Raw genomic sequence first — 144,179 nt, 5'->3', positions numbered from 1 at the left:
TAGAATCTTCTGTAAGCCATTTTGGCAAGTATTTAAGGAAGTATAGGATTGAGTTTTAAGAAGATGGATAGAACTTGGAGGATTGGAGAGGATATGAGTTTGGAAGTGCAAACTTGGAGGTGGTTCATAAATTTGTAAGTTGTATATTGTAATTGGTCATAATTGAGAAGGCTTTACAATTGGGAATATATGTTTACTATCTAATAAATATATAAACATCTTTTTCTCTCTCTTGGGTGTTGTTCTTGTGTTGTGTTTTTTCGCTATGTTAACTCTAGCAGGGTGGTTAGGATAGCTAGATGTGCCTTTGGCCCTAGTTATTTCTTCCTTCCCTACATTAGCCAATGATCTTGAAAGCAACGTAATGACTCTAGAGGAGGCCAAGGATCTTGTACAAAGGAGTGGTATACTATTAGTACCTAGATGGGATTTGGAACAAGCATTTATGCTTGATTAGATAAGGAGGTGAGAAAATGCTATTTCATATGAGCCATTTGGTGCAGATGCATTGCAGAGAGGAACCGATTTCAACATTGACACAAAATCTCTGGCAATTTGGAGTATGGATCCTTCCTCTAATAAGCCAAAATTAATGGATGTACAAAGTACTGAACAAGGTAACATGATTGTATGGACCCTACAAGGCACCCCTGGCATAGAGATTTCTAAGACATTGAAACACTTTTTTATTTATGAATGAAGCCAAGCTAGAGGAAATAGAAACTAGACTTTCTAAATCCATACATGATTACATAGATGTGAGGAAGCTTTATGAGGATGAGATAAGAGAATTGTAGAACTTGAGGCCAAGGTCCAAGAACTTGAAAATGAGGTTGCATCTCTTAGAGAAAAACTTACATTTGCAGAGTAGGTAATTGATGTAGAACAGAGGGAAGAGTATGAAGATTAACAACATCTAGCTAGGGATACAGCTAAGGCCCTTACACAAATAGAGGATTTGGGAGAAGAGGAAGCATCAAAACCTAAGAGGATGAGCATCAATGCTCAATCTACTCAGTAGGGGGGTAATCTAAGGACATTTGTCCTTAGGAATATGATGAGCCAGAATTGAAGTTTTGAAAAACATGTCACAGCAGGCTCACAATTTTTATGTAGCTCTACAAAGTATTGAGCAATTTTGCAATGAGGCACTTTCATGGCTATCACCCACATTTAATCTTTGGGAGCCATATACTCAATTTTTGGAGAGACTAATTGTACTAATGGCTAAAAATCTAGATTTTCCTGATAAAATAATCATAGTGAAGGAAGGCCTAGAGATAATAAAATAATTAATTGGTTTCTTCATTGCAAATTTACAAACTATACAAGGGAAGTTAGAAGTTTTATCTCAAGGAATACAGCCCTGCATACCATCAATTTTGGATGCTTCAAGCATAGTGATAGACTGGTAAGAGTGGTCTAATTCTTTTGATAACATTTTAACTCAGGAAGCTACAGTATCAATTTTTGAAGACACTTTTGATATTTCATATAATAAATTAATTGATTCCCAGTTTAAGGTAGAAATAAAATTGAATAAATTTATTATTGAATCAAAAGCAATCATGGATGCCAGGTGGACCAAAGCAACTCAAGATTTACAAGAGGTAAAAAATATAGAATGGCCCACAAAAAGGGAAATTTATGTCTGGGAAATGGTAGGAGAGATCAAAGATTTTTTGATAGGAGGTAGTTGATATATTTTGCATACAGGTTAGTGGAGGACAAAGAGGAGAAAAATCAGAGGCCCGATATAAATGTTATTTTACTATCTCAACTACTTTTCTTTTGCTGATCAATTTTTTGGAAGAATGTTTTACATACCTTTTTGTTCCCATCTTCCAAAGTTTTTGGATCCATTCTTATTTTGACATGTGTCCTCCTCTCATCTATAGCTTGTTGCAATCCTATCTATGGATTTCCAAGATAAAGAGTAGAAGTTAGTTGCTTGTAGAATTTTCTTATTGTCATGTATTATTTTGCAATCCTTCCAAGTGTTCTATAGTTATATGAATGAGTTCAGTTATTGCATACTTGAATACAAAAAAGGTGAACATTTGGTACCTATGATTTGTCTATGAGTTATATCATGAGTTTCTATTAGCAATATAAAGATTTGAATAAGAAGGATTTTCCCTTAATTATCATTATCTTTGAGTTTTCTTTCTTTTCTCATATATCCATAATCTTGGGACTAAATGAACAAGTTTCATTCAATGCAATTTACACAGTTGTATATCTATTATTGATTGCTGCTAATTTAAAGAATTGGGTAATTGCTTTCTATAATGGATAAGGTTTAAGGTTTGTGAAAAGGATGAGAATCAGAATAAAACATAGAGTTGATGTTGAAAATTTTAATCACAAGTTGATTAAAAAGGTCCAAACCTGCTAATCTTTGACTCTATATATCCAATTGGATAAGACTTTATTTTGATAACCTTCCAAAACTTGTGATAGAAGAATCCCTATAAATCATCAGGACCTAGTGATTTATCCCCTAATAATCCAAAAATAGCACCTTTCAACTCTTTAAGGCTAACAAGAGCCAAGAGTCACCTATTATCATATTTTGTTAAGGATGGTTGGATTACATCAAAAGTTGATTCATATTCGACCTCCTCCCATTATACCCTTCTGTCCACAATTGAGAAAAGAAATCTACAACTTGACTCTGAATCTCTTCATCCTCTATTATTTCTTCCCCACGCAATAATAGAATCTTAAATATCATGCTAATGGATTGTCAATTTTTTATTAAACAGTGAAAAAATTTAGTATTCTTTTCTCCTACTCACAATCACAACTCCCATGATTTCTATTTTCAAAATATTTCCTCTTTTTATAGTATTTTGTCATACTTAAACTTAATATCATTCTTTGTTTCAAAATATATCTCAACCATACCTTCCCCAATTGCCTTGTTGTTCAAGGTAGCCACTTGCCCCTCTAAACTCTCATTTTCATTAAAAATGTTTTAAAACTTGTCTCTTTTCCAAATGTTGAGAAGTTTCTTGATATGTTGCAATTTCTTAGAGAATCTAAAACTTTTGTTGGGCATGAATTCATCGATCTCTGACTAGTACAAAAAATCCTTCCTCTCTCATCCACATTTATTTGAACTTAAACAAATATCTTGGTGGAGTAATGTCTTTGATAAAACTATCTAATACATGGAAATGATCTAAAGAAGATAAAGGGAGAATTTACAATTCAAATAAAACCTAAAGCTATTGCCAATCACCTCCTGTGAAAAATGATCCAGTATTTTGACTATATATAAGAAACCTAATATGTGATTCATCCATTTATAATTACATCTCTTTGGTTTTATCTCCCAAAGACCATTATCCAAGACAAAGTCCTAACAGTCTCTTTGCACCCTTTCAACTCTTCCAACACCACTCCTCTTGTCTTCTGCTTTGAGAGTGGCTTTGAAATATCTAGTAAAGATCACACTTTCTTGTCAAATATTTCCTATGGTTTTAGTAAGCTTGTTCAATATTGCCTTATTTTCCTCTAATTGAAGCAAGTCATAGACATTAATAAACAAAATACTTGCATCTTGAACCAAAATTTGAGCCTTTATCATAATGTAGTTCATTCCTTATAAAATATTCCTTCACAAACTTAGGATTCCACAAACAACCCAACCCCCCTAAAGCCACATCTAAGTCTACAAAATAACCTAACCATCTAATCCTTACTCCTAAATTTTTTTCTACCATCTCCTTATTCACTTTTATCTCTTGTAAAAAAAGAATTTTTAGCTTTATTTAATCAAAATAATGCTTGATCAATCATCTCTTGTCAATGGCATTGTAGCCCCTCACATTCCATGTAAGGAGCCTCATTTCTCCCCAAGGGGGAAAATGTCCCTCCTAGATCTTAATTTACCCTACCCTGACATGTTGTCCACTTTTTCTAGTAGTTTTTAAATATATTTACACCCTCTCTTCTGCTTTATCCCAATACAACTTTTCATTTCACTCATGTACTCTTTTTTTAAGTGTTCTAAGAGAAATAACAACTTCTTCATTTGATGAATCCTCTTTTGACATGTCAACCCATTCATGAATTGATGATTTCCCAATGTCCTTTGTAATGATTTCTTGCAAAATCTCTACCCTAAGTAATGACATTTGAATATCTTGGAATACCACTTCTCTAATCTTGTTATCCTCTTGACTTGAACCCAAAATTGCTTTTAGGTTACTAGCTATTAGCTACCATTCTAAATGCACTAATTTAACTAATGGGCTCCCAACCAAAGATCTAATAGTGGCTAGATTAGGATTCCCCTAACAAACCTATAACTCACCTTTTGGCGAGACATGTTTTGGAATTTTCAAACTTGGACCCCTGAGGGGAGAAGCCTCTACATACTCTTTCATGGTTGTTAATGTTTGTACATATATACCTGAACCTATAGTACTCTCTTCATCTATGTTTCCTCTTACAAATTATTTGGGATGACTTGAGATAATCATCTCTACTTCTACAGTGTGTGATGAGGACTCTTTCTTCTATCACTATTAAACACTATCTAGATAGATCTATTTTCTCCTCCAAAGTCTATCCTTCGAGACCCACTCCTGCTCCTGATTATACCTAGACTTCATTTGTCATTCTTAGGTGACCATCCTTTTGGTGCTTGTCTCTAGTCACTCTAGTTAGGATAGTTACTCTTAAGCTCACCCCTTTCTCTTTTCCTTTGTTCTTTAAGGTGCATGCTTCCTTTACATGTCCCCATTTTTTGCACTTCTCATTTTTTTCTAATATCTCTCCCATCTCTATCTAGTAACCTTTTATATTTTTGATTTCAATAGAATAAGGAAGAGGAGGGTGGGGTTCCACTCAATATAAATATGTGTATATAGACTAAAATCCTTTTGATCAATCACTTCATCTTTATAAATAAGCTTTCCTAGATTGTTACATATCTATTTGAGAATCTCCTCATGGCAATATTCATGAGAAAGATTATACAACCTAACCCAAATTAGAACTTCTTCTATTGTGGCTTGCATAGGGTTAAAGGTAGGTACCTAGTATATAATGCAAAACCCAATAACCCCAATCATAAAAGGAGCATTAAATATAGTCCATTCCTTCTCTTGTTTCTTTGTAGCTTTCACTAGAAAAAACTCATTCATCAGAGATTTAAAAATAAAATTCTCACCCGAATTATCATTAATCTAGTTGCAAATTTGCAGATGTGTTGGTTATCCACAACCCCATTTCAAAAAGAAAGTTGTTTCTCTCAAATCTCTAATATTTTCTTTCTAAGTGTTTGATCCTATATGAATTTCTATACCCCTTTTTTTGTATTCTTTGGTTTAGAGTCTATCATATCATTTGTTGTCTCCTATCATTTAGGGATCCAAGTTTGATTGTTGCCACATTTCACTGCTTGTCTGCTACCACTGAAATCATAGATTTTCCTCCATTTTGAGCCTTTTTCCTTGCCAATTCTCTAGAAAAATGATTACCTCCTCTACACCCCAAATCCTTTTTATAGGTTCTAAATCCCACTGAGGAGGAGACCTAGGGAGAGCACCTCCTCTCCTATTGTTCCCTCAACTTCCATAGTTTTGCCTTCCTCCACAAAAATCCTCCCTCCAATCCCTTGTTGTCACTCTATACTATCTCAAGAAATTTTCTTATTATCTAATTACCAATTATTTATCTTCAAGGATGTTCTCTTCAATTATGAAGTGAAACCTTAGGAAGAGTTATGTTATTGCTAGATGTTGTTGATGTTGAATCTTTAATAAGACTATAAGAAATATCCATAAATACAATAGATATAATAGAAAATCATGGAGTCATGGATGTAAATGTATACAAATGAAGAAGAAGATGAATTTCAGAATGAAGATCTCCTACCTTGATGGCTAACAAAATCCTAGATCTTAAAGAGGAAACACTCACAAAGAATCCTTGAATCTTGAGAACACCTTGAAGGCTTTAGTGCCTTATGAATTTTAGTAACTTGAGTGTCCTTAAATGTTCTTGTGGTTTCTTATTTATTTCTAGTTGATGTCCTTAGATGTGAAAATGAGGTACCCAAGCTTCCTTTTATAATATATTTTGGGCTTGAAAACAAAGCAAGCTGATGGGGTAACTTGATTCTCAAAATTATATCATCAAGAAAAAAATAGCCTTGAGACCAAAAAATCCTAAGGTACAAGTTTTCATGCTCTACCTTGACTAGTATAGGCCAACCTAGGTGACCTCTACTAATATAGGTTAACTGGGTCGACCTATGTCACAGTTATCTCAAGGAGGGGTAACCCCAAGGTCTTGAAAATTGCATAGATATAATTGAAAAAGAGGAAGAAGGGTGGAAAAAAGAGTCACTAAGAACAAATACATCCATGGTCAATACAATTACTAAAGGGAAGTAGAGAAAAGGTCTTAAATGATGGGTGCTTCCATTTTAAGATAATACACATTGGTATTAGAGCCTAGTACCCTAGAAGAAGACTTATAATTTGAGGATGATCTTGATGGATGCAAGTAGATTAAAAATTAATTTTCAACCAACACTTAAAGAATTAGATAAATAAAATATAGGTAAAGACAAACTGAGAAGCAAGCTAAAGGATGTAAAATTTTCCATCAGAAGACTCAAAGAGCACATTGATATTTTAAGAATCAAAAGAAAGGAACTATTTGAGGAGATAAAATATGAGCCTAAGGTAGTTGAGATTGAGTCATCCTTAGATCTGGTTGAGAAATTTTAGAAGGAGAATTAATCTCTTCGACATGAATATGAGATCACCACTCTTCAAATGGCCAAAGAGATTGAGAAAGGGAAAGAAGATAAAGAGAAACTTAAAGCAACCTTGAAGATCAAATATAAATAATGTCATGATGTGAATACTCAACCTAGATACATAAAGTTAGAAATTGAATATTCAAGAGCTAATTGTTATGAACTTGAGAGATACACAAAATTTTGATAGGGTGAGATTGTTGAGTAAAAGAAGGATATTGAAAAACTCTATTCAAGTAGCAATAAAATTTATGAGTAGTTGCAGCAAAAAAAACATGATGGTGATATGACTGGTCTTGATTACAATAGTACTAAAAGTTCAAAGGCAATAGAGGAAAGATAAATGCAAGATAGTATTAAAATACTTAATTATAATTAGGCACTTAAAGAGGAGATCAATAAGATTAAAGGACGTTGTTTTTCATGTAACAAATAAGTTCATATGGATAAGGATTGCAAAGGTAAAATCAATCCTAAGTCATTTATTGAATATTGTTTCAGTTGTTTATTAAATGGGAAAAATTTGCATGAATGCATATCTAAATCAATTTCGAGGATAAATGAGAGGTATAATATTATATTTAATTCTAAAAGGCTTGTTCAAGATAATAATGTTATTTCATTAGGAGTTACGTGTATAAGTGCAGTTATTTTGGACATACTATAGGGAATTGCAGATTGAAAGTAAATCCATGTTTACATAGGCCCAACATATCTTAAGGGGAAAAAAACCCAAGCTACCATTGCTTTAGAGTTACACATGGAAGCCTATTCCAACAATTAACAAGGAACAAGAGGCTATATGCAATAACTCAATAGGTTTAACTATTTAACTTCACATATAAAGACATAATCATGTCCAACTCTGAGGCCTTTTGGGTTATGTCCTTATACAAAGAAATATTATGAGATTACAATAAAATATGTATTTCTATCTTCTTCTCTCTAATATGGTTACTTTCCTACATCTAATCAAGCTTCTTATATATCCAACTAAGCCACAAGTTGGCTAGTCAAGCATTTAATTATACTATAGGTCCAGCCTTCAAAGAGTAAACTAAAGCCCAAGCATAGAACAATATAAGATCACACATACTTAAAGATAGGTCTACATGAGAGTTAAGAGTTGGCTCCTAACAACACAAGACATCACTTCATTACAAGAAATGGTGGTAATAGAAATAGCATGCCTTACTAGATGAAAGTTGTAGGAAATAGAGACCACAAAGCAAGACACAGAACTTGAAGAATATGAAGCATCAGGTGATGCACACTTAGGAAAAGGATCTAGGATAGGTCCTTGACATGGTATCAATTTCACACAACCTAAGACCAAAAAGAGAAATGACTACTTTGTGAATAACAGACTAGTACAGAAAAGTAGAAACTTTTTTGATTGATGCAATACTACTCATTAACCCAAGATTCTCCTACATTAGATCCATTTCAACCTGTGATATCCATGAACTATCTTCAATTGGTTCTCCTTTCCACTAAACAAGGTATTCCATGTAATCCTTTCCTCGAGTACTTCCACTTATTCTAGTATTCAATATTTGTTCAATGCCCTCCTCTTTCTTCCTTGGATAATCTAGATTATTAGTCAACTCACTTGTTTATAGTACTCAAAGATATCAAAAATATTGAATATGGGTGAAATAACCATATCTTCTAGCAACTCAATTTCAAAAGCATTTCTACTATCAAACTTTCTTAGCATTTTACAAGGCCCAAACTTCTTCATCTTCAATTTGTTGTATATTCCAACTAGAAATATATTTTTATTCAAATGAGTGATTACTTGATCACCTTCATTGAAATATTTATGTATTTTCCACTTATCAGCTCATTTTTTATATTCTTAATTGCTATTCTACAAAGTATCTCTTGCATTATCATGAAAATGCTTTGTAAAACTCACAAAATTTTCAGCATTAGCACTACTCTTTTCTTCCTTACTTAAGTCTCTTAGTTTTGTAGTTCATCTAGGGTGCAATCCATTTATGACCTCAAAAGGTGTCTTCTTAGTACTTATGTTCATATAGTTGTATGCAAATTCAGCTTGTGTTAAGGCCAAGTCCCAATTTGTAGGCTTACTTTCAACCAAGCATCTCAAACAATCACCCAAGATTTTATTCACAACTTTTGCTTGTCCATTAATTTGAGGGTGAAATGTAGAACTAAACTTAACCTTAGTATTCTATTATAATGTGGAGCCTAATCAGACCTAGAGGTTAATTTTTTCTCACTTTATTTGGAAAAGTTTCCCTCCCCCCCCCCCCCCAAAAAAAAAAATTATTACTACAAGGGTTTGGGTAAAATTTCCTCAAGATAGGGTCAAATGTTATAGGTGTCAACTACTATTTTTCTATTGGATAACTTATTCTAGCCCTAATTCTATAAGCAAAAAAAATCTCGTATAAAATGGCTAAGGGTTAGGGATTTCATAATGTATGATGAGATTGTAGCTTCTTCTGGCGATATTCAGTTATAAGATATTTTGGATTGTAATCGGGTTGTAATCACTAGATCACAAGAATATTAGACTTGTTATTTGTTGGACATAGCCCAGGGATTGGGTGAACCATGTTAAATCAGTGTGTCTTGTGTTCTCTTCTATGTGATTTATTATTAATATTTATGTCTTGTTAATCCTAACATGGTATCAAAGTGAGGTTATTTTTTCTATTTATCCTCAGTAGGAAGGTCTCAGGGTTGAGTGGGAGAAATGAAAAATGCGAATAAGTTGAAGGTTGAGAAGTTTAATGAGTAGAACTTCCAATTATGGAAAAATATAAATAGAGGACCATATTTATCAAAAGGATTTATGATGGTCATTGGAAGGAAAATCCAAGAAATTGACAACTATGATAGATGAGGACTGAGATATTTTGGACAGAAAAGCACTTGGAAGTATTCATTTATGCTGGTGCAATCAGTGACATTTAATATTACAAAAGTGAAGATGATAGAAGAGTTTATGCAAGCTCTAGCAAGGTTGTATGAAAGTCCCTCCACTTCAAACAAGGTATTTTTTATGAAGCATTTATTTAATATGAAAATGGCAGAAGATGGATCTTGTGCAAATAATTTAAATGAATTAATATGGTTACCAATCAATTATCTTCTATAAATGTTAATTTTGATGAAGAAATTAGGGATCTCTTGATTTTGTGTTCTTTGCTTAAAAGTTGGAATGGCTCAATAATGGATGTGAGTAATTATGTTTCTATATCTAATACCCTCAAATTTGATGATGTGATTGGTGTTATTCTAAGTGAGGAAAATTGTAGGAAAACCTCAGGTGGATCTACATCAGGAAGTTCTTTGAATGCACAAAGTAGAGGAAGAACAAATGAGAGGAAACAATTCTGGAAATCATGGGAAATCAAGAGGAAAATCAAAGGGAAAGAGATCTCAATCTAGAGGACCAAGAGATTTTTGGTACTATGGGAAACTAGGGCACAAGAAGAAAGATTGCTAGACTCAAAAAAACAATGAAGGAGACAAAGAAGAAGGAAACAAGGAGGAAAATGTGGTAAGTAAAAAATCTAAAAATAATGTTTTCTCCCTTTCCTTAGAAAATGTTGATGATTCATGGGTTTTAGATTCAAGGACTTTATTTCATGCTACATCCCATAGAGGTTATTAATTATGTCCAAGGGGATTTTGGGCTTGTTCATTTGGGTGATAGTGAGCCTTGTTAGATTTTTAGAAATGGGATAATTAAGATAAAGTTATAGAATGGGAATCATTGGCTACTACAAAAGGTAAGACATGTTCATAGACTGAGTAGGAATTTAATTTCAGTAGGTCAACTAGGTGGTGAGGGTTGCACAATTACTTTTAATAAAAATAATTGGAAGGTTTCAAAAGGGTCCCTTGTAGTATAAAAACATGTGAAAGTAGGCACTTTGTATCTTTGTATAGGTCATACTATTCCTTCTACTTTAATTATTTCTAAGAAAAATATATGTTCAAAAATAATTGTTGCAGTTGAGCAAGTAGAATAAATAGATGTTGTAGATTCTAATGCAAAAATATGGCACAAAAGAATTGGGCACATGAGTTATAAAGGTATGAAATTACTTAATTCAAAGAAAGTTTTACCAGTCTAAAATGTGTCAATATGGATTTCTATGAAATTTGTGTGTATGGAAAACAAAAGAGAGATAGTTTTATGAAGAGTGGCAAGGAAAAGGAAGATGAGAAATTAGAGCTTGTGCATATAGATGTATCGGGACCATCTCATGTATTTTCCCTTGGTGGCTCTCATTATTATGTTACATTCATTGATGATGCAACTAGGAAAGTATGGGTTTATTTTCTTAGACAAAAATATGATGTATTTCAAACTTTTAAGAACTGGAAATGCTTGGTTCAAAATGAGACTGGTAAAAAGCTAAAATGTGTTAGATATGATAATGGTGGTGAGTATTTCAGCAAATAATTTAAAGAGTATTGTTCCACTAATGGTATTCATAGAAAAATGGGGTGGCAAAATGCATGAACATGATAGTAATGGAGTGTGCAAGGAGCATGAGGTTGTATGATGGATTGTCCTTAAACATATGGGAAAATATTGTGAATACTACTATATATTTTATCAATAGAGGTTCCTCTACTCCTTTACATTGTGGTATTCCAAAGGAAGCATGGACTGGTAAGAAGGTGAGTTAATTTTTTTTTTGGAACCTTTTTTCATGAAGCATTTTCACATATATATTCTAGAAATAGAACCAAGCTAGAATCTAAGTCAAAGAAATGTATATTTGTTGGATATGACATTGATAAATTTGGTTAATATGCTTTGGGATTTTGAAAATGATAAAATTGTATGAAGCATGGATATTATATTCAATGAGAAAGTGTTGTACAAAGATATGATGTAGTGACATGAGAAGAAATAAAATGATTATGTAGTGCTAGATGATACTCCAAAAGATGATGGTACAATAGTCACTCGTGCTCTACAACAATAGCAACAATAAATACTACACATTCTAGTGAATGTTAGATGGTTAACAAGACTAAGTAGACCTCTAAAGTGATTTTCTCCCTCTTTATATTCTATTTTATTAATAGATACTGCTAAACTTGAATGTTATGATGAAGTTATGTAGATGAATACAAAGCTTTAGTGAGAGTTTTCAATGATAGGAGAAGTGTACTCTTCATTGAAAAAATCAAACTTAGGATTTATGTAAGTTACCTACAAGTAAAAGAGCTTTATAGAATAAATGGGTTTACAAGCTAAAAGAAAAAGATGAAGGCAAAAAAATATTTAAAGCTAGGTTAGTTGTAAAAGGATCTACGCAAAAAAATAGGGCATTAATTTTGATGAGATATTTTCTCTTGCTTTTAAAATGACTTCTATTTGCACTATTTTAAGTATTGTAGCTTTTGAAGATTTACATTTGGATACAACTGATGTTAAAACAACTTTTTTTCATGGTGATTTGGATGAAAAAATATATATGGCACAACTGCAGGGATTTGAGGTCAAAGCTAAGGAGCATTTAGTGTGCAAATTGAAGAAAAGCTTATATCACTTGAAGCAAGCACCTTGCCAATGGTATCTTAAATTTCACAGTTTTATGCATGAGCATAAATCTCATTTAGATCATTGTGTTTATTTTAAGAGGTTGGTTGATGAAAACTACATGATTATATGTTTATATGTTGATTATATGCTTGTAGTTGGGTCTAACATGGATCACATGAAGGGGTTAAAAGAATAGTTAGCACATTCATTTTCGATGAAGGATTTTGGGGTAGGAAAACAAATTCTTAGTATGAAAATTTGTAGAGATAGGAAGCACAAAAAATTGACATTATCTTAGGTTGATTATATTGAGAAGGCATTGCAACGTTTCTTTATGGAGGATGCCAAAGCTATTAGCACACATTTACCTAGTCATTTGAAATTAACTAAGGAGATGTGTCCAAAGATATAACAAGAGGAGGATAAGATGTCCAAATTACCTTATGCTTCAACTATAGGGAGCTTGATGTATGCCATGGTATGTACTAGGCTAGATATTGCATATGCAATGGGAATTGTTAGCAAGTATATGAGTCATCATGGGATTGAGCATTAGAATGTAGTCAAATGGATTCTCAGATATTTCTGAGGAACATCCACTAAGTGTTTATATTTTGGGGGCTTTACTACTATTTTACAAGGCTATGTTGACTCATATTTTGCAGGGGATCTTGATACCAAGTGGAGTACTACAAGATATGTATTTATAGTTGGTAGGTCAATAGTGAGTTGTATTTCTTAGTTGTAGAAGGTGAATGCTTTATCCACTATAGATGCAAAGTATGTTGTTGCTATAGAGGTAGCCAAGGAGATGATATAGTTTCAATTCTTCATGGAAGAATTGGGAGACCCAGAGAGGGATAATTATTTGTTTACAGATAGCCAAAGTGTCATTCATCTTATGAAGAATTCTTCTCTACACTCAAAGACAAAACACATATAGTTGCAGTACCATTTCATTTGATCATTTTTAGATGATAGACAATTAAACTTGGAAAAGATACATACAACCTATAATCCAACAAATATGTTTACAAAGGTAGTGACAAGGGAGAAGTTTAACTCCTCTTCAACTTTGGTTTGTCTTCTAGACTAAACAGATTAAAATAACAATGAAGTTTGGGGTGGTTTTACATTCCAGTGGGAGTCACAAGTTTAGTAGTGCTATGATTAGTCTCCAAGTGGGAGGTTATAGTTGTGGACTCTAATTAGTCTCCAAGTGGGAGATTATTGTAATGTGGAGCCTAATCAAACTCAGAGATCAAGTTTTTCTCACTTTATTTGACACAATTACACCTAAAATTATTACTACGAGGAATTTGGGGCAGTGCCCCTTGTAGGGTCCTGGGGTAGAGCTCAAAGTGCACTGCCTATCACAATAGAAGGTGGGGTTGAGAGGCAACACCCCCAAAAGCTCAACCAACTTTATTATTATAAAATGTGTTAGCTTTTTTTTAATTGGATGACTTATTGTAGCCCTAATTTTGTAAGCGGCAAAAATCTTGTATAAAATGGCTTAGGGTTAGGGATTTCATAATGTGTCATGAGATTGTAGCTTCTAGTAGTGGTATTGAGTTGTAAGGGATTATGAATTGTAATCAGGTTGTAATTATTGAATAATAAGAATATTGGACTTGTTGTTTGGTGGATGCAGCTGAGGGATTGTGTGAACCACATTAAATCTTTGTGTCTTGTTTTCTCTTCTATGAGATTTATTATTTTTAGATATTGGTTGTATTTGCATATAATTGTTATGTCTATCTCATTAATCCTAAGATATTCAACTTCTTCCAAAGTGTCTTCAAAAAATATATAGTGAACTTAGTGTCTCTGTCTAAAATAATTGTCTTCAGTAATCCATGCAACCTCACTATCCCTTTGAAAACTAGTTCTTCTATATGTACTACATCATATGTTTTCTTGCAAGATATGAAATGTGTCATTTTAGAAAATTTGTCCATTGCCACAAAGATAGAATCAAAACCTCTCTAAGATCTCGACAATCCAAGTACAAAACCCATGCTTATATCTTCCCAAGGTCTCCTAGGAATAGGAAAAGATGAATACAATCCAAAATTTTGACTACTTCCTTTAGTTAATTGACAAACTCTACAACTTCTCACAAATTTCTAAACATCCTTATACATTTGAGGCCAATAGTATATTTCAGCAATCAACTTCAATGTCTTATTAGATCCAAAGTGTCTGGCAAGTTAACCACTATGCTACTCTATCATGATGTTACTCCTCACATATCCTCTAAGTATGCAAAGTTAAATTCCCTTGAACAACATGTCATCCTGAATGAAGGAGTCAATCCACTTGTCCTATTCAACTTTCAATTGATGCTTTCAACCTTTCCAAGGTTCCATAAAATCACGCTCAGTTTCATAAAAAGTCTTCAAATCATTAAAACCAACAACTTCAACCTTCATTTTTGTTAGCAAACTCCTTCTTCTACTCAAAGCATCAACAAATCTATTTTATTGTCAACTTCTATGTTTCAGGACAAAGGTGAAATTATAAAAATATTCTACCCACTTAATACGTCTCTTTCATTTTGTTCAAACTTCTAATGTGTTGTAAGGCTTTTTGACCTATATACAAGAAATATTCCTTAGGCATCAAATAATGTCTCCACTTCTTCAAAGCTTGAACAATAACATAGATATTGTGTTCATAAAATGAGTATTTCCTTCTAGCACCATCTAATTTCTCACTAAAGAAAGCTACAGGTCTTCCTTCTTGACTCAAAACAACTTTAATTGCATTCCCACTAGCATCATAATCTATTTGAAAAACCTTAGTGAAATCAGGCAAAACAAGTTAGGTAATTCTACAACCTTTTGTTTTAATATTTCAAAACTCTTATTCACTCCTTGTGTCCACTTGAAATCCTTTATATCTCCTCTCATAGTCTCTATCATAGAATTACATACTAAACTGAAATTTTTGATAAACTTTCTATAAAAACTTGCCAACCCATGAAATGATCTAACTTCTCCAATAGTCACATGTGTAGGCCTTCCCAATATAGATTTTACCTTCTTAGGATCCATTTTCAAACCTTTAGCTGAAATCAAGAAATCAAGATATACTAGTTCATCCTTCATAAAAGAACATTTCTTCCAATTCATCAATAAATTTTTTGCTTTTAACCTCTGTAGTACTTGTATGATATGCTCAAGATGTTCTTCTTTAGTCTTACCAGAAAAAACAATATGTCATCAATGTATACAATCACAAATTTGCCCAATAATTTCTTCAAAACTTCATTCATCAATCTCATGTAAGTGCTAGGTGTATTAGTAAAACAAAAAGGTATAACCAAACATTCATACAAGCCTTCATTAGTCTTAAAATTAGTTTTCCATTCATATCCTTCTTTGATTATGAACTAATGATATCCAATTTTCAAATCAATTTTGGTAAAGTATCTAGCTTCACTCAAACAATCCATGTTGTCATCAATCCTAGGGAAAGAAAACCAATACTTTATTGTGATTTTGTTTATAGCTCTATAATTAGTGCACATTCTCCATTATCCATTCTTCTTATGTGCCAATATAGCAAGTACCACACAAGGACTCAAACTTTCTCTGATCAAACTTCTCTCAAGCAATTATTGCATTTGTTTATTCAATTCAACATTCTTTGTAAGGATTAGTCTATGTGGTGCTTTATTTGGTAAGCTATCTCCATGTATCAAATCCATAAAATGACTAATACTTCTCACAAGAGGTAAACCATCAAGAAAATTATCAAAAATGGTGTTTAAAAAATTCACCAACATAGATTCAATCTCACATGCATATTTTAGTTCATCTTGACTTTAAAATCTTCCTAGGAATCAAGGCAAGACATGTGTTATTTTCCTTCATAAACAAATTAATTTCCATCCATCAACAAAACTCTTATTGTAATACAATGGTTCTCATTAAGTTTCTCAATCAAAGGTAACAAAACTTGTTTCTTTCCATTTGCCCAAATAGTATACTGATTCAATCTACCATCATGCAATGCTTGTCTATCATACTATCAAGGTCTATCCAACAAAATGTGACAAAAATCCATAGGCATAATATCACAAAAGACTTCATCATAGTAATTCCCAATTTTAAATTTTACAAGGCATTGTTCACTTAACAACAATTTATGCTCATCTTGAATCCAACCGCCATGATAAGCATTTAGATGTCTCAACCTCTGCAACTTCAACTTGTTTACTAGATCCTCAAAATCTAGATTGTGTAAACTACCATAGTCAATGATCACCTTCTAACATTTTCTATAAATTTTATATTTGGTTTTGAACAGATTTCTCAAAACAAATCCATCTGATTTCTCATTCCACAAGACCCTTATTATCATTAGATTCTCACCATTCTCGAGTTCATTAGGTGTTTCAACAACTTCTTCACAAGATAAAATATTTATGCCAATTCCTCCAATATTTTTACCATAATTAGTACATTTAAAAGCTTTATGTCCTTCTTTACCATATTTTTAACAAGTACCTTTAAACCAAGATCTTTCATCCCTCTTACCATTATTACTTATCCTAAATTAGCTAGTATAGATATCTCTAGTGTAATTACCTCTTTTACCAGTATTGTCATCTTTCCAATTAGATTTTATTTTCTCTTGCACTTCAGATTTGCTACTCTATCCATAGGTCCTATCTCTATTTCTTCAAAATATGTCACCTCTTCCTCTCTATCTTTGTTCATGTTTCTTCACCAATATTTCTTTAATCTTCAGAGCATATTGATATACGTGTTCCACATTGTCCATCTTAACATACCCGATCTCATCCTGAATTGATGTTTGCAAACCATTCAAGTATATAGCCACTTGCTCAACTTGATCATCCATGTGTCCATATCTAATATCCAACTTGTAGAATTCATTAGTATATTCTTTTACACTCATGTCTTTTTGTCTCAAATTTTGCATTTTCCTCAATAACTTGACTTGATAATCCACAAGGAGAAACTTCTTCTTCATGCTTCCAATCATTTTCACCCATGTCTTAATCTTTTCTTTTCCCCTCTTCTATCTTTTAGTTTGCAAATGATCCCACCAAAGTGAAGCATGACCCTTCAACTTTGTGAGTATTATCTTCACCCTTTTACTATCAAGAGTACCTTCATACTCAAAGTATTTATCCATTTTAGAGATCCAACCCAAAAAACATTAGTCTCTAGTCTTCCATCATAGCAAGCAACTTCAACAACAGGTCTAACTTTCACCCTAGACAAAACTCTCAAAAGCCTTTCTCCATTTTGTTCAACTTTAGGTTCAAGATTAGGATTTATTGTTGCTTCTTCATCATCACTAACATCTTCAAGAAGTATGTCCTTCTTTGCATTATCTCAACAACTTCAAGTCTCATTACAATCTACCTCAACATTTTCATAATAGCATTATCTGCATTTCTTGTGCTGTGAAACATTTTGACAATAGTTCATGTAAGATCATGACCTTTTGCAAGTTATAGGTCAAATTTTGGATCTACCACCCTACAACTTCTTTAGTGGTAAAATGGAATCACTTTAATAAGATGTAAGCCTCCACTTTATGGGTCAATAAGAAATTTAAATTTGCATGTGACGGAAAGAGGGGAATTTCCAAATATGATTCTACTTATGATGCAAATTATATTAGCAAGGACCCAAAGGAAGAAGGGTGCTAATACTAAATTCATATTATAAAGTGGAATACAATACAAGGGAATGTACTCTCTTTGGCCCTTAATAGGATAATGTGAATGTGGAATTAAACTAATTGCTTTAGTAATATAAATCTAGATGTTATATAAACATAATTAGCCCAATTACTATGAAAATCTAGGTTAAATATATGAAAGGAAATGAAATATAAAAGAATCACATTGAAATGCATAGAGGAATATGTATTTTTTCTCCAAAAATCATAGATTTGAATTGTATCTAAATACTTATTTTTGGGTCTTGGATTGAAATGATGGAAGGAACAAAACCCAAAAATCTTAGACTATGGACTAGGTCGACTTAGGAAGACATCTTACAACTAGGTTGACATAGTTTGGCAATATGCAACTAACGACTCCAGCAATCAACACATAAAAGAAAGGTTTAGGGTTGGGGTTTGATGAGGGCTTTCCTTAATCAAGCCCTAGGTTAAGGAATTAACCATAAATGAAATATAATTAATAAGAGAAATGCTTGCATGTAGTAGATCCGAATAGTATCAACTGAAAGATACAATTACCTTCGAAGATGTAATTGTCTTTGATATATGATCAAGTATGTGAGTGTAATAACCTTGACACAAAGAAAACATAAGGAAACCAAAGAAGAAAAAATCTCATGTATGGAAATATATGTGACACTCCATGGATGAATAATGAAAGAACTTGAATGAATTGGAATGATGGATCTTTTTCTCAGAGCCAAACTCCATTGCCACCTTGAAGGAAGAAGCTTGATACAAGAAGGAGATGTGCGGACTTGAATGCTTGAAAATGCTTGCTTGAAGAAGAATGCCTTGAATACTTTATTTCTTATGGATATCGTGAGAATTCATGATGAGATATGAAAATGAAGGCCCCAAGCCTCTTTCTATACTAGTTTTCAGATGGGAAAACAACTTAGGCTGACTGGGGAGGTAATTAAATTAGATGGAAAACTTTGGAAATTTTAGGCCCCAAATGCTACAATCATTGGGGAATAGGTTAAATTAGTTTTACCTAGTCCATACCATGTTAACCTGAGTCAACCTAGTCCCAAAGTAATGGATAGGTAGGAAAAGTGTTAGGAGGCGACATAGATGAAACTAGAAGATAGTGAATAGAACAAGAGATATGGTCAAAAGGGTATCAAGACAACACCTAGAAGACCATGTTGCAAGGTGAGAAATGAAAAAGAAGCATGAAATGGAATAGGAGAGGAGAAATAGATACCAAAACCATACTAAGGAGGGCTAAAAAGTCTCAAAATTAAGTTTGTCTATTTTAAGATGGTACACAACTAATCCAATAAGGTTCTTCATGATCCAAGCCACAAGAAAGAACTCTACTTTGATACCACCAACAAAAAGGTCAAGCTATCTCAAGGGAAAACTCCAAACTACCCTTTCTTAAGAGCTACACATGAAATATTATTCCAACAATTAATAAAGAATGATAAGCTATATGTAGCAATTCAATAGGTGTAATTTTTTAACTCCACATATAAAGACAATAACATGCTCAAATGTGAGGCCCTCCAGGTTACAACCTTATACAAAAAATAATTATGAAACTAGAATCCAAATTTGCATCTCTATCTCCTTCTCTCTAAGATGATTTCTTTCCTACATTTATCCAAGCTTCTTATGTGACCGGCTAAGCTACAAGTCAGCTAGTCAAGCATTTAATTACATTATAGGCCTAGTCTGAAATGTTCCTTTACTCATTTTATATGATATTTCAAGCCTCTAATAAGATCTTTATGATCAAACAACCAATCTTTCAAAGATCCACCAATTTCTCAATAAACCCCAAATCGGGTATGTCGGAAATAGTGCCAAAAACTTCACAGCTTCACATATTATTAGTAAATCTGAAAGTGGACATTTTTATAGAAATTTCAGCAGAATAAAAGCCTACAAAATGACATTTTCAGATCTGTATAACATTTACACAACAGCTCCCAAATGAAGGATAAAAACAATGCTCATCGAGCTCCCGAAAACAACATAGAATAGCCCGAAAACACCACAAAAACACTAATAATCTATCATATAAGTATAATCACAACCAAATACATATATTCAAATCTATTTTAACATCCAAAATTCTGAAATATATCAGCAACCCAAACTGATATGAAATACTCAACTGGAAACACCAAACTCTTACAAAAAACACACCCGAAAAACCACAAATCTGCACTGTTCAGCACAAAGGCAAACTTTGCATGAGCATGCACATGGAATGGCTTCAAACTCCCATCCTTATCCTTCCTAGAAACCTGCAAACTCCCATTCTTGGGTCTCCTTCTGCACAGTTTTTGCAGCCTCTGAAGAATAACAAAGAAATGAGCAAAAATCAAGTTCTAGAATGAGCCCAAAATGCCTCCAAACTCCTTAAAAGAGGGCATAACCCTAACTCACGTCCAAGAGGGGTTAATAAAACATATTTTAATAATAATTTTCATTTATTAGTCCATTAGCTTCCAAAGATTATCCCCTTTTTTCGAAACTTCACCTTTTTGGGCCTGCCTGCCTTAGAAAAGATTATTATTTTTAATTATTTGAAAAGGGGACATGACATAGTCTTGGAAAAGTAAACTAGAACCCACAAAAATAACACGATAAGATCATGTGCACTTAAAGAAAGGTCCACAAGGGAGTTGGGAGTTAGCTCCCAATTATGAAAGGCACCACATCATCATAGGAAACAATTCTAGTAGAAATAACATGCCTTGCTGGATGAAAGTTGTAGAAAATAAAGATTGCAAAGCATGACACAGAACTCAAAGAATATGAAACATTAGATGATGCACACTTAGGAAAAGTATCTAGGATAGGTCCTTGATATGCTATCAACTACGCACAACCTAAAACCAAAAGCAACAACAACTACTTCATGAACAACATACTAGTACATAAAATAAGACATATTTTTTGTTGATGCGAGATTGCTCATTAACTCAAGATGCTCTTGCATTATATGTAGTCTAAGATATGGATATACAATTGTTACTGATTTCAAATGCAATAACCTATGGAATACAATTAGATATTGTATATTCAATAATTTTTTAACAATAGGAGAACACCAAATAGTGGAAGGAATAATTATAATGGAAGAAGGAGAAATAGATTTGATATATCAATAACAATATATCAAAAATCTCAATGACACATTTGTAAACTTAGAAGGAAAGAGTGATATTAAAAAAGTATGGAAAAGAAGAATCAAAGTGATTTCATAGGAAAATAACCATTCAATTTCATTCTGCTAGTGCCTAGCATTAAACCATCAACATCAACTTGATTGGAACGAGCATGGTCTTAAGGGGAGCATTTGAACAATAAGACATATTGCCTCTGAATTGCATTAGAGCCTATAACAAAAATTTATTATTAATCATGGTTGGGATATTTGATATCACTAATTCCAAACCTTAATATGCAATTAAGTATCATCATCATTGATTGCATGGTTATTGGTCTTATAACACCTTTTTAGGAATGTGACCTAATGCATATATTGTACTAATAGTGTGGATTATTGAAGGATAAAATGGATTAACTATACTTAAACTTCACCATTTGGGAATATATTTTGAGTAGATTGAGCAAAAAAAGACTTCAATGAGTTTGAGCAAAGATTTTGAGTTTAAGAGCACTAAACCCCAGTGACGGTGGAAGGTATTTAGTTTCACCTTGTGAGCTCTATTTATGTTCATTTTTAATTAACTAGATATGGGTACACCTCAAATGTATGATATTAAGGAAATGGATCATTACAATTTTAACAAGCACCTATTTAAGTCCATGGAAGATGACCTAGAGGGTGCATTTTCACAAACCCCTAATGGATTTCTTTGTGTGGAAGATACTAGGGCCTATATACATTTCAAATATGAGTGCATAAGTAAATTATATATTTAAAGTGATTTGAAGGATGTCTTGTTTGATAATCGATGATTCAAGCTTAAATTTAAGCATTGGAAAACTTTAAACCTTTTGCATGTCGTGAAACTATTTGAATTCAATGAGATTGGGTGCATTAAGATTGTTCTAAGGAGAATTCATGACCAATTATTTTGGTTGGGTGATCAACCTAATAAGATTTCAAAGGAATTGATACATTTAGTAATTTCCTTGGACAATGTAGGCATTACACCCTTCATGATGAAGATTGTGAGGAAAAAAGTTGAAAAGAGTACAAGATCTAAATAGGATAAGAGACCTATGATCATTACAAACATTAGACAACAAGATGTGAGACTAATTTCCAAGATTTTGGGATATAAGATGCATTGCAGTAGCAAATTTATCTCTATTTCAACAAGGCTAATACATGCAAGTTACAAAATGGTAAAAGAGCATGAGCACTATGATGTTTTTTCAGTTACAAGACTTCAACTTTTGGATAGCCTTAAGAGAATCAAGTGTGATAAGTCATAGGCATTCAAATTTGGATCTCTTATTTTGCATATTATTCATAGATTTCCTAACATGCATCTCAAGGTATGGAAGGATAATGTCCCCACATCAATGTAAATCACTAAGAATTACAAGATGTAAGACAAAAATCAAATAGATAGTGATTTTTTTTGGATTATTTAAAGGATTTTATAGGGAAATGAAGTAAAGAGGGAAGATAACTAAAGAAATTATGGATAAGTATGCAAACACTATGTGTTTTATGGTTGAAATCAATTGTACATGCATGGAGGTAATAAAGCCTAGGGTAAAATGGAATACCTCGATTGGATATGAAGTGGATCCTTATGTTGTTGCTCAACATGTGGAAGCTATTGGCTTATAAGAAGGATCCTAATGCAAAAAGGTGGAGACCCTTCAAAGATAAATCTCAAAAGGTATGGGAAGAACTCACTAGGAGTTCAAGAAAAGGAAAAGCACAAAACATTAATGATAGATTTCTAAAAAGGAAGGAATATCAAAAGATCATAATTAGGAAAGAGGGTGGGGTAATTATGCAAGTCAAAACTAAGACATTTACTATAGCAATGACTATAAAGGAAGGTCAAACTATTCCTAAGCCTTTGGAGATATTTTAATCTCCCTTAGTAGTGTTCATAGCAAAAAACATCACCCCTACACCTTCAAGAGTCACAAGAAGATTCTCCAAAAGAACAATACTAGTAAACATGGAAGAGAAGAATGATGAGGTAACCCTAATTGTTGAACCTACAATGACACCTTCTAGGACTCCTAGACCCAAATGTATAGGTAAGGGACTATGACCTAATAAGAGTAAGATGGTTGAATCACCACTTGAAGAACCAACTAAGAAAAAATAAGGACAAAAGAGAAGTCTAAATTAACATCTAACATGAAGAAAATAGTTGACAAGATTGAGAATTGAGGTTTGATTAACCAAAATAATAAGTATTATGATAGATATAGTTGTGATGAATAAAAGATGTTAGAATATTCTATCATAAACTATCTCATGAATTTTAAGAAGAATATTATGGAAATAAAGGGTATCATACAAAATTATTTGTTTGAGAAATTGGATGTGTGAAGATGAAGGGCATTAGAAGAATATCATATAATACGATAAGAGATGTTGCATGTTATATGTATAGTAATAATGTATGAAGTAATGCATAAAATCCTTAAAAGAGAAAATTATAAGATGACATCTAAAATGAGGATCATCAATATTATGGTAGGAAAATATGAGGAAACTGAGAGAACTATTTCTCAAATACTAATGGATATTGAATGCAATGGTACACTAGTACCACAACCTAAAGGTATAACTATAAAAGATAAAACAAAGAAACCAAGAAAGTAGAGTAAGGATGAAAATTATGGCATAAATCAATTCTTTAGTATTACACAACAAGCTAACTTCTTTGTGTCAAGGATACATATCACATTGGATGCATTGAAGGAAGAACAAGAAAATGACTCACTCATGAGACAATTAATCTCTAATGATGAGATAATTGAAATCATTTTAGAATTAGATAAGATGGTTGAAGGAGAAGAAGAAACAAATAAGGAAAAGAAGAAGGAAAAAGTAGATGAGATCATGACTAAGACAAAAATTAGACAAGTCATTAATGAAGGTAAACCTTTAGTTGTCACTCTTGATGATATGATTCATGATGTGATGGAAGACACTAGTAAACTAGATATTAAACCTTTCGAGGTTGATGCACCTAGCATTTAAACAATAGAGAGTGGAAAAGAGAAAGTGATAGAGAAAATGAAAAGTTTCACAAAGACTCCTAGTTCTTCTATTGAAAAGACATGTCAAGATGTATTGTTGGAAAGTGGCCTAGGTAAGCACTAGCTTGAGTAGAGAAGAAAGAATATCTATAAACTTATGATGAAAATTGACTAGTGAATCTACCATTAATGGCCTTTGTGAAGGGTAAGGAGAGATCTAAGAAGAATACATAGAAGAAAGATAAAGTCCTAAGTAGAACCCTAGATACAATGAACAATATTTTGCCCATTCCTTATGTATTTCAAGGAAGTGATGCTATAGAGAACATGGATAAAGTTCTTGATGAGTTTGATACTCATTTTAGCTTAGTTGAGTATCCAATAGAGGAGAAATATAGCATAGTACAAAGCTAAGATATTCTCAAAGGCATGCAAATCCATAGCCAGTGATACCAAATTGATTTGTGAGCATATTAAAGATATCAATAATTGTATCTTTGAAGGGAAGAAAGTATAATTCAATGTAAAAGATCAGATAACTATGTAGGAAACTTGTAAAAACTCATCAAAGAGGATGAGAAAAGCTTGGAGAAGCTTACAAAGATTTATGCATCATCAAACCAATTTATATTAGATTTTGATAAAGAAGTGTCCATGTTAATGGATAAGATCAACACACTTCATATTGAAAAAGGTAGAATACTAAGGAGATTTGCATAGTTAAGAAGTCTTATTGCTCCTAAAATTGAGGTAATATAGAAGGATCTTGAGTTGTTGGAGACAACACAACAATCTTATGGTGTATTCAGTTCTACAGACCTTGAGGTAGCAAAGATAGTTGCATATGCTTCGTGTGGTCTTTGAAGAAGACTTGGTCCATGCATATTTCTAAGCATTAAAGGTAAATTTTGTAGGTATTCTTCAGATACTTTGGCTAGTATGAATAAGTTTATCTTGGTGCAAATATATATATATAGACAGGCTTAGAAGTTTTTGGCATATTGCCTTTGTCATTGATGTCAAAGGAGGATATATATAGTGAAATATGAGGAGATATAATATAAATATGATGCATATAGTAAGGGGGGTATTTTAAGATCAAGTACTCAGAGGTTTTTGTTTTTCACATTGGACATAGTCATTTTTCACTAAATTTTTCCATCAATGCCAAAGGGGCAAATTGTTGGTAAGCACATGCCAAGTAAGCATATAGGTATTTTTATTGATGATAATATCTCTTTGGCATGGTATGACAAGTTTTGATTGGGAAGTTAAGTGAAAAATGCCTAAGTCTAGGAAGGGTACACAAAGTACAATTGGAAAGTTTTTATTAGTGATGACAATTACTAGATGGGTCTATAACTTCCAGTATATGTTATATATGTTGAGATAATGGTTGTTGCAAACATTGCATAGTATTGTTATATTGTATTATTTTATTTTATTATGTAATGTTGCACCTAGAGGGGCGTGCAACATGCCAAGATTCCCGTGGGATATACTTGATGAGTTGTAGTGTAAAATTATGATAAGATTTGATGTAATTATTTTATATTAGGAAAAAATAATTAAATGTCCAATATTAAACATGGATTACTAGGTTAGGTAGCACATAGTTTATGTAATACACTTGGTGGTTTTGTGGAACTTGTTACTATATAAGAAACCACAAGGGTAGTTGTAGAGACAAGACAAAAATGAAAAATGCAAAAAGGAAAGTTGAGCAAGAGACGACTTGATAAGTTAGCCAAGGGAGCATTTGTGAAGGTTGGAAGCATGACATGAGATGTGTGGATTCATGCTTTTTCACATGGATTTTTTGGTTATGTATATGGATTTGAAGGATTCTATGGTTCTATTGCAATGGTATTTTTGCTCAATAATACATAGTCATAGATGCTTTTGGAAGCTGGGCTTTTCCCTTAATGAGGGTTTCCCATGGTATATCATGTGTCACATTCTTGTAGGTATGTAATATATTCTCTTGCGTGTGGATTCTAATTGTATATTTATTTCAAATCTATTATGGGTTATGTGTAAACAGTTATATTTTTGTTGCACGTTTCCTTACAAGTGGTATCGGAGCTATGATTTTCTTGTTGTAACCCTAGATTGAATCCATGGGAATGCATGAAAGAATAAATGAGAGAGAAAGATATATGGGGTTCATAGGTTGTTTATTGCAAATCTAGGGATTTTTGGTTTTCTATTATGATGGGATGTTGGAAAATTTTGGGCATGTGAAATTGTTGGTCAAATGGTTTTTTTTTATGTTTCATTTAAATGAGGGTTTTTTTTCTTTTCTTTTTTTGTGGGGCATGAGCTTGTATAAATGACCTCCTAGGTCAAAATAGACCTCACCATTAGATCCGAGTTGGTTTTCCCATAAATTTTGATACATAATATGCCTTAGTTTGGCAAAGGTTTTTAATTTCATCTTGTGACGATCATCAAATTTAATCATGTCATAATTTGTTATCACCAAAAAAAAAACATTCGTAGTAAAAATGGTAAAAAAGACTCTCATGGTAAAATGAGCATAAATTTCTCTCAGGATATTAGATTTTGGACTTCTTATAGTCGTTGGAAAGATAATTCAAAGCACTACAAATTGATGAAAATTTGTATCTATGATTGTGACATTTTGTAAGGTTTTAAGAGCCTGAAAGTTAGATGTTGTGTATTTTGAGCATAGATTAGGGCATGACATGTATTAACTATGGTAACATTGTAAGTTTATGATAGTGTACATTTTGGAGATTTGATATTTGATGTCATTGTATGCTTAGCTTATATTTCATATTGGTCTCATGATGATATGGTTATCAGTGTTTGGTTTGGATATGTATGATGACTTGATGGATCTATAAGTTTTGCAATGTTGTAAGTAGCCTTACTTACAAGTTGCATTTAATGCTTGGATATCATTTGTCTTTGCCCATTGATCTTTTATTATTGATGTATGTTCAGATTTGTGACTTAGATTTGGGTTGTCTGTGTCTCTAGTCACATGATTTGCTATTTTTTCTTTATGTAGAAGGGATGAGATGTTGTTACTAGGTACAGTCATGGTGGAGAATTTTGATTGACTATTTTATGCTAACAAGTTGGATACTTTGAGACTTAGATGCTCAGTTCATAGATGTGATCATGGTTCCATGGATTTTGGCATAACATGATTAGATATACAAGTACATCCTTGATACTTATGTTGAATACAATTGATTAATTGTGTATTATCTTTGATGTTACACAAAATGTCACATCATTATCAATCAGTGTATGCCAAGCTCACTCGGGCAATGAAGATAGTTTTCTATGTCTATTGAGCATTCCAGAGTTTGTCTAGTTCAAAAGGCAGTGTCTACTGAGTTCACTCAGGTGTCTAAAGAAATTTTGTGGACGATGAGTGTTAACCAAGCTCACTCAGTTAATGAAGAAAATGTTGGATGGAACCAGTGCTAATTGAGCTCACTTAGTTACCAAAGGATCTATGCAAATATGTAGTGCTAACCAAGTTCATTTGGTTAAAATAGAAAAATTATTTATGAGTTAGTGTCCACTAAGCAAGGTTAGCTAACGAAGAATTTTCTTGTTTTGGCATATTGAGTTCAATTGATTTGATTGATGGTTCTAGCTGACTAAAAAGATGAATTTTAGTTATTACAAGTTGTATTTGAGCTGACTTTACAATATGAAAGATATAAATAAAAGGTCAAGTTGAGGATTAGAAGTAAGAAGATGGATATGCAAATGTATTGAAGGTTTGATGATGAAAAGAGGAAGTGAATCAAAAGGATAAGAAGAATATCCTTGTGGAGCTGAAAAGACATATTTGATTAGGAAGGATCAAGTATACAAGCTAGAATTGAGATTTGTAATCAGCAATTCAATTGCATCCAAATCAATTCATGTCATTGTTACTCTCTAACCATTGTAGCAGTGATCTAAATCTCTTAATATATTTGGCTTAATATTATTTGTAAATTCTCTAACAAGGTGGCAATTCTATTGAATTGTCTAAAGACTTCTAACAAGGCCACTCCTAATAGGGTGATTAGATCCTCTAACAGGGTGACACCTAATAGTGTGTTTTGTAACCTTTAATGGGGTTGGCTTCTAACAAGGCTCACTTCATAACAGTGAAAATAGTAACTAGTTGCAATTGATGGTTTTTCCCAAATTGGGTTTTCACGTTAAATCTTGATGTTTAATGTGTTCATGCTATTTTTTTTCTATGTTTGCAACTAAGTTAAAGTAATGGTAATCACATATTACATCTTAAGATTTGCATGTTAAGTAATTACCAAGCAATTATAGTGTTTATTGAGTTACGACATTTCTTTTTTTGTTGAGCATCAACAAAATCAAGTTTTGATAGAATTCTTTTGTACTAACATCTAAGGGATTAGAGATTTATTTTGCAGTAATTGATTCACCCCTACTTTCTTAGTTACTCCTCTTATATTTCCAACAATTAGTATTAGAGCTTTTGGTTCTTATAGGGAAGGTTTCAAGGACCTAAGCTAAATATCAGTATATCTTACAAAAGAGAGATTCTCAAGTTGAATAGAGACAATTTTGCAGCATGGCAAGGACTTATGTGGTTACTTTTGACTACTATCAGTGATTCAAGTTGTAAATATCTTGATGTTGAATACAAAACTCCCACAGGAACATTATCAGTAGAAGATATTGTTGAAAAGAAGAATCATTACATCATGATTATTGATATTGCATCTACTCTCAGTTATGCTAAAATTGATGAAGTAAAAGATTGCAAAATATTGCAAGCAATGTGGACCAAACTAAAAGACATCTATGGAGGAGATGATAATGTAAGAAGAGCTAAATTAGAAATTCTCAAAGTTCATTTTGATTAGATGAAAATGAGAGAAGATGAAATATTGCAAAATATGTGGAAAGAATTAAAGCTAGTGTGAGTGCAATCAAAGCATCTAGAGGAGACATTGATGGAAAAATAGTTATGAGCAAGGTACTTAGAACTCTTCTTCCTATTTATGCAATTAAAGTATTAGCTATTCAAGAGATGAGATGTGATCCAAATAACAAAATATCTTTCAATGCTTTAGTTAGAAAATTGATAGCTTTTGAGTTAGATAACTATGATAACTATGTTCCTAGTTCCAAAGATATTGAATCGGCATTTGAAGCTAAACCCTCACTTAAGAAAAGAAGTAAGAAATCAAAGGCTAGTCAATCAAGAAGTGAAGAAAAAGAAACTGTAAAAAATTTCCTTAGGGAAAAATTTACCCATGATCAAGGAACTCAAACACAAGCACCCTAGAATGCATAAGAATCAGGAAAATGATAAGAGGAAAATGATAAGTCATACAACCAGGCACATGTCCACTAGATATGATTTATCTTCCATTAAGCATAGAAGTAAGTGCAATGATGAGAGGATAAGCCTACAAAAGTGTAGCATGCAAAATAATGTTGTAGACACCATATGTTAAATTAGGAGTGTGAATAATTGTGTTGTCTACATGACAACTCATAAAAGTATACAAACTCCTAAGTGTCTCACCAAATAAATAATAAAATAATACAATATAATAAAATAATGCATTAACATAAGTAAACTTAAGTAAAGTGTAAATAGTAAATACGTATTTACACCAACAGAAACAAAAGAAAGTTCAGACAATGATCTTGGAGTTGTTGAAGCCCTACTTGCAAGAAAGTATTCCAAAGGTAGAGGAAAGTAAAAAGGTAAGGTTTCTCTGATCTATTTTTCTTGTGAAAAAATTGGTCACATTGCTACAAGGTGTCCAAACAAAGATAACAAGGATGAAAAGAAAAGCAAGAAGCACAAAGGCAAGAAGGATTTCAAGAACTACAAGAACTACAAGGACAAAGGTAATAAATATTGTTTTATGGCTAAAGATTCTAATAACAGTGAAGATGAAATGGTATATATTGTTGTAAAAGATGAGTTTGATGATGAAGGAGATAAAATGACACTTATCTCTCATGTTGGCAAAAATGATACATGGATTATTGATAGTGGTTATTCACATCATATGACTGGAGATAAAACAAAATTTGAGCACATGGAATATTATGATAGTGGTAGTGTGAGATTCAAAAACAATGAACCTTGTAACATAAAAGGAAAAGGATATATTTCTTTGACTAAATAACATGTATGTGATAATGTTTATTGGATTGAAGGTTTTAATCATAATCTATTGAGTGTGACATAGTTGAATAACATTGGATTTAAGGTAGAATTCATGAATGGAAAGGCCAAACTACTGGATGGAAAAGGAAATCTGGTTGGATCTGGCAAGCAAACAAAAGGTAATCATTTTTATCTTGATCTCAATGAAAGTTCATGTTTTATTGCTCAAATAGAAGAAAGTTGGTTATGGCACAAAAGATTATGTCATGTAAACTTTGATAATTTGATTAAGATAAGCAAACATTAAAGAGTAAGAGGTATTCCTAGTTTGAAGAAACCTAATATGGGTCTATGCAAAAATTTCCAAATTGGTAAGATGGAAAATATTAGTTTCAAAAGCAAGAACTATAATTTAGACAAAGTCTTAGAGCTTGTGCACACAGACTTATGTGGACCTATTGGAATAGAGAGTTATAATGGAGAAAAAAAAATTATTCTTTTTGTTGATGATTATTCTAGAATGATGACTATAATATATTTAAAAGAAAAATCTGAAGCTTTTAAAAAATTCAAGTGGTACTTGGCAAGAGTAGAGAAAGAAATTGGAAAGAAATTAAAATGTTTGAGGTCAAACAGAGGTGGTAAATTCATCTTCAATGAATTCAATGAATTTTGTATTGAAAAATGAATTAAATGACAAGTATCAACTCCTAGTATACCTCAGCAGAATGGCATAGCTGAAAGAAGAAATGGATCCATCATAGATTGTGCAAGAAGATGATAGAAAAGAATGTTGTAATAAAATACTGGAAGGAAGCTACCAGCACTACAGTTCATACCTTAAATAGAGTACAACTAAAGAAAGACTAAAATAAAACTCCTTATGAACTATGGTATGGCTACAAACCCATTGTAAGTTACTTGAAAGTATTTGGTAGCAAATGTTATAGCTTGAAAGAATTTAGAAACGGAAAATTTGATGTAAAAAGTGATGAAGGCATATTTCTAGGATACTACTGGATAAGTAAAGCATACAAATATTTAAATTTGTCTACTCATAAAATCATAGAAAGTGCACACGTGAGAATTGATGAGTTTGCAGAAAAGAGTGAAGAAGAAAGTAAGAAAGAGCTAAAAGATTACAACAAATTTGTTTACTATGAACCTGATACCCTACCAAATCTATTTGAAAGAAAGAAAGCTTCACCTCCCAAGTCTCCCAAATGTCCAACAGTTACCAGATTACAGGCAGTGCAACTCGAGTCACAGACTAAAGGACCCAATCAAAAGGTATCGAGCTAGAGTAAACCGAGTCTAAAGGACCTGAGTCATAGATAGTGGGACCCGAGCTTGATACTGAAGTTCATGATGAAATTAGCGAAACTCATTCCAAATCTAAAGAACCTATGTTAGAAAGATACGTCAAAAGGCACCATGTATCTAATCAAATTCATTGGAGACAAATTTGATGGAACAATGACAAGAAGCAAATTAAAAGGTACATGTTTACTTGCTGAATTTGAACCTAGAAGTGTTAAAAATGTTTTGGAAAATGAAAGTTGGATTGAAGTAATGAATAAAGAAATAGAACAAATAGAGAAGAACAAAACCTAGACTCTTGTTTTCAGACCCAAGGATAAAAATGTAACTGGCACAAAATGGGTGTTCAAAAACAAGCTGAATGAAGATGGAAAAGTATTTAGAAACAAAGCAAGGTTGGTGTGTAAAGGCTACTCTCAAGAAGAAGGTATTGATTATGGTGAAAATTTTGCTCCTGTTGCAAGATTAGAAAGTGTTAGAACTCTACTAGCATATGCAGCTCATAGAGGATTTAAAGTATATCAAATGGATGTAAAATCTATATTCTTAAATGGAATTCTTGATGAGGAAGTCTAAATTGAACAACCAGAAGGTTTTGTAGATCCTAGTAAAAGGGACATGGTCTGCAAATTACACAAGGCATTATATGGACTCAAGCAAGCTCCTAGAGCTTGGTATGAAAGACTTCATAATTACTTGATAGAGATTGGCTTTCAAAGAATAAATGATAATAGTAGTCTATATGAAAGAAAGACTAGATAAAAGGATTATATTGGCAGAAATATTTGTTGATGATACCTTATTCATAGGAAATGATGACTTGTGCAAAGCATTTTTAGAAGAAATGAGTAAAGAATTTGAGATGCCTATGTTCGGAGAAATAAAAAAATTTATTGGATTACAAATTTAGTAGAAGAAAGGTGATATCTACATTACTCAATCTAAATATATCAAAGAAATACTAAAGAAATTTGGAATGGAAGGTTCAAGACCAGTTGGAACCCCTATGTCTACTAGACATAAGCTTTCTAAAAATGATGATTCCAAAGAAGTAGATCAAGCCACATAAAGATTAATGATTGGAAAATTGTAGTATGTAGTGACTAGAAGGCTTGATATTACATTAGCATTTAGTATGGTGGAAAGATTTTCAACAAATCACAAAAAAAAATCATTCAATGGTAGCAAATGAAACATGAGATATCTGAAAGGTACTAAAGACTATGGCTTATGGTACAAAATAGTTGGCAATTTGGACTTAACGGTATTCACTGGTGTTGATTGGGTAGGAAGTATTGATGATAGAAAAAGCACTAGTGGAGGAACATTCTTTCTTGGTAAAATACTAGTGTCTTGGACAAGTAAGAAACAAAATTATATCTCTCAGTCTACAGTAGAGGTAGAATATGTGGCAGTAGTAGTTAATTGTTCTAACATTGTTTAGTTCAAACAATTGATGACAGGTATAAAGGTATAGATCAAGGATCCAATAGTGATATACTATGATAACATCAGTGCAATCAATATATCAAAGAATCCAGTTACAAGTACCAAAATAAAGCACATTGTTATAAAATATCACTTCTTAAGAGAATCGGTGCAAGATAAAGAAGTCAGATTGGAATATGTGAACACAAAAAAATAAATTGTAGACATATTCACCAAGTCATTACCTAAGGATGCATTTTTGTATCTAAGAGGTAAGCTAGGGGTCATTCCCCTATCAGAAGCTCACTAAATAAAGTTTAGTGATGCATCAAGTAGAGCATGTTGAAGATTAATCAGTTGGTGCAGTACTGACAAGGGCATATTGCAAATGAATCAATACTTAAAGTACATTGATTTTCATTGAGTATTGTCTTTGGCGTGTGTTGTCAAAGAGGGATAAGTATAATGTCATATCTCATAGAAATTTTGTTGAAAAGATGGAGAAGTGTGTTATCATAGTAAAGAGATGTCATAGAGGGAGATTGGAAGAGAAGAATTATCAAAAAGGGAGAATGAACTTGGCATATGTTCTATGCAGACAAAAGTTTTCTAAAAGAGGGAGAAACTAAAGGAAAAAAGAGTTCACACTGATAGAGGGAGTTCTCATGGATGAGAATTGAAATGAAACTAAGGATATAATCCTTACTTTATTCTTGCTCCAAAAATTTCATTGTAATATGACATGTTGTGTTGCTATCAATTCCAAAGAGGAAGATTGTTGAAAATAATTGATTAATTGTGTATTATCGTTGATGTTACACAAAATGTCATATCATTATTAGTCAATGTATGTCAAGCTCACTCGGGTAGTGAAGATATTTTTTTATGTCTACTGAGCATTCTAGAGTTTCTTTAGTTCAAAAGGCAGTGTCTACCAAGTTTAGTTGGGTATCTAAGGAAAGTTTGTGAAAGATGAGTGTTAACCAAGCTCACTCGGTTAATGAAGAAAATGTTGGATGGAACCAGTGCTAACTGAGCTCACTCAGTTACCAAAGGATTTGTGCAAATATGCAGTGGTAAATGAGTTCATTCAGTTAACATAGGAAAATCATTTCTGAGTTAGTGTCTACCGAGCAGGGTCAGCTAACAAAGAATTTTCTTATTTTGGCATATTGAGTTAAATTGATTTGATTGATGGTTCTAGCTGACTAAGAAGATGAATATTAGTTATTGCAAGTTGTATTTGATCCAACATGACAATATGAAAGATATAAATAAAAGGTCAAGTTGAGGATTAGAAGTAAGAAGATGGATATGTGAATGTATTGAAAATTTGATGATGAAAAGAGGAAGTAAATAAGAAGGATAAGCTAAATATCCTTGTGGAGCTGAATAGATATATTCGATCAAGAAGGATCAAGTATACAAGCTAGAATTGAGATCTATAATTAGCAATTTAGTTGCATCCAAATTAATTCATGTCATTGTTACTCTCTAACCATTGTAGTAGTGATCTAAATCTCTTAACAAAGTTGGTTTAACAACTATTTGTAAATCCTCTAACAAGGTGGCAATTCTATTGAATTGTCTAAAGGCCTCTAACAAGGTCACACCTAACAATGTATTTTGTAACCTTTAACAGGCTTGGCTCCTAATAGGGCTAACTTCAAAAGAGTGAAACCAATAACTAGTTACAATTGGTGGTTTTTCCCAAATTGGATTTCTACATTAAATCTCGATGTCTAATGTGTTCTGCTATTTCTTTTCTATGCTTGCAACTAAGTTAAAGTAATAATAATCATAGATAACATCTTAAGATTTACATGTTAAGTAATTACTAAGCAATTATAGTGTTTACCGAGTTACAACATTTCTTTGTTTGTCAAGCATTAACAGAACCATGTTTTGACATAATTATTTTGTACTAACATCTAAGGGATCTGGGATTTATTTTTTAGTAACTGATTCACCCCTCGCTCTTAGTTATTTCTCTTATATTTTGACGTAGGCAAAGGATGAATAACTAGGGCCAAAGGCTCACCCAGCTATCCAAACCACCCTGCAAGAGTTAACAGAACAGAAGCAAACACAAAGAATAGCAACCAAAGGAGGAAAAAGAGAGAAATACTTTTATTGATTCATCAAAATATCTTCATACATGCCTAGCTGTAAGGCCTTCTTGGTTACGACCAAATACAAATACATTCACATTCGAAGATCCAACTGCAAATTTGCACTTTTAGTTTTTCTCTCTAATCCTCTTCCAAAAACTTGCCTGACTCTAATCCTAAACACTCTATATACACTTGCCAAAATAGCTTACAGATTATTCTAGAATATTACATTAGAGGAGGGCCAACCAAACAATGATTTGGACACATCCCAAGAAAAGATCTTAACATAAATGTCACAATCAAAAATAAATCCCGCAAGTCATCTGGCAGAAATCATGTCCAAATCCTGACACGCGGCATACATTGGGTAACTCGAGACATGAAGAAACACTCAACATACACTAGGTAACTCAACACATGAATGACTGCTAGGCACGTGAAGGATTGCTAGGCACATGAAGGAACTGTTAGGGACCAACTTGCAGAATGAAAAAAAAAAAATGAGCAGGATAACAAGGCAACCTAGGATGCTCCTGCATCAAACAACTGGGATTAAAAGAAATGATTCTCCTAAACAATTGAGATGTCACAACCTAAGTTAAATCCAACTCAAATTAAGAAATCCATGAAGCATCTTTAATAGGTATGTTCTTCCACTTCACTAAATATTCATAGTAATCTTTTTCTCTTGTGCTCTTGCCAAATCTCTGATCCAATATCTATTCAACTTCTTCAATCTGCTTCTTAGGATAATCATCTAATACAACAACTTCATCCTCTGACTCATGATATTCATACAAATTAGCAACATTGAATATAGGAAATATATCCATGTCATCAGGTAACTCAACTTCATAAGCATTACCACTTTCAAACTTCTTCAAGATCCTACAAGGTCCAAATTTCTTCATCTTTAGTTTGCTGTATGTTCCAACTAGGAATCTTCCTTTCTTCAGATGAACCATCACCAACTTGAAAATCATGGTGTCTTCTAGACTAATCAACATTCTCCTTATACTTCTGATTACTTTGTTCCAACCTCAACTTCACTTCCTTATGCAAAGACTCCATAAAATCAACAAATTCTTCCCCTGCAACACTTTTATTTTCTTTACTAGCAACATCTCTCAAATTTGATATACCTCTAGGATGCATTCTAGTAACAATCTCAAAAGGTGTCTTCCCTGTACTCCTATTCATAGAATTTTTATATGCACATTCAACTTGTGCCAATACCATCTCCCAATTACTTGGCTTATTCTCAACTAAACATCTTAGCAAATTACCCAACCTTCTATTCACAACCTTAGTCTAGCCATCTGTTTGTGAATGGAAGGTAGAACTAAACTTCAATTCAGTACCTATCTTCTTCCACAAAGTCTTCCAAAAGTAACCAACAAACTTATTGTCTCTGTTAGAAATAATACTTCTTGGTAATTCATGCAATCACACAATCTCTTTAAAAAAAAGTTTAGGAACATGCTCAGCATCTAATGTCTTCTTACATGGTATAAAATGAGCCATCTTAGAAAATCTATCCACTACAACAAATATGGAATCATACCCTTTCACTGTCTTAGGTAATCCAAGAACAAAATCCATACTAATGTCGGTCCAAGGTTTCTCAGGAATAGAAATAGGTGTATATAAACTAGTATTTTGACTCACTCCTTTTGCAACTTGACAAACTCCACAACTCTTTACAAATTTCTAAACATCTTTATACATTTTTAGCCAATAATACTTCTCTTTCGGCAAACTCAATGTCTTATCAATTCCAAAATGTCCAACCAATCCAACACTATGTTTTTCCTTAATCAAATTCAACCTCATAGAACTTCTAAGAATACACAATTGAATACCTTTGAACAACATACCTTCTTGAATGAAATACTCATCATACTTACTTATGTGATCTATCAAATTTGGTGCTCTACACGCTCTGACACCAATTGACATAGGCAAAGGATAAACAACTAGGGCCAAAGGCTCACCCAGCTATCCAAACCACCCTACAAGATTTAACACAATGGAAGTAAACACAAAGAACATCAACCAAAGGAGGAAAAAGAGTGAAATGCTTTTATTGATTCATCAAAATATCTTCATGCATGCCCAGCTGTAAGGCCTTTTGGGTTATGGCCAAATACAAATACATTCACATTTGAAGATCCAATTGCAAATTTGCACTTTTAGTTCTGCTTTCTAATCCTCTTCCAAAAACTTGCCTAACTCTAAGCTTAAACACTCTATATATACTTGCCAAAATAGCTTACAAATTATTCTAGAACATTACATAAGAGGAGGGCTGACCCAACAATAGTCTGGACACATCCCAAGAAAAGATCTTAACATAAATGTTACGATCGAAAATAAATCCTACAAGTCAGCTTGCAGAAATCACGTCCAAATGCTAATGCTCAACATACATTGGGTAACTCAACACATGAAGAAACACTCAGCATACACTAGGTAACTCAGCAAATGAAGAGTCATTCAACATACACTAGGTAACTTGGCACATGAAGGAATTGCTACAGTAACTCGGCACATGAAGGACTATTAGGCACATGAAGGAACTACTAGGCACATGAAGGACTGCTAGACACCAACTTGCAGAATGAACAAAAAATGAGCAGGATAACAAGGCAACCCAGGATGCTCCTGCATCATATTTCTAATAGCTCATTGGTTTAGATTCCTGATTTGGTAATGGTGGTATATCTTCTTGGTCGAGGAATATGGTTATTTGGTTTCTTTTGAGGAGCTCATGATGTGCACTTTGAGTTCTTTGATGGTTTGATGCCTTGGTAGATTCTCATGGTTAGAGTATGATTTTTCATCATGATGTCATTGATATCTTGGATACATGGTTTAGTGGAAGCTTGTGATAGTGATGAGGTGGCACACAATTAATTCCTTCTCTAGTTTGTATTCTCTTGGTTTGGAGCGGTTAGTTTCACTTGGTACTAACACTTTGGTTGTGGGAGTGTAGACCTAGAGGATCTTCATGTAGGAGATGGATTTTGTGCTGTAGAAGCATCTTGGGTTGCCTTGTAAATCCATCTCATCTGTTTATTCTACCAGTTAATGTTGAGTTCTAGTGGTTTCTGAGTTGTAGTCATTGTTGAGTTTATGTATGTGTTAAGTTATCCAATGTTTGACAAGTATTTTTGTATGTGTCGAGGTGTTCGCTATTAGCTGAGTGTTCCTTCATGTGTTGATTGAACTTGATGTTTTCTGATGCTCGGTTCCTTCTTTAAACGAGTTTGTCTATGATTGGTTCTAATGTGAGATGACTTATGTATTTAATTTGGATCATGAATTTAATGCTAGGATCTTGTCTTGGGATTTGTGTAGACCATTTTAAGGTCAACCTTCTATTATGTAATGATCCAGAATCTTCTATAAGCCATTTTGGCAAGCATAAATAGGGATGTTTAGGTTTAGGTTAGGTGTCACTTAGAGATGCTTAGAGGGGAGTGCAAAGTAGAAGAGGTCTGAATTAAGGATATGTGAGGAGTCTATGTCTGAAATTTTGTAAATCTTGTTGGTTGAAACCCAGAAGGCCTCATAGCTAGGCATGCGTGTTGTTAATTTGATGAATCAATAGAGTATTGTATGTTTTCTCCCTTTTTTTTGTTATTTTATGTGTTATTTTCTTGCATTGTGTTTACTCAAAAAGTGATTGGATAGTCAGGTGTGCCCTTGGCCCTGGCTACTCTTCCATCCTTATGTTAGGTGGTATCAGAGCTTGAGGTTCATTCTTGAGGATATTGGATCATGTAGAACCCTAAGTTGATTTGGTGTAGGGTGGTAGATCTACGGATATGACCTATAACTTACAGAGGGTTATGATCTTGCAAGAACCTATTTGTCAAGATGGTTTGAGGTACAGAAAATGTTGATGTTGTTGTTATAGACATGTTGAGATAGATTGTAGCTAGATTAGATGTTGTGGAGACAACCCAAAGAAGAGGAGTGCATCTTGATGATGAAGTAATGAAACCAAACCCTAATTCAGAACCTAAAGAAGATAAAGATAAGGAAATATTATTGAGAGTATTGTCCAAGGCACATTCAAAGCCTATTGTAGAATTTGTTTCTTATGATGGAAAATTAGACACCAATGTTATGTTGGGTTGGATCTTTGATATGGAAAAGTTCTTTGAGTTTGAAGGCACTCGTGATAATAGGAAGGTGAAAATTGTAGTCACTAGGTTAAAATGTCATGCCTTACTATGGTGGGGGCATTTGCAAACTAATAGACATAGAAGAGGAAAATAGAAGATCATAACCTAGATGAAAATGGTGAACAAGATGAAGAAGAATTTCCTCTCTGCTGATTACCAAGTTATCTTACTGAGAAAAATGAAAATTTTGAGGCAAAAAGACATGACTTTTGAAGGAGTATACTGAGGAATTCTATAGATTGGACATTAGATTTAGACATGTGGATGATGAGGTTGAGAAAGTTGTGAGGTATCTAAATGGATTGAGATCTATAATTCAAGATTAGATAAGTTTTGTGAAATTGGAAAGTGTGGCAAAAGCCTATCAATATGCCTTGGAAGCTAAGGAGATCTTGAAAAAGAAGCATGAACAAAGATAGAGAGGTAGAGGTGGTAGATTCCAAAGAGGTAGAAGTAGATCTTATGGAGAAAGTGGCAGATTTGATGATTCTGTGCAAGATAAGGGTAAATCTAAGTGGAAAAGTGATGATAAAGGCAAGACCAAATGGAAAGGTGGTAATTCTTACCAATGAAGAGGCAATTCTTATTCTAGAGGTAGTTTTCATCATAATTATTTCAAACTTGGCAAAGAAGGGCATAGATCCCTTGAGTGTAGATACTTTGGTGATAATGAAAGTGGTAGCAAAAATGTTATGATATAAGGTGAATCTGTGCAACCTCAAAGTGATCTTGAGGATGGAAAAACTTGATGGTAAGGAGAACTTTGTGTAATAAGACAGTTGATGAGGAACCTCTCCTGAGGAAAAAAAATTTCCAAGAAAATATGCAAGATGGTAGGAAAATGTTGCAAAGTGATCATTGATAGTGGAAGTTCAATAAATTTGGTATCAGAGGAGTTGTTTACAAAGTTGCAGTTGCAAAGGGTGAAGCACCCTAAATGTTATCATCTTTCATGGATAAGGGATGAGCATAAGATATTGGTAAGTGAACAATGTGTTATGAAATTAAAGATTGGATATTAGTTTGATGATGTTCTCTATGATATTATGCCTATGGATTGTTGTTACATTTTTTTGGGTAGACCTTCACAATATGATAAATGTGTTGTGTATGATGGAAGAATGAATAAATATACCATTTGGACTAATGGAGTTATGGACACATTGATGCCTTTGATTGAGTCTCCTAATGAGATGATTGTGCTACTATTATAATCTACATGGTTAGTAGAAAGCAATTGGAAAAGGAAATGAAAAAGAACCAAGTCTATTTTGTTATAATCCCTAGAGGGCTGAGTTATGGTAGCAATGGTCGAGCGATAGAATAATAATGATCGAGTAACAAAAGATAGTAGAGGCTGAGTGACAACAAAAAAAGACAAAGTAAGTTGAGTGTGAACATAAATTGAAAGCTTGTTGAATGAGTATAAGGAAATTTTTGCTAAGGATATACTTGGTGGTTTATCGCTAGTAAAGAGCATACGTCATTGTATGGATCTTATTCTTGGAGCTAGTTTGCCTAATAAACCATATAGATTGGCACCTATTGAGAATGAGGAACTTAATAGAAAAGTGCAAGAATTTTTACAAAAAATTTTGATTAGAGAAAGCTTGAGTCCATGTGTTGTACCTATTGTATTGGCACCTAAGAAGAATAGAGAATAGAGAATGTGTATTGATTCCAACGCCATCAACAAGATAATAATGAAGTATAGGTTTCCTATGCTGATGATGGATGACATAATGGATTGTTTGAGTGAACCAAAGTATTTTACCTAGATCAATTTGAAGAGTGGTTATCATCATATCCAAATCAAAGAGGGTGATGAGTGGAAGACTTCTTTCAAAATAAAAGATGGTTTGTATGAATGGTTGGTTATGCCTTTTGGTTTGACTAATGTACCTTGTACATTTATGAGGTTGATGAATGAAGTTCTGGAAAGATTCTTGGATAAGTTTGTGATTGTTTATTTGGATTATATTGTAATATTTGGTAAGACTAAGGAAGAGCATCTTGAGGAGATTAGACAAGTATTGCAGAGATTGAAAGAGGAAAAGTTGTTGATTAATTTAAAGAAGTGTTCCTTTATGCAAAAGTAGATTGTGTATTTGGGATTCCATTTCGGCCGATGGTTTGAGAATGGATCTTGAGAAGGTTAAAATAATTTTGGAATGGCCTACACCTGAGAATGTGGGAAAGGTAAGACCATTTCATGGTTTGGCTAGTTTCTACAGAAAGTTTATAAAGAATTTTAGTTATATTTGTAATGCTATGGCTAAGACTGTGAGAGGAGCTAAAAAAGGATTTCAAGTGGACATATGGAGTTGATAAGGTTTTGAGATTTTGAAACATAAGGTTGTTGAGTTACATATATTATCTTTGCCTGATTTCAATAAGGTATTTCAAGTTGAGTGTGATGCAAGTGGCAGTGCTATGGGAGTTGTGTTGAGTCAAGAAGGTAAACTTGTTGGTTTCTTTATTGAGAAGTTGAATGATGCTAAAAGGAAATACTTTGTGTATGATCAAGAATTTTATGCTATTGTTTAAGACTTGAACAAGTGGAGACATTATTTGATTCCTAAGGAGTTTGTTTTGTATACTAATCACAAAGCTTTACAGTATTTGGGAAGTTAATGTAGGTTGAATCAGAGACATATGAAGTAGGTTGAATATTTGCAGAGTTTCACATTTGTGATAAGCATAAAAGTGGAGTTACTAACTGAGTTGCTGATGCATACAGTAGAAGACATTCTTTGTTGACCAAGATGAAGGTTGAAGTTCTTGGTTTTGATGAGATGAAGTTGTATGATATTGACCCTAATTTTTCGAAGGCGCAGAGAGAGTGCAGGGCATCAAATTTATCAGATCAACTAAGTATGATGATTATTTCATTCAACACAGTATGTTGTTCAGATGAATTCAATTGTGTATACCAAGAAGTTCTACGAGAGTTAATTTGATTAAGAAAAAATATTGTGGTGGTTTGGTTGGACATTTTAGAATTGATAAGACATTGAGTTTTCTTAAGGAAAAGTATTATTGGCCATAGATGTATAAGGATGTTCATAAGTTTGTTAGGAGTTGTAGAATTTTTCAAATTGCAAAAGAAGTAAGTTAGAATACTAGATTGTATACACTTATTTTTGTTCCTAAGAAACCTTGGAGTGACATCAGTATGGATTTTGTTCTTGGATTACCTAAAACAACAAGAGAGTATGATTCCATATTTGTTGTTATGGAAAGATTTTCTAAAATGGGACATTTCATACCATGTAAAAAGACATTAGATGTTGTGTGTGTTGCTGATATTTTCTTCAAAGAGATTGTTAGATCGCACGGATTACCAAGAAGTATTATTTCTAACAAAGATAGCAAGTTTGTTGGTTATTTATAGAGAACATTGTGGAAGAAGATGGATACTGAGTTGAAGCTTAGTTCTACATTCCATCCATGGATAGATGGATAGACAGGGGTTGTGAATAGAATATTGGGTAATTTATTGAGATATTTAGTCAAAAATAGGATGAGTAATTGGGATATGGTATTGGAACAAGTTGAATTTGCATATAATAATTCTATGAATAAAAGTATAGGGAAAACACCTTTTGAGATTGTTACTGGAATGCAACCTAGAGGAGTATTAGATTTGAGGGATGTTGTTGGTGAAGAGAAGAGAAGTGATAAAGGGAAAGAATTTGTTGATTTTATGAAGTGTTTATATGAGGAAGTGAAGTTGAGATTGGAACAAAGTAATTAGAAGTATAAGAAGAATGTTGCTAAGTCTAGGAGACATCATGTTTTTGAAGTTGGTGATGAGGTGATTGTTCATTTGAAGAAAGACATATTTCCTGTTGGAACATATAGTAAGTTGGAAATGAAGAAGTTTGGACCTTGTAAGATCTCGAGGAAGTTTGACAGTGGCAATGCTTATGAAGTTGAGTTTCCTGATGACATGGATATATATCCTATATTCAATATTGTTGATTTGCATAAGTATCATGAGTCAAATGATGAAGTTGTTGTACCAGATGATTATCCTAAGAATCAGATTGAAGAGGTCGAATAGATAGTGGATCTGAGAATTGGTAAAAGCACAAAAGGAAAAGGTTACTATGAATATTTTGTGACGTGGAAGACCAAACTAATTGAAGATGCTACATGGATTTCTCAATCTGAGTTGGATTTAGCTTAGGTTGTGATGCTTGCATGATTGAGAAGAATCATTTCTTCAACCCTAGTTGTCTAATGTAGGAGCATCCTGGGTTGCCTTGTAAATCTTACTCATTTGTCTATTATGCTAGTTAATGTCAATTTCCAATGGTTGTTGATTTGTAGTAATTGCCAAGTTCTTGTATGTGATGAGCTATCCAATATTGGTTGAGTATTTTTGTATGTACCGAGCTATCTAGTGTTGGCTGAGCATTCCTTCATGTGCTAAGTGAACCTTATGTTTGATGATGTTCAATTCCTTATTGAACGAGTTTGTCTATGATTGGTTCCTAGTGTGAGTCAACTTATGTATTTAATTTGGATCATGAATTTGATGTTAGGATCTTGTCTTGGGATGTGTACAAACCATTTTAAGGTCAACCTTCTATTATGTAATTGTTAGTAAATAGTTTTCCTCATAAATGTTCATGTGTAAGAATAGAGAAAAAGAATGTAAAATAACAAATGAATTCCTATAGAAGAGACTTAGGAATTCTCTGCTTAAAGTTTCTTCAATGAAAACAAGTGCAGCTACCTTTATTACAATGAGAGTTTTTGATCTAATAAACTCAATAGAATGACCTTTCCAGGAAAACAATCTGCTGAAAGTGTTGAATCAACTTATTCTATCTCATCAATACAAAACAAACTTTAATGCAAAAGAACCACTCGATTTTAATTATCAAGATGATCCACATAGTTGAAAATTAAACCATCGAGCAAGCAAATTCGATAAAACTAACTTCTCACAGCATCCCCAAGTTCTGAATTGACAATTTCAAAACCAATCACAGACACAGCCAAAAACTTAAATAGTATCTTCAGAAATACTAATTTAAATAGGCAAATAACAGTATCTACATACAAAGCCTTTAACCAAAAATCAAACTATAGAGTTTCATGTACCTACAAAATTCTGAAATGCTACTTCTAAACTGGGAATAAAACCATAAACAAAAATAGTTTTGTTTATCGATCTGCTAGAGAATTCTAACCCCTATACCATACTAATTATTACATATATATAGGCATGGGGTTGGACTACTGCCAAAATTACCCCGCCAGGAGTTAATTGTCTTTGGGTAAAGTAACTGTGAACCGAAATGCAAGAAAACAAATGGCAAAATAAAATGTAACTAAGCGATTAAGTGTAACTACTTGTCTTGATCAGGTAGCGTTGTCTCCACTAGCCACGTCTTTCATCGTCTTCCACTTTTCATAGGCAGTCAAAAAGGTTGAGATAATAGATTGATGTGGCAAACCAATATAGGCGAACCTTTGCTTCTAGATTTCTTTCATCTTCTTCAGTTCGGCAATCTTTTCTTCATGCATTTCTAAATGCTTTAGGTTGATGATTAACATGGCCTTAATATGCGCCACATTAGAAAAGTCTTGCTTAGCTGGTGCCTTCTTGTCTTGCCATTCCTGAAATTTCTTTTGAACTTCTTTGATTATCTCATCTGATTGGGAAACGAAGTCATCTTCTTTTCTCATGAACTGTTTGACAAACCATTTAAGGTCATTTTGAATAATCTGTTGTATAACCTTAAGCTCTTGCAACACTTCTTTAATTTTAGTTACTCCTTGTGTCAGTGCTTCATTCCTCCATTCGATGCAATCTTTGATGACATACATAGTCTTTTCGTCTAGACCAGCTATGGGACATTCATTCTAAAATTTTTGTAGGCCAAGTTCTTGTACATCTTCCAACCACATCACCACCTTTGCCCAATTATTCTTCTCTTTTTCATATCCTTCATTGCTTGACTCCACCTTTTTAGCAATGTTCGATATTTCCTTTGAGGCATGATCTAAGTGACCTATGTGTTCTATTGTGTCATGTAGAACATCCTGAACCCATTCACCAGCTACTTTGTAAGGAAACTCAGGTGCGGAAACAACTTCCTACACTAATCTCATAAGGAAAGTATGATGCAAATCCTATTAAAATCTTCTACACTTACAGATTCAATATCATGTAAACAACAATATTGCAGCCAACCATGCATACATAAAATAGACAGAGAAAGGAACACATAACACAAGGATTTGACAGTGGGGAAAAACCTTTTGGTAAAACAACCCCACCCCTTCAGAACCTACACAATGTATTATCTTCAACACGAGGTTACAATAGACTTGCAATGCAAGTTCAACATCAACAATTGAAGACTCTAGTAGCTACTCGCAGTACCAACAATACACCCTTTTCGCATCGCATCTCTTCACAACCCTAAAAATGATTATAACATGCGCTTCACTTTAGGGCTACTCCCAAAGGTAAACCGTATTAAGGTTTTACCATTCTCCGAGAAAATAGGAACCCCAAAAAAATTTTCAGGGTGATGCCCTAAACCCCACTATTGGGGTAGAGTGTACAGTACTCAAATATCTTAGTTGCCACATGTCTTCACCTGTCATTGAATCTTCCTAACATAGCTCTTACGTGTCAAAGGAATCCATCATAACCATTTTAGTCATGATCTCCTTACACACAATTCAAGATGTCGACACATGAACATTATTTGCAAGAAATACATTTTACAAAACAAATAATAAGAATAGGAATTATACAAGGTTGAGCCACCTTATTCCTAACATACTTTCACTACCACTTTGCACTTATGTAGATTCTCTAATGATTACTGATTGGTCACAGAGGACACATCAATGATGGCTGACATCTCACGGATTGGCTTTGCTTCAGGGTGAAGGATAGCATTGATATATTGCGCCATGTTTTTTATTGTTTTCTTCATTTCCTGCTTATCCTGTCCATCTTTCCATACTCTGTGCACTATCTTTTTATTAGATACTTCAAAGAATTCCATGTCTACTTTGTGATTCCCTTTTCTTAGGTCAACCTTTGTTATCTGGTAGTCTTGAGGAACCACGGAATCACGTGAGCTTCCATCTAGTAGTGTAGCTATCTCTGTTGCCCATCATCCTAAATTCTTATCAAAATTAATCCTTGTCTTGATTCTTGCTTTTTTTACTTTAGGTATCTTACCAAGACACTAATTAACCAAATCATCAATTGGCATCAATATTGGGACTATGCTCCTTTTCCTCTCCATTGATGTACTAGCCATTTAGGCATAGCCTGATCTTTTTCTGTAGCAGGGGAGCATTTGACCAAGGTGAGGTTACTCTCCTAGCCTTCGGTAGTCACTAACAAGTTCTGGGATTCAGGTACATTATCCGCCATAGGTGGGTCTTCTGCTACCTCCAAGTCAATGGTTATGGTGTTCTTACTTCTGACAATTGATGTCTTCTTTGTGCTTGAACAGGTTATCCTCCTGCTCTTTGGAGTTGCCTCTTGAACTTGAAGTTGAAGTGTTTCAAGAATTGCTTCAACTTCAACTTCAACTGGACCTACAATAGAATCAGGAACACCTTGATTAGTTTGCTTTTGCATAGTCTTTTTATCTTTTCTTTTTGAAAACTTCCCAGAAAGGTCTGGAGTAGCCACTGCCTTTAATTTTATCCACTTGGCGGTTCTAGCTATTACATCTTGGGTACGGGCATAGATATCATTTTCTTCCCTCTTCTCCTAGTCAATTTTGGGAATGGGCATGCATTCAATCTGGTCCATATAAAATTGATCAAGCACTTCTTCAGAATCATCATCTTTTAACCCATAAGTATCCAACTCCACACTAAACATAGTGATCTGTTTAATGGTTAAGTGTGACCACAATCTTTTCCTTACTTCGAATTCATTAAGGCAGTTTGCCCAAAAATCTTCTAATTGTGGGGAATGGACCAGGGATACTGCACTCTTAACATTGTTTCTGACAAAGCCAGCATAGTCAAAATCTAACCGAGAAATGAAAGTCTTAAAGCATAAGCGGGTTAATGATTTTGTTGACATTATGGCTTCTTTTAGACAGGGGCATCTATAGTGTCTAATCTCAATTGGGAAAAATACTAAAGAAGATCTCTTTGACATCTGAAAAGACTCAACCATAGAAACAAATTACCTACACATCTCAGATAACACTATAGAGTCTGAACAATAGCATGGTAGCTTTAAAGGTTCCTCAGAAAAACCACCCACTCTGATATATGTAAATTTGGGGAACTGAATGTAATAGCAACCATAGATTTGCACAACTTGCATAGATTCTTCTGACATCCTCTCATTCTCTCGACCTTGGAGTTCAAATACCAATTTCCCTAGAAAGACATCATTTACCTGTTTAAACTCTTTGCATAATATATTTTCTTGAAGATCACCGTAATATTGGTAGATGGGCATGTCATTAACCCAAGGTACATGTGGAAGATAGTCCCATTCTTTAGATGCTGCTAGGATGTAAATTAGATAAGAAGATAGGAAAAATGGACCACAATTGTTAACAACTATTAAACCCCTATGCAGATTTTCTGCTATCAGGTCAAACCAATCAATGAATTTAACTCCTTCAACAATCTTCTATATGAAAAAGTACATCCATGACTCCCAGTGGAATGCATGCTCATTTCCCTTAACCCTATTCAACAAAAGAACAATGTTTGCAATTTCTTTTATAAAATGCTCAATAGTTAATGGCCTAGGCAGTCTAGAACCTCCCTCTGCTGGTTTCAAAAGCCAGGATTGAGCTATCTTGTTATCATAGTTGCTTTTGATTTTGGTGTACAAGTGCTCAGCTTCTTCGAACGTCCATGGCTCGTAGGGTTCCTTGTGAGGAATCCTAAAGGCCGAATGGACACTGGTTCTATTGATTTTAACAATCACTTCCCCTGAGGCTTTCTTAATACACCCAAAAATAGGGTCATAATGGCTTGCAAATTCAAGGACGAGCTCTAGGTATGTGATAGTAGCGGGAAAAGCGATGGCTTCTAATAATCCACTATCAACTAGCCTTTGGTAAATAGGGCTTGACTGGGTATTCTTGGCTCGTTCAATTATCTCAGATAAATTTTTATTTACCAAAAACGTGTCATGAATTTCAGGCAGTGAATTGAGCAAAGAAGGCTTCACTAGCTTGGGCAATTTTGGGCAGAAAAGTGTCATGATTGCTAATAAAGACAGGTTCACAAGATACAACTTGAAATATCTCAAAATAAAGCAAACACAATTTGAAATGCAAAGGGTTATGGAAATGCACTTACAGGTTGACAGAGACAAAGCCTGCAACTCGCCCTTCTTACTCGATAATGTTGGAATTTCTTTGGAGAAAGTGGAATGAGTGGGAAAGGGTTAAAATGAATGCATTTAAGGAATGATTTGCGCAGAAGATCGTAAGATAGATTCGGCAAGTAAGTGCAATAATTACTCATTCATGTGGCATGTATTAGAAAAGATGCCACGTGTACTTTGTTTTAAATACTCCATCAAATCCGCACGTATGCTGTTATGCTAAGTGATCATGACATGACAACTTTAAACCTTAATCAAATCTTGTCGTAGCCAAACACGTACTACCTTAAACCCTTACATTCATAACTTCACATGTCTTGGGAAATGTTGTACTGGGACCCACCTTGATTTGGTTCGAAGATTTGAAACCTGCATACAACTTTCGTTAGTGTGTGAAATCAACATGAAGCTGAAGTTGAAGTTTTGAGTGATCGGGTTTCAACTTCAACCTCAACTTTACTAAGACCAATCCGAGAGAAGAAGCTAGACTTGACACATGAAGACTGACGCAAACTTGAACTTGAAGTTGAAGTAAACTAAAACTTCAAGTTCAACTTCAGGAAAAGAAAACTTGGGATCGAAACATACTAGAGTACGAGAAAAATATAAGTGCTAATGGTAATGATCTATAATCTTTTGTAAGTTTTTTTGGCAAGCATAAATAGGGGTGTTTAGATTTAAGTTAGGCATCACTTAGAGATGCTTAGAGGGGAGTGCGAAGTAGAAGAGGATTGAATTAAGGATTTGTGAGGAGTTTAAGTCCAAAATTTTGTAAATCTCATTGGCCGAAACCTCGAAGGCCTCACAGTGAGGCATTTATGTTATTAATTTAATGAATCAATAGATTATTTACTATTCTCTCCCTCCTTTGTGTTATGTTTTGCATTGTTTACTTCTGTTGTGTTTATTCAACATGGTGATTGGATAGTCCGGTGTGCCTATGGCCTTGGTCATTCTTCCCTCCTTGTGTCATTATGATGCCATGGGTGGCTTAGTATCATGGTCAAGTGGGAGTTGTTAGTATTGATATATTTATTGAGTGTTTGCAGATGTTGAAGGATGACTCATATCCTATTGCTACATAAGAATCTTCAACATTTGCATGGTGCACTTTTTATCTTCACGGTGTGTGGAGATGGTTCTTCATGGTGTGTAGAGATGGTTGCATCTTGAGGACTCATAGGATTCTTGGTAAAGTTGTGGTTTATGCTTTCATTTGACATGTTATCCTTGGTGTTAGGATGGTTTCATTATTATGTCATGGTATACTCTTGATACATGTTTAGAGTTTTGACATGTTATGTTTTGTTTATATGGAGCATGTTATCTCTTTGATTGAGATGGTTTAGATCATGATGTCATGTTTATGCTCCTGAGCCCATGGTTGGAACTTTAACATTGATCTTGGTTTAGTTTCTTGGTATTGCGTACATTGATTAATAGTTGGATACTTCATGATATTGCTATGTTGCATTTGGAGTTGGCATGGTTGATTGGTTACATGTGCTCATGGATACATAGAGATGGTGGTGATGTTGATTTCTCTTATGAGTAGAGATGTGTTTGTTAGGAAAGTTGATGATTTTAGTAGGAAGTTTGAGGGGTATTTACCTGATATGAATTGAGAGGAGATTGTTCTTAGATTAGTCTTGGTTGGAGACTTGGATATCTTGATGACCATTCTCATTCCTCACTCTTGGTCTACTCAACATTTTACTACTTGAGAGGTATAGCCCATTGTTTATCTCAGGTGCATTATGTTTATGCTCGTCTTTCATTAATATGAATCTTGAGCTATGGTACGTGAGTTAGTTTTGGAGGATTCATTTGAGAGATAGTTTAACATTGGTTATCTCCTTGTGCATGTGTTGTTATGTTGGTTGAGCTTGGGAGATGATTTATATTGGACATATTAACTGGTTTAGGAATGGTTTATGAGTTTGATTTTCTTGTGAGAGGATTGCATCCATTATTAGTTATATGATATGGGTAGGGTGTTTTTGTGGCTTCTTGCTTGGGGTTTAATAGAGGAGATCTTACTTGGCACAATTTACATCTAGATGTTTGTGTAGAAGGAAATAATATAGGTTATCATTTGCATGGTTTCTCTTTGGTCTTAGTTATCTTCCTAGATCTCTGGTTCCACTTACATTGGATTTGTGATTGGTTGGAACTTGTGATCATTGGTTTGTATACATGTATGTCATGTGAGAGATGAAATGGTTCTTCCTTTATCTCTTTCTTTTGTTGGTTGTGGAGAATTTGCGAGAGTTTTTGAGACTTGTTATGAGAGTTGTTCTTGTAAGTTATTGGTATATGTTGTGGATGTCCTTGATACTACATGGATTCACTTCTATGAGATGCTACAAATGGATTGGTTATAAATTTGATATTATCTTTTGTAGTGGGAGCTTCTTGGTATATATGTGGTAGGTATTGCTTACGAGGCTTGTGATTGTAGGTTATAGATAAGATATGTTGATGATATGAGATTCACTTGGTATACCTTTGGAGGTATAGATAGTTGGATGGGTTTGACTTTTACTATGGATGTTATTTTAGCTATGGATTTTGACAACTACGAATACATGTGATTACCTTTGGATCAGGTTTTTGTGCTTGACATTTCAGTTGGTACAAGATTTATGATTCTTAAGTGACATGTTGGGTGGCATTCTCTTTGGATGACCTCTATGTATGTTTGGTGGCAATGCCATAATAGGAGGTGGCTTCATTCATGTTCAAGATGCTGGATACTTTGATTTTGTTGCAGGTATCAGAATGGAGCACTTGGTGTACTTTGATCCATAATGGTGGATGTGCTAGAAGGGATTGTTCCCTTGTTCATTATATGGCTATAGATTGATGGGCTACACACTATATACAACAAGTGAGAGATTTTTGAGATAATGGATGTTGCACACATTACATAATATTGTTATATTATATTATATTATTTTATTATGTAATGTTGCACCTAGATGGACATGCAACATGTAAAGATTCCCATGAGATATACTTAATGAGTTGTATTGCAACATTATTCAATAAGATTTAATGTAATTATTTAATATTGGAGAAAAATAATTAAATATTCACTATTAAATGTGGGTCAATGGGTTAGGTAGCACATGGTTTATTAAATGCCACTTGGTGGTTTTGTGGGACTTGCTACTATATAAGCAACCACAAGGGTAGTTGTAGAGACAAGACAAAAAGGAAAGTTAAGAAAGACAAGGCTTGACAGGTTAGCCAAGGGACCATTTGTGAAGGTTGGAAGCATGACATGTGATGTGTGGATTCATTCTTGTTCACATGGATTGCTCAGTTGTGTCTATGGCTTTGAAGGATTCCATGGTTGTATTGCAATGGTATTTTTGGTGAATAATACATGGTGATGGATGCTCTTGGAGGTTGGGTTTTTTATTGCAATGAGGATTTCCTAGGATATATTTTTTGTCACATTTTTGTGGGTATGTAGTTTGTTCTCTTGCATGTAGATTCTAATTGTATATTTATTTCAAATCTATTATGGTTTATGTGGAAATGGTTATATTTTTGCAAGTTTTCTCACAATATGTGATGTATATGGTCTACTACTGTGATCGCCAGTGTATGTAATGCAAAGTAAGATATAATAGTGTGAGGTGGCACAGGCTTAAGAAGGCAATGTTACATGCCAATTTTTGTAATTGTCTTAGCAATTAAATTGGTTTATCAATTCAATTACTTAGCATTGATGAGATGACATCTTTGATGACATAATCTAATTTTGTGTTTTGGTATGGGTATGAATGCACTTGGTAAAACATTTATGAAACAAAATGGAATAATGAATTAAAGTGGTATAAATGAAAGTATTTAGGTATGTCAGGATATGGATGATTATGATATGTTGTTATGGATGTGCGAGCCTTGATGCTAGATGTCAGAACATAGTAGATGTGAGCTCTATTGAAACTAATCATGCATTATGATGCTATGTATGACTCATTGTATATGATTTAAGTTCTATGTAACATTTCATGTAGTGGACAACGAGTCCTTGAAGGTGGCTTTGATCTTCATCTTTGAATAATGAGATCCCTTTTTGTTCTCACAACTCCTAACAAGATTAAGGACCTTTAACAGGGAGCAGTCTCTTAACAATGACTTTTCCTTTAACAAGGATTTTATTAGGATCTAGTCTCCTAATAAGGACACATATTTATTATTGCATGATCTTGTGGGTTCAATCCTCGACACGGTTTTCCCTTTGCTAGGGTTTGTGGTAAAAAGAATAGTTTGTTCAGCTATACTGGTTCACTCCTCCTCTTAGTGTTGCTTGATCTTAACAGGTATATGGTAAAAACATATTGAGATCTACACATTTAAAAGGTGCAAACTGAAGGGACATTATAATGTTACATAATAAAAATATTATTTGTTACACTGTAGGTTTAGAATAATGACAATACTAATATTATAATGACTCTAACAACTAAAGAAACGTAGACAAAATGCTTCGACATTAAATACAAAAAACATTTCAATTTGTGATTCAAATGTGCAACAAGTTATTCTTAACGATTATGAGAAATTCGCAAGTGTTGAGGATTTGAATCATTTATTCTTATTTGAATTAGATTCACATTATGTTGGATTGCTTATTGAACGTTGCCAGTCTAACTTAACAAAAAAAAATGTTATATATATATATATATTGCAATTATTTCATCATTTCCCTCATATCATTCAAATCAACAACTCCTATCACAACTATTAGATCATTTCTCTCATATCATTTAATTTTAAATTTAATATAATTAACAACCTATATTTAATATTTAATATCTTTAACAACCTATAATATTAAATATTAAATATAGGTTGTTAATTATATTAAATTTAAAATTAAATGATATGAGAGAAATGATCTAATAGTTGTGATAGGAGATGTTGATTTGAATGATATGAGGGAAATGATGAACTAATTGCGATAGAAGTTGTTGATTTGAATAGTTGTTAGTTTAAAGTTGTTGACCAATAAGTCACTTGAAAAAAAAACAAAAAGAGTTGTGGGTTCTCTCCCCTATATTTATATCTTGCCTACTTGAAATCGTGAGTTTGCATTCTCCATTCCCTGAAAAAGTCCACACCGACGCTCATCAAATTTTCAAATCTTCAAAATAAAAAGATTTTAACTCGTCTCCCTTTAAAAAATTAGAAGGGGGACGAAGGTCAAACGGTAGAAGTTGTAGCAGAGGAGATCCATTTCTCTCAGAAACCCTCAAAGTTACAAAGATACAGAGAAAACATGGGTTATAGAAACAACTATGGTGCAATCATTGTGGCTGCGTTACTTGCTCTTTGTTGGAAGTGCAGTGGGTTATCATTAACCGTCTTTGAGGAGGAGTGCGTCTATGAAAAGGCTGAGTATGAAGGAGACACTATATCCGGCAATTTTGTAGTGGTTGATCACGACGCCTTCTGGAGATCTGAGAGCCCGGGCGTAGACTTCAAGGTCGCTCTTCTCTTTCTTTTAATCCATTTTAAAATTTAATCACAATGTCATGAGCTCGAATCCTATACCTCATGGCCTCATGAAGAAGAGTCACTGTTTCCATTATGGGTACATGTGGGGTAAATTTCTTTCCTTCGGTTACAATTTAGAAGCGGTAGTCAGCTTTATTACAGATGGGCCTTTTCTGTGTAATTGAGTCCAACTTTGCATGACTTTAATTTTTTTGCTTTCTGTGATATTTGTATCGTAGCTCTCCCTGCAGCCTGAACTTGGCCACCTAGCGTGGTAGATTTTTTTATCCGAACTAGATCAAAGACTAGGTTTTTTCTAATGAAGTTGATATACCCAAAGGCCAATAAATTTCTTAAACTGACTCAGGGAGTTATGAATGGTAGCTATACCACTGCTTTGGTGATTCAACTCGAGCACATCTCAAAACTAGAATTAGCTTGTATTATTACTTGTGAAACTTGTTGATGCGAGTTTTGTGTCACTACATAACATATTAGTAATTGGATGCTTGATACAGAATATCAAATACACAATTCCTCTCTTGAAAAGTTATCTCTAATGGGACATGAGTATAACTCCAATGTTCCTTACACCGTTGGATACTCGCTCAGTTTTATCAATGTGATTTGCTGGTAATCACGTAGGCGGCCTTACGTTTTTTTGTTTGAGAAAAATTTGGATCTTGGTGAGAAAATGGAGATGGTGGTTCGGTGTGAATGCTAGATGATGTTGATGGCGCGATGATGGCAATGTAGGGTGAATGGCGATGGAAGGTGAGAATGCCGATGTTTTGGTTTACTTCTCTAACTAACCTCTTCTAAGCATGAAATTTGGCTACTCAACTACTCCTACTCCTAAGAATGGAAGGTTAGCAGATGGACGGGGATCGAATCTAATGAAGGCTAACCAGCGGCCCTACCTCCATAGATGCAACGCTTCAAAGGAAAGTAAACTAGATCACCACACAAAGCCTCCCAACCAGCCGCTAGGATGCTAGTGGCCTAGTGTTGACCCCTTATCAAACATCTACCAAAGCTACCATGCAACTATCCATTTTATTTTACTCTTACTCTAACAACTTGAAATGAAATTGCTTCAACTTGAAAAGAAAATTTAACTATGTGGAAGTAGAAAACATGCAATAACACCCAATGTTCTTAGTCAACATGCAATGAAAAAGAGAGCACTTTGGTATTATTTTCGCAACAATTTCTCCAACCCCTCTTTTACAAATGAGAGCCAATGGCCTTATATAGAGGTCCAAAATACAATGGACGGTAGAGATCAAAACATGATTGACGATCCAGATTGGATCCAAAACCCTAATTAGGGTTGCCACCCCATCGGCCAATGAGAAGATGCCACCTCATCAATGGACCAATGAAAATAGTGCAAAAGTGGCAACCAATGAGAAGGCACCAAAATGGTGGCCAATCAGAAACAAACACTTGTCCTATTCTAGAAGAAAGAGAAAGTTGCCACTTGGGCTTACATAAGATGATCTTCTAATATAATTCTTCCTTTTTCTTTTGTTCTTTTAGCTAAGGCAATGAACTTAGCTAGCCTTTCGTTTGCCTTCCTCAATCTTTCTCTGATTGATGCTATGCCTTCCTGAACCTCCTCACATTCCATATCATCTGTATTTCTTCCCAAATTATGTTCTACTATTTCGTACTCCCGGGCTGCAATCTCATCCGCTGCCTTATTGACTGTTGGTATAGCAATCTGAACCCTTCGGTGACCATCACTGTCGCTTCTGATTACCCTTGCCACCGTATTTGCCATCTGTTTTTGGTTCTCGCTATCATCCTTTTCTATTAGTCCTTGGATATCATCAACTGCGGCATAAGCATTTGCCTTAACCATAGTGGTGCAGTGCATCTCCCCAAATCCGGATTCGGTTCGACCAACAAAGCATCACCAACGGCCTTAGACGCCTGACTTATCTCTTCAATATCAATCGGCCCATCTTCTTCTCTACTAGTTTCTGCCATATTTCCTTGCTGGTTCTCCGAGAGAGGGGAGTACTCCGTACTTTCACTGTAGCCACTTGATTCCGAATCAGAGCTCACCTCCACTGCGGCCCCTTTATCACTCGAATTGACCTCTTGGCTTCTAGCCTTAGTTATACTCTCCCTTGACGGCGCTGCCCGCTGTCTCTTGGCTGGAGGTTCCGAACGTTCTTGGCTTTTCTCTACCTCCAAAGCCCTCTTCTTGCTATTTCTAACTGTCTACGATTGCCGGCCACTTCCTTCACCCTTCTGTCCGATTGATTCTACTAGACCTTCCTTCGGTTTCATCATCTCATAAGTAAGGAGAACCTTTTGTCTTTGTAGCTTTCTCATCTTGGCATTATACCACGACTCGGTATGCAAATCTACTGTCCTTGTGACTGCCTCCAAGGAAGGATCCTGATGATCGTCCCAATCCACTGGATTCAACTCTGTTCCAACTACTGTCTCATAGTCTTCTCTCAACACACTACGATCATCCTCCAATTGATCGGGAATATCAAGGCCTCTCCATCTGATATCTCTCATCATGTTCACCGACAATCTTGAGAAAGCTAGCTTTCTCACGTGAAAATCATCCTTTGCATTGGCCCAAAAGTCCTCTATAGTGGGAACATGCTTAAATTCGCTTCCATGAGATGCCTTGATAAGACCAACAGGGTCGAATCCTTGCCTTGCTCTGTACCATCCTAGATGATACCACTCCAATTCCTTTTCCGCAGCCTCAAAGGTGGCCCGATTTGGGCAACTATCATTGCCAATTATAATTGAGAAGGAAACGCCTGTTTTCCCCTCATTCCTCATTACTCTATCATAGTGCTCAAGCTGCCTAGCCAATTCCATCAAAACTACCTTGTCGGGCGGGTATCTTGGAAGCCTCTTGGGACAAACTGTACTTCCTGCCACTCTAATGTATGTGAATTGCGGGAATTGGATGAACCAACTCCCAAACTTCTTAATCCTTGCTTCTGCTTCTGATGAAAGTCTCTTAGCAGGCGCCCCTTGTAATACCCTTACTGTCTTCATGGCGAATGCATCGCAAAACATCTTGTAATCCTTGTTATTGTGCAAATGAAGCTGCGGATAGCATTCATGCACCAAATATTGCCCCGGCCCATTACCAATCTCTCCTAAGGCCCTAAGTCCCGGACTCTCATACAATCTAGCAATTAAGTAAAACAGATAGGATCCCATGTAGAATTGCCTTTGGTTTTGAACTGTTCTAAGTTGCAACTCTAAATTTTCACTTATGATCCTAGCCCAATCAAATTTTCCTTTTCCCTTTTCAATTTCATCAATGAAGAAGTACATCCAGTTTTCGAATTGCATAGCTTGAGCTAGGCCCATGATCCGGCTGAGAAGAACAATGAGATCGCCATATTCCGGCTTGAAATCTGCCACTGTAAGCCTTGTTGATTTGTTAACTCCTTTCCTTCCTTCGTGTATCCAATTCCGCTTTAGATGTGAGAAGTAGGCCTCTTGGTTACCTTGAAATGATTTGGCCGCCTGATCCACCATTACAACTGTCATGCCCTTGCTCTGGGGAATATTAAATGTCTCTTCAATTGCTTGTTCGCCAATGTTGGCCAACACTCTCTTCCCTTCGCCAAAAATGATGGATTTACTGTCTAGATCAAATCTGGATGCACACTCCATAATCAATTCCGGACAAGGCAAAGTAGGAGGAAAAGCTGCTGCATGTACAATTCCGCTCTTGTATATCCTCTTTGCCAAGGGGGATTGTCCTTCCTTTAGTCTGTCCCTCATCCGTATCATGTCCACTGTAGCGATATTAGTATCGGTTATTTTCTTCATTTTCGAGAAGAAGGAAGTTTTGGGCGTCATATCCTCTTTGTCTTTCTTAGCGTTTGCCCGCTTGGGATTCTTACTTGCACTATCATCCTCCATGCTCGTCGCCCTATTACGGGATGGTAGAGTGGTGGACCAAAAGGCAAGAAGAACCAAGTAGTGCAATTCTTAGAAAAGAGCGAAAGAATGGATGTCAGCTTAAGCACTCCTTGCAACTCTAGATGATGACTTTCACCTTAACTAATAATCTTACAGCAACTTTTCGGAACCTGGGATATGACATCAAAGAATTACAAATCCCTTTGCAAATTAGAAAACAAAGCCTCTAAGCTTATCCAACACTTGCCTTCTATGCAAAAATCAAACTTTCATATGTATCTCTTCTCCCAACAAAATTGCCCAAATCTGATATAAAAATTGCAGCCCCTCTAGAAAATCAGAATTTTGTCTTCCCCAAATTTCGGTCCTCACAAAATTCGGCCCCCACAAAATTCGGCTAAGCATGAAAAAAAAATCTGCCCTTCCACAAAATTCGCCCAAGCAAAGAAGGAGCAAAATCTGTAAAATCTGCCACCTAGGGCACAAATCGCAGCCCACAAAGTGGAGCAAAAATCTCCAAAAACACAAAAAATCTGGCCCTTAGACAAATCGCCCAACAATGGCAATGGAGAAATTGCCCAAAAATCGCCAAAAAACTGCCTTCCACCAATTTCGCCCAAGTCTGGAAATCTGCCCTTGCTTCAAATTCGCCCAAGCATGAGGAGCAAATGAATTGATGAAAATGAAATGGGAGGGGACTCTCTTTATAGCAGCTTTCACCTTCCTCCCAGGCTGGCCGACTTGGTCCTATAGAGAAAAAAAAAAACCAAAATTAAAGCTAAGTTAGTGGCCCATTTTAAATACTTTGCCAAAATTTTAATTTTCTAAAATGAAAACTGCACTTTTAATTTACTAATTAACCACAAATTGCAAAACGAAATTGAATGGTGCCTTGGGGATGCTAAAAATTTCTATTTAATGAGGGTTTGCTAATTAATACATCCTTGAAGTTGAATTTTGGCTAACCAGAAGCCATTTCTTAATATTAATTTACCAATTTCATTAAATACCAAAAGCTTTCAAGGCAAATTTAATCTATTAAAGCCAATTTTTGCAATTTTCCTCTAAATCGATTTTGCTAAATAATTAAAATTTTATGACAAAAAATAAAATTGCCTCTAGAGTAAAAATCGATTTTGCAATTTAACTTCATCTTACAAAATTAAATTCTATTTCACCAAAAAAAAAAAGATTTTCCAAGAACCTAAGTCTAACGAAAAATTTCCTTATTTGAAAATCATTCAAATTTACAATTAAATCCAAATTTTCAAAAGAAATCGTCTAAGTACAAAATTCACAATCTTATCTTGCCAAGTCGAAATCAATTTTGAACTTATTCGGCCTAAGGATAGAACTGATAGCTCTGGAAAATCAAGTTGAAACCGGGTGAAAAATACATCTAACCTTCTCCACTGGCCCTAAAGGCGATTAAAAAGGGGGTCCCCAAGATTTTGGGGCGATGTGTGAAAACCTCACAACAAAACTATTGCTTCTCACATTTTGAATCGTCTTCCAGCATATTTTAAGTTTTCATCCAATTTGGTAGGGGGACACTTAATTTAGACTCTTTAGTCGTTTACTCTTGGCAAGGATGTTTTCTCCTGCAATTGGGTGCGATGCTTAGATCACCTACCTCTCGCAACTCTCGTGCATTTACTGTTGTATAATTTGTTTACAGTTGTCCCAGCAACTTCAATGAGTTATAGAGATAAGTGGCCATAAATTCAGATCAGTGGATTTATCAGTTTCTGGTAAAGAGATGGCAATGTTCTCTACCCCACTTCTTGCGGGTTGATTGGGAAACTCATTTCAATTTTATTAATTTTGCATTTGAAATAACAAAACCAACACACTTCAAAATTTACAGGCTTCATTAAAATTCATCCCACGTCTCTTCTCAACATTCTCTACCCAATTCTCTGCTTTCTTTTTATGCACTTGACACTAACTTATGCAATTTATGGAAGAAAATTTCTTTGTGCCTTCTATGCTCAGCTTCCTTTATGCTTACTCTGGCCTGTTTCAATTGGTGTGTCCCCTCTCCTCCGTGAAGTGTTCTCCTTTTCCTGTACTGCACCGCCTTATTTATTGTTTCAACTTGGAAGAGACACCCCCATCCTTTTCACATGTGACAGCCTATTTTTAAACTGGTATTTTTTTCCTTATGTACTGCCATTCCCACTCCTATGCGGACCCCTGTTTTTATTCCAGCTGGTTCTTTATTCTCCTCAAACTTGAGGATGGAATTGTGTGTCTTCCTTACCCCATGGCATTTTTTCTCCAACATCCCCTCTGTTCTTTCCACTTGGCTGCTGCCTTAATAAATTCCTTCCGTTTCTTTTTGTTTTTTATTTGGCTGCTGGCAGAGGTTGTGGAATTTGGCATTACACCTGCCATTTGAACTTGAAAGTTTCCAGAACCTTTTTAACAATTTCATTTTGTGCACAATTTGGGGTGGTTGCAATTACATGTAACCAAATTATGAAAAATAATGAATGCCCAAATGATGTTTTTATAGCTTCCATTTACCACCGGCAGGTAGGATGCTACTGCATCAGACACCCATGGGAAAAATTTGTAGACCCTATGACTGTCTTAGATCCATCTCGATTCTCTGTTCTTTGGTATTTTCCTATTCTTCACTTCATGCAACCTTGTGACATTATTTCCTTTCATCCTTATTTCTATCCTATCATTCATAGAATCTAAATTTTCAAATTTGACTTCGGACCAATACACACTATCAAAAGTAGATAGAGCAAGTGAATTTGTCCCTTCTTTTCAACGAAATAATGGTCTCCCATTACCTCTTTTGCTGATTTAATTATTTCCTCTCCTTTCACCTTGTCTAGTTTTCTCCTTCACGAATTTTCATTGTTTCAATGTCTTGTAAAAAACGTACTATTGCTGCATCCTGGTTTCCTTCACTCAAAACAGTGTTAGTACAACATTTAAGAGACTCAATTTCTTCATTTCCCAATAAGGAATTAGGGACTTTCATCTGTACTGTTCTGAAACAAAGATTCATCAGAAAAACCTTCATTTACCTCCACATTATGTTCCTCACAATTAGTTTTATCAAAGTTACCTACTGCTGCATTAGTTTCCTTTATCTCTACACTTTCATTCTCATCAAAGAAACTATTAAAATTTGATTTTACCTTTCCTTCTTCTGCAACCTTTATCCAACCTGAAAGTAACTCTTTCCATTCTCTGTCAACTGCTTCAATATGGATCAGCAAATCATCCTTCTCAACTTCCTCTCGGTTAGTTTTAACAAAACAAATGTTCTCGACTTCCTCTTGGTTAGTTTAGCAAAAACCCATGTCATCTACCAAACAAACCCTTGTGCTGCTGCATACGTTTTCTGGTACTCCTTGCATGGCTTCACCTTATGTTTCACTCCACCCTTCATCAATGAGTATGTATTAGCATACCCATTGTGCACTGCAATCTTGTCAAACTGCCAAGGCCTCCCTTACAAAACATGGCAAACATTCTTGGGCATTATATCACACCTTATTTCATCATAGTACTTTGCAATATAAAACTTTACTCAACTTTGTTCAGTGACTAAAACCTTCTTGTCATCTTGTATCCAAGCTATCCTATATGGATGTGGGTTCTTCCTCCTCTCACTATCTCTTTGGGAACGAGAATGTCTATGCTTCAACAGTCAATAACAACATTACACACTTTGCCTTGACTCTTGCGTCTTGTTCTAAACAGGTTCTTTCTTTGAACTGGTTCATTCAACAAGACTCTCCTAGCAACTAGCACTTATCCATTTTCAGCATCCTTTGATTGTGAAGATTCAATTTCCTCATTGACATTTGCAACTCTTGCTTTGCCTTCATTTCTTCTTATTGTGTTTCCATATTATGGACATTCACATGCTTTGTGCCCTCCTCCACATTTAAAACAAGTTACTTTGTAATTTCCCCTTCCAAATGCTCTACCTGATCTCCCCGTTCCTCTAAATCATGTTCATGGGGGTATGAATATCAGTATTCTTTTCATTTTTATTGCTGTCATTGTCTTCATTTTTTTTGTTTTTTCTGATTTAAATCTTCATCCCAATCTCATAGGATCTTCCTTCTTATTTTCCATCCAAGTCCCTTCCTATTTGCTTGTTCTCAAATTTCTAATTTACTTTTCTTCAATTTTCAGAGAAAAGGAATGCATCTTCCATGCTATCAAATCAAACTCAACTCTTCTCGAATGCTTGGTCTTGGCCATTGATGTAACATGCTATATTCTCCTTGTCTGCTTCAGAACGACCTGTTCTGATTAGGATTTTGTGAAACTCCTCCGCATATTCAATCATTATCCTACTTCCTTGTTTTGGTTCTGCATTTTCCTCAACAAATTTAACTTGTAATTAACAGGAATAAGCTAGCTCTTCATCATCTCTACCATTTTATCTAATTTGCAAATCTTGCTTTTTCCTCTTCTTCCTCTTCCAATTTGTAGCTCCTCCTGTCGGGTTTTGGCATGGCCTTTGAATTTGGATTTAGTGAACCTTACTCTATCTGAATTTTTCTTTTCTTCATATTTGAAGTTTCGTTTGTATCATATATCTGGACTATTAGCTCCTTTGTCCTTGAGTTCTCATTGAAGGTAGGAACTTCAATCTTTGGTCTCTTTCCCATCCTTGTTAATTCTTAAGCAAGAGAATCATTTAAAGCTGTTGTTGCTGCTTCATCTTCAACATTTTGTTCTTCTTCTGAACTTCCTTCATTTTCATGTGCTCCCCTGTGAGCAAACCTCTTCTTATTACTTGTTGTATGTATTCAACCTGCCTACCCAGGGCTGTAAGATCATCAATGGACAACATTTGGAGGTTTACTTCCTCCACTTCCAACTCCACCTCTACCATAGCCACATGGGGCTCCTCTTGCATACATTTTTACTCACACGCACAAGCTCGATCCTGGTGCAAATTGCCTCTCTCTGGCAATTCTGCTTGCACACTATTAATCTTCTAGCTCTGATCCACTGATGCAAAACAAATCGTGACTATGACCAATCACACAACAAACTTGAAAGCACAAACCAATCCATTTCATTCAGAAATCAAACTCATCTCAATTTTATTAATTTCACAATTGAAATAACAAAGTTAAAGCACACTTCAAAATTTATAGATTTCATTAAAATTCATCCTACATCTCTGCTGTACCCTCTCTACCCAATCCTCTGCTTTATTTTATGCAGTAACATCTGCAATTCCTAGAAGAAAATTTCTTTGTGACTTCTGTAGGCAGCTTCCTTCATCTATACTCTGCCTTGTTCCAATTGGTGGACCCCTCTTCTCCATGCAGCAGTCTCCTGTTCATGTATCACGCCACATTAGTTGCTGTTCCAATTTGGAAGACTCCTCCACCCTTCTCGGGGGCGACAGCCTATATTTAAAATGGTTTCTTTTTGTTTTTCGTATGTGCTTCCAACCTCAACTTATACACAGACCCCTGTTTTTTATTACCGCGAGCTCTTTATTCTCTTCAAACTTGAGGATTGAATTGTCTCCTGCTTATTTTGTGGCATTTTTTTCCCTCTAACTTCTGACTCTTTTCATTCCACGTGGCTGCTGCCTCAGTAGATCCCTGCCATTTGTTTTATTTTTTTGGCTGCTGGCAGAGGTGGTTGAATTTGGCGTTACACTTGCCTCTTTGAATTTTCTTGGAAGTTTCCAGAGCCTTTTTGACACCTCCTTTTTGTGCATATTTTGGGCAGTTGCAATTATGTTTGACAAAATTCTGAAAAATGATGAATGTCCAAACTATGTTTTTAAAGCTCCCATTTACCACGAGCATAGGATGCTCATCCATCACTTTTGTGATTCAACTTTAGTGCATTTCAAAACTAAAGTTAGCTAGTATTATTACTTGTGAAATTAGTGCTTCTTACATCTTGAATTGTCTTCCAGCCTATTTTAAGCTTGCATCCAATTGGGTAGGGGGATACTTAGTTGAGACTCTTGGAATTTTACTCTTAGCAGAGAAAGAGTAATTCTCCACCAATTGGGCACGACACCAAGATCACCTGCCTCTTGTAGCTCACATGCATTCGCTGTGATAGCAATGTTCTCTACCTCTATGCTCACAGGCTGCTTGGGTAGGGCCTTTGGGTAATGGAGTGCCCCTCACATTAACAATGTATTGATTGGTATAGGGCATGTATTGATTGGTATATGGCAGGGCCTTTGAGGCAAGTGATAGTGTGTCCTGAATAGAATGAGGCATTTTAGGTACCACCTTATCCAGATCAAAAAACTTGTATCTGAAGTTATATTTTGCAAATAGTCGTACTGAAGATTCTTTATTTTCCCAGTGAGATATCTCAGTGTGGTCTAATGTTTTTCTGTGCATATACCTTGAGATGCAGCTGTCTAGTTTCAAGATGGATGATATCTGATTTCTGTTATTATCAGACAAGCATAATATTGCACTACAGTTTTTATTCATGCATAAGAGTTTTGTTTCTTTTTCCTTTTGGATCGGTAAATGATGGTTCTGTTTGCGCTCTCGTGCGATATCTAGTAATGAATGTAGTCAAAGTAAAAATTAAGTGGTGGAAACTCACACCGCTTAGAATTTCTTTGTACTTGTACCATGGAAGCCTAAAGATGACAATGTTTCATTCAAACTAACCAATTCAATAAAGTTTGGGTCACCTGAAGATGACAATGTTGCTCACAAATTTTGGGTCACCTAAAGATCAGTTGATGAACATAAGGGCTATCCCCTTTTTGTGATCAGAGAACCTGGTGCAATGCCAACTCCTCTTCTACCTTCTGTCCCTCCTGGCACATTCACCGTAAAACTGCCAGATCCAATGCTACAGGCCAGCTGTGTTTTCTCTGAGCAGTCTTCCTCACAGTGGAACTGCACCTATTGGTTGATCCCCAAATCCTTTGCCAGCCTCTGTAGCATGTCATTTGGTAGACATGCCATTGAAAATTGGCTGGAAATCTTAGCTTAGCGTTCTTGTGTTTGACCTGGAGGGTGTTGGCAACAATGGTAGATTGTTGCAGATTGATGACATTTTTTTTTCCTGGAGAAAGACAATTGGATTCCCAAGCTAAATATTAGAATTTTCTACTGCAAACCATGAACTGACTCAGCATGTCAACCTCTGCTGCTCATTGCTCCAGAACCTGGGCAGATGACCTGCCTTTCTGTTATGGCAGAATCATACGGCCAATCTTTTCTTGAATGGCCTTAGCAATTAAATTTCCCAGCTTACTCCTGAAGTTGACCACATTTGATTCCATTAACCTAAAAGTCCTAGTATACAAGAGTCATACGTACCATCTGACCCAAGGATAAAGAGTATCTCAAGATGTGGTCAGGGTAAAACATTGCTTAGGTTCTGACAGTGACTGCATCGCTATAGAAGGGGTCATAAAAATCTCCAGCAGCACTCAGCCATTGCTTAGATTTTAACAATCCCAGAACTGCTGGGGCAGATGCAGAGCTAATCTTCTATTGCCTCCAGCGATCTTCTGGTGCGGCACACAACGGAGGAAAAAGGATGGTTAAAGCCAATCAATCAAGGCATGCCCATTTACACATGTTGTCGAATAACTTACCAATCTGCAGAGCACCAACCTTGAAGAATGAGTAGAAACCTACCACTAGCATTGTTTAAAAAGGAATATTAATCAAACAAGAAAGCTCAAAAGTATCCAACTCTGAGTTTCATTTTTATACAAACCATTAATAACCACCATAGAGCCTCTTCTCACAATCAAATTCTTACTATCAATAGAATGCAGGTTAAACAGGCATCTTCTATTTTGCTATTTAATTATGGATAATAAAATTACTGTATTAATTTAACATCTGAATAGTGGATTACAGGTAACAGCACCTGGAGGGAATCTTGTGTATAATTTGAAAGGGTCAGTTGGAGATAAATTTGAATTCAGGGCTCCAAGAAGTGGATTGTACAAGTTTTGCTTTCACAACAGCTATTCTGTTCCAGAGACAGTTTCCTTTTACATCCATATTGGTCATATTCCTAGTGAACATGATCTTGCTAAGGATGGTATGAAAAATAGTTTTTGGTTAAAACTTAAAACATACGCCCACTTAGATAGTATTTTGAGACCTAACTACTCAATTTGTCATTGATATTATATAGATTGCAATCTCTTAAAACTTGTCTTTAACTTTTGTATTTTTTTTTTCTGTGCAGAGCACCTTGATCCTATTAATGTCAAAATCGCACAGCTGAGAGAGGCTTTAGAATCTGCTTCAGCAGAACAAAAATATCTGAGAGCTCGCGATGCTCGTCACCGCCATAGTGAGTTTGAAGCATCCCGGAGTCCTAGATTTCCTCATTTGCCATTCTGTAATTCTGGTTTTGAATTATAAATTCTTCATATCACTTTATGCATCAAAGATGGTTGCCCTAGCTAAGAACATTTATAAAGATGCTTAGAAACATGGTATGATGCTTGAGAATAATCAATTTTAATACTAGCAACTTCTACTTTGCCTATCCATTAGGAATTCTAGAGGTCGGCTGGGACCAGTTTTACATGTCCATTTATAGTTTTCACTTTCCATGTGTGTGTGTGTTTCCTGGTTTGTGTTCTTCTAAAGAAAATATAATTATCTCACTTGCAAAGGGCAAAACTACTAAAGTTGGAAGCTAGCATTAAATAGGCTCTTAGATGCCGAGTCAAAAGATGTTTTAGGATAAGGTTTGGTGCACAAGTATTATGGAGATCATCTTAAAATATGAGGACAATTGCAAGTAAGAAAATAACACAAAGGAATTAGCTGCAGCTGTACATGATTAACACTTTAGTTTATATGATTTTTAGAGAGTACAATGCTACACATAGAATCCTCTAGGAGAAAAGATATGTGCATAAAGATTCTATAACAAAGAAGATTCTAGTGGAATATAGATATATAGAGATATATGAAATAGTAAGAATATATAATCATAATACAATATGTAACTAAGTCTTATCATTTTCTCTCTGCTCAGAGGGAATTCTTCCCAATCTTTGTCATAGATGTGAAAAGTGCTGCTCAAATGCTGACTGGGATACCCTCTTAGCTTTAGTTGTCATGGGTTTTTTGCACCCGAGTAAGTGGTAGTGGAGTGGTGCTAATTGGTGTGTGTGAAATTATTAAGAGCATCTTCTTCCAGAAGAGGCTGAAAACCTAGAATAATATCCTTAGCATGAGATATCACGACCTCTCCAAATAGTTACCCATAAATGTAGGCTCACATTCACCATATTCAGGATACCCTCTTAGCTTTAGTTTTCATGGGTCATTTGTTCCCGAGTAAGTGGTAGTAGAGCAATGCTTAATGGTGTGTGTGGAATCATTAAGAGCATCTTCATCCAGAGGAGGCTGAAAACCTAGAATAATGTCCTTAGCATGAGATGTCACAACCTCTCCAAATAGTTACCCATAAATGTAGGCTCACATTCACCATATTCATGTATACCAAGTTGAGAGGGAATATTGAATTAAAAGCATTTCCTCCAATTTATTGCAAAATAAAAGTAGGCCCATACTGAATGCGTTTTAATCTTTGTGGTTATAATGCCCCCTAGATCTAAATATTTGCTTGTTAAAATGGAATTAAACTTTGTCATTGACTGAGAAAGCTCTATGATAATCATTTGTCTCTTTGTATTTTGCCTGAGTCTTCAATGAAGTATTAGGAGCTTGCACGTGGGTTTAAAACAAATGCAAATGAAAGAAGATACACTATCTTTTTTCAGTTTGTTGATAAGCTCAAGAGCTTGTTGGAAGAACTTCTAAATTCTTCAAGGAAGCAGTGGCTCGATAACAATAACGGGCTTCAATGTAGAATTGCCTATAGATAGGTGGGTGGCTTTATTGAAACTATGCTGCAGCACATGAAGATGTATCTCATTGTCAGTTATAAGTTATAACCAATTATCCTATAGGCCTTAAAACCATAGTAACATGGGGATGCGTCCCCCCTCTTTTTGCCCCACGTCCTAGAGACTTGGATGCACCAGGGACTTGGGGACTCCGTTACCCCATCCCCAATGTCGCCACCAAATTCTGCCACCTCTGTTGAGGATGCGGGACCTCTTAGGTTGATTGTTTGCTGATTTGACTATTTATGTTCAATGTTCGATGTTCCAATTCAATGCAATGTTCAAGTATTTACTCTTACAGCTTTATATTTTATATTGCAATACATCTTTTCATAACTAGCATTTAAGTACCATATGTATAGTATACACAACCCCCTCCTGGTCCCCCACCACTGTTCCCTCGTCGTCCCCCAACCATCCCCAAATTAAGGCCCCTCTGTCTCCTTGTCCCAGAAACTTCTCCCCCATTCTGTCACTCCCCGTCACTCAAGGCGTTGTAACTATGCTTAAAACACTTTTCACAAACTTGAACTCTTTTATCTTTCAGATTATTAGCTCGGTAACTAGATCTAACATCATAATATAAACCGATATAAACTTTGCATCAAACTGTCAACTTCATATGTCGAGTATTAGAGTAAACTTTCAGCTTATACTAAGTTGCAGCAGTAAACAATAAACATGAAATAAACATGCAACATAATAAGCATCCACATAATTTTGACACAAATATTTAACATGGAAACCCTGTTAAGTAAAGAACCACCTCAGAACTTTCAATCCAAAAATTGCACTCTTTTGAAGTGAGCTCTGTTAGGAGCCAACCTTGTTAAAGGTAAACATACACATTGTTAATGTGATCTTGTTAGAGGATTTTCACCAAAGATCATTTAGACCTTATCACTTTTGAAACCTATAGAGTGCCCTGCTCTAAAGGACTTAAAGTATTCAAAGAATATCACCATACAATGGATTCACAGATAAGACTTGTTAGGTCCACCCGGTTAAGAGAGTTTCTGCTACAATGATTAGAGTACGAGTGAAATGATATGTTAGGTTTTAGGACTACCTTGCTTGTTCAGATTTATGTGTCACTCAATCTCTTTCCTCTATCTTCCTTCTAATCCTTCTGGCTGATCCACTCAACAGCTCATCCACTTATCACTTCTCTTGCTAGATCTGCACAATGCAATTCTTCCCGATTATCCTTTTGGTTATCAATCTCCTTCAACTTGATCAGAGACAATGAACATAGTGTTCATCCCTTAATAGAAAACTTTTGCCGCTCCTGTAGAATCTTCCAGGTTTTGCCACTTGATCACAATCATCGATCTTCATCTACCTCAATTACAAAGAATCTAGACACTTAGGTTACACACTTTCACCTTGAACTTTGTGCTTTAATTCAAATTGTCAAATCTCCATCAATTCTTCTTTAAATTTCTCCAGCTGTTGATCTTATAACTAGCTCCATCCTTATCTTTAAAATTTCTTAAACAATGTTTATTTTCATCAAATGCCGGCCTTAGATTAAATCTTTTGTAAATTGTTCTTCCTTTCTATGCTCGGTTAACATTACAACTTGCTCAGTCATTACTAGGCTCGGTTAAACTATAATGGCTGAGTTAACACTATACATCTTTCACTTCTCTATCATGTGCTCGGTGACAACTGTAGTAGCTCGGTTAATACTAGTTCTTCATTCACCGTCCAAACTGTCTTGCTTATACATGATCTCAATACTTAATCAAATCATATAAAACAAGCAAACCAACATTATACTGTCAGAGTCTTAACTCATTCAAGTGCCCATTGAATACCATACACTTGTCATCACTTACATCATCATTATAGTTTCTTGAAGTCCTCTTCATCAATCAAATGATATGGCACTACTGAATTAGCATAATGTCTAACCAATTAAGGTTTAACATCAATAACAACATAACAACTGAGATGAATCTTTCACATACATTAACTAGATTATCAGTTGGGGCTCACAATTATAATTATAATTTTGATGTCTTAGTGTGTTTCTGTGAGGAAATGTGACTTCGCCAAAAGTGAGTCTTAAGGGTAAAAAGATTAGTTCTCTTATACTGCAAATACTGTACTGAGAATGAATAGAATCTGGTAAGGAGGTTTATTCAACATATAGAACTATACTAGCTATCACCATTTTTAGTTTTTGAATTTAATGGTAAGATGTATTTGTTGAATGTAATAAGCCCATTTGAGATGTCACTGTTTTTGAATCTTGGATTGTGGAATCAAGGACATAGGGGGTTGTTAATTAGTGAGAAGGATTGTTTTCTTTCTAAGATCTTAGTGCTTCCATTGCTCAAGCGCCTGAACCAATCCATTGTTTGACAAGCACAAAACTATATTGGAGGGGGGACAGGGGAATTATATAACCTAAGTTACCCGGTTTGCCTGTTTTAGGGCTGAACCAGGGTTTGTTTCAAACTGATTCTTGGTTCTGGTCTGGTTCACCTGTGGATTTGCCCAGGGTTTGAACCCAAACAGGCTGGCTTGTCCAGGCCGAACCCAGGTCCAATAAGGGTCTAACCAGGGCATACCTAGGGTCTAACCAAGGCAGACACAGGTAGACCTAGTGCGAAGCAAGTACATCTCCATTGAGAAACATTCTATAATTTAGTGTGGAGAACAATTACTACAGAATTTTGAATAAGATCTTTAACATTTCAAAACAAAATTTGCTGAAGTTCAGATGTTTATCACAACAAAATAAAACTAGTGTTCAAGATTTATTCCAGTGAAATTTTTATATCCAATTGCTGATAATGCCCCTTGTTCAATTAATCGGAAGCTCTCTATGGTGATATCATATTTCAAAAATCAAACAATATCTTCAATAGGTGAAGGCAGTTGCAAGCTACTTTTAAAACATCTTTCAAGTAGAATGTTAAGTACAAACAAACAAGCTCTTTGTACAGTGAAAAAGTAATAAGCATTTGAGGACTTGGAAAGCGAGAACATTATTGATGCAATTGATCTTATTGACATTGCCACTGTTTCTGAATTGACTAATATCTTTGATGAAGAAAAAGAAGATTTAGATAATCCATTAGATGATTGAAACTTATTTTAAAGTTCCAATTGTTGAAAGTCAAAACTATGATACTTGAACTCAATATTATCATTGTAAAGATGTTGATATGATGCTACAATTACAAGTTTATAGTTTTTTTATTATTGTTTTTATGATATTATGTGACATTCTAATCTTAATTCATGCTTTTAGGCTGCATATATATATAAATTTTTTACATGTTTTTGTACTAACGAACCTATATCCCATGTCAGAAGTTTTCCATACCGGTGAACCTATTCTTCAAACTTAAAATATAATGATAATCTTTTTACTTTTCACAAAATTAATACCACATTGAAAATGTGGTCAGTAATATTAATAACATCATATACTCATCATAAATAACATTGCACATGAGAAAAACAAAATGGCATGATATTTATATGGAAATCCTTACGGGAGAAAACCATGGAAAATTACTTGCTTAAATACTAATCCCTTACAAATTTCATAAGATTCAACTTACTACAAGCACCAACCCCTTGTTCAATTCATGAGCACCAGCTCACTTGAGGCACCAACCCGTTATTCAATTTGTGAGCACTTGCCGCTAGAGGCACCAACCCCTCATTCAAATCCTCCTCTAAATTCTGCTACAATTTTCTATTTCAATATGCTTTGATGATGATCACTAATCTTCTGCAAAACTGATTACAATCTGCTTACTAAAGTTATTATAAATCTGCTTATAATTACTCTTCATTGCATTACTTACATACATTCTCTTCTTTAATCTGCACTATAGCTGCTCAATCTCTTTCTCTATAACTGGAAGATGACTTTCTTTATTTCATCATCAACACTACATAATCCTTCTCCTATATCTGCATATATTTTCTTCTTTATGTTTCTATGTCTATATGAACTTCTATATTTGTATGAACTTCTTCTCTGTATCATCATTGATCTCTCCTGTATGCCTTCATATGCAGATCTGTGAATGATTGTTTTGTTCTTTTTCTACACCCTTCAAATTTACCTACAAACATTTTAATATACTTTCCCAAGGAGGGGAACTTAAGGAATGGACATACCTATTGTGATGAGGGACAACCTTACACGATGATGTGTCTTTTACCAACACAAAATCCTTCAACCTTGAACAATTACTCTTCTTTCTACTTTGATTTCCTTGTGTAGATGTTCTCTTCAAGTATTGTGTGGATTGCTTCGTTCACCTTGGATTATATTACAAAGATCCCTTGTAGTAAGCATTTATTCTTTGTGTGTTATAATTGTAAACACACCTCAAAAAATGTATCCTTTTTGCCATTGTGGGCTTACTATATGTAATGTTCCCATTCCCTACGACTTCTCTGGAAACGATCTTTCTCGATCAGATACTGAAAATGTCACTTCGGTGGAGCTATTGTGGGGTAGTACAGTATTACTGGAGTAGTAGAACTAGGTGGGGATGTTGTACAGACACCAATTGGGGAGGTACAAACAAGGGAGAGGCCGTACGGTGGGAAGATGAGCAGCAGATGGCCATATGGTATTAGACCATACGGTGGGAGGACGAGCAGCAGATGGCCGTATGGTATTAGATAACACATAGTTGTACAGAAGGGTGCTAAGTAGGCCGTACGATAGGGTGTTCAGCTGGTTGTGGTATAAGGCCGTACAATAGATTCCAAAGGATTGTACAGTTGTGTAGTTGTGGATGAAGTCGTGTGATGGTGGAAGATGAATTTGCTCAATACAACCAAGATAAATCCCGAACAAGAATGAAAATGAACACAAAAACATTCAATTAATATTTGCCAGAAGATGATGCTCCAATTTGCCAGATCCGAGCGAAGTATTACATGCAACAACGAAATAAGTCGAGGGTTGAATCCCACCGAAACTGCACGAGCCAAATAGGGAAGATCTTTCACTTCTGAAATAGTCAACAAATCTAGAACTCTAATTGGAAATTGCAGTAAAAAGAAATAATCCAAAATGTATCCCTAATGACTACTTACATGCTGTGTTTAAATACTAGTTGGGGAAAACTTTTCGAGGGTGTACAAAGATAGCTGACGGTTACACAAAACTACAGAAACAAAACAAAAAAAGATATATTAAATCAATCGGCCCATTAACAATAGTTTGATTAATAATTTATTTTATAATAAGAACATTATTGTCCTCCCGTCCCAAATTTCGCTTGTCCTCAAGCAAATGCAATGCCAAATGTTGTAAAATGTGCTCTCCCTCCCACATCGTGTCATCCAACGGCAAGTGTTTTCAACGTACCAAATATTCCTTCACCATGCGGTTCTACAGAGTCTTCTCCCGTACTTTGATGATCTCGGCCAGTTCCAATATGAGCTTTCCTTCATTGAGCGTTGGAAGGTTTGCAGTTACCGTGACGTTTTGTCCTACAACTTTCTTAAGACAGGAGACATGAAAAACGTTATGAATACGGCTCCCCTCTAGAAGTTCCAGCTCATAGGCAACTTCACCGTTGCGGTGAACTACCCTATAAGGGCCATAAAACATGGCTTAAGTTTTTCTTCCCCCTTTTTCCTTCAGTGAGGATTGCTGGTATGGTTGAAGTTTGAGATAGACCAAGTCTCCCACTTCGAAACTTCTCTCGATTCGATGTTTGTTGGCGTACATCTTTTGTTGATTCTGTGCTCGTTGTAAGTTTTCCTTTAAGCATCTCAGGATGTCTTGTCCCTCTTGAAGCCAGTCCCTCGCCCTTGGTGCATGACTGTCACATAGAACTGTGTCGATGAAGGAAAGGGATTCGTACCCGTATAGTGCTTTGAAAGGTGCCATCTCAATGGACATGTGGTAAGTGGTATTGTAGCAATATTCCCCTAGGTGCATTCGTTTAACCCACACCCATTGTTGTGTTAAAACGTAGTTTTGAAGGTAGCCTTCGAGCCACTTGTTTACGATCTCCGTTTGTCTATCTGTCTGAGGGTGGTAACTAGTATTGGGTGACAATTCCGTTCCTACCAACCGAAACAGTTCTGTCTAGAAGATACTAATAAATCGCCTATCCCAATCACTGACAATGTTTCGGGGTAACCCGTGTAGACGAAAGACTTCTCTAAAAAATAGATTGGCTACCTCTGCGGCCTGAAAATCTGAGGGAATGGAATAAAAACATTCTATTTGTGTAAGCTTCCTGCTCTCATAGGCTATGAGGTGTCTATCTTGCATCAATACCGCACCAATGCCTTCTCCTGATGCGTCACACTCCATAATGAATGGTTGAGTGAAATCAGGTAATGCAAGTACAAGACAAGTGCTCATTGCTTCTTTCAGCTTATCAAAAGTGAGTTGCACCTTTTCTTTCCACTGGAAGGAGCCCTTTCTTGTCAGATTTGTTAATGGGGCGCTGAGCTGAGAGAATCCTTTTACAAACCACTTGGTAGCTTTGTCCAACAACGACTTCCTCGACAAAGGCTTATTATCTTTGTCTCTCGGAAACACCGGCGGTTTGGAATGTGAGTAACTTCGTGAGGATGACGTTGATGATGATGCCATACTTTGTGCCTTCTTAATGGCCTCCAACAGGGTGGCAGGATTGAACCATTTTACCCAACCTTTCAGTGGTTTTGTCAGTCTGTCCATGAAGAGCACTATTAATCTTCTTTCAGAAATGTTTGTGACCAAAACAGAGAGTTTTTGAAATTCTGCAATGTACTGGTCAAGCAGTCCAATTTGCCTTAGCTGAGCCAAATCTTTGAAATTGAGTTATGAATCTTTACCGTCAAAACGATCTATCAATCTCTCAGTGAATTCCGCATAGGTATTTATTTGATCATGCCCTAGTGTGATGGTGCCGTGATGCCACCATTCATGCGCAACTCCCTCAAAGTGTAATATTGCAAATTTAATTGCTTCTTCTTCTGGCATAGGATTAAGCTGGAAGTAAGTATTGGCCTTCTTTACTCATGCTTGCGCAGACATGGATCCGGATCCGTCAAATAGAGACAAATTTACTTTACTCGACTTCCTTTGGAGATTGTTGTTAAATATCTTTGTTTTTTGCCTCCCAAATATCTCATTCTCAAATCTACATAATTTTTGTAGGATATATCTTCCTCCAAATTTGCCTTCTTCTAGTCTTCTCTCAGCTGTTCTTGCATTTCTTCAAAGATTGGCTGCTTCCCTCTGTGTGGTGCCTCTGTTCGTGGGGGAAAAGATGACATGGAAGGTCGAGAGCGTGCTGGATGAGGGTTTGCTTTACTTGACACCGAGTCCGTGCTGTGACCATTTTGTTCACCAAATATTTTATTGTCTGCCAACTTCTTGAGAGTTTCTTCCACGAGATGCTAAGTATCATTGATCTGTGCTTGATTCCTCACAAGTTCTCTCAGTAGTACCACGAGTTCGGCAACTGTGGGTTCCAGTTCTATGGCCATTCTATCAACAGAATGGGTTTTCCTCTTCCAGCTATAAACTCTCATTCACTGTCCACAGGTTGGTAAGATCAAAGCTCTGATACCACTGTAATGTTCCCGTTCCTTACAGCTTCTTCGGAATGATCTTTCTCTGTTAGATACTGAAAATGTCACTCTAGTGGAGCTACTGTGGGGGCAGTATGATATTACTGGAGCAGTATGGCTAGGTGGGGATGTTGTACAAACACCAATTAAGGAGGCACGAACAAGGGGGAGGCCGTACGGTACAAGCCATACAGTGGGAGGATGAGCAGCAAATGGCCATACGGTATTAGGCCGTACGGTGGGAGGACGAGTAGCAGATGGGCGTATGTTATTAGGCTACATGGTGGGAGGACAAGCAGTAGATGGCCATACGGTAGGGTGTTTAGATGGTTGTGAGATAAGGTCGTATGATATGTTTATGAGGCCGTACGGTAGATTCCAAAGAGTCATACGGTTGTGTGGTTGTGGATGAAGGTGTGATGGTGGAAGATGAATTCGCTCAATACAACCAAGATAAAACCCGAACAAGAATGAAAATGAACATAGAAACATTCAATTAATATTTCCCAGAAGATGATGCTCCGATTTGCCAGATCCGAGTGAAGTATTACATGCAATAACAGAATAGGGCGAGGGTTGAATACCACTGCAATTGCATGAGCCAAATAAGGAAGATCTTTCACTTTCGAAATGGCGAACAAATCCAGAACTTCAACTGGAATTCATAGTAAAAATAAATAATCCAAAATGCATCCCTAACCACTACCTACACGCCATGCTTAAATATCGGTTAAGGAAAACTTTCCAAGGGTGTGCAAAGATGGCCAACGACTACACAAAACTACGGAAACAAAAAAAAAGGGTCCGAGATATATTAAATAACAATAGTTTGATTAATAATTTATTTTATAATATGAACATTACACTATATGCACTTGTTAGTAGTTCATAACATCTTATATAGAGCATTTGGTCTCACTTGGAGAGGAGACATGCTGGGCAATCTTGCAGAACAAAACCAAATCTTTAATTTGTAATACACACTTTCGCTAAATTGTTGTTAGGATGTTGTGCAGGCTGTTCCAAGCATGAACATCATTGAAAATTTCAACTCTTAGTCCCGATCAACACCTCGATTGGATACAAAGTTTATTGCTATGTGGCTTCTTGGTAGGCATGCATTGCATGTACAGTTGCCTAAAGTAGAGGTGCATTTGATTGATCCATCTTGAGAGATGATAGAAAAGTTAACTTCTCTTTTGCACACAGTTTGAGGCCTGCGAAAATTTTAGAAAATTTTGTGCCATTTGTTTCGTCAGGCAATATAATTGAACCAGTTAAGCAAAAATCCAATGCTCTGGGTTTTCCCCTTGCAGTCTTGTTGAATTCTAATTTTAATTTCGAGAGAGGGAGGCCCATTTAGCATTGGCTCTGTGGTTTGAGGAGGCAATGTTGATGCAGGGGAGATTTTTTGGGGAGACAATGCTTTGACGATGTTGGATCCCCTGTCTCGATGTCCTTCTCTTCCTCAGGGTGGTGTAACTATGGTTTTAACCTTAATGGTTTGGGCTTATTTGTTAAACTTTCAAGTTTAATCTTGTGGTTTAAGCTTAGACCCTAATAGTTAGATTTTAATATTAATAAGGTTGTTAAGTTTAATATTTTTAGCTTATAAGTTTAAACCTTTAGGCCTAACGCCATGAGACCTCTTAGTGCCTAACACCTAAGAAATTGAGTAGGTTTTAAAAACTTTTGGGTCCTTGCCTCTTTTTTATTGTTTGTTGTTGAAATTGAAAGAATGGGGACTTGTGTACAGTAGAAGGGATGTACAAGTGCCTACGCTGATCGGAATCTTTGATATTGTTTGAAAGTTTCAGTTGCTCATTCTACCTGTGGTAAAAAAAATATTAAATCTGGGATCTGGAGTGTTAAAAAAGGTCAATTTAAAAATAAGAAGAAAGTGTACATCATAGCAGATAAAAGTACCTGGTTATTAAATTGTGATTAAATTTAAGCTTGTGGTTTACTTTAGACCCTAATTGTTAGATTTTAACATTTTTTTTTTGGAAAAAAGAGGGGTAAAAATTTATTCACTCAAAGCAAAGTTACAGGGCAAAGGCCAAAGGCCCAAATAGGCATTACATATTCTTGTCCTCTAGTAACATCTGATCAATGATCTCACAATACTCAAAAGGTAACTCATCCCTACCATTAATAACCCATCTTTCCCCATTCTTTGAAGCTCACTTTGCGAGACAATCCGCCACTTTGTTCCATTCGTGAGGGATATGACGAAAGGAGACCAATTCCAAGGAACTACATATACCAAGAATTTGTCTAGCCAGGGAGGCAAGTTGCCAGCTTACATCTTCCAACCTTTGGTTATTCAACATATCCACAACAATCTGAGAGTCAGACTCACAGATGATCTTCCGCCACCCTAACGAACATCCATGCTCAATAGCAACTTTAATAGCTAGGGCCTCCATCAGATTATTAGAATGTTGACCCTTATAAACAGAGAGGAGAAAAATCGCACCACCATCATTATCCCTACCAATAGCCTCAACACCAGCATGACCCGGGTTCCCACGAGAGGACCCATCTGTATTGATCTTCAAGAAACCAGTTGGGGGAGGAGACCACCTCCCATCTTGATGCACCCGCTGCTTACCATGACTTGGTCTTTTACTAGGAGTACATCCTTGCCAGTTATCACTCAGGTTCAAATTCTTAACAATAACCTGATCCCCAGGATCTATATTAACAGACATATCACACTTTGCATAGATTGTCTTCTGGAGCCTATTAAGAATCAACTTCCACAATTGGGAACTTCCTAATTTGGAATCACAAAAGATTCTGCGATTCCTTTCTAGCCAGAGGTTCCAAAGAATGAAGATCGGACCCACCAACCAGGCAATTTGTAAGAAGGAGGTCTTTGCAGGAGGTCTGCCCAAGCTTTCCCAAAACTCAATAACGGAGGAAGCATGAATACAACCATGACACCAAGCCTCCCACCATCTATGCCATATCTCCCTCGAAAAAGGGCAGAGAAAAAACAAGTGGGAGACACACTCTTCATTGTGCATACACAAAACGCAAACCGAAGGTCCCTGAAAACCTCGTTTGCGAAGATTCTCCCAAGTGAGACATTTCTTCTGAGCCAACAGCCATAAGAAGAAGTTACACTTGGGCTACGAAAAGCTGTTCCAAACCTTCTTCCACCAGTTCACTTCAACCAGACCGTGTAAGTTCCTGTAGAGAATAGCATAGCCTTGAGCCACTGTAAATTTACCTTTTGGACTAGGACTCCATGCCAAGCTGTCCCTCCCATTGAGAGAGCTACACAACCTATCCTCCAAAACTCTAGATAGAAGGGTCCGATCCTCATCAAAGCCACCAATCGGCCACTCTTGAGAATCCTTCCAGCAAGTTATCTCAACCTGCCCCAGGTGCTTAACAGTCTTAAAATGCTCCACTTTAAGCCAACCTGCATCAGTGAAAGTTTGGGAAAGGGGGAGAAGCTGGGGATAGCTAGAGAGAATGGGAGGATGGCCATCCCATGAGTCCTGCCAAAACAAAGTATCCGGAAGAGCCCCTCCTTAACTAGTATAATTTGGCAGCCAAGGCCGTGACAACAAGAGCAGCAGTCTTTTGGACATGTAGATACTCGAAGCACTGTTTATTCCATCTCTTGAGCCTGTATTTCACATGTTGAAGCCTCTTACTAAAAGTATACATGGCTGTACCATGATTTGGCATCCCCTCAACCCACCAATCCACCATAAGTTCAGGTAATGACAAGTCTCTGAGCCACATCAGCTGGAATTTGAAAGAAGGATTCTTGGTGACTCTGTAAGAAGTGATGGAAAGCTTAATGGGCCAATGATTCGATCCCCTCCAGTCAAGAATTTCAGAACTGGTGGTCCACTTGTTGTCCATCCAATAACAGGAAACCAAAAATCCATCAAGCCTTTCCGAGATAGCCTCACCCCCACATCTGCGATTATTCCAAGTAAATACACCATTACCTGGCTTCACATCAATGAGAAGCAATGTGCCAATCATATCTCTGAGCAAATTTGAGGATTGGTCCACCCTGGCTAACCCTCCTCTTTTTTCCTCCAGGCTAATGACTGCATTAAAATCTCCTGCCATGATCCATGGGAGAAAAGGTTCCAGGGATCTGATGAATCTAATATGGGTCCATAACTGGGATTTACGTGGAAAGTCTGTAGTAGCATAAATATTGGAAAAGAAGCATCTTTCTCCATTCTCAAAGCTAGTGGCAACCAAAGAAATGGAAGACTGACTGGAGATCCACCATAATGAGGAGACTTTCCTTGGGTCCCATAAGCACGCCACCCCTCCTGAACTATTCGCGGCACCCACCCCCTGCCAAGAGCCTTGGGGCCAGATAAACGCAGCACAATTAGCCAATCCATCCAGTGAAAGTTTAGTTTCCTAAATGAAGACCATATCAGGAGATTGAGACTCAATTAATTTGCGAACAACCTTTTGTCTAGGGATGCTGTTCAACCCCCTTACATTCCATGATATTACAATCATTTATGGGGTTGAGAAAAATGAGAATCAATGGGTCTCACAAACCCAGACTCAACCAAATTTTCCCCCATTATCTTCACTTTCTCCTGATCAGTCTTCCTACCACTTTTTACTGGTTTGTCTAAAGGCCCCTTCTTGAAGGGTTTTTGCTGAATGCCTAAAATAGTAGGAGCCTTATTATTTTTTCCATAGTCTGATGTCCCCTTAGACCTACGGGAGTCAGTGGCCACCAAAACTGGTCCCAGCAAATCCTGTGAACCACGAAGATCCCCGCTATCTTGAGCAAGAGGGGGCAAGTCAATATCCAACTGCTCAGCTTGTAGGTCCCCTGTAACTAGAATCTGATCCTCTCTCTGCATATCTCCTTCTTGATTCTCATGCTGACCTATGGCCTCAGAAGAGAGCTCAATTGGGATGCCTTCCTCTTGGATCATATCTCCAAGAGCCTCAAACCTGTTAAATGTGCCATCAGTCCGCCTGTCTGTCCAAGTTCTCTTCTTACCTTTTCCCTTATTACGAGATTTAACCTGAGTAAATCCCTCACTGTCAACGGGTCCATTAGATACCTTGGCCTTTCCCTTATCCTCTCTAAGGGGACCAGGAGCATCCAAAGAAGGGTTCTTATACCTGGGGCATTTGCGAAGAAGATGCCCGTATTCATGACAAATTCTGCATCTAAATGGTAGGGTCTCGTAATCCAGCTGTTGAATCCAAGAAACAGACCCCAAACATATCTCCATAGAATCTGGCAATGGATTATTTAAATCAACTTCTACACAAATACGAGCAAAAGAAATTACCTTTCGATCTTGAGTCTGTTTTCCAAAAAGCATAGAGATTGAGTGAAGAATATCTTCCCTCCAAAATTCAAATGGAAGTCTCGGCAAGCGGACCCACACTGGGTCCCGAGAGGGGATTTTCTCGGCAGAGTTTAAGCCCATATGCCAAGGCTTGACGAATAGCTCCACCTGGTTAAAGAAATAAGGGCCACCTTCAAAGGCCTTATTCCTATCCGACATGCATGAGAAGATAACCATAAAGTAATTGTTAGCCGCTAACAGAATCTCCATATCTCCCTCTGGGTTCCACACTCGACGAGCCCAGGAATCCAGCACAGGCAGCGACAGGCGAAGGCCCAAAAATTTGCAAATAAGAGCATGATTGCTCAAGTACTCGACATCCTCTGAAATCTGTTTAGGTTTAATAACCAAGATTGGCCGGACCTCGACTTTCTGCAAGCATCCATTAGTTTTTTGTAATTGGAGCTTCCCATTTGAGGAGGATTCTCCTTCCCCTGATTGGGGCTTACCCTTCTGAGCCATACTACCAGCATGCAACCTTGAAGCTGGCTCACCCATCTTCAACTCTCCACCAGAAGGCAAGGGAGAGGTGGCATTGAAATCCCCCATGCACCCCAAGCCCTGATTTAGCAAAGGAAGAGGGAAAGACGGAGCAAAAGCCCCTCAACCCCTCACCACCACCGACCCTCCCCACAGGCGTGGCAAAAGACAAAACCGCAGCAGGCGCTAACCCACGGCCAAACAAGGGAAGAACACAGTGCAGAAAAGAAAACAAAACACCCAAGCTGCAGCACGCAGCAGCCCCCGCACCAGAGGAACCACGCTTACAGGGGGCAAGGAAGAGTGCAGGACGGGCCTGCGTGCCCTAGCACAGCAGACGTGCGCCAAAAACCTTCATCGCAGACCAGTCCGTCTCATCCTTTTTTCATGTTAGATTTTAACATTAATAAGGGTGTAAAGTTTAATATTTTTAGCTTATAAGTTTAAACCTTTAGGCCTAACACCATGAGACCTCATAGTGCCTAACACCTAAGAAATTGAGTAGATTTGAAAAAACTTCTGGGTTCTTACCTCTTTTTTGTTTTGTTGTTGAAACTGAAAGAATGGGGAGTTGTTTACAGTAGAAGGGATGTACAAGTGTCTACACTGATCTGAATCTTTGATATTTGTTTGAAAGTTTCAGTTGCTCATTCTACCTGTGGTAAAAAAAAAGATTAAATCTGGGATTTGGAGTGTTAAAAAAGGTCAATTAAAAATTAAGAAAGTATACATAATAGCAGATAAAAAGCGCCTGGTTATTAAATCGTGATTAAATTTTTTTGGACTTATTGTGGTTTAATCTTTTTTTCATTCATTCCTTTATTCTGTGATCTGAACACTAATTCGATTTGGATTGGGTCGGCTTGACACCCAGTTGGCAATTATTTGTGATTTATGCTACTATGATATAAGCCTGAGCAAGGTTTCCATGTTTGTTACATAGCTTACATTTCAAGTGGATGCACTAATATTAAATGGGCTGTTCCCTTTTGAGTCCTCTTGTGTATAGAATGTTTTGATTGTGGTAATTTTAAATCATGGATATTCATTCGAAAACCACAGTTTGTTTTGACTTTATCCATGGGAAATTTGTATCTTTGTAGGATGTTCCATTCTCGGCCGGGACCCATTTCAATTTTGAAACCTAATTGTGTATAAAATATAATAGATAATATCTACAGATCCAATTTGGTTGATGAGAAACTGGGTTTTAAAATTTGGACTGTATGGGTAATTGCGGGAGGTAGCCATTACCTCTTCTAAGCAGTATATATTTAGATCCAACTGACCTATAGCTGTTTGAGAAGCAAGCTAGTAGATGGCAAAGGATGTGTGGAACCAATCCAATGGGGGAAGTGTACATGCAAGGCATAGAAGTGCACATTGGATAGCTTAGTAAGTTATATTGCATAGAACAAATTGTAGCATTAGCACATAATATCATCCAAGTGAAGGAACAGTGCCAAAATTATCATGTGGCAAAGATCTAGAGGTTAAAGTAATTCTAACACCTTAGCAAGCTTGTAAAGATTGTAATGCCACAATAAGGTGAATGTTATCATCAAAGATCAGATATAATGCAAATCTCTGATTGTACTAAAGCTGGTGATTGAGGCAAAGAGAAACACTCCTTTCTTGCTTGTCCTTGGAGGCAAACATAATGTTCCCAACTAGGACTTTACTTAATTTACCCTAAGGGCCCGTTTGGTGAGCGGAATAGGAATACGTATTCCAAAAATTTTGAATTCCTTGTTTGGATGCACCAAAACAGGATTGGAATACGAAGTAAAATAGGAATATGTATTCCAATTTTGGCCCAAAAATGGGGTTTTGCAATTCCACCCAAATATGTGTTATTGGAATATGTATTCCTATTCCATTTTTTTAATTTTAGAAAACATAATTTTTCGGGTCAGCGAATTCCCATCAAATATTGGCTGAACCAAATGGAGAACAGGAATACTTTCTATTCCAGAATACGTATTCCTATTCCGCTCACCAAACGGGTCCTAAAATGCCCATCTAGGGTTTTGATTTCACTTTGAAATGGAAAAATCTGTAATATTCTCCATAGTTGGAAAACTCTCACTCGGCAACAACTTGCCAAGCCCCTAAAAGTTTAATCGGGAAAAAATTGGCCAATTTTTACAGTGTTACCTCGACGCGGGGGTGCGGGGGGGACGTCGGGACGAGTTTCGGGTGCAGGAAAAAAATAGCCTCAATTTGGGGACAGCAAGGGGACGGCGGGGGAGCGGAGGGGGGGTTCGGGGGGGGGGGAGGAGAGGGAGTGGGGGGAGGGGGTTGCATAGTGTATATATAATATTATTAATATATATGATTGAAAATGCTAATTATGAAATGATACTTCAATATATTATATAATATATAACAATGTAACATTAACATATCAAATATAGTTGACTACAATGAATAGAGAAAATTAAAATGTGATTCACAAACCATAAGTTCAAACTTGAAACTTGAAATTTCATAACCATTACTATTACTAATGACCATTTGACAAATTAACTTAGTTCAAGATGCAAGATTCAAAATTCATTGTTCAAATATGATTTTATGAATATCATATATCATAAAGATGCTCATGATGACAATGAGCCGAATAGCATGAAACAGTGAAATAATAATAATGTATCATAGCCATATCAAAGTGAGTATAATCAACAAAATGACAAAATGCTAATAATGAGAATGGATGATTCTCAAGTGCTCTCTAATCATCCCCTATGCCGAAGTCCTCATCATTGGAACTACTAGACTCCCCCTGGGTAAGGTCCTGATCCTCTAGAGGAACACCAACTTGCCTTACATTGGCTTCTACATTGGCATCCTCATCAATTTGAGCTGGATCCTCTGGCTCCACATCCCATCGTGCTGCAGGGCTCTCCTTGTACTCGCGTGTCTTGCAATCTTTGAGCCGCAAGTGACCATGTACAACAACCAGCTTCTTCGCTCTCTTAGAGGTAAGTCTGTTCCTCTTAACAGAGTGAATGTAGCTATAGGTGGACCAATTCCTCTCTGCAATTGAGGAGCTAGACACTTGAGATAACAAAGTTGAAAGTTACAATTTACAAGTTACAAACAAATGTTCATACAATTTGTAACAAATGATAAATGGTAAATCGATGATTAATAATTATTGAATCAATGAATCATAAATTAAAATCAGCAAGGTAAAACTCTTCAAGTTAAGATTGTAAAGGGCTGGAATTAGTTATTAGTTGAGGTGATCTTTAACTTTTGTGACCCATGACATTTCCATCACAAAATGAGATTCTTTTGTGCCATGGTTTTGAGATCCACCTTTGCAATATTCGAGTATCCTACAAGTTACAAGTTTTAAAGTTTACAACATAATATTAAAATTATAAATAACTTAAATAAAGTTATAACTTATAAGTAACAATTAATTATTAAATATTAAAAGAACTTATAATTATAAAGAGTTTAGAGCACTGAATCAAGATTTAAGGATTACCTAAAAGACTAGCAAATTCGGACCACTCGGTGAGAATCTCACTAGCAGTCTCAGTATCATACATTTTGGTAATGCATCGAAAGAACCCATTCTTCACCTCATCATCCCGAAGTGGTGTGACTCTACCAGGCTACCACTTCGGGTTCAATGCATAGGCAGCCATGTGCAAAGGAGTGTTCAACTTCTCCCACCTGTGGTGAATGATAGACTCAATGTGTTCCGTATAGAATGCTAGAGTGGAGTCTCTATCACACATAGCAGCCCTCATCTGCCCAAGCATGGAATCAATGCACTCATAAACCTCTCCAAGGCTAGGTGAATCTGCATCTCCATATCTGATCACCTGAAACACTGGAGTAATGATGGAGACTATGTATTTTGCATCACTCCAAAATTGATCACTCTTCACGGTCTCCTTTACCCTCTTCCCCTGCTCTGTTATGGACTCAGGCCATCGATTCCATTCTTGTGTCATAACCATGAGTTGCAATGGCTCTTGCAACTCAATCATTCTCTCCAAGAGAATATAATATGATGCATACCTGGTCTCAACTGGTTTCAGGAATTGCTTCTTTGCGAAGCTCCTGAAAAGTGCATGTGATGTATGGTGATTGTAGATAAACATCTGCACCTCTCTCCCATCATTAACCACATTTCTAATCCACTCTATTTTTACCATGTCTTTGAGTGCATTGTTCATAGCGTGCACACAACATGGAGTCCACCAAATATGCCTATAAGCTGCCTCAACAAGCCTCCTTGCAGCTTTGCACACATGTGCTGCATCTGTCACAACTTGGACCACATTTTGTGGTCCAACCTCCTCAATGGATTCCCTAAGCACATGAAACTGAAAATCAGCATCTTTACGATGCCCTGAACAATCAACTGCCTTCAAAAAATATGGGCCCTCTATGCATGTAACCATAATGTTGATGAGTGGACGATGACTAATGTCCGTCCACCCATCCATGATAATGCTGCAACCTAACTCCATCCAACATGCTTTCATTTGCTCCATCAAGATCCCAACCTTGCCATAGGCTCTATCCAACATTGTAGTCCTCAGCTTGTGGTCACTTGGTGGCACATATGATGGCTCTCCCTCATTCACTGCCATGGTCATCATCCTCACAAAATAGGGAGATCGAGCTACATGTGTAGAGATACCATTGGCAAAGAAGAAATCACCAACAACATCATCTAATCGGTCCCTTGCATGCATGTTAAATAAATGAGCAATGGGGTTACTATCAGTACGACTTGTAGTTGCTTTTCGTTTCCCCCTACTGCTGTCCCTTGCTGAACTATGTGTAGGTGAGGAGAATGATGGTGTAGGTGACACAGTCCCTGCTCTCTGATGCAAGATACGAGTAGATGTATCTCGCTGCCCCTGTAACTGCTGTATATGCTGTACTTGTTGCCTAGCAGACAAAGATCTAGGCACTGGAACAACACTATTATCAGGAATGCTTCATAGTTTATTCACTTCAATTCTGTATCTGACATTCTCAGGATTTGACAAGAACATGCATGGGTTCACACCATAGGCACACCAAAAAAAGTGTGAATTAACTCTTGTAATGCTGCCAAACCATTATGCTCCACATATATTGCACTTCCATTTGCGTGTGCCACCCCCTGAAGGTGTAGGGCATGTAATTTTTGTAGCAAACTGTTTAAGAGGGGACTTTGGGTCATAAGTACCCCTAGCATACTTCCTCAAAATCTTTGAAGGGCAATTAGTAGAAGGCACCCCTGGTGCAACATAAGGAGGCTCTTCCTTAGGCTCAAATTGACCACCTACATCAGCCCCATGATCACTTCCTTCAGGCTCAGGTTCAGGCTCATAATCAGATGCACTTGGCTCATTAATTTCCATGTCTTCTGCACTTTGGCTGGATTTAGAAGCCATTTATAAAACTGCATTTCACAAAATGAAAATAAAATTATGAAAAATGATCATGATACATTTCAGCCCAAGTAAAAATAATTTAAAACTTAAAACTTTACTATTTAATTTTAGCATTTACTATTTAAAAATTTAAAGTATTAAAAAATGTATCTAAATACTAAATAAAAATATGGCAATATGGCATATGCTGAAACGTTTTACTAAGTTACTTTCAAGTTTCAATCTTGAATCTTGTTGATAGTTGAATCTTCTTAGTTTTATGATTTTTTATTTTATTATCTATATTAATTTTTAGTTTAAAATTTTTTTCATTGTTAAAATAAAAATATGGCAATATGGCATATGCTGAAACGTATTTAGTAAAATATGTTTCAGCATATGCCATATTGCCATATTTTTACTTTAAGAACAATGAAAAAAATAAAAAATTAATATAGAGAATTAATTATAAAATAAAAAATCATAGAACTAAGAAGATTCAACTATCAACAAGATTCAAGAATGAAACTTGAAACTTGAAAGTAACTTAGTAAAACTAAATAGTATATACTAAATACTAAATTTAAAAATTATAAATTGATTTTTAAAACCAAAAAAACTAAGTAAAATAAAAAGACCCTACTTTGAAGGCTTGAACTTGAGGAGACACTTGCCAAATCAAACTTTCTTGCTTCTCTTGCTACTCTTGATCTTGCAGTCCCTTGCAAAACCACCCACTAATCTCTCACAAGCTCCTCCAAACACTCTTTCTCACTTAGCTCCTTGCTGCTCCAAAATGGTGAAATGAAATGATGAAATGAAAATGAGATCTATTGGTCTTATTAAATCTTCAAATAGACCACATGGGACCCACACCCAATTAGGGTTAGCATACTTGAAAAAAAAAAACAAAAAAAAAGCAAAAAGTATTGTTTTTAAAAATTTTTTTGGGCCTCTTCTCGATGCACCCCACGAGCACGCAAGGCGCACCTGCGCACCCACGCACCCGGGAAGCACCCGAGCACCATGTCCCACCGGGGTGCTCGACCGGTGCGGTGGGGGTGCAGCGGCAAAAAAGCCGTTGGCGGGGGTGCTTGGGTGCGTGATGCACCCGCACTAGGTGCTTACGCACACCGGGTGCGCCCAAGTTTTGACCCGGGTGCACATTGAATTTTTATAAAAACTCAGTAAAACTCAGGAACCTAAAAAATCGCTAAAATTTAATTAAAAATACATTTTTTATGTTGTTGCAAATTTCAATGAAAGATGCATTTAATGAGTTCATTAAAAAGAAACAAAAGAAACAAGCAGAGTTTAGATATATATAAATGCCTCCCAACGTAGTAAATTAATTGGCAAACAAAATGATATCTTTTTTTCCCTTTACCCTGTTGTCTTCTAACGCAACCGATTCGTTATCAAAAACTCGTTGATTACTCAGCAATTAAACAGTGATTAAATGCAAAAAAAGGGCGAGTTTTTACTCTGCGATTAAATCTGCCAAAAACTCTCCTGAGTTAAAATCTCGGCGATTAGTGGCAAATCACTGATTATTCGGCAATTAGTGGCAAATCGCCTATTATGCCAACTATGATATTCCCTACTAGGAAGCTGCCAAATTCCAGTGATGACATACATCACTATGCGTTTAAATTGAATTGAATTAAGAAACAGTGAATGATTCATAATACATTTGATAGGTAACATACTTGAGCTCCATTTCCTTAATTCTGTCAGAAACATCAACCCTAAGGAGGATGGTGGTTTACTTGTCATTGGAGGCTTGGGCACCAATTTAAAATTAGGTTCCCTCAAGGCGTCAAGACCCAATCCATATCCCATCTTGGGATTCACCTACCTTGTGAGGATTTACTCTGTCTCTTCCTACACAACACTAACCTATCCTTTTAAGGGACTATAGTGAGTGATTAAGGATTATGCTATGAATCTATGAATACCTCCTATGAAATTGACTACATATATAACATCAGCAATGTGTAGTTCTATTTCCTAACAAATGAGAGACCTATCGTAGTCAGCAAGATCATTAGGCATTATATCAATATTTAAGTCTGTTCGCCGTATAGCATTCTGATCTGCTGCTTATATTCAGATATCTATCTCTTATTCTGATTGGTTGACTGTCTTATTGTCACCTATTAAATATTGATCATTATGGATTAAAAGAAGAGAGATGTGTCCAATTCCATTCCATATTGATCCTTATTCTCCCTTTATATCTTTTGTGAGGAAGGGTCACACCTCTTCACCATGTCTGCTCTTTTCAATTGTCACACCCTTTCACAATTACCACACTCCAAAAGGGTCTCAACTCTCCATCCCTTGGAAGGTAATTCCTTCTTATTCCATTTATCCTCCCTCAATTCCTATGCTCCCTTTATGCAGATCAGAACTGTCTTATATCGCAAAACATAACCTTTTATGAATACCTTTGTTACAATTATACTTTCTTCCATGGCTTCAACAAATGAATTTCCTCCTATTTATATTTTCACGATGGGAGAGTCACAACCTTGCATTATTACAACCTTTCAAGAGAGTCACAACCCTTGATACTTTATGCCTTTTGAAAGGGTTGCAACCTTTCTTGACAACCACCTTTTGAAAGAGTCATTATCTTTGCCAATTCTTTCCCATTCCAATCTTCTTTCATTATTCCGTCCTTAGTTCCCATGCTCCTTTCTTTCTTCTTTTCTCCTCCTCCCCTACAAATGAAATTCTCCTCTCCCTTTTATATTTTATGTTTGAGGGAGTCACATCTTTTCATTTCATGTCTTTTGACCATTCATTAAACATAAAATGTTAATTAATTCCTTTATATTCTAAATTATTTTTCTATTTTAATATTAATTTAATTTATTATTAAATCCTATTTCAGAAAGGGGACATCACTGCAAATATGCCTCACCATAATATTTAACCTTGCAAGTTTCAATCTGAACTATCAAATGGTTCCAACAAACACAATTTGATAAGAAACATCACAAGCACATATTTGAACACCTGAAAGAGGCACAGACAGCTTGGAAGACAGAATCTTGAACTTGGAACGTGGATTTACTCTTGATTAAACCTTTAGCAGGTTCTACATAACTTATTTTCTTATTGTTAATTAACAATACCTTCAACTGGATATAAGTATCTTTTGAGCACTCAGTGAATCTGGGAAATAGAAGACATTATATGGCAACCTATTTATTCATTTATGCCAAATTTGGAGAGAAATACTGGCCCTCTGTGAATATCATCTCCTAGCTAAGGTTCCTGAGGACCCAATTGTGAACCCCAGGACCATGATATTGAAACTGCAAAAGGCCTCGAGACAAGGATTTATCCACATAAGTCATTGAGGACTTGCCACTCAGCATGATTTGCGGGACCCAACAAGTCTTGAGGCTGGCCAAGTTGACTCGCCTAGGACTTGAGAGTGGAGTCCCTGCTAGTCCAGTGGAGTCGGGGGCAAAAATTGGTAAGTCTTGAGCTTGGACACAGCCAAGCAGTAAAAGAAGTGGGTTGGGCCAAAAAATGTGGGAAAAACAGAAAAAAGTCATAATTTTGCCCTAGAAATGCATTTTTTTCATTTTTGCATCATCTTTTCAATCATCCAAAAAGACGATGTCCCTCAACCCCCACTTCTGGTCCACAGGGTAACATTATCCTGCACCTCCTCAATTGTTGGCTTTTTCTCACCTCTAGTCCCTTGTGCAGCTTATCATTGCTGCCCCTCAAACCCATCAGTCTCCATTCTCAAACCCCCACTAGGTATTAGAGTTCTGGTCATATAAGAAATTTGGTTAGAACAAGGGGGTCTGGGAGTGGCTACCAGAATCGAGAACTTAGATAATTAATTTTATTACTATCATAATATCATTGATCAACAATGATGTATCATACAATCAATATTGAAGATTCAAATGCAATTATTAGAAGCTTTCCTCAAGTTTTCACCAGACCAAGGAAGAGGAAGATGTAAAATGTTGTAATATGCATTATTTTCTTTCCTTTGTGTAACTCTACCTCTACGGTTTGCTTTTTGTCAAGTCCTTGCCGAGTCTGGAGTCTGAGTCAAAATTTTGGACTGCCAAGTTGAGTTTGTGTTGTCAAACTTTGATATAAGTAGCCTTTGCAAGAAATAATCTTTTTATTTTTTATTTTTCGCAAAATCTAAATAACTCGTTTCAGCCCTCCAGCTCTCAGCAGGAAGCCTGGTACACTCTTCTGGCTTCTTGGAAACCCTTTCCTTAGTTCTTCAAATGTGGCAGCGAAAACCATGTAGATACATGATTCTAGACAGGCCACGCTCAGATCTTCCTGAAGTTTCTTTCAGATGACTGATAAAGGATCTGCAGAGCTCATAAGCCAAAAGGAGGGACAACAAGTGTTAAGGCAATTTACATGTTTAATATGCTCTATAAGTAAGGGGTGAGGCACGATATATGAATGCAGTTAAATTGTATGTAGGACAAGAGGTGTTCATTCAGGACCGACACATATACTTTCATTGGCCATTGTTGAACTTTCTTTAGAACATTTTGATTGACCTTTGATGTAGATTTTTATTATGAATTTCAACATTTAAATTATGGTTATATCTTTATAAGATATGAGAAACATGTGGAGTCTGACAAGTATCATCATCACTGCCACCACTCCAGTACAGTTAGTACATTTGTTTCACTTAGGACATAACATCGTGACTTGTTGTACAACTGTTTCACTTAAGGACATAACATCTTGACTTGGCAAAACATAATTTCAGACACCTGGGGTGGTAGAATGGTGATGTTACATAGCAGCACCTGAAATACTCATTCAATTTCAAAACACAGCTCCAGTTGGAGAAGCTACTAGACAGCTCCTAAGGTCAGGGGCTCAGGAAGTGGATGGATTGAATATCTAGGATTCAAACATGTGGCTATTAACAGAGCAGAAGTGTGAGGACAAGAAAACATGTAAACGTAGAGAGGGTTTAGTTCTCCAGTATTAAATTTTGGTGTTAAACAAAAATATGAATGTAAAATACACAAAATATCGGCTTGTTACTCTTGAGACTGCATTTTACTTTTGGAGTAAGGAAGCTAAATGAGTGGTTAGAGTGTGTTGGGCTGGCCTGGTGATTTTGGCATGTTGAGGTCAGGTTCACGATTAACTCCTTTTATATTTTCATTTTTTTCCTTTTCTTTTTTGATGCCTTTGTTTGGCTTTTTGTGTCTTCCTTTATTTAGAAACAACTCTTTGCCTTGGATGTGATGGAATTTTCCATAATGAGAAAGTGCTTCCGAGAGTTGAAACCATTGTGTTGATGTTTGGGATTGCTGTAATTTGCAATTTGGATCATTAAATGGTTTGAGTTGTGAAACTTTGCTTGAGAAAACTGGAGTGGAAATGGGTGGATACTGATAGTGCAGTTTTGATTATCAAAGTTGAGAAAACAGGGGAGTGGAATTTTCCATACACGCTCATTAACATGCTTGCCTCAAATGTCAGGTGCTTTAAATCTGATCCATGTATTCTGTTAAAGCACTAATACGTAGCTTATTGTGTTGTGCAGCGGTTGGAATAATGTCTGTCATACTTCCAAGTATCTATTAGATTACATATAACTGACTTTTGATTCTATGATAATTCTTTTGTTCAAAAACTGTATAACATAAATTATGTTTTGGAAGAACCTGTAAAAATGAGATTTTGTTTGTGTAGTTCCACACACAAAGACTACAGGGCTTAACACCTCTTACCTGCAGGGTTGTTTCTAGAATTATGCCCTTTTTATTTCCTTGAACGTATTTGTATTAAGTCCATATCATTGTATTTTAATTATGTCAATATTTTATTGTAAGTTGATGTTGAAATTTGTCTTGTTGAATATTGCAGCAAACGAGAGCACGCGCAGGCGATTGATTGGTTACACACTGGCTGAATATGTGGCATTGATCTTTGCCAGTGGTACTCAAGTATATCTTATTCGGCGGATGTTTAGTAGGAGCATTGCCTATAACAGAGTTTAGATCGGCAATTGGCTCTTTTTAAAAGACAAATTACATTGTATCCATCTTTAGTGAAATATAACATTGCTTAGAAGTTGAATATTGAAGCCAAATGCAAATTTGCATCTGAAACAGTATTTGTCTTAATTAAGCAATTATATTGAAAAGAATGTCTTCGAAAACTCACTGAAAATGTAATTCGTTATCAGATATTTTAATTTTTTTTAGAACAGCTCATATTGTATCTTCCTTCAAATCTAAATCTATTTCTTTTTAGATTGTATAGATTGGATGTTTTTTGTCTCATTAAATGTCATGGTCTTCTATTTTTTGAAAAAAGAATAGCTGCTTTCAGAAAGTACATTTTCATGTATATCAATGCAAGTTTTCTTGACAACCTTTGTGTAATGTATATTAATTAACTCGCATATTATTCTCATTTATCATATAACCGAGGAACCTGGTGTTTGCTTAAACTAATAGTGATACTATTTAGTTTCTGGTAATTTTGCATGGACGTTAGCTATCATTTTTAATAAAGCAATGCCGAGTACGTCTCTGTCAGGTTTTACTTGTATAGCGTTCTCAACATTGGATCGGGAGTAGGGCATCTTCTCTTGGATTTAAAGCATGTTGACAGTGCTAGAGAGGGTCATAAAGCTTAAAATGCAAGTGATTATCTCAGATAACTCCAACTTACTAGAATAGATTTTGGATTATGGCATGCTGAAATTCATAGAGGACATGACAAAACAATTGCTGGATGAATGAATGAATAACCTTTTAACTCCACGAGGCTTAAAATAACTTTTGGGACAACAAGCGTTCTCATTTTTCCCTTTCTTTTTCAAAAGTGATGATGAGCTTCTCATTTCTCAATAATCTTCTTGTTGAATAAATGGTACCAAGAAATATCTTTAAAGATATCGACATGTTTGTTCTGATGCCCTTAAAAGTATCACACTTGAAGTAGAATGCCTTTCTCATTCCATTACTTGTATAATGCAAAATACATCCTTTTTACCTATTTCTCTTGGATCTTTTTTATCCCTTCCTTTCATATCGGAGTTGATAAGATTTGATTTTTAATTGACCAAGAAGAATTTTGACTGTCTGTAGAATAATAATATTAGTATATTTTTTTTGTTGATAATTACAAATTTGGCTGATTTCCTCATAATACAATTTCTTCTTTAGAGTATTTTCATATATGCTTGCAAAACTTGTTTATAATTTTTTTTTGTTGATGTTTTATTCGCTACCTATGGGCCATTTGTTCTTGTAAATTTTATTTGCACATTCATTTGTTGTTTTGCTTCATGCATGCTTTTTTGCTCATGAGTTCATTGAAAATAATTTTAAGTCACTTATCCTCTTTCATTTGTTCAAATTCTTTCCAAATATCATATGACACTAGCAATTTTTCTGCAATGGCACATACTCTTGTTTCTCTCCTCATGATGTCATACAAAACCAAACTTTTTATTTTGAACTTAGTTTAGAAATCATACCCATTGAACACCATTGAAAGTACTTAAAAACCAAAATAAATTTGAACAATTTTTCTAAGACCACAACTTTGCCTCCCTACATCTATTTTGAAGAGTATATTATGGTTTCCATGCACCTAAAAATATCTTCTTTTGTAGCCCTCCAAACTAAGCTTGACATTCAAGCCAATCTCAAAGTATTTGTACTTACATAAGAGTATATGTAGAACTTATTTGGTGGTTTTGCTTTCTTTTGTTGGAGAAAATCATGATTTTGTCTTACACGTATTGATTTACATCCTTGCAACTTCATTGTAAGTGCTATTGTAATCCATGAACAATTTTAGCAATCATGAAAAAGTTGTTTGCATATAAAGAAGTTTTACCATATATCCCAAATAGGTCTTATCTCCACTGCAAAATCTATACTTAAAAATTTATCAATATAATTCACAAAAATAATAGAGATTAGGCTACTCCTTTTAGACCATAACGCCACTAAACTTTTCAAATTCCATGTCAATTTTTTTATTGATTATAACCTCTTCATAAAAATTTATCAATATACTTTTAAAAAATGACAGAGAATAGGATATACCATTGTTAGACTCCAATGAGACTAAACTTTCCAAATTGCAAGACAAAATCTTTGTCGACTTTAACCTCTTCATAGAGCCTATGCATAGTGATTGTAAATCACATATGAATCTCAAGTTCTTCTTGTATCACAATCTATACTTGGGACCTTGATGAAAGCTTTTTGAATTCAACAAAAAAAGTGCTTCTTCCTTTAAACCTTGATGAACGCTTTTTGAATTCAACAAAAAAAGTGCTTCTTCCTTTTCCACAATTTTTTGTCATTGATGTGCCTCAAATTGGTTCTACAATGAATTATAATGTTTAGGACTAAACCTTGCTTATCCTTTTGTTCGATTTCTTTATCTTCCACCCCCTTGTTTGTTTTCCTTTAGACCATACCACCAAATAATTTTACAAACAAAACGTTGATCATTATAGTCCCGTGTTTGGAGGGATTAGTAAAGTTGTCACTCAAAAAAATGTATACTAGGTTGCTTGTATAATCACTTGGGAGCCAATGTTTTTGATTAAAGGTAAAAACAAGTTTTTGAGGGACATGAAACCCTTTGTAGAGACATTGACTAACATAAAAGCAAAATGAATCGACAAACAACAATCAACATATCAACAAACAACCAAAATAGAAAAACAAGACACATGACGACTACTGTAACTATATAAAAGTCATTGAAGCTTCAATATCTTGGGAAAGGAGGCAATCATGAAAGTTGATCACGTCATGAACATTATTCTTTTGAGAGTATCTTTGGTTTCTAGTGCTTAACCCATGTTTGCATGAAGCAATGACCTGTTTACCTTTAATCTTTTGTTGCCCAACATCAACATCACCTTTCAAAGCCTAAAATCCTTGTAGCCCTCATCAATGCTCAACGCTCTCATCCTTTTCACCTTCTCAATGAGAATTTATAGGCCTTCGACATTATTTCTAAAGGACTTGCTCAACTTGACTACATTTTCAAGCTCCTTGTGAACTTTCTTAATAGTATCAAGTATTTTAGTGCACCATTAAAAATCATATCTCATGATGTTAGTGTCCTTGTCAAGTTATGTAAGTATCTAACAATTTTCATTGTTGTTTTTGGACAACACCTCACTACCTACTAGGGTCTTCAAGTTGTTCTAAGTAGATCTCAACCTAATATTAGTTTGATCTATCTCTAAGAAGAACCATTTGAGCAAATTAAATTGGCCCTCAACATCATCTTTAGTTAAACTCAAAACATAGTAATTGTTCTCTTGCTAATGTTGATATTGAAGCCTTTAGACATTCAAAAAGAAGGGGAAGTTGATCAAGGATAACTTTAATACATTTCCGGATAAAGATGTAATATCCTAGTCAGTCAGTCATTATTTTGGGGGAAATTTTGTTAACATTAATTTTTTTAAAGAAAAAATATTAAATTCTATTGACAATTTTTCTAAAATTGCATGAAAAATGCAGATTTTCTTGCGAATCTTTCATTATTTTGGGGGAAAATATTAATATATTTGACAATTTTTTATTATTTTAAAGGAAAAATTTTAATTCCATTACTGAATTCTTTTTAATCACATAATTTTTTTACAAAAACTATGATAAAATCTTTCATTATTTTTGGGAAAAATAATTAATGTTTTGGCAATTTTTTTCAATCCCTTGAAAATTGTAGAAAAAATTGGTGAATGAATATTTTAAAAAATGATTTCATAAAGTAACATTAAACATGTATTAATTCATATTAGATAACCTTTGCCAGTATCCCTCTTGCCTACACTAAATTGGGCACAATTGAATAGGGTATGTATATCAATGAAAGGACAATAGAAATGCTTTGGTAGACACCATGAAAAAGTAAAAGCATAGAAAAGGGAACAAAATGTGTACATTATAAATATTTTAAATTGGAGATTATATCATAATTTAATAATAATATCAAGTTGTCATTTTGATTCGATCAAGTTCTATTTCAGCATGAAGTTTTGACACAAATTTCTTCATGACGTCCCCAGGATTAGAGATGTGTGTTCGAGTCTTTACCTTTTCGGAAGCCTATGCATGGGTTCATCTAGATGGATATACTAAGACCACATTATAGGTTAATAATAATATTGTGTATGTAAATATCTTTATGAAATATTTCATCAACAAATATCAAGTTAAATGCTAAAGATATATAATATTTAAACAATTGAACTTGAAATAATTGAAGTTTTCTCATGGCACTCTAACTAGAAAGACTAAATTCATGATCTCAGCTCCAAAAAGCTATCCTAAATTGAATCTCTAGAATGAAAGTGTATAAAGATTGATAAAATGCTAAGGTACTATGCAAACTTCAATGCAAATTATTCTAAATAATCTACTCTAAATGCTTAATTTGATTCAAATTCTCTGATACAAAGATGCAAAGAAAAGCTAAATGAACTCAATTATGCTTAAACTAAATGCTATTTGACTATAGTGGCGATGCAAATGAAGATAGATGATTTAATACTAACTATGCCTCCTATTAATGGTATTTCCCAAGGGTAGGGGTGGGTTCAATTTAAGTTAACCCAAGATTAGAGACAAGGTTGAGTTGTGTTTATTGAGGTGTCTCAAATGAAGGGATAAGATTGATCCATTTAAATTGAAGGGCCAAGATAGAAAATCCTAGTGAGTAATCCATGTGCTACAAATCCTCTTTCCTCATTGGTTGAATTTGCCTTCATTTAGTAGGCTAGGGAAATTAGGATTTATTTATTCAAATAATTAATTAACTTAGTAATGTATGTAAATTAGACGGGTTGGATTTTTTTGATTGAACTATAGAATTAATTGATGAAATCAATTAAATAGTTATTTCATTTTTGTATTTAAATAATCCAAATGACTTATATTTAATAGTCGATGACTATGATCATTTTTTGGTGTATATAAATGCCCCTCTTTGAATCAATGTGGGAAGCACATTAGTTCAAAAAATGTTTGAATTTTTGATTGTCGTTTTTCTAATTTTTGATACAAAACATAGAACTACACACAAAGCTAATTCAAGTTCTTTAATGTTTCTGCAACCTCCTCTTTGACTTGGTTCATTTGTTGAACCGCTTTAAATCCATAATATTTTGAGGTAGGCTATAAATCTTTTTCTTTGTGCTGGCCCTGGTCCTCTTTTGCTAGGGTTAACAACAATCTCCTAAACCAAATCCACAATGACCCTCTCCTCGTGTATATTCTCCAGAGTAATGATCAGAGCATTCATGTTCTAAGTTGAGAATTTCACAAATTTATGTTTGTGGTCAATAATCTTTCTCAAGGTACACTCACATTTGCTAACCCTTTGATTTAACTCCTCAACTTTCTTATCATAAAACTCTTTAGCCTCAACAATGACCTCAACATTCTTAGTGAGATAGTTGTCATATTCTTTTCATTCTTAGTACAGAGAACACGCGCACGCACACACACGCACACACACACACACACACACACACACACACACACACACACACACACACACACACACACACACACACACACACACACACACACACACACACACACACACACACACACTTCTCACTAGAATTCTTCTTAGAAACCTCAAAAGAGGTAAAAAAAAGTAGCTTTTTGAACCCTAACCACATTTTCCTCCTTGGATTGGATCTCTTCAAACTTAAGAAAAAGAGTCTGATGCTTGAGATGTAAGCTTTTAATTTCATGGAAAGCCTATTTAATAACTATAAACATAGATAGAGTTAACTTTTCCCATCTCCAAAATACCAAACACCTCCTCCATCTTCGAAACAAATTCCAGAGAGACCAAATAGGAAGTTTCCTCATTATCTTATATAGACGGGGGTTTCTCAAGACCAATAGGGGGTATCCACATTCTCTTGAGTGGGCAAGGGTTGTTTAGTAGGGGAACATGATCTAGCAAATTGTCATAGTTGATAGGAACTAGAACATCCTCATTACCTTTCTCTAGAGAATTGTCATAGTTGATAAGAAATAGAACATCCTCATTACCTTTCTCTAGAGAAATGTTATTTTCTTAAGTATGTAGGAAGAAACTTATCCTTGATAGAAGAAGCATAAATAATTTTAGACTTGGGAGAAGGGTTGGGTAGGATAACGACATCTTTACTAAAGATGTTACCCTTGTTGAACCCCTAGATCTTCTTACCGAACATAATTTTAAGTTTCTTAGGTGGGGGAGGAGGGCCATCATCATCATCATTTTTAGTAGCCCAACTATCTTCTTTTGAGATCTCATCATCCTCCTCCATACAAATAAATGACACCTTAGAAGGGGAGACATAACCCTTATCCCTAAAATGCTTATAAATGAGAAAATAAGTCCTTTGTTCAAGATGGGGTACATGCTAGGGTTTTTCTCATGAACAATGATACTAGCATTGAGAAAAGATAACAAATATAGAGGAAAGAAAATGCCGTTCATGTGTTTGAAATGATTTAACATTACTAGGTGATAGTCGTAAACTCTGTTGAACCTCCCATTGAAGGTGAACTATTCCATGATAGGCTTAAGAAGGTTCGTCCATATCTCCTTAAATTATTTTGGGAATAAGTAGGAATTGTTTCCATCCACAATAATCTTCTTCTTCTACTTAGATTTGGGGAGATTCTTAGTAGTTTTTTCAAAAAAATTCTTGTCCCAAAGAAAGTTAATTACCTTGAGAGAAACTAGTAACTTCACCCACTAAGCCTTCTCCAATGATTACAAACTTGCCAAAAAAGTTGAGTTTTTCTTTGTGACATTTCCCACAAAAAAATAATGAACTTGTCAAAACCATGATGTTTCTTCGAGAAGGAGTAACAACTTCTTTGTTGCCTCCAAGGTGGTATCGATATTATCAAGATTTTTCGCCTCCAAGAATCATAACCACACATAGACACCATCATTTTACCATTGTGTATGTAGCACCCAAACTTCACTATTTATTGTAATTAACCTAAGAGAAAATAACAATTTCACCCAGTAAACTTTCTTCAATGATCACAAACTTGCCATAAATGTTGAGCTTTTCATTGTGCCATTCCCCACAAAAAAATGACGACCTTGTCAAAACCATGAAGTTTCTCTGAGAATGGAGTAACAACTTCTTTGTTGCCTCCAAGGTGGTATCGAGATTATCAAGATTTGTCACTTCCAAGAATCACAACCACACATACTAACCATCATTTCACCATAGTTTGCGTAGCACCCAAACTTCACTATTTATTGTAATTATGAATTAATAAATATTGCCCACAATCTCCACCTACTTAGATTTTACAAGTGGTTATATCTATTAGTTACATCCTCTTTCTACATTTTCCTTTTTTCTATGGTAACAATGAACTCTAAAATTTCCTTATGCCTATTTTTACCCTAAATTTTTAGTCTTAGGTTTCCTAAAATTGGTTCCTTTTTCTTGTTATGAACCTTTACCTTTTATGTCATTCTATTGTGTTTTTTATGTGCTCAATTGTAGCTATTTTTGATTTTTTTTTCATTGGAAGGGTCATCCATTGTTTGCTAATTGACATGGGCCATGACTTGTTAATTAAAGACTATTTTAAGAGTGTTGAAAATTCAATATTCTAATCAGACATATCACATTATCTCATGACAAAGATACCTATGAGAGGATTTGGTGCTTTGAGGTGGTGATCATCATCAAATCAAGAAGGGGAGACCCATACAGTACTTAGTGACTACTCAGCAACAAATATTTTGGATTCCTATAAGAGGGCTTGTATATATCTATGACAAAGTTTGATGTTAGAAATCAATTCTCTTTATGACATCAAGAGTCATCAAATTAGAAGTTGGATCAACCAAGCACCATGTGGGTTAAAACTTAAGGTTGAAAAGTTATATTATTTGATCAATGGTTTTTATGACACTATTGATAGTGGAATTTTCAAAAGAAGAATGTCCTCTCAAGAATAGTGAAACCAATAGATGCATGTAGAGTCTAATTTTAAGTCTTGAGAAAGTATTGAGGAGATGAATGACTCACATTGTTTGGTGAGCCCAAGATGTGGGGAAGAGTAATACCTAACACTTCACTGTCAGATCTTGAGGGACCTAAAAGTGATAGTAATGATAATATAAGACGACTTGGAATATTTTGATTGGATAGTGACATGAAGTGAAAATATTTTTAGTGCCCATGAAGCTACGATATGGTGATAAATGTAAAAAATGACCCAAAATTTTTATTTGGCTTATATATTGACAAGTTGGAAGAATGGATTAAAAAAACATTGGGGGTAAGGGGACCCCAACTTGCTAAGTACACGGTGAAGCTGCTTCTCTATGAGGATGATCTTATTCTATAGAAATAGTTGGGCATAGACTTCAAGAAAAAAATCAACTAGGTAACTTGTAGAAATATGCGGATACATGGGGGATTGAGGGATTCCTTTTTGTTCCAAAATAGGTATAGACAGATAGAACATGTGGTTGGAAAACAAAACAAATTCTTTTTGGGTTGCTAGTCACTCCAATTGGGCTATATGGTTGTGAGATTTGGGGGAGCAACCTATCTAACCACAAATGGAAGTAGATAGAAAGAATACAAAAATACCTTATCACTACTAACCTTAAATAAAAAATACAACATGCGATCCTCTTGGTTGAAGTAGTGATGCTCTCAATGAAGGCTTTTGCAGTTATTCATAGGATAAGTTATTTATACAAGGTTGAAAATATGGACATACAATGCAAGCCCAAGTTTGTGGTTGAAGAGGAATTAGAATAGAGAAGAAAACACAGATGAAGAAGAATGAGAAATGGTTAAATAAGTGGGACATTGACATTCTTAAATGTCCCAACACCCATTAGGAGATAAAAAGGCTTATGTTGGAAAAATTTAAAGCTTCCATGTGGACACAACAAATGGGGAAGAAAAATACACACTATGTGAAAGAGTTCAACCCCACATGGTGCCATCAAGTTAAAGATTACCTATGGGTGGACATGAAAGGTAAAAATTGATTGCTAGTGGTATAGTTAAGAATGAGATCTCATCATCTATGGTGTGAGATGAGTAGTGTTGGAAGATTGGCAGATTGGAGAAATTGGTTTGATGATGATATGTTACATTCATGATTGAGTTTTTCATTGATGTCAACATAGCATGTCTGATGTCTTCTATGGTATTTGACAAAAGAACAATGAAAACATTAAGTTGGTATAGACGACTAGTTGAGTATGATAACCACTCAAGGTTATGAGAGATACTTCTGAGTATCTGGTATATGTAGTTAATGTCAGAAGTAGGAAGGACAAGTCTAGAAGAAGTTATGTAAGTTTTGGTGATGCCTATTATGAGATAGAGTTTATAAAGGCATGTTCTGGTAAAATTTTTATATCTCTTAGTAGAGTTGATATCTTGATGATCAAGGTTGAGGACATGAAGATGACATGTTGAGGATGTTGTGGCTAAGATCGCTCATCATAATATTGCGTGTACAGAAAGTTATTCAAGATGCAAGGTGAAAGATTTGTGTTATCGCTAAGTGTAATGTGTTCTTAATGAGGTCCTATAATAATTAGCTAAGAAGGACTAACAATTGACTCACTATAAAGGAAGGACATTTTCCTTTATCATGACACACATGGATATGAGGATATGCGAATTGTAAATGTTTGAAAAGTAGTAGAGGATGCAAAGTTGAGCAGAGTAGTGTGGAAGTGAAGGAAACTTCATTGCAGAGGTTTTCCTGAGTGATTCGAGGTTTGGTACTTGGATCCAAGGTTTGTGACCTGGTCTACAAGGTCTGATAGTGATTGGTCTAGTTGATAGGATAGAGGAAAGTATAGAGAAAAGAAGAAGATACTAGTAAATTACTTGTTTGAGCAGTGAGCTCTTCTTCTAGTTGAAATTACATGTTTGGGTAGTGGTCTCTTCTTGCATACATTATACCACAACTCCTAACAAGGTTGGAATCTCCTAGCAGGGATTTAAAGTCTCCTAACATGGACTCATTGTACTAAATGTTGTAATAGACTCCTAATAGGGTCTATCCTCTAACAAAGAATATTTATATTAGTACATCATCTTGTGGGCATCATTCCCATAGGGGTTTTCCCTCTGATCAAGGGTTTCCCTAGTCAACATATCTTGTGTAATTGTCTATGTGCATCTTTGTATGGTTGTTGTTTACTTTGATTGAATGGTTAAGTTTGTTTAATGAAGATAAGTGGTTTAATTATTGGATAACTGATTCACCGTGCCCCCCCCCTCGTTGTCTTGGTGGACTATTGTTTCTAACAAGTAGATGGGGTACCCAAGGAAGTTTGGGAAGAAAGAAAGTGCATTTTTTGTAGTAAAGGGTGCATTGAAATAGATTGACACTTTATTTTTGATTGCATTGCCTACTAGGATATCCAGGAATAGTTTAAGGAAAATTTGAAGGGGTGCCACTTGCATCCACTCTATGCAAAAATAAGACTACACAAAACAACTAGATTTTTGAGGCAAATTCATAACAAGTAGGTTGACATAGAAAATAACATGAAAGTGGTCCCATATATTTCTGGCCTCGTGGACGTTATTAAAATAACTTCATTTATTTATTCATGTTGACATGGTCAACATTTGGTGTATTTGCAAAGGGTCATGTCTTTAATCTTAATCATTGATTTTTGCATAGCCTATGAGTATTGCGAAACTTTTTAAAGTGACAAAATATAAATGATCATTTGGATGTGCACACTAGAGTTCTAGAAACAAGTGTGGAGAAAATCTAGGGTTTCATTGAGAAATGGGAGGCAAAGTAATTGAAGCAGTAAGTAACTTGACTCTTTTTTAATAGTATTTCTTAGTAATATCTAAGGTGCTAAAATAAGTCTTAGAAATATAAAACTAAAGAGAATCTAGAGAACTTGGTTTTAGATTATGGTAAAAGCCAGTTTTGAAGGGACCCAAGTCCCTTTACAAAATACTAAAGATAATCAATAAAGAACTACTAGCTTTTACAAGGACTTAAAACCTTAAGTTTTGGAAAAAAATCCAAACCAAGTTTTACAGGGACCTAAAACCAAAAGTTAAAACCAAATTAAATGACCAAGTTTTACAAGGACCTAGAACCTAGAGTTTTAAACAAATTGGAAAGCAAAAAGAAAAGAAAACCAGCAAAACCACGCAACCCAGAAACCAACACACCCAATCCACAACCAACACCTACAATAGTTCCTTGATAATGTTCGCCACCTCTTTACTTGCTTCAACAATACTTTGGATGATGTCAGTTGGTGAAAGAGCATGAACCCCAAGAGCCTCAAAAATCTTTTTCCTTGTGCTCTACCTGGTTCTCTTACTAGGCCCATCAGGACTCCCCACACCAATATTACTAGGAGACATAATCTCTTCATTACTTTTATTTCCTAGACTAGATGCTACTACACAAAGACCAATATTAATATAAAGAACCTATTTAGCTAACATTAGTTTTTCTATTTAAAAATCTAAATTCATTGAAATCTCTTATAATAAAAAAAAATGAAGAAACTAGTACAAATGCTTAACACAAGAAGATAGATGAGGATACAATGAATAAACACGATGGTAAAACTGTTCCATGCGATGTGTGGCATAGAGGTTCATAAGCCATAATACTAGATAATTTTTCCAGTGTTTAAGATATAGAATTTCCAAACTTTGGTTGGAAAGCATTCAATTACTTGCATAGGAAAAGAGAATACATAATTCCACCACGTAATATTAGGATATTATACTTGGTTAAGCTCATTTTTCATAGTATATTTATTGATGCCAATTTAATGAAAATGAAAGTTAAGCACTATCATTGAGGACATAGAGCTACTCTATCTACAAATGGTAAATGTTAGAGTAAAGGATTAATTTAATTTAATTTATTAAATTAGCTTTACTTCCTACTTAAGATTTCCTTTTATGCACATGAATTTCCATTTAATAATTAAATATTAATTATAAATGTCATTTACCTCTTAGGGTTTTCCTTTTAGGTTTTAGGATCTCCTTCTATAAGGATTGATCAATTGTATATTTCATTAATTCTTTTTGTTTGATAATATAATATTGCATATTTTTAGAGCTGAACCCTTTCCTTCTTTTGTCTTTGCTTCTCTGTGATAGGTTCTTGCATGTAGGTGTTCTACTGGATCTATGAATTTTTATTGCTCCAATCCTTCATGGTATCAAAGTCGGATATGCTATAATTTATTCTTATTTGGAGGAAAACATGAACAAGGATTTGACATAACCGATCTAGCATTTTTGAGTATTTTTTGTGGAAATAGGAGGATCTCTAAATTTTGGGGTATTTTGAATCCAAACAAACCTCATGATTAGATTCAAAGGACATCAAAACCACTATTTCCATACAAGGAACTTCATTTTTGGAGTCTAGGCAATTCTAAGGCAATTTTTGCTTACCAAGGCCATAAGACCCTTGGCACACAAAATGAGTTAGGGAAATTAAAAAATTGCAAAAAATTGATAAGTAGGAGATAATTTCCACAAGTCAAACTGTGATATTGCTATTAGGATTTAACTGTGTGATTTTGAGTCAAACTCATTGACCCATGTTTCATGAGTAGTGATTCAACATGAATCCACCTCTCATGAGAATAAATGGAAAATTTAGCACTCATTGGATCTAGGTGATGCTCCTAGGGGTGAAGCACCGAGACTTTCCAGGAAGTCACCCATCCCAGTACTACTCCATGGTTAAATCCTGATAGCAATATCATAGTTTGACTTGTTGTGGAAATTATCTCCTACTTGTCAATTGATGGGCTTAAGGGGTTTTCTAATGAATGGTTCATAAGGCACAACACTTGGTGAAGGTTTTGTAAATGGGGTTGCAAGCTTTGGATTTAACCATGGAGGAAACTTCATAGTTAAGCGCACTTAGGTTGGAATAGTACTGGGATGGGTGACCTCCGAGAAGTCCTGATGCTTCACCCCTGTGAGCATCACCTAGATCCAATGAGTGCTAAGTGTTCCATTTATTCTCATGAGAGATGGATTCATGTTGAATCACTACTCATGAAACATGGGTCAATGAGTTTGACTCAAAATCACATAGTTAAATCCTGATAGCAATGTCACAATTTGAATTGCTGTGGAAATTATCTCCTACTTATCAATTGATGAGCTTAAGGGGATTTATAATGAATGGTTCATAAGGCACAAAACTTGGTGAATGTTTTGAAAATGGGGTTTCAAGCTTTGGGTTTAACCATGGAGGAAACTTCATAGCTAAGCGCACTCAGGTTGGAGTAGTACTAGGATGGGTGATCTCCCGGGAAGTCTCGGTGCTTCACCCCTATGAGCATCACCTAGATCCAATGAATGATAAGTGTTCCATTTATTCTCATGAGAGATGGATTCATGTTAAATCACTACTCATGAAACATGGGTCAATGAGTTTGACTCAAAATCACATAGTTAAATCTTGATAGCAATATCACAATTGCAAAAAAGTTTTTTTTTTTTTTTTGCATTTTTTCAAAATAAAAAAGAGCATCCCTCTTTTTAAAATTTTCTCCATTGAGTAGCCACCAATCTACCACCCAGCAGCCACCACAACTCCACCTCCACCAGTGGCACTGCCCAATGACCACCATCGCCAAACCTTCATCTAGCGTCCACTGCCACCTAACCTCCACCCATGCACCACTGTCATGTTACTAGTGGTGCTCCAACCAAAAAGTTGGTCACATGAAGGTGAAAGGGCTTATGTTTTGGGGTTTTAAGGGGGATTGATTTCTTTTCTTTGGCATAACAGGGTACTTGTCATTTTTTGGCTCTATTAGGAGTATATGGATCAAAATTGGGAAAACAAGTTATCGTCGAAAAGATGATTCAAAGATGGACACATTGGTGTACGTTTTACTGATGAATCTTTCTAGCATGATACTTATTTTTACACTAAAATCTAGATGATTTTTCTTGCATTTTGGGGGGCATAACTTTCTCAAATTTGCTACTTTTTTAATCTAGAAGAAGTGTTAGGAAAGTCTCTTCGAAATCTTTCCAGATTCTCTATTATTTTTTAAAGAATTTTTCAAATGTACACATGATTCTCATTTGAATATTTTTTTCTCTTCTCATTGTATAAGATTTCTTACTAGCTATTGGGGTTTAGTTTTTTTCATTGTGGGGGGTATTTTACATGCTTGTTTCCATCATTTACATTAGTAAACTAGAACTATATCAAAACAAACACCTTCTAAAAACATGGCCGAGACCTCTTCTTGTCTAGCACTTCTAACCCCACATAACCATCACACATGGAAGACCATGATGACACGGATTCTCCTTTAAAAAGGATTGTGGTATTGTTTAGATGATGTGGAACCGATTTTACAGAGGGCCTTTGATTTCATACAACATAGGAACAAGATGGATGAGGCCATGTGGCTGATTGCTTTGTAGGTATTTGATAGTTTGTAGTTTTATCTTGATGGGTGCACTACTCCTAGAGATATGTAGACTAAGCTAGATGGATTATTTGGTACAATCAATAAGTTCATGGCTCTTTAGATTGAGGCAAAGCTTACATCACTTATACCTGATTCTTTTCCCTTCATTGAAGAATTTTTGATGAAGTTTAAACAACAAAGATATTTGTTATATAGTTGTGGGAAAGTAAAGATTGATAAGGAGTGCATTTATCTAATTTTTTCAAAGCTTTGAGGAAACTTTCATATTTTCTCTTCTAGCTTCCATTCCATTATGGATGCCTTGGGCCCCAAATTTACCATGCCCACATTTGAGGTATTTTGTGATAATTTTATTGGAGAGCAGGCTAAGCTTACACAGTTGGACTCTCTAACATGATCAAATAACTAGGCATTGGTTGCTCAAACATCTATAGGGAAGTCAATGCATAAATCGAAGCCCATAATAGATTCAATTGGTAGTGAGAGTTCCTCCAAGCCATCTCCTAGATTAGGTTCTCATAAATCCATTCCAAAGGCTAAACCTTCTAAGTCTATATGTCTTCCTTGAAGATTAAGAAGTTTATAGGTGATCCTTGTAATTTTTGTGGCAAGGAATGACATCTATTTCCTAGGTATTGGAAATGTCTTGAGGCTTTAGAAGAGGTCATGCAATGACACAATATTGCTTCTCTAAAGCCACCACCTCATCCTTTAGGGGAAAAATATGCTCTTTTTCCATGAGCTTTATCTTGTTCTACTACTTGGATAATTGATTCAGGTTCTTCTCACCATATGACACACTCACTTGATTTGGTTACCTCACTTTCTTAGAGTGTTACTACATAGATTGCAGTTGGTCACTCCACAAAATTTTATTTTTAGGTTCTGGCACTGTCTCTTTGGAGTGTGGTTCCCTACAAGATTTTCTATTGGTTCTAGCCATTTCTATGAACCTCTTTTCTATCTATTAGATTTTTCATTTTGGATTTGGTAAGATAGTTGAGCTCTCACCACATGATGTGGTTATTCAAGACCTCTACAATCTTGATTTGGTTGTTGCTAATAGGAGTGTTGACTTAAAATCTCACTTATATCACTTTGATGGCTTCAAGAGCTTCGATTCTACATATGTTTCTCTTATTACTCATGCAGACATAGAGAAAAAACTTTGGCATGAGTGTTTTGGCCAAGTCAACTACATATATCTACAACATATGAGTACACATGAGCTAGTAACTGGGCTACCTCATATCTCTTGTACTGATGGTATTTGTCAAGGTTGTGCATTTGGAAAACATTACATAGATCCTTTTCTAGTAGGTAGATCCACATGTGCTAAGCCACCATTGGAGTTGATACACAATGATCTTATGTCATTCCCCACTCCATCTTTTTCTGGTGCCTGATATGTACTTACCTTCATAGATGACTTCTCTAAATGCACATGAGTGTACTTCTTGAAGCACAAGTTCAATGTCTTTGATTCTTTTTGAATCTTTAAAACATTTGTAGAGAAGCAGTTTGGTCTTCTTATCAGGTATATAGGCTTTGACAATGACATGGAATATGTGAATCAACCTTTCAAAGATTTTTGCACTAAGTATGGTTTGCAACATTAGTTTATATTTCCCCATACCCCTCAGCAGAATGCAATTGCTAATAGAAAGAACAAATCATTACAAAAGATGGCCAATTGTATGATGTAGTCTCAAGATATGAGTCCCTTTTGGGCTGAGGTTATCAATTGTGCCAACTATACTAAGAACAATATGCCTCACAAGGCATTGCGTCATTTGAATCCTAAGAAGGTTTGGACTTATGTCAAGCCAGATGGTAGTGAGGCTTAGGCATTTATTCTAAATGCATAGTGGAAATCCATGGAGAGAAAGAACCAACTACTCATATTTGTTGGCTATTGTGAGGATGCAAAGGCATAAAGGTTGTTTGATGATCCTAATTCTAGAGAGGTCTTTTTTTGATGAGATATCCATTTTGTGTGTGTCATCCTCTGATAAAGCCTCCATCACCAACTTATCCCTCACTGTCGAGTACTTCCTCCTCTTATCTACAAGATTATTTATCCTTTGAGGAATCTTTGATGAATATCTACCTTCCCCTCCTCCCCTTGATGTTCCACAATTATCCAAGTGGGCTCATGATACTATTGATGTAGCTGGACATGTGGAAGGAGATCCTTTAGACTCTCATTCCACTTGTGCTTATACATCTAGTACTGGAATATTGATTTATGCCATTTTAGATGATCCAAAAAGTTTTTCACAGGTGACATGACACTCAAATTAGGTTAGAGCTATAGATGAGAAGTACTCTTCTTTGATAAAGAACCACACTTGGGAACTTATTCCTCTTCTAAAAGGAAGAAAGTTTGTTTCGTTCAGGTGGTGTACTGCACTAAGTATGTTGTAGATGGTTCTATTGATAGGTACAAGGCACATCTTGTTGCGAAGATATTTTCAAAGGTGGAGGGTATTGATTACTTCAAGGCCTTTGCTCCTTTTTCCAAGATGAATTCTATTTGCCCTGTACTCCCTTTTGCAACTTCTCAGGGATGGAAAACATTTTATATGGATGTGGAGAGTTCTTTTTTGAATGGAGACTTATATGAGGAGATCTATATGGAGCAACCTTAGGGTTTTGTGCATGACTCTTCTATTGTGTGTAGAGTTTGGAGGTCCTTATATGGTCTCAAAAAATACCCTTGGGATTGGAATGAGAAGATGGATCCCTCCTTTCTTGTATCACACTTCACACACTGTCATTCTGATCCTACAATTTCATGGGGCTGATCTATTGATACTTGTGCTATATGTTGACGATCTCATTATTAAAAGCAACTCACCCTCTATGATTTAGAGTGTTTAATGAGCATTGAGAGAGTAATTTGAGATAATAGACCTTGGACTTCTACATTATTTTTTGGGCCTATAAGCTATTTAGTCTTTGGATGGGATAACCATACTCTAGTAGAAGTATGCTCTTGATATGCTTCAGAGATTCAACATGCTTGATTGTAAGCCTACTCCCACAACTTTTTATTTGGGTGTTGTTTTATCTTCCACTTTCTCTACACCTATAATGGATTCCACTTTATATAGACAACTTATGGGTATTTTATTGTACCTGATGCACACACATCTTGATCATTCCTTTGTGGTTGGCGTTATCTCTTGATTCTCACATGATCCTCATGAGAGTCATTGGAAAGCTGCTAAATGTATTTTGAGGTATGTTCATGGTACTACATGTTATGACATCCATTCTACACCAGGGGATCCTCACATTGTTGGTTATACAGACTTAGATTGGTTTGGTGATATTGATGATCAAAATTTTACTTCTGGCTTCATTTTTTGTCTTGATTCTAGACCTATGACATGGTCTTGCAAGAAGAAACATGCTCACACATTATCATCTCTAGAGAAAGAATACATGGAAGTTGTGCTAGCTAGTTAGGAGGTTTTATGGCTTCGATAGTTGATGATAGAGTTTGGATTTCCCCCTAATACTTCCACCTTTATTTGGTATGAAAATCATAGTTCTATACACATTTTACTCAACCTCATTGAGTATCAACAAACTGAGAACATTGAGTTCATATGCACTTCATTAGGCATTTGATTTAGGATGACTCTCTAATCTTGGAGTATATCCCCACTACTGAGCAAGTTGTAGACATCTTCACTACACCTTTTTCATCCCCATGGTATCTTTAGCTATGTTATATGATTGGGGTGAAGGAAGTTGTTCTTGAGGGGTCTCAATGATGAGTTCTTCCTTCCTTCTTTTATTTTTTACCATTCTTCTATCTCTTTTTGGAGTAGGGGTTCCCATGTGGTTTTCCCTATTTCTCTATTTTTTAGAAATTTGGTTGTGTTGGATACCTCATCAGGCTATGTTGCCAAGACCCATTTATGCTTTGAACATTGTTGTTTCCTTTATTTTCATGCATTTTTTGTAGATGCATTGTTGCTCATCTTAAGAGGGTTTAGTACTAAACAAACCAAATTCAACTAGCACAAGAAACCTTGCTAGTAAATATTTCTCATACTAATATCATATTTGGAAAGCTATCATAAAAGCATAAATTATTACATAAGCAAGACAAGAGCAAAATTATAAATAACATACCTTTGTGATCTAGTCCTACTAGCATGAAAGCGAAAAGAAAGAAAAGAAAAAGTGATTACCTCACCTAGTAAGATGCCCACCTTACCATGAATCACCAAGAGAGAGGGAGAGCCAAACAAAGGGCCAAACTTGATAGTTCACCCATTAACTGTTCTTGCAATTGTAATGTGTCTTCTGATGGCTTCTGGAATCCCCATAAATCCACCTTCTTATATCACAATGAATATGAAATGTGTGTCTCCTCAGGATTTAACAACTTCTGTGCATTACTTTCAGAAGATTTAGCATATTGAAAATTGAAAAATGCATGTCTCTTCAGGATTTAGCAATTGATGTGCATTACCTTCGAAGATTTAACATGTTGAAAAATTAAAAAATGCGTCTCTTCAGGATTTAGCAACTTATGTGCATTACCTTCCAAGATTTAGCATTTTGAAAAACAAACTATACTACAAGGGGGACCCTATATATACCCCCTCCTTATCATGGCTGTCTACTAGACATGATAAGGAAGAGGAAGAGGATACCTACTTCACAACATAAGGAGATATCCTATTAACAACAATGTACACTATGTTCTTAGTGAAGGGTATTGACCCTTATATCCAAGATCATAGATAATCATGAAAAGGATATGCCACTTATGAAAAAAAGATCCTTAAAGAAAGAGATCTTATCAACAAGACCCCCACCATAGAGGAGTGCATTTAGATAAAATATCATCTTTCAAAGATAAACCAACTAGGAATAAAGATTCAATCATCAAGCCTCCTATAAAGATGAGGAAAAGGAATCTTTGGAATGAGAAAAATAACTCTAACACCAAAGCAAGGGTAAAGGGATAAGAGTTTATAAATAATATAATTTGCAACATAAATAAGAGGTGATGACTTAGGAAAACAACCTCTCAAAAAAGATTATCCATAGTCAAAACATTTGTCAATATGAAGAGATAATATTACAATATAAATACGTATCACTAAGCTAAGGAAAGCAGTTCCCTAGACAAAGAAAAAGAAGGAAGAACTTTTCCCTCCAGGGAAGAAGACAAGGGATACATTTTCAAAAAAAAATTCTTAGAAAAGATATCTTGAATAGATTCTATGAATGGATCCTAGGAGACTAGATGGAAATACACCTCTTGCCCCCCACTCTAGAGGCAAGAGGAGAAGAGATCTATATTATATCAGAATGAGGAGAATCCCCTATATCAAAATAATGAAAGAACTATAAAACTGCATGAGAGTGAGATATAATTCCTAAAGCAACTCTTTCATGAACATATAATTTGAGATGTCCACAATCAGCAAGTGTGTATTACGATAATGAAAATGACATTTATATTTGGATAAGGAATCTTTTAGTATAGGTTTAAAGATTTATTTTTTAGAATTCATTAATTCAACATACACCTTTTTAGCCACCTCTTGAAAAATATCATGGTTATCCAAGATAGGTGTAGGAAGAAGATTATGAAGAGGAGCATGACGATTATCATTACCTACCTTAACTTGAGATTATGAATAACCAACACCATGAAAATCCAGTTTAGGGGGTATATGGATTGGATACTTAATACCATGCTCATTAACTCCAAGTGCTAAACCTCTATAACCTTGTTTAGTTATCATATTATATCTTATAGTGTACATATCATATAAAGTGTCTACAAGGGGTGATTTTTTATCGTGTTTATGAGTAAAGGTTGTATAAGGTGGAATAATAGGTTGTGAAGAAGTTTATTTACCCTTTTATTTAATATCATGATGAATCAAAGGGAAGGTAAATAAAAGAAGTCTTTCACATTTGCATCTTGAACTATAGATTGAATTCCATCATAAGTATCAGAAGAATGAGGATTAATAGATGGAGAATTAGGCATTGGATTAGGAATGATAGGATTAGGATTAGGAATATTAAGAGATGGTGTATTATCTAACAAACCCATCACACAATCCAAAAGAATAATAAGTCTACCAAATGAATCTTTAATAAAAGTTTCAAATGTAGGAAGACTAATATTGGTCAAATTCACAAAAGAATAAGCGAGAATAAAAGGAAGGATCATCAACATAATAAAGTGTATGATAATCTCATAAACATCATAAGTATGGTAAAGAGAAGATAGAAGAAGGGTAATAAGGAACATAACCACACACCAAAGCATCTTAACAATCTTCATAGTAATGAAATGCAAGAAATGTTTTTAATTTTATTGAATATATAATTTTGTTTATATTTTTGAATTTAAAATGCAAGATCCTAAAAGGAAAAGATATAACACCAAAAAGAAAGAGTTGACTATTGTGGCCTCACCAAAATGAATAGAAAGAAATATGGAATATATGTGAATATGGTATGAGGGGGATATATGATCTATCCTTAACCCAAATTCCCAAAAGAAATGATCCAAATTCATCAATCACAAAGAAGTGATCAATGCACAAATGAATCAAATGATGGAGAATATGAAGAAAGGAGGAAATCCTATAATCTACTATAGAAAGTGAGTACTTGAAGCCTTGAATGAATACAAGACAAATACTAGCCTCAAAGTGGAGTGAATCTAGAAAATTCTGATTTCTGATGTCTATGCACAATTTTGGGGAATTCTACAACCTATTCCAGACTGGAAATGTCAAGATGGAGAAAACCCATAAAATTTTGTCCTTCCAAGGGTAGGTTGACCTTAACCTAGATAGTGGGGAAAAATATTACCCTTAGGCACAATTACACCCCAAAATTTGAACTTGACCTGCACTACTCTGACAAAAATTCTATTCATGGATTCTGCAAGTTTGGGGAAAAGGGTATCTAAATCTGCACTTTAACTCACTGTCCTATACCTGTACTTGCAATAAAAATGGTTTTTTTGTTTGGATGAGGGGTTTGTCTTGGTCAAACCCTAGTTTGGAATAAATCTTAATAATGGAATTGAAATAGAGAATGCTAGCAAGTAGTAGAAGTAAATCTAACAATGAAGCTATGATACTCAATAGATATGCAATTATATTTGAAATGTAAACAAGTATGTTGATATGAAAGCTTGAACATAACATTAGAAAATGTAAATCAAAACCTCCTTGATTATATGCATAGAATCCACCTTGAGAGAAGATTGAATAGATATTGAAGATGAACAAAGGATCTTGAAGGAAGATCACACAACCATGACGGTTAGATCTAGGGTTTTGAATGATGAATCTTGAATGCTTGAACTAAATCCCTTCAAAGGCTTGAATGCTTGAATCCTTGATCTTCAATGGAAAACTTAAATGATTGAATGGTAGAATGTGGATGCTTGATCATAGAAAGTTATCTCCTTATAAAAAGTAGGTAGTCACTCATAGATTCACTCCTGGTCCATGGATTGTTAAAATGAGGGAAGAAAGCTTCCTTATATAGAGATCTAAGGCACAAACTTCCAGAGAAGGCCGACATGGGAACATTAAATCCCAATTAACCTTAATCCCTAGAAATAGACCTAGATTAAATGCAATTTAAGAGTGTACTATTCCAAAACCTAAAATAACTAACCCAAAAGTGGGAAAATGAAACTTTTTGAAGCTTGATATGCCAAAACTCCCAGAACTTGAAAAAGGGAAAATGTCAACCCTACTCTAGATTAGGGCTAAGGTCATCCTTGACCTAGGTTAGGGTCAAGCTCCACCTTGACCCTTTAGGTCATCCTTGATCTATAAAGTTAAAGTCCTCAGATTCATAGAGGAAGTTGTCAGAAAGAGGCTGGATATATAGAGAGAGAAGCAGAATAGGAGGAAACAACTAGATCCATGAAAAGACCTATTCAGGGCACTTGACATGACCCTAAACCACTTACTTGGAGGGCTAAACTCTCTTAACATGGAAGTGCTTCCATTTTAAGATGACACTAGAATGAACCTCCACTAATGAAATTAGAATATTACAAGATTGTATGAGCTACTTACTAAAAATAGTAAGTTTCCATAAATAGTAACTCTATACTAAAATTTTCCTTATTGAAAATTATAACACAAATATTTTTAGGTGATGGAAGATTATCCTTACACCTATGATGCATCTTCATCACACACCCCAAGGTAATTTGAGAAGTGACCCTATCACATCTCGAATGTTTAGAGGAAAAACAATGCAATTAACCTCCTCCCTTCTCAATCATGATGAATCCTCAATAGGAAATATTTTCCACTTGACTAAATATTTTTCATATTTTATGTTCCTTGTACTTTTGGCAACTTGATTGTCTAGTATGTCCTCAATCTACTTTGTAGTTGATGTAGCTACTAGGATACTCCATTACGCTTTTGTGACTTCATCTCTATCACCCCCATCATGGTACTTTGTCAAATCTAAAATGATAAATAAATGTAGTCTATAAGAATTTCTTGAATCATACTTTTTTAGTACCTCAAACTCCTACCTCCTTTTCTCATCTGCCTTAGCCTTATGCTATGTATTCATCTTTGTGATGTGCTTCCTCACCTCCTTATGGATGTTCTTCAAATATTCCACACAATCCTTAGCTTCAATGCTACTTATCTCTCCTTTATTCAACTTCCTCAATTCAAAAGCATTTCTAGGACAACTGCTATATACAATCCAGATTAGCAATTTATCAGTATTTCTATTAACATTAAAAATTCCACTTATGGTAAATTAGATCCCATCCTTTTGGGTTATCTCCAACCAAACATCTCAGTAAATTTACCAAACTCCTATTCACAACTTATGTCTATCCATCATTCTGTGGATGATGTGATGAGATTAAATTTAAATGTGTCTTCAACTTCTTTGACAATGTACTCGAGAATTCCCAACAAACTTGGTATCTCAATATGAAAATGTACTCTTTGGTAGACCTTGTAGTCTCAACCCTTCTTTGAAAATCAATTTTTCCACATGATCAAGATTACTATTCCTCTTTTAGGGAATGAAATATGCCTCCTTTGAAAACATATCAACCACTAGAAAAATTAAATCATGCCCTCACCAAGTCCTTGGTAAACCAAGAACTAAATCCATGTTGACTCCCCCCCACAACTTCTTTGGTATGGGTTATAGCTGATATAACCTAGTATTCTGATTCACTCCTTTTTGCATCTGACATACTTTGCATCTCAATAAAATTTTTTTTACATCTTGTTGAAACTATGATTGGTAATAATTCTCACTAACCAAAGAAATACTTTTATCTCTACTAAAATATCCAACTAATCCTTCACTAAGCTTCTCCTTGATGATATTTTCTCTCACATAACTCCTTCATATGCACAATTGACTTCCTTTGAATAACATACCATCCTAGATTATAGAATCCAAATACTTTGTGTTGTCAATTATAACAGGATCTGTGCAAGCTTTCCAACCTTCACAAAAATTAGGATCCCCCAGATAGAAACTCGTAAGTTCTTTGAACCCAACCACCAAAACCTACTCCTCTGTCAAAAAAATCTATCTCTCACTAAGAGCATCTACAACTCTATTAGACTTCCCACTCCTATGTTTCAAAAAAAAAGTTCAACTCTACAAAAACTCAACTCGTTTCAAATTCCTCTAATTTAACTTTCCTTGACCATTCAAATATTAAAAATATTGATGATTAGTATACAGAAAAAACTCTTTAGGAAGAAGATAATATGTCCACTTCTTCAATTCCGGAACTACAACATAAAATTCTTAATCATAAATATAATATTTCCTTTTGGTATTATTCAAATTCTCACTAAAATGAGCAACATGTTTACTATCTTGGCTCAAAACAAATCTTATTGTAGTACCACTCGAATCATAGTCTACCTAAAACACCTTATTAAAATATGGAAGTGCTAAAACAAGTTATTCTATAACTTTCTATTTTAAAAAATTGAAACACTTATATGCTCCTAATTTCCATCTAAGTTCTTTCCTATCCCCTCTCACTATTTCAATCAAGAGTCCACAAATACTACTAAAACCTTCAAAAAACTTTCTATAAAAGCTATTCAGTTCATGAAAATATCTTTCTTCAACAATGCTCCTTGGAGTAGGTGACTCAAAAATATTCTTCACTTCTGCACGGTCCATTTTTAGACCTTCTAAAACTACAAATCCCAGCTATACCAACTCCTTCACACAACTATATTTCTTTAGATTTGTCTACAACTTTTCTTCCCTCAAATTCTCAAAAGCTTTATGAGTATGCATTATACACTCCTCCAATTCCTTCATAAAGATCAAAATATCATCTAGCTAAAAACTAAAATACTTTTCATGCTATTGGATTGATCTCTCATATTGTGCATTTATTTCTTTTCATAGTAATTAGCTAATATTTTATGTTGGAGCTATGGAATTGAATCATGTTTTGCATTTTTCTCATATAATCTTGAATCTCTAATTCTAGGGGTGGATTTTCACTAATTTAGGATCCTAGTTTGAGGGAAACCAAGGTTTTATTTAGAGTCATGCCTTAGTCAAAGAGCAATAGGACAATTTTGTTAGGGTTTTCATGCTTTCTTTTGATATATTTCATGTGCTGACCCCCTACTGATATAATTTCCTATTAAAGTGTATTTTAGTAGGTACCCACATATTTGGAACACATATTTGGCTCCCACCATGGGGCTAGAACCCTCACATATCATTCAATTTCTTATCTTTGGCCTTTATCCTTAATTCTACCCACAAGACACCCAAAATGTCATTTTTGGTTTACTAGGAATTTGTTAGTCTCCATAGTAATCTATGAGTCATTTCTAGAATCTATGAGTCATTTATGGTAATTTTAAGAATCTATGAGTTGTTTCTAGGATTTTAGGAATATATTAGTCATTTTTGGGACACAAGGTCATTCTTAGTTAGGTCATTTTTGGTGTAGAAGATTGCTTTTGGGTAAAAGGTTGTTTCTAGGGAATCATTTTGAGAAGGATTCAAGTTTTGAGTTGTATTTGATCTATCTAGTTTTAAGGTTGATACTATGATGTGTCAGACTTGATTTTAAGCTAATTTTAAATTTCATTGATTGTTGTGATGTTATTTTGACCTAACCCTAACTAGTGCATTATTGTGTGGTGTGTTTGCTTTCAATTGGTTATCACTAACCCTTTAATAGTGTCTTGTTTGTTGTGATGACCTGATCCTAACTAGTTTCTTCTGAGATGTTTTTCAAAGATAAGCATATCAAATATTACATATCAAAATTGGAGACTATTAATGAGTTTATGTAGGTTTCCTTGAAGATTATTTTGAAACATTGTGTATTCATTAGTGCTTTATCAAGAACTAGTCTAAATAGGCCTTGTTAAAATTGTTTTTGAGTCTTGATATTGAGATAGGGGATTATACTCTTTGTCAAATGGAGGTCATGACTATGGAAAAATTAGAAACCTAGAACATAAGATAGAATCTTTTGGGAGCAAGGAAAGGTAGAAAATAACTTGACTTATCTACTACTGAGTGGAGTCTACTCTTTTCTCCTTGTCAAAAAATCAAAAACCTATAAGCTTTTGGATTTGTTAGGAAAAGAGCTAGCTCAATGATGAACGTCTTGCATTATTGGGTGAAGTGAATAGGGTAGAGGAGTATGCTCTTATCCTTTTGGAGTATTAGAAACTTAGACCCTAGGATCCAAACTAGTTAGTCTATGAGTCACCTTTAGAGGGCCTGTCTGAGGAGAGAAATATATCTACAAGAATGACGCAAGTGAGCACACACCTTTCTTTGGTGATTCCAACTCACCATAATAAAGAATATTTGGAGGCACAAAATTATTTTGGTGGATAGACTTTGTAGCTAATGTGTCTACCAAGGAGGAGACTTGTACAAGTTATCTTTCTTTCTCTCTACATTATCAGCCTTTCATTCATGCTATTATTTGGTGAGTGCGATCTCACATTATGTAATATTTTGGTGGAGCAATTTAACACTGTGGGCCACATGTTTTTTGGCTCATTTTCTTCCATGAACCATGCACTTATTCCAAATCTTTATCTGTTGTCGGTCCTTTATCCCATTTTCAGCTTGTGCCCTCCTCCGACGCATTGTGATGGCAACTTGATAATCGATGGCTCTCATGTACATTGCCTTGCACATTCCTTGGGGAGTTGGTAGCTCTTTTTCAGGAAAAATGCCCTCTATGTCCATCTTTATCTGTGCATCTCTATAGTTAACGCAACATCTATGTTCTAACCTTGAGTGCATGATTCATTCTTGGTGGTTTCAACCTTCAATCAAGGAGATACATTTTTGGTGGAGCATACCTGCCTTAGATTTTGCCTCTAATTTGGTGTAGGATTTGATTAATGTTATATGCCTTCCACATCATACCGTGCCCACCTCCTCATATTTTAAAAATAGATTCTTTGAAATTAGTGGAGCAAATTTGTTCTTGGCCAAAAATGAAGGCCTCTTCAACGGTCTCTTTTCTCGTTCGTTACTAAATAACAAAAGTCAGTCTCAAAGAGGAAAGGATGGTCCAAAAACCATGTAGTGGTCCACCTCTTTCTTGCCTCCTCCCCCTTCCATAATCTATGCTCAACATCCCATGCACCTCTACCTTGCAATTTGGTCCCATGGCCCACAAGTGTAAGGTACCCTCTATCAGTAATTATTTTGGGAGCTCATGCTCATTGTGGGGTGGAGATAACTACTCCTAATAAAAGCCTGGTTGTATGTAATAGATGCACATTTTTTCTTCCTGCTCATGCACCCAAGTGCAACCTTCATAGTTTTTTAGGATTTTGTGGTCAATTTTTGTAGAGACTCAATGTTTTCTATATCAATAGGAAACATTGATTTGTTTTCTTTTGGTAATTTTCTTAGGAGGAGAAACTTGTTTCTAGCTGTGGCTCTTTGTTTTGAAACTGTGGCATAATTTTTGAGAGTCACGACTGAACAATGACTTGCTTCCCTTGGGAAATCCACCAACTTCACCCATAGGGGGCCCTCCATCACAATATTTTTTAGTATCTTCTCTAGATATAGGAGGTTTTTTTTCCATGTCTTTTGGTAGTTTTTGGATATATGCACAAGTTTTGGCATATGTGCTTTTTGGTTTTACATAAAGTGGCTTGCATAAATCTAATTGTACTTATGCCCTTTTTGGTGATTTGGTAATGGTGGTTTTAATTTGGCAATATTTACTAGTCTTTATATGCAATTTGGGTCACTCTACTTGCGAGCTATTTAGGCTTTGATAATGGTGTTTGACCTCTGAGCATGGTTGGTTTCTTGTCCAACACACCATTTGTTTGCACATGAGTCTTTGTCTAGTGCACATTCATTCTAGCTTGGAGTGACATTTTTTTCTTCCAATGAATTTACTGGGAACTACATATGTGGTTTCAGTATTTATTGCATAGACATTTATTTTTCCTTGTTTGGCAATTATTCTAAAACACATTTTTTTGGCCATCGATTTTTAAATTTGGCACCGACCCTTTGCCCGACTTGTTACTGGTGGCTAGATACGTTTTTTAGGTAGGGGTCATTTTCAGGCATTTTTTTGTCTTGACGACCATTTTCTTGTCAAATTTGGGCTTGTCATTTACTGACATAAGTGCCATGTCAGCACTACATCAACATTTCCTGTCACCTCTTTAGGATCCTTTTGAACTTGCCTTCGCATTTTTGCTCAATCTTGGGCATACAAATTTTGTTTTCTGAAAACAAAATATTGCCAAAAAGCTGGTTCCAAGATCCTTATAGTGGTATAGACAATAATAAGTTTTGATTCTTTTTTGATGGTTTTTTCTACTATCAAAGTTAGGAGTATAGTTCTGCACTCTAGGAGGTATATCTTGAGCATCTAATCTCTAATTTGGGAATTCTTTATATCATTGGAAAGGTATCTCAAAGCCCTTTCTAATGATTTTGGTTATTATTTCTAGATTTTGCTCTAGGCACATTCTATTTATTCTTTTGCATTTTTGCATTTTGGTAGATATCTTGGTTGTTTCAAGTTCAAGAATCAATTTTGTTACTTCAGATGATTCATCATGACTTATACTAACTATTTTATTAGTCTTATGTCTCTTCTGGTCTATTTAGACATCATTTGTATGCATTCTTACAAACACACCAAGATAAAGTGCCATATTGCATCTGTATTTTTCATTTCATTAATTTTTCCATGTTTGGCCTTCTAATTCGAGCAATGTCATCTAAGGACACTCATGCAAATTATTGAAGTCTTTGGATTCATTATGTCTTGTGCCTTTTTGTATGTGCACTACTCATGATTAAAGTACCATGAGGGGTTGACATTTTTCCTTTGTTTTCCATCTTCTTTTTTCTAGTGAGTGTCCCTTTTGTGCTATTAGCTTCATGAAGTGTCCGAGATTGATCACCTCACTACATACAAATATACTCTTTTATGCATCTTGATTGTAGTTCCTTGACGTGTAGTTCTTTTGGCCCACTTTTCTAGTAGCATGTCACCTCACACTTGTCTACATTAGGGGGGGGAGGGTTCTTCTATTATTTCTCATGCTTCCTTGGTTCGATTGATCAACTCTTTAAGCTTTGGTGTTTCATGCCATTTGTATCTTTGAGTTCAATTGTTTGCCTTTGTGTGCCTCCTAACTCAATGCAGATTATAGTCTTCTCTACCTAGACGAGTTCTATTTCAGTGGAGGTTTTTTAGATCAACAATTACTTTTGGCGAAGCTTTGTAGCTTCTACATGCTTCAGTGGTGTTATTCATGATCATTTTTGTTCCTATCTTCTAGGACATTCCCTAGTTTGAAGGCTTCTTTAGTCCTTCACTAGTCTTTTCAACATTATTTCCATCTCTTTTTGGAGTAAGATTTTTTCCATGTGGTTTTGTCTATTTCTCCTCTTTGTAGAGATTTGGTTATGCTTGGGTACTATTGTCACAAAAGCTTGCACCCTTGTCCAAAGTCTTACTTAAGGAAAACCTTGTGAAACATGGAAACAACCTCCAAGCCATGGGACTTGAACTATGAGGTTGAGTCTTGGGAGAAGGTTGACTTCCTCTACTATTAGGATACATTTAAACTATTCTTGAAGAGAAAAGGGAAAAAGAATGCATGAAAGAAACTACCTGATCTATTCTAAAGAGGCGATGCACCAAAATAGGGTGTTTAGACCAAAAATTTGCCCATACATGCACAATACCATTATAATGACAGTTCATAGATATACAAATTCAAACTTTCTTCAATTTATTAACCACATACATATCAGATAACCGCATGAGTGACACAAGGGAAAATTGCTTCACTTCTTATTATTCATGGGCCAAAAGAGACATAGAAATGTAGATTATAGATATTCATAATACATCAAAGAGAGGTGAACAAAGCTTGCACAATATGTCAATGGCTGAAAGAGATAAGACAGAATGCCATATAACTCAAAGAAAAAAAGGGAATTTATAGTTGCATTCCAAGGCAATTCCAAAGAAATAGAGAAGATCCAACCCTAAGAAAGAGTACAACATTTTATTTTATAGTGCAAGCATAACTTAGATAACTTCCACCGTAAGAAAAATTTCAACCACTACAATCAGATCTACATAGAATAATCACTGAAAACTAGAAGATCTAATTAAAACACAGATCAATACACGAGAAGATCAATTCTTTACCAAATGCAACTCTAAGAGGTTAGTAATGGCAATCATTAACTTCTAACTAAATGGACGGATCAATAGGTGGTGGTGGAGTGTTTCTTTGCATTTATCAGACCTAGGGAATGATGAAAGTGGTTATAGGAGATTAGAAAGATAGTTTTCATCATCAAGGAGCTGCTTCTGCTATCATTATTCTTGCCAAATTTAGCCATGTTATTTGGTCAACTAGATTTAACCATCAAGTCTCACCACATAGGCCAAAAATATCTTACCATTATGCCACTGTGTCATAAATTCAACTTTATGCCTTGCGTTTGACCATCTGTGATCACAACCTCACCACCACCTTCCCTCAATAAAAATTACTACTTGCAAAATTATGATCTACTGATCTTTTCTACCTTGCAACCCACTCTTAATATTCTTCATTAACTATTGCAAATTTGTGAAGGTTAAGATCCAACCATATCCACACCATCACCACCTTAACCCGAGGTTCCTTTCTAACTTTTGTGGCAAAGCCAAATAAGGGGAATTGCTTGATTGCAACTCAAATCTTAACTATTTCTTGACCTGCAATGATCATGCGCTGGCCATAGATCTAGACGATCTAACGGTGCAAGATATGTCTTTGAAGAATTGAATATTTTCTTTTTCTACACCATCACAACTTAAACCATAGTATGTTAACATAACCTTGTGATCAAGTGAAAACAAGGAAGTCACAACCTCACCATCTTGACCCTGGTTAGTACTCAACAAATTGCAATTGTGAGAATATCATGGTCATGACTTAAAACATTCTAAGGCATAATATGAAATTGAGCCAATACTAAATTAAAACCTTAGGTGATTATTAAGTAGATTATCACTTGAATTTGAGTTTTTGGTAGGAGGACATTTTGGCTAACATTTTTGATGACTCAGAGGGGATGCAAGCCTACTTAGCATATGACTAGTGACCATCAAAATATCCATTGGGCTATGGAGTCTTTGAAACTATGAAACTCATCAAATTTATCATTTATACCAAATTCTGAGCCATAACATGCCTTCTTTGCAACTTGCAAAAAACTTAGAACCACAACTCTCTAGTACAAAAAAAACACATGTGCCCGTGCACTTCTTGGAAAATAAGAACTAAGAGAAAAGAAAAACTACTCTGACTATGTACATGAACATTTATTTTCATCAGAAATTGGGCTTGAGATTTATTCCATTGAATAGAATAGCCAAGACTTCACCATTAGGCCTATTCAACTAGAAAGCATTAGCTTGCTTGTAAATAATGATTACATAGGGACCACTCCATAAGGCATCAAATTTTGAGTGCCTCCCTAATTTTGCTCTGTCTGCATCCCACTTTAGCACAAGATCACCTTCCCTAATATTTCTAACCTTAGCCTTCCTATATTAACTCTTCTTCATCTATTGCTAATGTATTTCCAAGGTTTGTAATGCTTGATCTCTTTTCTCCTCTAGCTTCATCAAATTTGTCATTCTCATAGACATAACATCATTTTCAGTTAATTCCAACTGATGAGCCTGCTCAAGAGTAGGAAACTCCAATGAGATAGGGAGCCTAGCTTCTCTACCATATACTAACATGAAAGGAGAATTTCCTATGGCTCTCTTGGGTGTTATTCTATCATCCCAAAGGGAAGTCTTCAATTTTTGGTGCCAACACCTTTGGTTATCTTCAATAGTTCTCTTGATGATTTTGACCAAATTTTTATTGGATGACTTAGCTAAACCATTACCTTGAGGGTAGTAATTAGAAGATGTGCTCAAGTAAATGCCATGATGAATTGTCCATGCACAAATATGAGCTCCTACAAATGATTTAGTATTATCTAATATTATGGTAGAAGGTGCACCAAATCTTGTGACAATTCAATTAAGGAATTCCACAACCAAAGCTTTTGTAGAGTCTTTTAAGGCTATTGCCTCTGTCCACCTTGCAAAATAATCTATAGTAGCTAGAATCCATTTGTGTCTAAAGCTAGAAGGTGGATTAATAGTACAAATAAAATCCAATCCCTAGTAGGTAAAGGGCTAATCAACTTGGATGGAGTGAAGTGGAAGGATGCAAGTCTCTGTTTACTTGAGAAGAAGACACACTTTTCACATTTCCTTACATGTCTATGGCAGTCATAGAACAAGGATGGATAGTAGTAATTGGTTCTCATGATCTTCACTGCAATGGTTCTTTCTAAAAAGTGGCCATTACTAGGACCATCATCACGCTCTTTAACTACCCTCCCTGCTTGATCTGCATCAATACATCTTAGCAGGGCTCCATTGAAGTCTCTCCTAAAAAGAACACCATCAACTATTTCATAAGGAATAGGCTACAATCTATACTATCTTCTTTTAGATTTATCCAGCCCTTGAGGATATCTATTCCCAACTAAGAAGGTCTTTATATCATCTATCCAACTGCTTGGATTGTCATTTCTTGCCTCCTGTTGTTTTGCCAACACCAAGACAACTTCTTCATCAGGCTCATGAGATGAGATCATCTATTTTCTCAACCCTTTTCCCCTTACTAGTTTGGTAATTTGAATATCCACATCATACTCCATTACCTTGGTGATTCAACCATCTCTCTTCTCACTAATGTCTTTTCTCAATATGAAATCTTTAACATTTGCATGAGGAACCAACAAATGGATTTTGTTATGCAACAACAGGAGTCTAAATTTATTCAAGGCTCTTATGACTAAAAGGACTTTCTTTTCCACATAGCTATATTTATTTTTATATTCCTTTAGCCCTTCACTAAATAAAGCAATAGGCTGCTCTTCATTTTTATCATTTGATTGAGTCAACATAGCAGAAATAATTGACTCGCCTCCTAAGGTGTAATGAATGAAATCCTTAACAAAGTTTTGATTAATGAGAGTAGGATTTGAAGCTATGGATGCTTTGATCTCTTCAAAAATTTCTTTTCCTTCCTTGGTCCATGAGAAGACCATATTTTTTTTTGAGCATAGCTGTAAGAGGTTTCACCATGGTAGCTAGGTTAGGGATAAATCTTCTCACAAAATTTATTCTACCAAGAAAAATTTGTAGACCTTTCTTGTGACTAGGAAGAGAAAGGGCAAGTATTGCCTTTGTTCTCTTTGGATCAATAGTTAGACCATACTTAGATATAATATGTCCTAATAATTTCCCTTGATTAGTAGCAAAGACACACTTGCCTAGATTCAAAGATACTCCATACTCTCTACATCTTATAAACACTTGTCTAAGATGACCAAAATGTTCTACTACATCCTTTGAATATAATATGATATCATCACGGTAGAATAACACAAACCTTTCAATCATATTTTTGAAGGCAATCTCCATTTATTTTAAAAATGTGGTACCTGCATTTGTTAGTCCATAATGTATTTTACTATAGGCATAGGTGCCCCATTTGGTAGTGAAAGTAGTTTTATATCTGTCAACTTCTTTGACTAACACTTGATTATAACTTGAGAATCCACTCAAGAAGGAGAATCTCTCTAAACTACTAACTTTTGACAATATTTGTTCCATAGAAGGAAGAGGATGATGATCTTTAAGGGAAGCTTGGTTAAGATCCCTAAAATCTACACATAGTCTAATCTCTCCATTCTTTTTCCTAACAGGGACAAGGTTTGCCACCCAAGAGGAGTGCTTGATAGGGAAAATAATATTGGCCTCAATTAATTTAGACAACTCATTTCTCATTAGGGGCTCAATCTTGGGGTTTACTGGCCTCTAGCATTTTGTAATAGGCTTGACATTATCCACTAGATCTATAGTTTGTTGAAACAAACTAGGGTCAAAACCCTTTAAATCATCATATGTCTAAGCAAATATATTATTAAATTCTTGACATAGATGAACAAAATTCACTTGTTCAATTTTAGAACATACCTTCCCCATGTTTAACGTCCTATCAACAATTATGATTGGCATATGATCTCCTTTATTTGCAACAAGATTTATCCCTCTATCCCTTGCTTGGTCATTAGGGTTGAAGATACTCTCTAAGGTAATGAGACCCTTAGGAAATTTATTGGAGTTGAGGTTGATGATTTGATCACCAATGATGGTCATGTTATCTTGTCTAATTTCTATATGAGAACTTTGCTTCATTTTGCAAGAAACTCACAATTTGTGCATTAGACTCAAAAACCTACCGATTAATATCATTATCAAGGACAGCGGGTCTGATCACCACTTTAATCTTCTACTTCTTTTCATCTTTGAGGCTCCTTGGGACATCATAAGATGCACCCACTATCACAAGTCTATTAGTGTGTCTATTTCCTCTTCTAGGGATGCTCTGAATATTAAATGCATTGAAGCCTTCAAGAAAATCCCATGCCCTATATTTATAAGACTTGACAAAACTATTCTTAGTAATATTTTGACTCCTCACCTGATTGATCACCAAATCACTATCCCCATACACTCTCAATGCTTGGATTCCTCTTTTTTTAGCAAGTAAGAGACCTTGAATCAATGCCTCAAATGTGGCCACATTATTAGTGCAATTGAATTGAAGCCTAAATGAGAAGTAGTACCTTTTTGGTGTAGGAGAAATCAACATTACACTAGCCCTTGACCCATTCTATTTTTTTGATCCATCAAAATACATATTCCATATCCCACTTGTATCTTCTTTGGTTTTCATTAAGTTGGGGACAAGAGAATCCTTTTTTGATATACAAAAAGTGCCCAAGCCTGTCTCCAAGGTTTTTGATATAGGATCAAATTGATATGCATTAGCCCACTCATCCAAGAGGAAATTAGGTGTATCAGCTAAAGAAGTGGTAGGCTCATTTGCTATATTGTTTTCATATATTTCTAGGATGGTACAATTCATATTGATGAGATTAGGAGTGTAGGGCTCAATATGATGGAGGGCTAATGGTTTTGCTTTGATTGAAGCCTTGGTTCCATATCTAGTTCTTAAAAAAATATACTACCAATCAAAAGATATGTAACCACCTATTTGAGTAGTGAAGTCTCTTGAAAGATAAATGACAAAGTGTGGCTTGACCTCAACAATTGATATATCTTGAACTATAGTGCAACCTTGACATGCATGTAAGGCCATTTCAATATTTCTAAGGATTCCCATAGTCTTGATAGTAATACCATCTAAATACAATACCTAGTTAACAATAGGTTCATATTTCATTTCTAAGATATCAAAAACACATTTGGGCATTATTGAACTCATAGCCCTTGAATCGATCATGCAATTGTGGAATAGCTTATCTCCTATAAGAAAAGAAACATAAAATGGAGGAGGTCTAACCTTTTTACTTGTTTCTACCTTCTTTGATGGTTGTACTAAGCTCACAACATCTTCCATGCTAGATGGCTGATCTTTGAGTTCAATGTTTTCCAACTCCTACTACAGTAACCTCCTTTGTGATGGTATAGTAGTTACAACATCCCACATTGAAATGTTTGCATTAGTATTCCTCAATTGATCTACCACACTAAAAGATGCATTAGATGTTCTGGTAGAAGCCCTAGAAGTAGAAGCTTGAGGTGGGACAATCGACAGGTTATCCACATTATCTTTGCTTTCACCCTACCTTTGTTGTTGAGGGACATTAGCAGGCTAGTTAGCATTTTGTTGCTAGAAAATTTCTTGTACATCTGGTACTACACTTGATGTTGAAGTCAAATTAGGAGGTTGAGGAGAAACCTCTTCCATAGATCTTCTCTTGCTCTTGGTATTGTAAACACAAGAATCTTGGTTTACATTACCATGTTCTTCCACTAGGCAGTTCAGAAAAGAACTATAATCCTGTTGAAAAGTATTAGCAGGTTGACTATCATTGTGCTTTTGGGAAACTACTTGCTTTGGTACAATTAAATCCAAGTAAGATTCTACCTTCTGACACATACAATATCCATAGGAGTAGTTATAAGAAGGGCATAAATATTGATCTTGGGCAAGGTTGTTTTGGGGGACTAAAGCCCTATTTAGGTTGATGTTTGAAGTCTAGGGGTGGTCAATAGGTCTATTCTAATTGTAGGGGACATGACTAGTTTGGAGGCCTACCATGAATGGGACCTTAACTCTGGAGTTGGAGAGGCTTATCATTTTGAGCTTGTTGCCTCTTCATGGTCACCAACTCATTTCCCATCTTTTTTATGACTACACTATTGTCCTCCATCTTCTTTTCTTGATCTTGCATCCTCCTATCTACATTTTGCATTAGTTTCTACATCATGGCCTCAATCCTATCAACTCCATTAGAGGAGTAGAGGCTATTGGGAACATAGCAAGAGGTTGACTTACATAGGAAACATGAATAGGGGCTATAGTAGGCTGATGATTGGGAAAGTTAGGAAAGAAAGCCATGGGGAGCCTTGAAGCTAACTTCCCTCTTTGTATAAAAATATTTTCAGCTCTTGTGGCAACTGCATAAGCATTTAATAGAGTGTCCCTTCCCATGGATTGCAAAGTGGTGGCAATATCACTATTGAAGGCTCTGAGATAATACAAAAATGTATTTCTAGGAGAGGGATTCTTTGTAGTAGATATTGTGTTCATGTCTTCTGAAATTGATAATTGAGATTAGTCATACATTCATAGGGGAGCCTCTTGATAGTTGTTAGCTATTCTAAAAGTGACAAGTGGTCTCTTTTTTCCTCAAAATGCTTCAGTAGGGATGTCTTTAACCCATCCTAATTAGTAATGGAGTTATGAGGAAAACTTCTATACCATTGTAGTGCCTTTCCTTTTAAGGATGAGGTCAACAGCCTGACTGTGACACTATCCTTGGTGATACTATGAATATTGTAGATGTTAGACACTTCCTGAATATGCTCAATAGGGGAGATGAAAGTTTCACCAATAAACTCAGGTATGCTCTTAAGAGTTGATATTGGTATGTGATTCCTTTGGGCTAATAGAAGGGGGCTCCCACTATTGAAGGTAGCAAAAGCATGAGCTGTAGCCATGTAAGCAAGTTTTCTGTTGATATGAGTAGATGGTATTCTAGGCTAAGACCTAAAAATAGGAGTGGAGATAGATCCTGTAGGGCTATGTGTTATTGTCACACTCCTAACTGGTGATAAGGATACTCTAACCTTTCTTCTTGGAATAGAAAGAGAAAGCTCTTGATATTGGAAATTACCTTTGGAAGATGCCCTTGTGTGTTTCTTGGGCATGGATCATTTTGGTTTGGAAACCAGATTGTGCTTGAAGGTTAGAGTTGCCAAGTACTTCTAAACAATGGGCCTCCTAAAGGATTTATATTGAAGGCAGTACTATCTCCTCAACATGAACACACAATCTCTTCTCAACACCAGTTAATTTTAAATATTTTTAATATATTGTCCCACTGGGTGTGCCAAAAACTATTATCACAAAAGCCTGCACCCTTATCCAAAGTCTTACCTAAGAACAACTTTGTGAAATATGGAAACAACCTCCAAGCTATGGGACTTGAACTATGAGGTCGAGTCTCTAGAGAAGGCCAACTTCCTCTACTATTAGGATGCACTGAAACTATTCTTGAAGAGAAAAGGGAGAAAGAATGCATGAAAGAAACTATCTAAGCTACTCTAAGGAGGTCATGCACCAAAATAGGGAATTTAGACCAAAACTCTTCCCATACATGCATAGTACCATTATAATGATAGTCCACAGATATACAGATTTAGACTTGCTTTAATCTATTAACCACATACAAATTAGACAACCACATGAGTGACACAAGGAAAATTTTCTTCACTTCTTATCATTCACGGGCCAAAAGAGATACAAAAATTTAGATAATAGATATTCATAGTACATCAAAGAGAAGCAAACAAAGCTTGCATGGTACATCAATGATTGAAAGAGATAAGACATAATGTCATATAACTCAGAGGAAAAGAGGGAATTTAAGTCACATGCCAAGGAAATGCCAGAGAAACAAAGAAGATCCAACCCTAAGAAAGAGTACAACATTTTATTTTATAGTGCAAGCATAACTTAGATAACTTCCATCATAAGACAAAATTTCAACCACTACAATCAAATCTATAGAGAATAATCACTAAAAAATCAAAAGATCTAATCATAGCACAAATCCATACACTATAAGATCACTTCTTTACCAAATAAAACTCTAAGAGGTTAGGAATGGCTATCATTAACTTCTGACTGAATGGATGGATCAATAGGTGGTGGTAGAGCATTTCTTTTCATTTATCAGACCTAGGGAATGATGAAAGCGCTTGTAGGAGATGAGAAATATTGGGCTCATCATTAAGGAGCTGCTTCTGTTGTCATTATTCTTGCCACATTTAGCCTTGTTATTTGGTCAACTAGATTTAACCATCAAGTCTCATCATGTGGGCCAAACATTTCTTACCTTTATGCCACTCTGTTAGCAATTCAACTTTATGCCTTACATTTGACCATCCGCAATCACAACCTTTCCACCACCTTCCCTCAATAAAAATTATTGATTGCAAAAATATGATCCACTAATCATTTCTACCTCACAACCCACTCTTAGCATTCTTCATTAACTACCACAACCTTGCAAAGGTTGAGATCTGACCATATCCACACCATCACCACCTTAACTCAAGGTTCCTTTCTAACCTTTGCGACCAACCAAAACAAGGGGAATTTCTTGATTGCAACTCAAATCTTAACTATTTCTTGACCTATCATGATCATGCACTGGCCGTAGATCTAGATGATCTAACGATGCAAGATATGTCTTTGAAGCATTGAAGATCTACTTTTTTTGCACCATCATAGCTTAAACCATAGTATGTTAACATAATCGTACGATCAGTTAAAAACAAGGCAGTTGCACCTCACCATCTTGACCCTGGTTAGTGTTCAACAAACTAAAATTGTGTGAATTGCATGGTCATGATTTAAAACATTCTAAGGCATAATATGAAATGGAGCCAATGCTAAATTAAAACCTTAGGCAACCATTAAGAAGATTGTCACTTGAATTTGATTTTTTGGTGGACGGGCATTTTGGCTAATAGGTACTTTATCAGGCTTTGTTGCCGAGACCCAAATCTACTTTCTATTGTAGTTTCTAGGTTTTTAGCTACTCTCTAAGTTTTTCTTAAGGCGAGGTGTTAGAGGAATTTGATATTTCCTAATTAACATTAGTTTACTTAAGCTAAAGTTTAGGTATATAATAATTAATTCTTTTATTAATTATTATTATGCAACCTAGGTTTGACCTTTTTAGGGTTTCAATCTCCTTTATAAGGACAATCTCTCTTTGTAATTACATACATTCATTAACTTTTGATAATAACAATCTCTCTTTTTTCTCATAAAGAATGTCTCATCTGTGGATCTAGGAATACCATCCTCCATAACTTTTGCTTCTCTCTTTTAGTGATAGGTGTTTGCATGCAGGTGATTCGTGAGAGTTTTGGGGTTGATCTTTCATCAACTTCAATAAAAAATCTTTTAAATTTTTTTTAGATAGCTTATACTCTGTTCACATCTAAAGAGGGTATAATATTTGTATAGGGAGGGGGAAGAACCTCTCTTGTAGATTGTCATCATAGGCATACAATTGGACATTTGAAGGTGAAAAATGACACTAGCCCCTTTAGGGTAACCTTTGAACTTATTTTATTGAGTCCTTGGAAACAGCAAAAACATGGGTTCACTTTAGGGGGTGACACAGTTGTGTGAGGTGAATGTATGTGCATAAATTATGACACAAAGATTGTGTCTTCTCTACCAATTTTATTTCTAGGGCTAAGCATTATCTTTTTGGAGTCTAAACTTGTCAACATTCCCCCACCCTTCTAAATTGCTTTCCTCTTGGTTGGATTGTTTTTAACAAAATCCCACTATTGAAAAATAATAAGACAACAAACTTGAACCTATTGAAACATCCAAGTTGCAAAATTCAACCCAAAACATCCTTTAATTGGCAAACTAACCCAGTTTCTCGCACATGGTCATTTATGGTGTCTATGAGTCTCTTTTAGATACAATGAGTCTCCCTAGGAAGAAGAAGGTTATTTATGGGACTTAAAGGTCAATTTTTGGACTCAAAAGTCATTTTTTGGAGTAGAGTCATTCCTTAGGATCTAAGTTCATTTTTGGAGACTCTAAGTTGTTTATAGGAAGTAGTGAGTTGCCTTTGGGAGGACAATCATTTTTGGGAGTTTGATTTTTGGGAGAGATCATTTTTAGGAAGAGGGCACTCGAAAAGGTATTTTCTAGGACCTAATTTCATGTTCAAGTGCCCTTTTTTGATCATTTTTCAATATATCTTTTTATAGGAGAAAAATTAGAGATTCTTATCGGGTCTATGTCCAAGTATAGCCCAAACTACATGCTCAAAGTTCAAACCTATCTTTCTAGCTATGTGTGTCTTGCCTTGTCAATATAATCTCTTAATTCTAATCTCATAAAAAAGGTAACCATCCCTTATTGATACTAAAACTAGTCACCTCTTTGTGCCACACAAACATACCTTGTGTCACACCTATCAACATCTTTTTAGAAAGACAAACACACTTGTAAACTTCAAACCTATTCAAACTTTGAGACACTACAATTGACCTATACACTTTGCATACACAAAACCTTCATAGTTCTTTTAAGATACAAATCATACCATTTGAGTACTAATAATACTTTTGAACAAACTAGAGAAGATTTAAGAAGACTCATGACCTTTGAACAAAGTGAAACTTCATGAAGACATCTCCTATTTGTACCAAGAACTCTTATCTTACAAAGTACACCAAGTACACCCCAAAAGACCCAAAGAAGGGAACCTAAAACTACTTAAAGAATTAATAAACATATTTATGAATTAGATAAATATCAAAAAAATAAAAACATACATGATCAACCTATCTTCAAACTCACTGAGAAATGTCAATCTTTGCAATCCAAACTTTAAGAATTAAAGAAAGAGGATGAGACCCCATTAAACAAGTATTACTTAATATCTATATGTCCTTTCCTATTTGGGCATGAATAAAAAATTGTTCCATCTCGTCCAAAAATGGAAACTCTAAGATGTGACAATCCCATCTTTGATGAAGAGGATAACTCACAATCTTATGGAGAATCTATCTTTTATCAAGAAAATGAAGAAATGGATGCGTCCTATTTATGTGAGAGTCTTCTCCATCTACAATCACATTAAGATGAAGATAATGAATTAGTGAACAAATATTATACATATCACAAACATAATGTGCATAAAAATTAAAATTTCATGGAATTAAAAGATAAGATACAAGATCTTATTGATGATAACTCAATTGAAATTAAAAATCCTAACTATTCATGTAATTAATATACCATTCTCAAGAAAGAACAATGTAATGAACCCATGTCTAGTAGTGGACCTCTTGAAGCTCCTACTTATTTAAACATTCATGTAACTCCTAAAGAACCAAAGCTAATAAAAAATGAATTATTTGAACAAAGGACCCAATGCTTATCTTTTTTTCTATGTGTACCCCCAAGGTCTACCTCTAAAAGAAATTCAAGCTAATCTAGATTTGACTAAATGTCTTTTCAATGATTCCAAAATAAAATATTATAAAAATATATGTGCTATTACCTATCATGAAAATAAAGATAATCCCTATTCTTTAGAAGTGGCTCCATGTCAAGATTATTGTTATTTATTTGACCTACCAGCTCAAACAGAAAGAGTTATGCTGCTGAAAATATTCAATTATCTTGCGTTTATGTTCAAAGAGAAACACTATGCAAAAACTTGATCATTTATGTCTATAAACTGCATTTTATGATGAAAATAGAAAAATATCTCATGATGTAGAACAAGTACCATAAATTTTTCTAAAAATATGATTTTATTTATTGAATGTTCATAATGTTCCACACAGGCTGTGAAATTGACTAGTATAAGAAAATAAATCAAAGCCTAATTTTGAAACATAAATACAAATGTGGAAAAGAAATATGAAAGTAAGAAGGGTCAAGGGTGCTATCCATTTTGTGGAATGGCTGGCCATGTTTTCATTTGTCTACACACTTTCTTTCACTGTCCCACTTTTCATGCTCCCCCTCTAAGTCCTATAATTGTAAAAAATGAGTTAGATCTAAAAGATTTGGGCAATGACTAGAAAACTGGCCATCCCACCTCGTATATGTATCTACATACAAACTCCAAAGCCATTTACCTATTTGTGTCATGTGTAGTAAAAAGATCAATGTCACGTGGACCTAATATGTGGCTCCCACAAGGGTTCTAGCCCAACGTATCATTGATCAACATATATCAAATAAGCAAGAAGATTATATAATATCAAAGGGACTTATCAATCCTGATTTGAAACCTTTTATCATGTCAGATATTTAGATCACATAAATTAATTATTTATCTATTTAAAGGACAAATTATCATTAACTTAAAACCTTATAGCTAGCAAAATTTCAAGATGCAATAGTAAGAATGATACTTAGAGCAAATAATATTATGATGCATGAAACACACATAAAGATAAGGGTGATTATGAAATTACGAAAACAAAGAAAATGACCAATCACATCATGCTGAAATAAAAGGAGCCATAGCATTCTATCAATATGGTAATGGAAGTGAAAAAAACTTAAAAATGAGAGTACATCCATGGTAACAATAGAGATAAAAATGGCTCAGATTTAAGAAGGATTCATTTATCAAACTTCTATACAAAAAAAAAAAAAAAGGGCATAGTATGATCTTAGCAATGCATGGTATTCAACTAAAGGATCAAAATTAAGAATGAATGAAAAACTACATCCCTCATTTTGTGATTTATGAATCTTTTTAGCAGTATACAAGAAACTTGACAAGTAAACGAAAGTTAAACAGAGCTACCATTTTGAACGTAATTGTTTCAGCTTTTAGATATCAACAAATATAAATTTCCTCTCATTTATTTTTAAAGTAATACGGTGTTGGAAACAAAAGGAATGAAAATATTGTTTACACACAGAATATTTAATGAAAGGAAAAACATTTTGGCTTTATATTCTCGAACAAATGAATCATCGGTGTCAAATTCCTAAGTTAACCCAACATTTCAAGCATAAAGATGGAGATTGGTCTGGAAGACATGGTAATGACAAGAAGTTCAGTGTGAGGGTGCTAAGACTGAAGACATGGAAGCAAGAAGATTGTATAGTACATACACCCCAAATCTCTAACAAATTGAAAATTCTTCAGAATTTGACAGATTCAAATTCTGTAAGATTAGAGATGGAATAGGAGGTGCTGAGGTCCAAGAAATATATTTCAGCCAAACATTATTAAGAAAAAATAGCATGTATGTTGCCTAAAATCAATAGGAATATTAATAAAAAATGAATAAATCTAAAGAAAAGCATTGAATCAGAACACTCAAATGAAGGAGTGCAAAAGAGAGGTCATTGAATCTAAATCTTGCCAGAATGAATATCACTAGCTTATATATACTTCTATATAGATTACGCCGAGAGTAATCGTTCTCGAGTTGCCTATTTTCATTTAATCCTAAGGTTATTTTAATCACAGTTGGGACTTATGAAAATGAAAATAGGCACCTCGAGAATGATTACTCTCAGCGTAATATATATAGAGGTGTATATAAGCTAGTGGCAATTGCGACGCAATAGGAAAAGTATTTTTAAATTTTTTTCTATTTTTTTAAGGGTAGTGCTGAATTTTTTATTTCTTTTTAAATACAATTGTATAAACATACTATAAAAATGTAACAGTGTAAACTTACTATAAAATTATTCTTGAATGTTTTATTTTTTAATTCTATATATGGTGTTTATTTGCATCACTTTAATTCAGTTTTATTTTAAGCATATTGTTACGTAAAATGTTATATTGAAGAGTAGAGTTATAGTTAGGGTTAGGGTTAGTGTTAGGGTTGGGGCTATCATTAGGGTTTGAGTTATGGATAGGGTTAGAGTTATGGTCAGGAATAGAGTTACAATTAGAGTCAGGATTAGCATTAGGGTTAGGGCTAGGGTTATTTTTAGGATTATGAATCTTGTTAGGGTTATAGTTAGGGTTAGGTTTAGAATTAGAGTTAGAGTTAATGTTAGGATTAGGGTTAGAATTTAGGTTACAAATATAGTTAGGGTTAGAATTAGAGTTAGGGTTGGGGTTAAGGTAAGGGCGAGGGTAAGAATAAGGGTTTAGGTTACAAATATAGTTAGGGTTAGGATTAGAATTAGAGTTAGGGTTTCAGTTAGAGGTAGAGTTAGAATTAGAGCTCGAATAAGGGCTAGAGTTAGAGTTGAAATTAGCATTAGAGTTAGAATTAGAGTTAGGATTAGAGTTATAGTAAGGCTTAGGGTTAGGGATAGAATTAGGGTTAGGGTTAGAATTAGCATTACATTTAGGATTATAAAGGATTAAGGTTAGGGTTAGGGGGAGAATTAAAGTTACAGATAGAGTTAGAGTTAGAATTAGGGTTAGGGTTAGGGTTAGGGTTAAAATTAGAATTATCTAGTTAGAGTTAGAGTTAGAGTTAGGGTTTATGTTATTACTGCAGTTAAGATAATTTTTGGGTTACTAATCATATTATAACTAATGTTAGTGCTATTATTACACTTTATCTTGGTGTTAGGATAACTGATAGGTTAAATTTTAATATGGGTTAGTTCTATTATAGTGCCCATGATTAGTGCTATTGTGATATAAGTTATTAACCTTTTTAATAATGTAATCCCTCCCCCCTCTCTCTCTCTCTCCCTCTCTCTCTCTCTAACTACACCCATTAATATCTCTCCCCACTATCTAAATATACCCTCTCTCTGTGTAGTCTCTAGTAATGCCCACTAATCTGTCTCTCTAATCTCTAGGTACACCCACTTATCTCTCCCACCCTACTTTCTAGATACTCCTCCTAATCTCTCTCTCCCTTTATGCTCTCTAGATACACCCCTAATCTCTCTCTCTCTCTCTCTCTCTCTCTCTCTCTCTCTCTCTCTTTCTCTCTATGTGCCCGCTCTCTAAATACCCCTCATAATCTCTTTTTCTCTCTCTCTACATAAAACATGCCTCTATAAGAAACATAATATGAGCTCCTTCTTTTCTATAGGTATGCTCTCTCTCTCTCTCTCTCTCTCTCTCTCTCTCTCTCTCTCTCTCTCTCTCTCTCTCTGGGTGTGTGTATATACATGTTATCACTTATAAAAAATATAATATTATTTCTAGTTCTTGTACATATAGGGTTAGGCTAAGGTATATAATTTAATAAATGATTAGTACAATCATATATAGAGTAAGAGTTAAAGTTAGGATCCAAGGTTTACAATTTCATTTATATAACACTCAGTGTTATGGTTAGGATTAATAAGTGGTTAAATGTTACACTAAAATAAGGGATAGGGTTAAGGAAAGTATGAGATTTAGGTGTACTGTTGGAGGATTTGGAGTACAACTATGGTCAAATTTGGGATATATGTTATACAAATGAATCGAATAGTGGAAAAATTAATTCATGAAAGGGAAGTTATAAGTCCCAACACAACAATTCAGATGATGCTAAAAGTGTGAAATAATATATAAGAGTCAATTTTATGAAAATTATTTCTCCATGATGATGTGAGAACATTATATATTGTTAAATTTTTTATAATGCTAATGCAATTTTTATTGCAATGATTAAGAATTGTAATCAATAAATCTCCCTATCATTAAGGAATCTACTTAGACTTATGATTTTCTTTCTTAATTAATATATTTAGTAGCCACATCCATTGAAGAAATTTTTCATGCAACAATAAATTTATTTTTTCTTGTTCTCTTCTCCATGAAAGTTACATTGAACAATGGGGAAATAAAATTGCCAATACAACTAATTAGAAGTAAAAATTTGAAACCAGAGACAAGAATGAACTATATACAAAAAATATATCTGTGATGGTCTAAATACATGTCACATTCTTCAATGATTAGGATTCTTTTGTGACATTTCTTTGAACAATGATTGTGAAATACTTCTTTCATCATTGAGGGAAACCCATCCACTTTTTTAGATGTGTCACACAGAAATTTTTATGCATCTTCCATATGCATTTCCTCCATTTCCTCAACATAGCCAATTGGAAATATTGCTTCTCTACAACTTTAATTATAGTTGTGTGCGCCTCTTTAATTATTTGTAGGCATTTTTCAAACTCAATCTCGAAGAAATCATTTGAGATCATTGAAGTAGTTAGGCTCTAGTATCCAATAATGTTTGATTCTCTATTCGAGGTATCCATAACTCAAATAGTAACCTGCAAACTTATAAACAAAAATCAACATATGGAAATAATCATAATGAAAAAGTACTAATAGTTAACATAAATTCTTTCAAATGAATAATGTTCAAAATAACATAAATAAAAATCAAAACTATTTCAAATGAAATAGTTAGATTGTAATGTCTGAAATATGGTGGCATTGTCTTCCACTTTTTAAACATTACAAACATAAATATTAATAAAAATCCATATATAGTATGAAAAATATTTAAATAAAACACATATATAATCTAATTAAATAATGACAAAATATAAACTAAATATATGATTCGTTTATTTTAAGTTAATCACTAACTTTAATAAAATGCAAATTTTATTGATAAGGTGACCTTCTTGTCCACATCAAAGATTAAATTTAATTATGAAACATTAAAAATATAAATATTTTGAAACATGCAAATATAAAACTATTATGAAACATACAAATCTAAAACATGGAAACCAAAAGTATTTTGAAATATGAAAATCTAAAACTAATGTAAAACATGGAAATGTAAAACTAAATTGAAACATGCACATTAAAAATCTGCAAAAGAAATGTATTATCAAATATCTAAATCAAATAGTTTTTGAATCCTAAATCTAAATCAAACATACAAGGCTAAACTATATGGAACTTTAATCTACTCTTGTTCAAATACTCTAATTGCTCCAATAATCTCCATCTCTTCCTCCCTGCAAAAACACAAAATGAAAATGAAATGAGGAGACTTTGTTTTATAATTTATGAGAGAACCCTCATATACCCCAATAGATGTCTTTTGACATTCCACGAATTTGTTTCAAATTCCCCCACTCCTCACAAAAAATAAGCATGAATGTGCATGCAAGAATATATTTAACAAAAAGAAAATGTTTTATATTTAAAATTTTAATTAAGTTATTTCAGCCCTATTTTCTTGGGTTCTATTTTTTTGGCCTTATTTTTTAAGGTCCTATTATTTTGGCATCCATTTGGCTTAATATTATTTTGGCTAGCTATTATTTCGAGAAATTTATTTTATTTTATAATTCAATAATGATAAAATATATACTAAATATATGATTTATCTACTTTAAATAAATCATTAACTTTAATAAAATATAAATTGTATTGATATGGTGGCATTCTCATCCAAATTAATGATAAAATTATGCTTTGAAACATGAAAATATAAATACTTAGAAACATGCAAATGTAAAACTATTGTGAAACATTCAAATCCAAAACATGCAAACCAAAACTATTTTGAAATATGCAACTCTAAAACTAATATGAAACATGCAAATATAAAACTAATTTGAAACATGCACTTTTAAAATATGTAAATGAAAAGTATTATAAGATATATAAATCAAATAGATTTTGAATACAAATCTAAATCTAAATCAAACATGCAAGACTGACTATTAAATGCAAGCCTAAATAGTTATGAATAGAATTCTAAATCTAAATGAAATTAATTAAAATTGAAATCTAAATCAAAGTAGAATATTATAACTAATTTTGAATTTCAATTTACATCTACATCTAAATCTAAATGAAAATGTAAATAAAAAATAGAAATCTCACCTCCAAAAATGTTACTCCAAAATTTCAATCTACTCCTATTCAAAAACTCCAATCTAATCCTCCAATAACCTCCACCTCTTTCTTCCTGCAAAAACATAAAATGAAAATGAAATGAGGAGCCTTGGTTTTATAACTTCTGAGAGGCTCCTCATATCCCCCAACAAATGTCTCTTCACATTCTATGATTTTTTTTCAAATTCCCCCACTCCCCGCAAAAAAAAGCATGAATGTGCATGCAAAAATATATTTTACAAAAACAAAAATCATATTGAAATTATTTCGCCCCTATTTTTTCGAGCCCTATTTTTTCGGACCCTATTTTTTCGGGTACTACTTTTTGAGACCCTACTTTTTCGGGCCTATTATTTTGGCCTCCATTTGGCTTCCTATTATTTCGGCTAGCTATTATTTCGGGAATTTATTTTTAATATTTAATTTGGAAGTTGTAACCGCTCCCAATTCTTTTTTATTGATGAAGAATCTTTTTTGGCATATTCTCGTGCTGGGTATTTGTATTGTGATTGTATAGAACGCCTCTTAGCGTAACCAGCTATTATTTCAGGAATTATTTTTTAATATTTAATTTGGAAGTTGAAATCGCTCCCAATTCTTTTTTATTGATGAAGAATCTTTTTTGGCATATTCTCGTGCTGGGTATTTGTGTTGTGATTGTATAGAATGCCTCTCGGTGTAAAAATCCTTTTGTTAAATAACGGGGAAAAAATTCATAAGGAAGTATGATTAAATGGGTTTGTGAGTTGGGTTTTCATGATCTTCTCACAGCTAAAAAAAATCTTCCATAAGGAATGTCACCAAACCCTTGAGTTTGTGTATAAATAGGCCTAGGAATGCAAAAAGTCATGACACTCAAGAAGATAAAGGAGAATTTGTATATGTCTTCAAGTATTGCTATATAAAATATTGATTGAAAACATCTAGAGGTAATAGAAGAAATCATACTTAGAGATGTAACCCAAGAGGGTTTTATTGAGGAAAGTAATGAATTAATTGTTTATGAAAAACCTAGATGAAGGATGGCATAGTCTCATCTTTCCTGTAATCTATAGCACAAAATTCCTCAAGAAAGATTGCGTGAGCTAAAAATAAAGACTTTTGGGTCTCAAAGTGGCATCCACATCATACAAAGATAAGTGTAAAGAAGTAATTCTAATGTACTAAATCCCATACCAGAGTCATCAAATGTTGAGTTACAGAAACAAAAGAATACCATATACATCATATAAGCTTAATTACTTGCAAGAAAAAATGAAGAAGAAGTAGCAGTAGCTCAAAATCATGAAGTGGATGTAGTGGCAAAGTGAAATGATAACCATATATTAGAATATGCCCAAAACTAGTGCACGCAAGTTGTAAAAAGGGGAAAACATGGTAGCTGACCTTCAAAAAGGGGCATAAAACTTCAAACTCTAGGATTCTTAGAAAAATGGCATGAGAAAATAAGCAATACAAACAACAAAAAATTCTATATCTTACGCTAGGTTAAAGAAAAAGCTTCAAACTATAAAAAATGGCATGTAAAATGATCAGCAAACCATTTATGGTGGCCAAAGGAAGCAAAGTCTCTTTCAGAAAAACCCTATGACTCTCTCTCATTTTTCTTTCTAGAAAATGCAATATGCAAAATGAGAAATACTAGGGTTAGAGAGTGAGGATATAATTGTCCAAATAACTTTTTTATAGTTTTTGAGGTCTATTTCTTTTCATAATTTTTTTGTTTATTAAGTCCCTAATCCATAATATAGGTCCACAGGTTGTAAAAAGAAAATACATGTCCTTAGAATATATGTTTAATATTGTGATAAATATGGCCTTATTAACAACTTGAAATAAGTTAATCATTTATTGATTAATCCTATTTTTATTTTTATTTATTTATCATTTTATTGGTAAATCTTTTTAATTATTTACTTAATGAGTAATAATTATTTAAGGGTTTTTTGATGGAGACTTGTTTTTTCATTTTGCATATGTTTTAAATATACAAGAAATGGTTATTATAAGCTACAAATCCATTATCTTGTTTTAGTCAATATGGAAAAGAATATTTATAAAGGACAAAGATGTTATCAATTTGAGGACTACTTATAGATTTTTTTTCTATTTTGGGGCAGTGAAAGAGAGTTTCCAAGAGCTGCTTGAGTCAATGTAGGACTTGTGGCTTGAATTAGGCCTTTCTAATTATTTGGAATACTTTATGAGGAGTTACAAATGAGTCATAGGTTTCATTATGACTTAGTGGGGTTTATGAGGTAGTTAGTCATCACTTTCATGGTTTCTGACTCATTGTTTGGAGGCTTTTTTTCATGGATTCGACCGCAAGGGGTTTGTACTTAATATTTTGGACTCTTATTGGTTTGGCAGCTCTTATTATTGAGGGAGGAAGACTTACTAATTTTTTTGATCCTTTATCTTTTGGTATCACTTTTCTGTAACTCACTTTTAGAATGAATATATTTTGAAGACCTATCATTTGTAGAATATTAAGTCTTCTCCTACTTGTTGTTATAGTGTAGTTACACAATGTGATTGATAAGATGGATTTTTGAAGTATTGATAAGCCTTCTCATTCAATCCATCTCGTGTAGTTGTTTCTTATTGTAAATTATCATTGTGAAGGTTACTAACCATGTTGTTTTAATGGTTAAGAAACTATCTTGTGGGAGTCATTTCCTTTTAAGTTTGCTGTCATTTTACCTAGTTAGTGAAATATTTATGTACGAGAGATTCACAACAAGTTGTGATTTTGGAGTCCTTGTCTACAAGTGGATTAGTGTCACAATGAAAGTGTTCTTTTTTGTAGATTTTCTTCACTATATATTAATGTGTGGATTTTAAAAGGTGTTCATATTTTATTAGGTTTTAAGTTATTTAATTTGAAGTCTCTCTATCCCTCTTGGAAATTCTATAGTTTAGAATCTAGGAGCCGACCTTATCTAGAGACTCCATTTTTCAAGTGACCAACATCTTAGGAGTGTTTCCATGCTTCCTTGAAATGTTAAGTTTTTGTCAAATTTAAAAAGAGTGCAGTTTTAGGTAATAACAATTTTGGGCATGCTCGGTGGGATTGTCAAATAGGTAGCGTAAGATTTTTCATATTTTTTGGTTTTTATTGTGCAAAATATTAGCATGAATTCTAAGGGTATTCCTTTGGACAATATCCTAACAATTTCTAGAGCATGTGGGAGAT

The 144,179-nt window shown here is 35.0% G+C and overlaps 1 protein-coding gene across 1 annotated transcript; it reads left to right on the top strand.

The window, feature by feature from the left end:
• Nucleotides 1-53,891: 53,891 nt before the first annotated feature.
• Nucleotides 53,892-93,210, top strand: LOC149543268 (transmembrane emp24 domain-containing protein p24beta3-like). The gene is made up of 4 exons (XM_089798119.1): nt 53,892-54,294; nt 66,092-66,278; nt 66,429-66,536; nt 92,813-93,210. Exons 1-4 carry the CDS (start codon nt 54,088-54,090, stop codon nt 92,944-92,946), a joined length of 636 nt encoding a protein of 211 aa, XP_089654245.1. The 5' UTR covers nt 53,892-54,087; the 3' UTR covers nt 92,947-93,210.
• Nucleotides 93,211-144,179: the final 50,969 nt, after the last annotated feature.

This window comes from Cupressus sempervirens, chromosome 8 (genome assembly GCF_028749045.1).
Source record: "Cupressus sempervirens isolate cs-2001-9-10 chromosome 8, ASM2874904v1, whole genome shotgun sequence".
In the NCBI taxonomy this organism is placed as follows: Eukaryota; Viridiplantae; Streptophyta; class Pinopsida; order Cupressales; family Cupressaceae; genus Cupressus; species Cupressus sempervirens.
This window is presented reverse-complemented; position numbering and strand designations above follow the sequence as displayed.

Coding starts and splice junctions, on each gene's coding strand:
- LOC149543268 (XM_089798119.1), top strand. CDS start 54,088: ATGGGTTATAGAAACAACTATGGTGCAATCATTGTGGCTGCGTTACTT. Junction 66,279..66,428: donor ACATGATCTTGCTAAGGATG/GTATGAAAAATA, acceptor TTTTCTGTGCAG/AGCACCTTGATCCTATTAAT. Junction 66,537..92,812: donor CGATGCTCGTCACCGCCATA/GTGAGTTTGAAG, acceptor TGAATATTGCAG/CAAACGAGAGCACGCGCAGG.